The sequence below is a fragment of the Budorcas taxicolor genome, chromosome 17, assembly GCF_023091745.1.
Source record: "Budorcas taxicolor isolate Tak-1 chromosome 17, Takin1.1, whole genome shotgun sequence".
NCBI lineage: Eukaryota > Metazoa > Chordata > Mammalia > Artiodactyla > Bovidae > Budorcas > Budorcas taxicolor.
In genome coordinates, this window is record NC_068926.1 from 72,776,442 (window position 1) to 72,884,922 (window position 108,481).

General features: G+C 66.7%; 6 protein-coding genes across 11 annotated transcripts in view; 3 read left to right on the forward strand and 3 right to left on the reverse strand.

Moving 5' to 3' along the window:
• SEPTIN5 (septin 5) overlaps nt 1-2,606 on the forward strand; it is a 7,655-nt gene extending 5,049 nt beyond the window's left edge. The window contains exons 7-12 of the mRNA XM_052654385.1: nt 6-123; nt 211-312; nt 1,026-1,122; nt 1,207-1,342; nt 1,456-1,558; nt 1,786-2,606. Coding sequence (XP_052510345.1) covers nt 6-123; nt 211-312; nt 1,026-1,122; nt 1,207-1,342; nt 1,456-1,558; nt 1,786-1,842 — 613 coding nt within the window. The 3' untranslated portion in view covers nt 1,843-2,606. The remainder of the gene's footprint in view (nt 1-5; nt 124-210; nt 313-1,025; nt 1,123-1,206; nt 1,343-1,455; nt 1,559-1,785) is intronic.
• A 45-nt stretch (nt 2,607-2,651) lies between these two features.
• Nucleotides 2,652-3,734, forward strand: GP1BB (glycoprotein Ib platelet subunit beta). The gene has a single exon (XM_052654490.1). It carries the CDS (start codon nt 2,652-2,654, stop codon nt 3,732-3,734), a length of 1,083 nt encoding a protein of 360 aa, XP_052510450.1.
• A 26,486-nt stretch (nt 3,735-30,220) lies between these two features.
• On the forward strand, nt 30,221-35,452 carry TBX1 (T-box transcription factor 1). Its single transcript, XM_052654617.1, has 7 exons — nt 30,221-30,639; nt 32,301-32,402; nt 32,958-33,129; nt 33,730-33,885; nt 34,466-34,533; nt 34,612-34,712; nt 34,989-35,452. Exons 1-7 carry the CDS (start codon nt 30,221-30,223, stop codon nt 35,450-35,452), a joined length of 1,482 nt encoding a protein of 493 aa, XP_052510577.1.
• An 8,611-nt stretch (nt 35,453-44,063) lies between these two features.
• GNB1L (G protein subunit beta 1 like) lies at nt 44,064-69,158 on the reverse strand. Of its 3 annotated transcripts, none has more exons than XM_052654619.1 (7): nt 69,138-69,158; nt 54,402-54,519; nt 53,859-53,984; nt 52,229-52,391; nt 50,125-50,223; nt 47,435-47,650; nt 44,064-44,521 (listed from the first exon to the last, which is right to left on the reverse strand). In XM_052654619.1, the coding sequence occupies exons 2-7, from the start codon at nt 54,509-54,511 to the stop codon at nt 44,270-44,272; spliced, it is 966 nt and encodes a 321-aa protein (XP_052510579.1). In that variant the 5' UTR covers nt 54,512-54,519; nt 69,138-69,158; the 3' UTR covers nt 44,064-44,269. The 3 variants fall into 3 exon arrangements, with proteins under 3 accessions (XP_052510579.1, XP_052510578.1, XP_052510580.1); XM_052654618.1 differs by lacking the exon at nt 69,138-69,158 and adding an exon at nt 68,731-68,846; XM_052654620.1 differs by lacking the exon at nt 69,138-69,158 and adding an exon at nt 68,476-68,490.
• A 6,479-nt stretch (nt 69,159-75,637) lies between these two features.
• On the reverse strand, nt 75,638-103,737 carry TXNRD2 (thioredoxin reductase 2). Of its 4 annotated transcripts, XM_052654948.1 has the most exons (19): nt 102,694-103,117; nt 102,004-102,069; nt 101,641-101,847; nt 98,701-98,757; nt 98,441-98,582; nt 98,018-98,092; nt 97,332-97,410; nt 96,860-96,922; nt 95,932-96,002; nt 88,958-88,977; nt 88,265-88,356; nt 86,983-87,157; nt 80,868-81,004; nt 79,743-79,838; nt 78,823-78,915; nt 77,539-77,610; nt 77,372-77,469; nt 76,541-76,721; nt 75,638-75,774 (listed from the first exon to the last, which is right to left on the reverse strand). In XM_052654948.1, the coding sequence occupies exons 1-18, from the start codon at nt 102,698-102,700 to the stop codon at nt 76,598-76,600; spliced, it is 1,674 nt and encodes a 557-aa protein (XP_052510908.1). In that variant the 5' UTR covers nt 102,701-103,117; the 3' UTR covers nt 75,638-75,774; nt 76,541-76,597. The 4 variants fall into 4 exon arrangements, with proteins under 4 accessions (XP_052510908.1, XP_052510911.1, XP_052510910.1 ...); XM_052654951.1 differs by lacking the exons at nt 101,641-101,847; nt 102,694-103,117 and adding an exon at nt 103,668-103,737; XM_052654950.1 differs by lacking the exon at nt 102,694-103,117 and having other exon boundaries at nt 101,651-101,847.
• Nucleotides 103,738-103,882: 145 nt separating this feature from the next.
• On the reverse strand, nt 103,883-104,737 carry LOC128062151 (proline-rich protein HaeIII subfamily 1-like). Its single transcript, XM_052654491.1, has 2 exons — nt 104,616-104,737; nt 103,883-104,474 (listed from the first exon to the last, which is right to left on the reverse strand). The coding sequence occupies exons 1-2, from the start codon at nt 104,735-104,737 to the stop codon at nt 103,883-103,885; spliced, it is 714 nt and encodes a 237-aa protein (XP_052510451.1).
• Between the last annotated feature and the right edge of the window lie 3,744 nt (nt 104,738-108,481).

Below are 108,481 nucleotides of genomic sequence, written 5' to 3' on the forward strand. Positions count from 1 at the left end.
CACAGGCTGCGGCCGGTGGACGTGGGCTTCATGAAGGCCCTGCACGAGAAGGTGAACATCGTGCCCCTCATCGCCAAGGCCGACTGTCTTGTCCCAGGGGAGATCCGGAAGCTGAAAGAGCGGGTGAGCCTGCGGGGGTGGGGGTCTGCGCGGGGCTCGGGGGGAACTGAGGCCGCCGGCCCCTCCCCTGACAGCCCTCGCTGGCTGCAGATCCGGGAAGAGATCGACAAGTTTGGGATCCACGTGTACCAGTTTCCTGAGTGCGACTCGGACGAGGATGAGGACTTCAAGCAGCAGGACCGGGAATTGAAGGTGAGCCTGCATCGCTTGGGGGGACCCCAGAGGCCACTGTACAGCGGGCCTAGAAGAGTGCTGGGGCCCTGGTCTGACCTGGGGCGGGGGACGGGGCGGGGGGGACGTGAGACTTTCATCCAGGCTGTAGAGTCGTAGCCGGGGATGGCTCAGGTCCCTGCTGGCCAGTGTGGCTTGGGCCCCGTGTGGTTCATGGGTCATGGAGTGCTTGCCAGGATACAAGGGCACAGTCAACTGGCCAGGCCCCACCCTGGCCCTGCACTCAGCCCCCTTCTCGTACCCCAGGCATGTGCATGCCCCAACTCACAGAGTCCTGAGCTCTGGGGGCAGGAGGTGGCTTTGAGTGGTGATGGAGAAGCCAAGCTGGGGACAAGTGGCCACTAGGCCAGGACCAGGGCAGGCCCTTCACCCCAAAGTCAGCAGGGGTATCACTAACAGCACAGGCTCCGCTCTGGGGAAGTAGGGGGAGGGGTACCAGGCAGGGAGGGTACATCTGATTGGGCACAGCCTGGCAAAAGCCCTCCATGTAAGCGGCACCAGCTCTGGCTTCAGCTGGCAACAGAGAGGCCCAAGGTGGGGATAACAGGTTCTTTTAGGGGAGAGACTATTGTTGGGGACATGGAGGCGTACCCATGCCCCTCTTGGACCACGGACCTCACACCCATGCTAACTGAGCTGAGCCCTTGCAACTGCCCCCCCCCACCCCCCGCCAGGAGAGCGCACCCTTCGCTGTTATCGGCAGCAACACGGTGGTGGAGGCCAAGGGACAGCGGGTCCGGGGGCGTCTGTACCCCTGGGGGATCGTGGAGGGTGAGTCCAGGCCTGGGGCACAGCCTTTGGGGGGGAAGGCTCCCCTGGGCCGGTGGCCCACTCACCGGCCGCCCCCGCCCGCAGTGGAGAACCAGGCGCACTGCGACTTCGTGAAGCTTCGCAACATGCTAATCCGCACGCACATGCACGACCTCAAGGACGTGACCTGCGACGTGCACTACGAGAACTACCGTGCGCAGTGCATCCAGCAGATGACCAGGTGCGCGCCCCGCCCCGCCCCGCCCCGCCCGGAGGTGCGAGAGCCGCAGGGCCGGCTGGTGTCGAGGGTCAGCCTGGCCTCCAGCAGCCTCGTCCCCGGTGTCCACCCTGCAGCAAGCTGACGCAGGACAGCCGCATGGAGAGCCCCATACCCATCCTGCCACTGCCCACGCCTGACGCCGAGACTGAAAAGCTCATCAGAATGAAAGATGAGGAGGTGGGCGGAGAGCAGGGGCCGAGCCAGGGTGGGTGGGCGGGGAGAGGGGAGGAGCGAGGCTGGGTGGGTGGGGCCAGGCTGGTGGGTGGGGAGAGGGGAGGAGCGAGGCTGGGTGGTAGAGCCAGGGTGGTGGGCGGGGAGTGGAGGCGGAGCCAGGCTGGGCGCGGGGCAGGCCCCGCCCACCGCTCGCTCACACCCGCCCCCTGCCGCTCCTGCCCCGCCCCCAGCTAAGGCGGATGCAAGAAATGCTGCAGAAAATGAAGCTGCAGATGCAGGACCAGTGACGGCCGCAGCCCACGCGCCATAACTGTGCTGCCGGCTTCCGGGCTGGCCCTTCCCACCCCTGGACCCCGACGGGCCTGGACTCGACGCCGGATTCGTCTGGGTCGCCCATAGGCCCGGACGCGACCCCCCACCCCAGACCTGGTTTTTTTCCCCTCTTGTTCTCAGAGACGCTGGGTCACAGCCCCCAGCCAACCCTAATTTATTGTCAGCATCGGCCCCTCCCCTCGTTTGTATCTGCTTCCCAGCGGCCTGGACGGTGGCACCCCCACATCCAGTCGTCTTTGGTTTTGAGGCGCTGGATCTAAGTTGGGTGGTGACTTCTGAGATCTGCCCCCAACTGGAAGGTCACTGAACTGACTCCAGGCCCTATTTACATGGGCGGGAGAACCAAGGCAGAGTGGGGGTGGGGGGGCCCATCCCCGGGACCCTGGCCTGTTTCCCTACTCGGAGCCTCCCTTTGGGCCCCCGTGGGCCAGGGCCTTCTTACCCTTTCCCCCACTCACCAGGCACCTCTGCGCACAGGTTGGGAGCGGAAGTGATTAGGCTCCCTCCCGATCTAAGGAGGTCAGCTGGCTGCAGGGGACAGTAATGCGGCCGGGCTTCGCAGTGAATGCCCGAGCGCCTCCCCCGCAGCCCGGCCCGGCCCACCCTTTGCCCATCAGCGGCGGGAGGCCTGCTCTCCGCAGCAGCGCTGTCGCTCTGGGTCCCTGGTCCCCGTCCCTCCACCCGCATGATCCCTGGCCCCGAGCCCCGTTCCCCAGTGTGTCCCGTTGTGAATGCTGCACCCTGTCCTGGTGACAGGAGAACAATGTTGGTGAACGTCGAAGAGGGTGTCCGAATGGTCTGTGCGCCCCGGGAGCGAGGGGCCGGAAGCCCGGTCGGCCGGCGACCTGGCGATAGCGCTGTATCTGCGCCGGCGGCTCGGCCTCGGGGTTATTTCTGGCGGGGTGGCTGTGTTGTGGTCGGTTCGGCAGGCGCACCAGGGCCGGGGAGGGGCTGGGCGGCCTTATCGCCCGGTTCCGCGACCACCGCCCGGCGCTCCAGAGCTCGCCCGGTCGCCGACCTCTCGCCATGGGCTTCGGTGAGTCTGGGGTCTGCCCGGGCCGCGCGCTCCCCGAGGACATCTGGCGGGGAGGCTTTTGGTCCTCTGGGCTGCAGTCAGAACGGTTCGGGCCAGACCCGGAGGACGCTTCCAGCAGGCGGGCGGGTGGCAAGGCTCGCGGGCGGTGGCGATGCCGCCCGGGACCCCGCGGGGCGGGCTCACCGCGGCGCTTGCCTTCCAGGGCCGCGCGGGGCGCTGAGCCTGCTGCTGCTGCTGCTCGCGCCGCCGGGCCGCTCGGCCGCGGGCTGTCCCGCCCCGTGTCGCTGCGCCGGGACGCGCGTGGACTGCGGGCGCCGCGGCCTGACGTGGGCCTCGCTGCCGGCCGCCTTCCCGCCAGACACGACCGAGCTGGTGCTGACCGGCAACAACCTGACGGCGCTGCCGCCCGGGCTGCTGGACGCGCTGCCGGTGCTCCGCGCCGCGCACCTGGGCGCCAACCCCTGGCGCTGCGACTGCCGCCTGGTGCCGCTGCGGGCCTGGCTGGCCGGCCGGCCCGAGCGGGAGCCCTACCGCGACCTGCGCTGCGCCGCGCCCCCCGCGCTGCGGGGCCGCCTGCTGCCCTACCTGGCGGAGGACGAGCTGCGCGCCACCTGCCCCCCCGGCGCGCTCTGCCGCGCGGCGCTGGCGGCGCAGCTCCTGCTGCTCGTCCTCGGGCTGCTGCACGCGCTGCTGCTGGCGCTGCTGCTGTGCCGCCTGCGGGGCCTGCGCGCCCGCGCCACGTGCCGGAGGCCGCCGAGCGCGCCGCTGGCCGCCGAGCACGCGACCCCCGAGCCGAGCGACTGGCGCTGAACCGTGCGGCCAGGCCCCCTCCCCCGTCCTCACGATCTCCCAGACCTTCCTCCCCGGCGGCCCCGCGCAGGGGCCCGACTGCTGCGCCTCCGCTGGCCACACGCACCCACGCCTGGACCTGGACCGAGGAGCCCCCTACACTGTCTGCGCTGCCAATAAACCCTGCTCCCCACCCGACCGATCTGCACCGTGTGCCGCGGAGTCCCCTTCCCAAACCCAGAAAGAGCTGGGGGTGGGGGGTGGGGGTGGGGCGGTTCCCACATGGCAGCTCATACACCTCCATATCACCTCCTGCTGGGGGCACAGGCGCGAGCCAGTGAACTCGCCTGCCCCAGACTCTCCCCAAAGTTCAAGTGGGGAGGTGTGGAAGGGCTGGAAGGACAGTGCCCACCTGGGGAGTGGGGGTGAGGACAGCGTGGGGACAGTCGGAACCTCACAGGCGGTGCCTGTGCTGAAAGCACGTGCTCGGAGTGGAGGTTTCTGGGCGCCAGGGTGGGTCTGCCAGGTGGCTCCAAGGAAGGTTCAGGGTGTGAGGTGCCCCAAAGCATCAGGAGTGCTTTGCACCAGGGATGGTGAGGGCAGCCAAGGGCTCCAGCAGGACCTTCCTGGGCATTTGAGTGAGAAGATCTGGAGAGCAGGTGAGGAGGGGTGAGCCTTGTGAGCTGGGGTCCACAGAAGCTCCCTGCAGGCGTGAGGAGGCACGGGGGGTTGCAGGGTCTCTGAATCATGTCCTCCACCTGGCTGTCACCTCCTGCAGGAAGGCACCCCTGACTGCTTCTCAGGCCCTGGTCTCCCCCATCCCAGGGCCTGGAAAATCCTGAGTACGTGCCCCAGTGTGGCTCGGGCTGCTAAGCTGGACCTGGTGGCCCCAGAGAGAGGGCGATGCTTTCCCCACTTCCGCTCTAGGTGTGGCCCCCACCTGTCTGGCCCTGTGAACAATGAAGGCTGCTGATGAGGAGCCTGGGGCCTGAGCCCCGGCTCCAGGGCCCAGGAAGGCCCCTGGCCCCGCTGACCCGGTCGGGGAGGCTGCCACTGACACGGTCTTTGTCTCAGCCTTTGTGGGACAAGACGGATGGCCCTCTGGCCGGGCCGATGCTATCTCGGGGCTGCCGGTGGGACGTGAGGTGGGAGCCACCCCCTCCTTTGTGGGCAGGTGCGTGGCATCCGGCCCATTGTGGGCTGCAGCTGACTGTCCGCTGTCCATCCAGGCTTATCACCAGATCTGGGACAACGGCCCCTTCTGCACAAAGAAATGACCCCTGCCCCCCAGGGAGTGGCCCGGAGCCCTGGTGGGGGTCAGAGGTAATAGTCATCGCACAAGATACTCAAGTCACCCCCTAAACTCAGCCCCAGTGCAGTCCAGGAACGGGGTGTCACCCCTTCTTTCCACAGCAAGAAATCTGATTCCAAGGGGGGTCTCCCTGCTGGGCCCCAGAGCTTTCTCCGTAGCTGCCCTAGGGGCAGAGCTGAGACCAGGCCCCAAGGACCCCCTCTCCTCCTCTCTCAGGCCTCTGCGGGGCAAATGCAGGGCCTGGGGGGCCCCATGCTAAGACAGGGAGGCCTCCCTGGGCTACGGGACAGGTCCCTGCAGGAACTGGGAGAGCCCAGTAGTGAGCAGGAGCCCAGCTTCCCAGCCAGTGTCCTGTTGAGGGGCTGGGTATGGTGGTCCCGGGGGCCAGAAGTCTAAATCTTCTGACAGAGGAAAAGGCCGGCATCATCGTGTGGTCAGATCCGAGGAAGAACTCCCCCCTCAGACGACAGGGCAGCAGAACCCCGTGGTTACTCCAGGCTCGTCCTGCTCTCCTGCCAGTTCCCCGTGACTTCTGGGGGCCCCAGCCATGGTACTGAGCACCGGGGGCTGCCGGCCCTGACCCTGAGCTGACACTCCTCACACAGACCCTGGGGCCTCAGCCTCTGGGGTGTGGCGAAGGGGAGCGGTCCCAGCTGGGGACCCCGACCGGCCCAGAGCATGGGGAAGCATAGCTCCTCCGCCAGCCCCGGGCCTCTGTGTCCCTTTCTCTGTCTCAGGGAGGATACCCGGGCCCAGGGTCCCTTCCCCACTGACAGGCTGGTCCCCCCTGGGGCTCAGACTCCACCCAGCTGGGAACAGCCCTGCCAGACCTTCATGCCCGCAGCCCCCAGGCGGGCAACTCCGGGCCCCTTTGCCCTGCAGCTCCAGTCCTCTGACCACACTGGTCCCCAGCTTCCTGGGGTGGGGGGCAGTGATGTGAGTCCCAGGAACACCAGCCTCAGACCAAGGCCGGGGTCCTCCCGGGGCAGGCACGGGCTTCCTGCTGCCACTCTGTCCTTGAGTATCCAAGGCCTACCCGCCCTGCATCCTGGCCTGGCCTGCCCAGACACGTGGCGCACCACCCCGGGCCGCCCCGACGCTCAAGCCACATCCTGGAAACGGGAGGACGACCGAGGGGGTGCCTAGAGCGCTGAGTCCCTGCAAGGCCACGGGGCAGGCCCAGCCGGACACAGCCCTGACCGGCGCGCGGAACCTTCCTGCGAAGGGCAGACGCCGCGGCCGGTCCTCCCCGGAGCGCGGCCTCAGCCCGGCAGCAGAGGGCGCTCGCGACCTGCCGAATGGCCTGCGCGGGGCGCAGGAGCCCAGGGGCGCGGGGGGCGGAGGGGCGCGGGGGGTTGCCGGGGCCGGGGCCGGGGCCGCGGGGGTGCGGCGGGGCTGGGGTAGGGCGGAGGGGCGCGGGGGGACGGAGGGGCGCGGGACGCAGAGCAGGGCTGCGTGCGCTGGCTGGGGCGGCCTCGGGGTCCGCGGGGCGCTCGGGTGGGGGCGGGGCGGGGGACGGGGGCGCCCCCCGCCCCGCGTCCACAGCCGGTCGCGGTCGCGGGAAGATAAGGCGCTTCTTCCGCCGGGCGGCAGTGGCCCGGGACTCAGCCCAGCGAGCCCGCGGCGCGGTGAGCACTTACTGAGTCCCTGCTGTGTGCGCCGGAGCGCGGACGGGCAGGCGGGGGCTGCGGGCGCGCGCGGAGCGGGCCGTGAAAGGCTGGCCTCGCCGCCTGCCGGGCGCCCAGGGCGAGGGGCACCTCTCGACCCGGCCGGCGGCGGAGCGCGGACCCGCGGCCTCCCCAGCCTGCGGAGGGGCCCGCCGCCCGCTGGGGACGAGCTCCGAGGGCCCCTCGGACGAGGCCCCGGGAAGGGCTGGGGCCAGGCCCCGGCCGTGCTGGGGGTGGGCCCGCCGCCCAGACGGAGCAACAACACTGGGGTGGGTGGCGGGGCCCTGGGGGCCCATAGCTCAGCGCACCGTCTGCGCCCACCCCCGGCGTTTCCGATGGAGGGCAGGCAGCGGGGTGATAAATCACCAGAGCCCAGCCCCCCCACCGGGGCGGCCGTGGGCACGGGGGGGGGGGCTCCGCGTGACGGAGACGGGCCTAGAGCCGGGAGGCGCCGGCCTCAGAGACAAAGCAGCTCCTGCCGCCCGCTGACCGCAGGGTCCCGTTACCGACCCCCCGCCCCGGGCGCCCCTCCAGACGCCTCTCCACCGGCCCATCTGGAAACCAGCTGAGAACCACCGCACCCCAGCCTGCTGACCCCCAACGAGGGGGAGCGGGGAGCAAGAGCAAGGCCTTCGCAGCCACAACTCCCTCCCCCGGGCGACCGTAAATCAGCGGGGGGCTCTTGCCAGCACCCCCCCAGGCTGAGGGGGTCTGTGGGGTCCCTGGCCCTGGTGACTGGGCCCAGCCCTGGCTGTGTCCCTCTGTCCTTGAACTGTCCTTGGTAGACGTCCCCACCCAGCTCTCTGCAGCACAGTCACCAGTCCTGGGCTGTCTACACCCAGCACTGTCTACACTGGGCCTGTATATATCCGGTGCTGTCTACACCAGGGCCGTGTACACCAGGTGCCGTCTATACTGGAGCTGCATACACCCGGCGCTGTGTACACCCGGTGCCGTCTACGGCAGGGCTGTGTACACCCCATGCTGTGTACACCCGGCGCTGTCTACACCTGGTGCTGTCTACACTGGGGCTGTATACACCCACTGTCTACACCTGGTGCTGTCTACAGCAAGGCTGTCTACACCTGGCGCTGTGTACAGCCGGTGTTGTCTACACCCAGCGCTGTCTACACCCGGCCCTGTGTACACCCGGCGCTGTCTACACTGGGGCTGTCTACACTGGGGCTGTGTACACCCACTGTCTACACCTGGTGCTGTCTACACCTGGTGCTGTCTACACCTGGTGCTGTCTACGGCAGGGCTGTGTACACCCGGTGCCGTCTACAGCAAGGCTGTCTACACCCGGCGCTGTGTATAGCCGGCACTGTCTGCACCCGGCGCTGTGTACACCCGGCGCTGTCTACACTGGGGCTGTATACACCCACTGTCTGCACCCGGCGCTGTGTACACCCGGCGCTGTCTACACTGGGGCTGTATACACCCACTGTCTACACCCGGCACTGTCTACACCTGGTGCTGTCTACACTGGGGCTGTATACACCCACTGTCTACACCTGGTGCTGTCTACACCCAGTGCTGTCTACAGCAAGGCTGTCTACACCCGGCGCTGTCTACACTCGGCGCTGTCTGCACCTGGCGCTGTCTACACCCGGCGCTGTGTATAGCCGGCGCTGTCTACACCCGGCGCTGTCTACACCTGGTGCTGTCTACACTGGGGCTGTATACACCCACTGTCTACACCTGGTGCTGTCTACACCCGGTGCTGTCTACAGCAAGGCTGTCTACACCCGGCGCTGTCTACACTCGGCGCTGTCTGCACCTGGCGCTGTCTACACCCGGCGCTGTGTATAGCCGGCGCTGTCTACACCCGGCGCTGTCTACACCCAGCACTGTCTACAGCAGGGCTGTATACACCTGGTGCCGTGTACACCCGGCGCTGTCTACACCCGGCGCTGTCTACAGCAGGGCTGTATACACCTGGTGCCGTGTACACCCAGTGCTGTCTACGCTGGGCGCACAGCCTCACTGCCCTCATCGTTTCTGTCTGCAGACAGGAAATGTCTGCAGGGAGGCATCCTGTCACACCAGGAGACCCCTGGCTGGCCCGCAGGAACTGGGGGTCAGCGGCCTCCCCAGCACAGCCTCCAGGGGTCCCCTCTGCCCCGGGGGAAATGCTGTCTGTCCTTCTCTCCATCTGGGTTTCCTGTCCCTGCCGCGCCAGCTGCTGAGGGCCAGCGAGACAAAGAGTGCTGAGAGATGGGCCAGGTGGGCCCCGCCACAGGTGTGAGCACCCTCTGGGGTCAGGATGCTCCTGGGACCTGCATGGGGAACCAGGGCCCAATCTTGGCAGTGCCGCCCTGGGTGTCTGTCCTTCAGATACCCCACCGGGTGCAGGCGGCAGAGATAAGGCCACCTGCACACAGGTAGGCCCGCAGACGTCCACCATGACATCTTTCCTGGCTTGTCTGAAAGGGATGGGCGTGGGGACGGGGGCTTCCTGGTCTCGAAAGACCTTTGACGCTCTGGGAATTCTATGCCCGAGAGAGGCCCCGAGTGTCCTGGGGGCTGGCCTGGACCTCGTCACGCAGACGGTCCCCTGGATGCTCAGAACCACCCCCCGAGCCCCGAGCTGGTGTGTGGAGGTGGGGACAGGGAGGGTCTCTGTCCGGAGGAGAGTGTGGGGGCGCCAGGTGCCCTGGTCTCAGCTTGGGGGAGGGGGGAGGGCCTCCCCCCTCATTCATTCCCGCTCATGCTCCCACCCGTGGGCACCCCTGCCCGGAGGCCGCCGGCAGCACAGGTCAGGCTGGGGTGTAGCGCCTTGGTCCTCAGACCTCCGCCCAGCGGGGAGCAGCCCCCCAGGCTGCCCAGGGGCTGCCGTCTGTGCCTCGTGCCAGTGTCCCAGGCCCACAGGGACACTCACAGGTGGGGGGCTGGAGGGGCTCCCTGAGCTTTGCCTGCTGGCCTCCCCAGGGAGTGGGGGTGCAGATCCCAGGGGAGGTTGAGAGTTCCCATGGTGCTCCCTCTCCCGCCCAGTGTGGCCTGGCCTGGCACGCCCACCCTGAGAGGGGGCTGCAGCCTGGGGCTGGGGGTCCTGGCAGCGTACACGTCACCTTGGCTGTCATGCCCCCTTGGCCTCTGCAGGCCCCCGTGGGAGACGGTGGGTCTACGCAGACGTCTATTTTGATGTGGTTTGTGTTGGGGCGTTTGCTTTTCTCTGGGCTTTGTTTGTTTAAAGATGCTCTTGAAGAATTCCAGCCCGTCTGCAGGTCTTGAGGACCGGCCTCTGTCTGGGCAGGGCTGGGGGCAGGGCCCTGAGAGCCGCCTGTCCCAGCATGCCCGCCCATGCCCCGTGCCCACTGGAGGGGCGCCCGCGGCAGACCCGGAGCAGGTGGGGCCTGTGACGCCACCACCGAGGGACGTTGCACCGGGAGGGCAGTGCGCCTCTGTGTGAGGAAAGCGGGGCCACCTGTGTGTCAGGGCTCTGGGTCTGCTGGTGCTAAATGCTGTGTGTGTCCCTACCGTGTGTGTCCCTACTGTGTGTGTCCCGACTGTGTGTGTCCCTACCGTGTGGGGTCCTACTGTGTGGGGCCTTACCGTGTGGGGTCCTACTGTGTGCGTCCCTACCGTGTGGGGTCCTACTGTGTGTGTCCCGACTGTGTGTGTCCCTACCGTGTGGGGTCCTACTGTGTGTGTCCCGACTGTGTGTGTCCCTACCATGTGGGGTCCTACTGTGTGGGGCCTTACCGTGTGTGTCCCGACTGTGTGCGTCCCTACCGTGTGGGGTCCTACTGTGTGCGTCCCTACCGTGTGGGGTCCTACTGTGTGTGTCCCGACTGTGTGTGTCCCTACCGTGTGGGGTCCTACCGTGTGCAGTCCTACCACGTGGGGTCCTACCGTGTGCGGTCCTACTGTGTCAGGCCCTACTGTGTGTGTCCCTAGCGTGTCAGGTTCTGCTGTGCAGGGTCTCGACCTGCTCTGCAGGCCTCTTCTCTGTGGGTCCCTGGTGTGGGAACTTCTTTGAGGGGCTCAGGGCTGCCTCTCTTTATTTGGGGTGACATGGCTCGGGCACTGTGACGTCTGGGTCATCCATCGGCCCCTCTCCCTGGGCTGAGGGTCTACCGGTGCCAGACTCTCCCGGGCCACAATCCCGAGCCTCTGCGGCGAGGCTGTCAGGAGGGGTGGCGTCGTCCATGGACAGCGGGGGCTGTGGACACCGCAGGCAGCCTTGCTGTGTGACGTGCCTGAGGCCTGGTCGGTCAGCAGAGATGCCGTCGGGAGCCCACGAGTCCTCCCCACCTGCGCCGGGCCCCCCCGCCGCCCCTCCGAGAGCCGCCGGGTCTCCCGGGGCCCGTCTGTGTCTCAGGCTGCAGTGGCTGAAACTGCAGCGGTCTCAGCAGGTGACTGAGGTTGGTGGCGCTGGGCCTGGAGCCTGGCCCGCCCCCCAGGGCCCTGTGGACGAGGGTGGCGGGCATGGCCATCTCCGGCGTGGTGGCCGGACTGTGAAGGGTCTTCTTGGGTTGCTTCCCTCAACTCCCTGAGCACCAGTGTCCAGGGTGTGTTCAGCGGCGGGAGGCGTGGTGCCCCCAGGCCTCCGAGACAGTGGAGCAGGTGGGCCTGGCGGGACAGAGGCAGCCCGGCCCAGCCCCGTCCATCTCCCAGCCCCTGGGCGCCCTGCATCCTCCAGAATGGTCCGCCCTGCCTCTGCCTCTGCCTCTGTGTGCAGCAGCCTGTGGCCAAGACCTGCCGCAAGGGCAGAGAGCCCGGCGGCCACCTCCCCACGAGGGAGCGTGTGTCGGGGGCAGGACGGTCCTCACGCCTCCAGTGGGCGTTCGTCCCGCTGCCGGCCATGCCCCCGCGTGCCCTCGGCCGCTGCCGCTCCCCACCCGCCCGTCTGTGTGTACACAGGCTTGTTTTCCCTGCCTCACGGGCCAGGGCTGTGCTCGTAAATTGTGCGGCCGATGACACATTTATCCCGTGGGCAGCCGGCGGTGTGAATTTATGGCTGCCCGTCCCTCCTGGCCGAGGTGGGACAGGGGCCCGGACACCGCTCGGGCGTCCACCTCCGGGGGCGCCCCCAGGCCAGGCCGCTCAGGAGCCCGGCAGTGCGCAGGGTGGATGGGCTCTGCCGGGTGCACGCTGGGTCGGGGGCTGCCAAAGCGCCCACCTCAGTCCCCCACCAGTGACCCAGGCAGGACGGAGGGGCCGTTCCCTTGGCCGTGGACTCAGCCCACTGCCGCCAGGCTGGTAGGAGGTGCGGCGGGCAGCGGGGACTCTCGGGGAGGGCGGGAACCCCATGGGACCCCCCCTCCTGCCCCCAGTAAAGATGGGGAAACAGAGGCCAGCGGAGGCACAGGGCCTCAGGACCCAGATCCCACAGCGCAGGGGTCCTGGTGCAGCCCCCTCCCGCCCTGGACAGTCCCTGTCCTCACCAGTCTGCGGGCTGGCGGAGATCGCAGGAGCCGGGCCCCCTTGGGCTGCCGTGGGGGAGGGGCAGGGGGCTGTCTGTCCGTCCATCCGTCGTCTGCGTGCGGGCCGGGCCTCCAGGGGACCTTCTGTGGGCTGTCGCGCTCACCGCCCTGGCCCCCAGCTCCGCCCCCCCCGCCCGCCCGCCTGTCAGGATGAGCGATGGTGGTGGCCACCCCCCCGCCGCCCCCCCCAGGCCGGCAGCCCCAGGCCGGTTCCCGCTCATTAGCTGCTGACACTGTTTGCTTTCCCGCCTGGGAGCCCACCCCGTCACAGGCCATTTCTCTCGGCGCCCCCCACCCCTGTGGGCCCGCCCGGGGGTCCAGGGTGCCGGGCAGGACCTGCCTTCAGCTCCCAGGGAGGGACACACATGGCACAGCCCCGCCCCAGCCCCTCACCCGCAGCCCCTCCCCTGTGGGCCGCACACAGTCAGGCTGCAGCGAGAGTGAGGCTGGTCTCGTGGGGACACTCGGGGGGCTCGTGGCGGTGCCAGCTCACACCCCTGCCCCCCTCCCCTCTTGGCCACTGGCCCCCGCCTCTGTCTCGCCTCTGGTCTTGCCCACTGCCCCCCGGAGCAGCCCTGGAGCCCTCAGCCCCATAGAGAAGGTGCCTCTGTCCTCCCGGCAGCCCTGGCCCATGGTGTGTGGACCAGACGCTGAGTCTCTGATGCCAAGGCTCTGGGGAGAAGGCAGGTGGAGGGGTGCCCTGCGCCCTGCGCCCCAGCTCCGAGCAGGGGAGGTGTTACGTGGACGTGGGGGCTTGGCACGGGCTCAGCTTGCAGGCAGGGCAGTGTGTGGGCACGGCAGGGGTGCCCGTCTCTCCTGCTGCAGGCCACCCGCTGCCCCCGAACCCGTCCACCCCTCCCCCACCCCACCCCCACCCCCACGCAGAGTGGCCACAGCTGGGCGGCATCAAGGCCCGCAGGCCAGTGGCAGCCAGTCCTTCACTTAAAAATGTGTTTGTGATTTGGCGGCGGGGCAGATAACGGTGACGAATGGCCCGCCTGCCCCTCGGGGCCCCCAGCCCATCTGGTTTGACTTTGGTCCATCCCTGCCCTCGGGCACTGCCCTCCAGGGAGAGCCGGGCTGCGTGGGCAGCCCTCTGCAGACCCCGCCCCTCCGCCAGAGGGCCCCACGGGGCGGCCTTGCTGCCCACTGGGCGCTGGCCGGGGCCGTGGGGAGGCGGCACCCCAAGCAGGCTGTCCGCTCTGCCGACGCAGAGCCGTGGGCACCGGGCGGAGGGCGGCGGAGGAGCCTGTGGGGCCGGCAGAGCCCACAGGCAGCGCATGTGGCCCTCGTCAGAAGGGGTTTCTGACGGGCCTGCCAGGCCTCCCGGGCCCCCAGGCCATCGATTATCCCTGCACGGCGGCTTCCGGGTCCAGCCCCGGGCTTGGCTGGGGCAGCAAGGTCGGCAAGCCCCTCCGCCCTCGCCCTGCCCTTCTGCTTCTCTCTGGGCGCCTGGAGCTGGGCAGAGACAGGGTGGGGGGCCTGCTCGCCCCCCGGGAGCACCCTGTCCCAGCCCAGGCCCTCAGAGGTGGCTGCCCGCGTGGTCACGGTCCACTCGGTTGGTGCTGCCCAGGGACCCATGCTGCTGGGTGGCCCAGGGTGGGGCCCCGTCCTCAGTGGGACCAGGGCGGGCTTGGGGGTCCCCCCACTGTCTCAGGGGCCAGGGGTGGGGTGTGAGGAGGTCACTCCAGGCCCACGAGCAGAGTTGGGGGTCCATCTTCACCCTGGACATGCAGCCTGGACCCCTTTGTCCCCAGGAGCTGTGTCCTCAGGGTGGCCAAGCCTGTGCTTGGGGAGGGGGTGGCTGGGGGAGGGGTATGGCCGGAGGGGAGAGGGCAGCGGGGGGAGGGGGACAGCTGGGGGAGGGGCCTGCAGGGGGAGGGGCCGGCGAGTGGGCGGTGCTGCACCAGGACTCCGGCCCCCTCCCCCAGGCAGCGAAACCCCGCTCCCTCAGTATCACATTGTTGAGAATTAACTTTGTTGAAATAAAAATTGGTCTTGGTATTAACTTGGCCTCCAGGATTTTCTCCGGGGCCCTGGGGGCTGCAGAGGGGTCAGACGTCCATTCCCAGAGCTGGTGCCGGCTTGAGTTTCAGGGGCGCCAACGACCTCCTCATCCTCTCCAGGCAGTAACTACCCCCCAACTCGGTTCCCGCAGTTGTGGGGGGAGCCGCTGAGGCCCCACCTCCTCTGGCCCTGCCCTGAGGCAGGGCAACGGGGACAGCAAGGATCTAGGGGTCGAGCCCTGGTCCCCTCCAATCCCTCCCCCTCCCTCATCTGTCCGTCTCCCTTGGCAGCCCTGCCTAACGTGCATGGGGCTCCTCCAGCTTGCAGTTCTGCGTGGCCTCAGTTTCTCCATCTGTAAAATGGGAGGCTTGGCCTGGCTTGCGTACAGGAGGCCCTGCTAACAGATGGGCAGCCCGAGTGTAGAGCCAGCCCTTCTGGGAGGCGCCCGCCCCCGCAAGTGGCTGTGCCCAGTCCTCTGGGGGGACGCGGTGGCGCCTTCAGCGTGGTAGTGGGCACCCAGACCGTGCGTGGTGGTGGGGGTGAGGACAGAGACGTGGGGTCCCCGAGACCTGCTCCAGGGGAGGCAGGCAGAGGCAGGCGCCCCCCTGCAGCTGCCAAAACGGCGTCTGTCTGCACCTGCGCAGGCCTGCCCAAGAGGCGCTGGGGGCCTTGCCCTGCACAGCGCCCCACTGCCTGCCACGCCCCCTGGGGCCTGCCGCTGGTCCGGACGGGCTGTGTGGCCACGGAGAGGCTGAGCCCGGGGCCACAGCAGGGACAGGGCAGGTCGGGAGGGCGGGCGGCAGTCTGTCACCCGCTGCCCCAGGAGTACCCTCTGGCCCAAGGGCAGGTCTGTGCCCGGGTCGCCAGCGGGTAGGCAAGAGGTCCCAGCTGGTGGCCCTCCTGCAGCCGCATCCACCCAGGTCCTGAGCAGGGTTCTGGGGGGTGGGGTGCAGCCTGGGAACAGGCTGGGATGGGGGCCTGGGAATGGAGGCGGGGGCCCCGGGGGACGCTCGAGTGGGCCCAGCTGTTGCTGCCTGGCTCCAATTCCCGCTCCGTGCCGAGGCGGGTCCCCTGGGCCGAGGCCGGTGGTCTGCCGGGGGCGGGCTGGGCGGGCGGGCCGTGGGGCCTGGGCCTTCCTCAGGCGGTGGTCCCTGGGGCGGCCACAGGGGAGGCAGCCACCTTCACGCTGCTACAGTCACCCCAGAGGACTCTCCTGTCCCCCTGCCTGCCGGGCCCCGGAGCCTGGCTCACCTGAGCGTCCAAGTCACCGGCTGCCTGCGTCCAGCTCCACCAGCCTGGCCCCAGCCCAGACCCTCCAATTTGCTCCTTCTGTGTGGGGAGCCTGACAACCGGAACCAGGCCCAGCCCAGAACTCCTACTCATCCTTCAGGACCCCACATGAGCGCCCCTGTCTCTGGGAGCCACCCAGATATGAGCCCAGCACCCACCTGGCGCCACCCTCTGTCCAAGGCTCCTCCCGCCTGGCCCTGGGGTGGGTCAGGCTCCATGGCTGAGAGGACAAGGCTGGTTCCGGGGCCCCCTCCCCATCCAGCCCGTCCTTGGCTGCACCCTTCCTTGGGCCCTGCTGCAGGGAGTTTGTCCCAGGGGGACTGTGGGGCTGCTGGGACCCACACCTCCCCCAGTGAAGGGTTCTGAGGCTTAGAGGGGCCCCAGAGAGGCGGGGTTTGCTGTGGGCACCCTGGGGGCTTCCTCCGCAGGCCCTCCCCCCAACAGGCTGACCCCTGATGCTCAGCTGGCTTCGGCCAAGGGCCTGACAGAGAGGCTGCTGGGGTGGGGCCTGGGGGATGCGGGGGGACCCTCTCACTCCTCAGTCCCTCCTGCCTGTCCAGTGGCCCCCAGGGAAGCCCATGATGCAGGAACCTGATATTTTAAGACTTAAAGCAAATGTTTCTGGAACCCAAGCTGAGCTGAGGCGCCTGCCCAGGCCTTGCGGAGGGGGAACGGCGGCAGAGGAGGTCACCCCCCGCCCACAAGCCAACCTTAGCCCCCCCCCGGCCACAGTTCCTGGTGACGGGGGTCACTGAGCCTGGAGCCCCCTTGAGGGGCCAGAGTTAGGGCAGCTTCAGGACGTGGGGGGCTGGTATGGGCCCCCAGCCTGCTGGCCCCTCTCGCTGGCCTCCGGCGCCTTGTGAGGCCAACCAGGAGCCCTGGATCCCCAAGGACTGGCATCTCCTGACCTGGAAGTGGGGGGTGCCCGCGGTCTGCCCTGCCTGCTCGCCGTCAGGGTAGTGGGCCCGTGGGCTGCTCTGACCCCTGGATAGAGCCCAGGGCTGAGGAACCCCAGGTTTCGTGGCCTGCAGGGTGGGGAGATCTGGGATGGATGGCGGTGCCGGCCTGGGTTGCAGGCATGAGAACAGGGCATCGGGGGTGCGGAGCAGCCTGGGGCTTCCCCAGGGGCCCACTGGTTAAAGAACCTGCTTTGCAACGCGAGGGAACTGGGCGACTCAATCCCTTTCTTCTTAACCTCGGCACAAGAAGGGGCCCCCAGGGCCTGGATGCTGAGGGGTCCAGGCCCCAGGCCCTCTGAGCTCAGAGGAGCCATCTTCCTCTGAGCCCCCAGTGCCTGGAGCACCCGGGGGGTGGGGGTGGGACACTGCAGGGTGGAGGGCTCGGGCCCTGCTAGGGAGGACCGGTGTTAAGGGCCCTGGCTCTAAGGCGTGTTCGGGGTGCTGGTGCAGCTGGGGCCCCAGCCCTCCAGGCACCTGTACTGAGTCCTTGGTCTGGTCCCCGCGGGTGGGGCTCGGCCACACCCCTAACCCCGTGCCCTGGGGACCCACTGGGCAAGGAAACGGCCCCAGGCCCGGCCCCACCCCCTCCCTGCTCTGTCAGCCTGCCCTCACTGCCAGGCCCGGACTCCTGCTGTGGGGCAGACACACCGCCGCCTGCCTCGGTTTCCCCAGCTCGGGGGTGGAGAGTCCATGGTGATGAGCCCCGGGTATCCTGGGTGCTCAGGGGGAGATCTGGTTGGGCTGCCTGGAGGAAGGGTCGCCAGCTGTTCAGGGCTCCCACCTCTTACCAGGCCCAGCTGGCAGACCCTGCCTGACGGCCCCACCAGGCTGTGGCTGGGGGGCTGTGCCCACCACCACTCCAGGAGCCCCCAGGAGCGCTCAGGTGCCACGTGGGTGGGAGGCCCCCAGTGGGAGCTCCACACTCCAGGGCCCCGAGGCACTGCCCCCTGCTTGCCGTCCCTGAGGGGCCAAGACCCAAACACCTGCTTTCTGCAGCTTGCCGGTTCTCCTGACCCCTGTAACCCGGAAGCCCCCTGGAGACGGGGCCCCAGGACGAGAAGGGGGCCGGGCGGGGCACGGGGACGCCCATGCGGTGGCCGTGGGGCTCAGGGCGGGTCTGCAGGGGACGTGGGCGCGGACGGGAAGGGGGAGGCGGGTGGGGCCTGGGGATGGCCTTGCCCCTGGGCCCACCCCTCCCCTTGCTGCTTGCCTGCGGGGGGCCCCTCCTGTCCCGCCCCCTGTCCCCAGGCCCCCGACCCTGCCTGGGCTCCCAGGCTCCAAACCAGAAAAACGAGATTCAGAGCAAACAAGCAGGGTCCGGCGCAGCCTCACCTCCAGCGTGTCCGGCCACCCGCGCAGGCCCGGCCGTGGGGCTGCGTCCTGCCCTCCTGGGGCCCCGAGGGCCAGGGGGGACGGGTCACCCCTGGGGGTGCAGAATGCTGAGCCCCTGATCGGCGCCCCCCGACCAGCTCCAGGGGATCCGGGGCTCGCCTGGCGCGGGGACGTGGTGCTGGGCTCGGGACCGGGCCAGGGCAGGGCCTGGGGCCCGGGACGTCCTGAGGGGCTGGGAAGGGCAGTGGAGGGGTAGGCCCCTGCCTCCCCGGGAGCCCTGACCCCTGGGCATGGGGCCAGGACCTCCCCCCGCTGTCTGGAACAGCTCGAGGCTGGGGCAGGGGGTGAGGTCCGGAGGGCTCCAGCTCAGAAGAGCCTGGAGGAGTTGGGGGTTGGGCAGACACATGGGTGGGCCTGGGGTGGGGGGCACGGGAACCCTGCGGGCTCCGTGTGACCATGAGCAGCCGGGCGGGCAGTCTGCCACCGTGTGGGGCCAGAAGGTGCCCAGGCCCCAGGAGCAGAGCCCCGCATGCTGGGCCCTCATCCAGGGGCCAAGGCGAGGTGCCCCAGCCTTCCTGGGGCCTGTCCCTCAGCTGTGGGGTGCGGGAGAAGAAGGCAGCGGCCGGCCAGCCCCAGGCAGCACAGGCCGGGCACCCAGCTGTCCCGGGAGGACACGCCGCCCCTCCGCAGCCTCACCACCGGACACTCACATGACCTGCGTTGGGCGGCCCGCCCGCAGGGCACCCTGCCTGTCACGCTGACCTTCTCCCCACCAGCACCTGCTGGGGGCTGACGGAGGTCTCTATTCCCAGGCAGGCGCCGGCCCAGGTTATATTTAGGCTGTGGGCCGGGGGCAGTGGAGGGCGGGCTGCCGACCCCCTCCTGGGGCCCGGAGTGGGGCAGCGGGCTGGGCTGCCTGCCCGGGCTCCGCTAGTGGCCGTGCCGCTGCCCGCGGGCGCTCTGGCCGCTCCTGGCTGGGGGAGGCCCTGCGTGCCTCCCAGCTCCAGGGCTCGGCTGGCCACAAGGCCATTCCCCCGGGACCCCCCCAGGGCCCCGCCTGAGGGGACGTCCAGCCCTGGGCCCTTCCTGCAGCCCAGACTGAGCCGTCTTCCCTCCTGCAGCCTGCCTGGCAGGATGTTCCCGGGGAGGAAATGGCCCTGCGGAGCCCACCCCATCCATGCTGGAGCCTGGGGCCCCACTTCCTGCCCCAGGCCCAGCAGGAACCGACCAGACTCCCCAGCCCATGGGCCTGAGCACCCCAGCTCTGGCACCACCTGCTGGCACGCAGCCTGCCTCCTGGGGCGGCTTTGACCTCAGCAGTCCCTGGCCCGGCCCCGGAGGCTGCCCGCTGCTTCAGACCATCTCCTTGGACACGGCGGAGGTTGGCCCGCCTGGCACACACAGGGCTGGCTCTGAACCAGTGGGCCTGCCTGGGTCCCAAGGGCATGAAGGAAAAGGTCATGACCCTGCCCTGTGGGCAGCCTCACCCCTGGGGGGAGGGCAGCTTGGCCCAGCCCTCTCTCTCTCTCTGCCCAGGACCCTCACGCCCTGTCCGAAGGGGTTTCCTGCCCCTGCTGACCCCAGATCAGGGCAAGTCGCTGGGCCACCCTGCCCCCCTCCGCCCCAGGAAGCAACGCAGCTAGAGGCGCGGGGGCTTCGGGCTGGCTTGGAGGCGTCGAGGGCAGGGCTGGGGGCTCTGGAGGGAAGTGGGCGGCCCCAGCCCAGCCCACCCTGAGGTGCAGGAAACGGGGGTCTCAGAAACTTCCTCTTGGCCAGACGAGCTCCCGGTGGGCCAGGTGGCCGGGGGTCAGAGGCCCGGCCCCAGCTGCCCCTTCCTCTCTGGCTGGTCATCAGCTGGGTGGCCTGGGCTGCGGCAGGCTTCAGGCGGGGATCTGGGGGTCCCTTAGGCCCTGCAGGTGGCCTGTGATCAGCGCCGGAAGGTCCCTGGGCTGCCCAGGCTGGAGGCGTGTCAGCCACTGTCTCTGCGAGGCCTTGCCCGTGGGTCACCATCAGAGGGAGTGGCCACCATCAGCTGTACCTGGGAGGCCCCACCCTGGCCTGGCCTGTGGTCCCTCCTGTTGGAATCCCCAAGCCCTGGTTCCCCTGTCTGTAAGACGAGGTGACCATCCTGCCCGGACACAGACACAGGGGCTGCCAGGGAAGCTGGAGCCGGACTGATGCGGGCAGACGCCCCAGGGCGTTGCGGGCAGCACCTGGACCCGGCCCAGTCTCACCCAGACACCCGGGCCCCTGCCAGCCCCCGTCAGTGTGCACGCCGCACCTGCCCTGAGCGGGCTCCAGGAGTGGGCGCCGGGCCCTGTGGCCACCCTCTGGCACACACAGAGGCTGACCACGGCCTTGGGGGGCTGGCCCAGCCAGGCCTCAGTGCAGAAGGCTGGGGAGGGGGCCCTGGTGCTCCCTGAGAGGCCACGAGGACCCTGCCAGCGGACACCTTGCCTTGTGCTGGGCACACGTTGGGGGACCACGGCTGGGCACTGACCGGAGGGTCTCAGGGTAGGGTGAGGCCAGCCCCCAGCTTGCAAGGATGTGTCTGTGTCCGCAGCCTTGCGGGCCCCCGCCCCTGGCCCACACATGACGGGCGGCCGTCCATCAGCACGGCCAGCCCCTCCAGCCATCAGTCAGCGGCCGCGGCTGCGGGAGCAGCGGCCTGTTTGTTTTGCCAGCTCTGGGTTGCTCCCTGGGGCGCGAGCCGGAGGAAATGGCCGTTCTGCCTGGGCGGGCGGTGGGCAGCTGGGGCCACCGTGGGCAGGGCCTCGTCCGCTCTGAGCCTCAGTCTCCCCCCTGGCTCCAGGTGAGGGGCGCTGGGCTTCTCCGCCCGCGGCGGCTGTGGGCAGTCAGGTTGCTCACCCTGCCCTAGCCACTGGGTGGGGGCTCAGGTGTCAGCTGCCCCCAGGAGGGGGGTCCCCTGCTCAGAAATCCAAGAGGCCTGACGCTGGACGTCCACACCGGCTGCTGCAGCCACTCTGGGCCTGGGTTCAGGCCGTAGGCCAACCGGCAGGGAGTGGGAGGGTGGGACGGGCTGGTCTGGAAGGGCCTAGGCAGCTCCCTGGAGATGTCCGGCAAGATCAGAGCCAGGAACACCAGGGCCATTTCAGAAGAGACCTCGCGCGTGGACTGGAGGCGGTGACATGCTGCACCAAGGGGGCGTCCAGACCCCGCAGCCCCTCGGGGTGGCCGCCGTGGCCCGGCGGAGCACTCGTGCCGGTGAGCAGTGCCCGCAGCCAGCCGTCACTCCTCACGACGACCCCCGAGAGCCCCGCAGGCCGAGCTGGGACGTGTCCGTCCCCGGGGCCGCCTGGGGCTGCCCGCACCTGCTGTCTACACCCTCCGCCCGGGCCTGGGTCTGCAGATGAGGGAGGCAGGCTCGGGAGGCCACAGCGCTGGGGCTGCACGCCACGGGCAGGCCTCTCGCAGAGAACACGCTGTGTCTGCGAAGCCAGAGGCCGAAAGCTGGAGTTGGGAGAGACCCCCCCGCCCCCGACCCCATGCCCGCCCCGGCCGTCCAGACGGGTCTCCTCCGGGAGTAGCCCCTCCCTCCCGCGTGCTCCTCCACTGTGCCCGGGGCGCCCACCCGCCCTGGGCAGCCTCCGCAGGACACCCCGCCTTCTGTTGCCGGAGGCCAAGGTTGGGAAAGAATCTACAAAATCCCCTCCACGGTGAGGTGAGCATGACTAATAGCGTCCCATCCTGAGTGCGCAGGTAGGGCAAGGCGCTCGGGGCAGCCATGTCCGCGGCACGTGAGGGGACGGCCGGGGTGCTGAGCTCGAGGTTCTGGGAGGGCAGGGCCTGGGGGCACGGAGCTGGGGGCACAGAGCTGGGCAAGGGGGACACAGGGCGGGGACCCCGCCAGGCAGGCACTCTGGAGAGGGGCAGGCCGGGGCCATGGTGCCCGCACGCCACGCGGGCTCAGCCAGGGCTGCCTCAGTCTCCCCAGGCGGCACCTCAGAGGTTCCCGCTGGCCCTGGGGCCCAGCCGATCCCAGCCGGGCCTGAGACAGCCTGGCGCCCGCTGACACCCCGCCCAGCGCGGGCGGCCCGTGCGCTGGGTTCTGGCAGGCACCCCGGCGGGAGGAGCTGGTGAAAGCTTGCGTCTGTCTGTCTGTCTGTCTGCACAGCTGGTGCCAAGCACCCACTTCGCTGGATGGGGCATCCACCCGGCCCTGCCCAGGCCCTCGGGCTCAGGGTGCCCACCTTGCAGGCCCGCCCTGCCCCTTGCACCCGGACGAGGATCCCCGAGGGGCCCAACGACTTTGGTGAGGCCGGACGGCCCGAGTTGGGGGGCTTCAGGGGCGACCGCGGGAAGGGCCAGCCCTGGGGGCAGCCCAGAGCCTCTCAGCCTCGTGGGCCGCAGGGTCGGTTGTGCGGGGGGAGCAGCCGCCTGCGCCTGCAGGAGTGGGCCCGTGCACAGGGCCCCAGGCCGCCCCCTCCCCGCAGCTGTCTCCTGCCCCTCAGGCGCCCGCCGCCCCCGCCCACCCCGACTCCTATTTCACTGAGGAGATTACGACCACCTGGCGAGAGCCCCCTCCCCCCCTCGCCCAGCCTGCAGGCCCCTCGAGGTGCTCTCCGGGGGGCCCCCACCCCCACGTTCCCACGCACCCGGCCCGTGGCACCATGAGCCCCGCCCCTGCGCTCACCCACAGAGCCCCGGCCCGCGGGCGGCCCCTCAGCGGGCGCTGTCCACATCCGGGGTCCTTTCTGCCCCCGCGCCTGCCGCGGCCCTAGGCCATTCTCGTGGGGTCCCAGGGGCTCGGCCGTGGGCCCCGTCCAGCTTGCCTGATGCCGCCTCAGACAAGACAGGAGGAATCTCGGCTCCCAAAACCACAGCTCTGAGCTGTTTGCTTTTGAGAAATTCCGACCTGGTTCGGCAAAGCTGCGGAGGAGGAAAGAGATTTGTCTGGCTGCGTCGGGGTGGGGCGGGGCCTGCAGACACGGGAGACCAGGGCCGCTGTGGACGCCTGGGCTGGGCAGGGAAGCCGGGTGGAGAGGACTCAAGTGGGCCTTGGGGGTAGAGCCAGGCGCCCCCTCCCCGAACCCCTGCCCGTCCCCAGGCCCACAGACGCAGCGGCCGCCCTACCACGGTCCCGGGGGGCCGGCCGCACCACTCAGCTGGCTCAGCGCACGTGGGTGCGCAGCTCTGCCGGCCTCTGGGGCAGAGACCCAGATGTGTGGGGAGCACAGTGGCTGCAGGGTGGGGCGTGTGCCTAACCCCGCGTGACGCCGGGGTTGCACCGTCCACCCCAGCTCGGCCAGCTCGAGAGGCCCGTCCCTTCAAAACGTTGACCACACCGTCTCCTGGGCGGGCCCGCGGCTGAGGGGCCTGGCTGCCCCTGCCGCCCCCCCAGGCCCGGCCGCCCAAGGGTCCAGGCCCCTCTGCCTTCACACGACTCCGCCGTGACAGCAGCTTCCCCGCCACCTGCACGGTGCCCCCCAGGAGGCCCAGTTGGCCTGCCTGCTGCCGTCAGCTCCCACGCACCGGGTGAGGGGAGCGTGAGGCGGCCTGCCCGGGGCGGTGGGCACAGCGCTCGGAAGCCAGGCCTCTGTGCCAGTTGAGCTTCTGGGCAAAAGGTTGCCCTGGGGGACGCAGGGGGGCTCAAGCTTGGAGCCGACCCTTCACCGACTCCCGCTGGGGCTGTCGCAGCGAGAACAGCTTGAATTTAAATTACCAACTGGAGCACGCATCTCATGAAAACGCCCAGCCTGACATATTCGGTTAGTCTAACTGCTCTAAGCTTCGAAACATAGACTTGCAGCCCTAGGTCATGGCCCTGTGACCAGAGGTGCTGGGCCCAGCCTGTGGGGGTCACTGGCCATCACCTCTGGCCCTGCCCGAAGTCTTGCTTCCCGGAGCCCACCTGCCCACCAAGCCCGACTCAGGCCTGCGGCTTGAGCTGGGAGGCTGGCCTCCTGGGGACCTGCCGGGCAAGGTCCCCGCAGAGTGACCCGCTCCTGTCCCCGGCATCCGGGGTATCATCCCTGCCATCGGACCTGCCCTCAAGAAGGGTACAGTCTGAGGGCGTCACCTTCAGGAAATCATCCCGAAGGAGCAGGCTGAGACATTCGGACCTTCCTTCACCGCAGGGTGCCCGGGGCTCCATGCGGACCTCATCCACGCCGGGTGAGGCTGAGGCCCCCGGCTCACTAAGCTTAGCGCCCTGGACAGTGACGATTCTCCACGGGGGCCCCGTGGGGAACGCACCTGGACACCCGCACTCCACACGAGCCCACGTGTGCATGCCGGCCCGGTCGGTGCGTACAGTGAGCACGCGCATCTGTGGGTGTGTTACGTGTGTGGCAAGTGTGCACGCAGTCGAGGTCCCCCACCCACCAGAGGGGCCTGCGGAGACGGTCTCAGGCGTCCAGCTCCCTGCCCCTCGCCCTCGGCAGAGACCCCCAGCGGGGCCTGTCCCTCCCCGCCCTGACCACGGAGGCGGAAACCTCGGGGCCTCAGTCTCGGTCCCCGGGGCCTCTGAGCCTCGTCTCTGCCTGACAGCGCCTGGGGTGGAGGGGCCAGTGTGGCAGTAGATGGACAGACAGATGGACAGCCGGCTCTCCAGGCAGCTGGGTCCTCCCGCCAAGTGGGCAGCTAAGTCAACAGGCCCAGAAATCGGAGAGGGCCCGGCCGTGGCCGTCTGTTTGCTTGTTCTCGGGGGTGGACTTCCAGCCTGCGGGGTGCCGGGGCCCAGCCCCTCCTCACTGTCTCCCCAGGTTCGTTATGTCCTCCTGGGCCTGGAAGGAGCACCCTCAGGGAGGGGGCGGAGGTGCAACCAGCCGTGCAGACCCAGCCGACCCTCCCGGCACCGAGGGGCTGGGGTCACAGCGCTGTGAGCCTCCCCCTGCTGCCTCGTCCGCGCCCCCCACCGTCTGCGTCCCCCACTCACTGCCCTGTGTTCATGCTGTAGTCACCCGCCCCCCAGGGGCCAGGAAGAGCTCCAGGTGATGCCGCAGAAGGGGTGGGGGCAGCCACAGGAGCTCAGCTCACCCCACTCAGACACCTGCAAGCCAGCCTTCACCAGCACCTCCTCGGATGCTCAGGTCTCGCCTGTGACCCCGGTGTACACCTGGGGCTCAGGGCCCACCACAGGGCACCCCAGACCTCAGGGTTAGGGCTCCCCACCCCGGGGGGCTGGCAGGGACATGTGCTTCAGCTGGGGGCACTCTGCGGGAAGGGCCTGGGGGCAGTTAGGAGCCAACAGAGCCCCCCCCACCCCTCCCTGGTCCCAGTGCAAGGAGCTGCCAGGCTGGTTAAGTGCGCTGCTTCCTCCAAACGCAGGTGATGTCGCAAGAGACCAGGTCGGTGGGGGCGGGGGCAGGGGGATGGGGCGGGATGGGGGAGGGGATGGAGTGGGGGAGGGGTGGGTGGGGGAGGGGATGGATTGGGGGGAAAGGGTGGGGGAGGGGGCAGGGTGTGGGGGGAGGGTGGGTGCTGGGCAGGGAAGCCGCCTTCACCAGGATGAATGGTACAGCTTGCCCGCCAGCCTCTCCTCCCAGCCCCAGCCCCGCCCTGGGGCCTGAAGGTCTGCACTGCCCTCCCTGACCGCCGACCCAAGGCCTTGAGTTGGGCACATGGGAGCCCGGCTCAGACTGCGCCCGCATCACTACTTGCTACTCGAGCAGAGTCCTCTCCCGCTCCTCCAGCCTCAGCCGTGCTAGGGCAGAAGGGGGCCTCCTGCCCGCCTCCGGGGCTCTGGGTCGCTGCCCGGTTCGTGCCCATGAGGGCCACCCAGAGAGCCGCTTATTGGCATTGCAGCCGCAGCACCTTGGCTGGAGGGAGGCAGGTGGGACGTGCCCGAGGGCCAAGGTCCTGAGCACACACTCGCAGGAGGGCGCGAGGGGAGGGGGAGGGGGCCACCCCAGCTCCAGCGAAGGTCGGTCCCCACTGGCCCCCCGAGACCCCGCACCGCCCCAGCGGGGGACTGACTGTGCACGCTGCTCTGGGGTCGGCCTTCTTGCGGGGCCAGGGGAACTGCAGGCGTGGGGAATGTTCCAGCGAACCAGTCCTGAAACGGAGGAGCCGGGTGGAGGAAAGCCCGGCCAGCTCTTCTGGAACGCTGTGGCAGCCGCTGCCCCACTCTGCGCCCTGGCCCCTGGGCCCCACGATGGCCGGAGACCCAGGCGGGGGGGGCGCAGGTGGAGCCCACCGTGTCTCCAGGAGCACTCAAGCACAGCGACACCCACGGGCCCGCCGGTCCTTCCAGGGCTGGACGCGCAGAGCGCCGGGCAGATGCCACGGACGTGCCTGCTCGGTGACAGGAGTGACGGGTGGACCCCGGTGTTACCGGCTCCCCTGGGGACCCACGTGCGCTCTGGGGAGGAGCTGGGTGCCACCCAGAGGCCCCCAGCTGCCCCTCGCGATCTGGGGACTGAGCCTCCCAGCTACGATACTGAGGGTGAGGGTGAGTGCGGCTGGGGCTCGTCCCAGAGCAGCCCCGAGAAGCAGGGGGTGGCCGCCTGCTCCCTCCCGCCTCGGCTGCCCTTCTGGCCCGCACCCCCACCTCGGGCTGGGGGTCCACACGAGCCTTGCTTCTAGGGCCTGTAATGTGGGTTCATCCTGGTTCCATCCTGCTGACTGGCGTGGGGAAAGGTGGGTCCTGTCTTTAGCCCGCGTCCCAGGTGGAGGGGCTCGTCGTGCCCTAAGCGGGCAGAACCCCCATCAGCTCTGGGCCCTGGTGGTGCCCAGCCCAACTCCCACCTCTCGCTCTTGGAGGCGTGGCCGGCAGGGGGAGCGAGGCAGAAAGGAACCACGCTAGTCCAGGTGAGGGAGTGTGGATGCAGCGTGCAGGGGGCACCTCAGGGCACGTGCTCTCGCTGGGCGGCGAGGGCATTGGGGTGGGCGCAGTGAAGAGTGGCGGGGGCCCGGGAGGGCCAGGCGAGCACAGCCCTGAGGCACGGGAGGCGGCAACTCCGAGGGGTCCGGTCTCCTTTGTTCTTCAGCCAGTCGTGTCCGACTCTTTGCAACCCCATGGACGGCAGCACGCCAGGCCTCCCTGTCCATCACCAGCTCCCGGAGCTTACTCAGACTTGTGTCCATCGAGTTGGTGATGCCATGCAGCCATCTCATCCTCTGTCGCCCCTTCTCCTCCTGCCCCCAGTCCCGCCCAGCGTCAGGGTCTTTGCTGATGAGCCGGCCTTCCCATCAGGGGCCAGAGTGTCGCAGCATCTCTGGCCCCTGCAGCTGCGTTCCCGCCGGGCCGGCACTGCCGCTGCTTTCGGGGCCTGTGGTGGTGGGGGTGGGCAGCGGCAGTGGGGGAAGCAGTTGTGAGCTGCAGGAGGGGCGCCTGGACCTCGCCCGTTGCGCTTTCCCCATCTGGCCTGGCTGCCCACGTCCCAGCTCAGGCACCAAGGGGTTAACGAGGGCCGAGAGGCTCCCTCTCCTGTCTCCCACCTCGGGCTCCTCGGAGGGCCAGGGCCCTCAGGACAGAGCCCGGGAGGCTGACCCTGCAGCTCCAGAGGCCCCGGGGTTTTCACTTTCACTTCTGCTCCTTCCCCAACGCCGGCCTCTCCCTCGGATTCAGCACCTGCCCACTGCCTTCCGGCGTCTGCCCAGGTGTACGGGGAGGCTCCCTGGGTGCACCGGACACCACCACGGGCACCCACACACACCAGGACCGCGCACAGCCCACCCAGCCGCCCGCCAGCGCCCCTGGGGACGCCCCTCGCGCCCCTCTGGGTGCTGACTGCCAGCACACGCTCGCCTCCTGCAGCAGCACCCCCCGCCAGCTGGTCTTCGACCTGGGCTCCTGGAGGCCCTGGGCTGGCCCTGCTGCGGGGGGCGGTCAGCGAGGGGGGGGCGTAGTGGTTGGGAGCTCAAGCCTAGCTCCTCCTGCATCACCGGACTCCCTGGGCCTGCTTCCGGGCCGCACAGATCACGGCCGCCGCCACCCTGCGGGGAGGGCACCCCTTGGCAACATCATGCCTTCCCAGCTTGGTCCATGGCGCTGCAGGGGCCGTCTGGGGGGAGGGGCGGGGCCCAGCGCTCACGAGGTCTCCGTTGCCCACCCCGGCACACAGCAGGGCCCATGTGCTCACCGCCTCCACTCCAGGCCGCGCCAGTCCTGGACCTCAGGCCCGGGAGCCCCGTGCTTCTAGCTGGAGCAGCTCCCAGGGCCCCCCCACCCCGGTTCTGGGCCAGCACGCCCTCCACCCTGAGGTCCAACAACCCCCAGAGAGGCTGCCGCCTCCCGCCCCATCCAGCCGAAGCTGCAGAGGCCTTGGAGAGAGGCCTGAGGGCCAGAGGCTCAGCCCAGGGCCCAAGCGAGTCCTGGGTCGCAGAGGCCTGGCACCCTGCAAGGGGGGCGTCTGGGCTGGGCAGCCATGGATGCCCCCAACTGGGCAGAGGTGGCCCCAGAGGCAGGAGGTGCGGGGAGGCGCGGGCCTCGTCAGGCTTAGAATCCGGGAAGCCTGGGCCTGCAGGCCCAAGTGGGCAGTCGGGCCTTCTAGGAGGGCAGGCCGGCCGCAGGGCGGGCGAGGGGCAGCGAGCAACCAGACCCGGCCTCGGCCTGAATTCCTCCGACGTGTCCTCGGCTCCCTCGGCCAGTCCAGGCCCCGCCCCTGGCCCTCCCTGCGCCCGGCCGGTGCTCGGGGAGGCCGGAGGAGCGGGCACTGCCCACCCTCCGGACGTATAAGCGTCCCGGCCAGGGGCGGGCGGCGCGCGGGTGCGCGTGACGCTCGGGTTCCCGGGCTAGGCAGCCTGGGCGGTGTCCCTCCGCTCAGGGTCCCCGGGCGCGACCGGGAGCCGCCCGCGGGGCCAGGTCCTGTCCCTGGGCACCGAGGAAGGGACGATCCTGCAGCCCTGGGGCCTTCCACCCGTGGCCACTGCCGGAGCCTGGACGGTCCTCTCCACGCCCAGGTGCAGGGGCAGCTGGGGAGGCGGGAGGAGCACAGCGCAGGGCCCGCCGGAACCCTGCGGCCGGGGTCTGGGGCCGGGGCCGCCTGCTGTAGCCTCCCCTTGGGGCGGTGGAAGCCGGTGGCTTCGCTGTACAGAGGAAGGCCAGGCCTCGGGGAGCCGCAGAAGGTCCAGGGGTGCTGGCCACAGAGGCCCCTGGGAGCTGAGGCGACGGGCCGGGAGCTTGAAATGCAGGAGGGCCCGCACCACCCCCCGGGGCTCTCCACCCGCCAGGGCCCCCTCGGCCCGGGGTGGGGGGCCGTGACGCCATGTCCCCTGGGCACGGGGCCGCAGCGGTGAGTGGCACCGCGGGCTCCCGCCCCCGGGCCGTGGGCTGGGCCGGCCTCCGTGGGGCCGGGTGCATGCAGTCGGAGGCGGCGCCGGCCAGGCCGCCGGGCGCCTATGGACGCGCGGGGCCCGCTGTCTCCCCGGGCCAGCGCGTTCAGCATCGCCTCTCTGGTTGCAGCAGAGGCCGCAGAACGCACCACGCATCTGGCCCCTGGGTCCTCCGAGCCTGTGAAGCCGCTGGGATCCCCGGCCGGCATGCACTTCAGCACGGTCACCAGGGACATGGAAGGTGAGCCTCCCCACTGCGTCTGGGCAGACGTCCGCCAGACCCCTGCCCCTGGGGCCCAAGCGAAGAGGACTGGCGGGATCGGGGGAGGGCGGAAAGGCAGCACTGGCGGGGTGAGTGCCTGGCTTCCAGCCTGGACTCTGGGGCGCAGAGGAAGGGCGGCACCCTGCTCCAGTCCTGTGCCCCCTTCGCCTGGGGACCCCGCTGCAGAGACCGGTGCAGCTGAGCCCAGAGCAGAAGAGGGCGTGGGAGGTCGGAGGGGGACAGGAGAGAGGGACCCGAGGGAGTCGGCAGCGGGGGACGGAGAGCTCGGAGAAGTGGGGGGACGGGAGGAGAGCCCCAGAGAGCCGGGAGACTCGGAGAAGCAGCGAGAGAAAGCAGGAGGGGACGGCGGGAGGAAAAGAGCTGGAGAAAAGGAGAGGAAAACAGGACACCCGAGCGGGGAAAGACGGAAAGGAGACGAGGAGGGCCAGAACCAGAGAGAAGCGCAGAGAAGTCAAGAAAGTCGAGTCTTAGGAAAAGGAGTAAGTCCAAGGGAAGGAGTTGGGCCGTAAAAAAAAAAAGTTAAAAGCCACGAATAATAGAGAGACGCACAGAGAGGAGGGGGAGAGGCCTCCTAAAAGCGAAGGCAAAGCGCAGGGAGACCAGCAGGAAAAGAGGGAGAGGCGGAAAGTAAGACGGGAGCACACACAGTGCAGGGGCGACGGAGGATGCGGCGGGGAGACGCAAGCGAGGGCAACAAAGGTGAGGGAGCGACGGGCTGCAGCGGCCCGGGCGGGCAGCGCCGCGCGGGAGGGCGGCCGGCGGGCGCTCGCGCGCTCGCCCGCCGCCGGGGAGCCGGGCCGGGCGGTCGGGGGCCGGGCGGGGCGGGGGCGGGGAGGGGGCCGGGAGGCCATTGTCTCGGCGGGGGCGGGGGCGCGGGGCGGGGCGGGGCGGGGCGGCTCCGCGGGCGGCGGCGCGGGGCGGCGCGCGCCCGCCACTCGGCCCGGGGCGCGGGGCAGCGCTCACCTCGGCGGGGCGCGCGGCCCGCGGGCCATGATCTCCGCCGTGTCCAGCCCGTGGCTCACGCAGCTCTCGCACTTCTGCGACGTTGCAGCCTTCACGGCCAGCAGCCTGAGCGGCCTGGGGGCGGCAGGGGGCTTCCCGGGCGCCGCGTCGCCCGGCGCCGGCCCGTACGGCGCGCGCGAGCCCCCGCCGCCGCGCTACGAGCCGTGCTCCGCCGCCGCGCCGGGCGCCCCGGGCCCGCCGCACGCCTACCCGTTCGCGCCGGCCGCCGGGGCTGCCAGCAGCGCCGCGGAGCCCGAGGGCCCCGGGTCCAGCTGCGTGGCCGCCGCCAAGGCGCCGGTGAAGAAGAACGCGAAGGTGGCCAGCGTGAGCGTGCAGCTGGAGATGAAGGCGCTGTGGGACGAGTTCAACCAGCTGGGCACCGAGATGATCGTCACCAAGGCCGGCAGGTCAGGGCGCCCCTCCTTGGCCGTGGGCCGCCCCAGCCCGGAGGGGCCGGCGAGTGGGGCGGGGGCAAGGCCGGCTTCTCTGCTCCTGGTCCCGGCTCCCGCGACAGCCGCCTGGGGAACCGGCGGAGGGGGTCAGGGGAGGAGCGTGGGGGCCGGGAGTCCACCCGCCTCCGCGGGACACCCGCGGCCTGAGGCGGGGGCCGGCTCAGTTCTTCCGGGCCTCGCCAACAGGCGGATCCCAACTTTTCAGAGGAGACTCCCGTCTCTGGTTCCCCAGTTCAGTCCACCCAGGCTAGCTGGAGGCGCCGCCGGGCAACGGGACAGTGGGTCGGAACCGCTCTGGGACAGTTAAGACCTCCCCGCACGGGCTGTGTTATGGGGAGGCCGCCACCCCGTTTTCTCAGGCCTACGTCTCTGCTGACAGCGGGGCCTGGCTCTGCTGCTGGGGCTGCCGCCTTCCGTTGGCCTGTTTGTTTGAAGGGCCGGGAGAGAAGGGGAACAAGTTTTGCGATGCAGCCGATGTGACCGGCAGACAAAGGCGGGTGTCTAATGTACACAGGAGACACCAGCTCTGCGTCCGCACGGCCTGGGAGGGCTCAGGGCCTGTTTGCAGAGCCCGCCCGGGGCTCCTCCTGCCCTGTCTCGGCGTCTTCCCCGGGGAGCCCGGGGCCTTCTGCGGGCTCCCCTGCCTGCCCTGGGCGCTCAGCCTCCCACCCAGCCCAGCCAGCACTCTGCAGCCCCCTCTGGCCTGCAGGGGCAGGGGGTAAGGGTGGCTTGTCCAGGAGAGCTGGCGTCAGCCCACCACCCGAGAGGAGGTGCCTGTAAGGCAGCGGCAGGACAGGCGGGTGGGGGCCGGGCGGCACGCTGTCCTCCCAGCCGGCAGCCGGCACCCGGGACTGGACCAGCCGGCGGCCATCGGCCTGAGTTGGGATTGCGTGCAGGACGAGTCGGAGCTCAGGGGACGGGGAGTTCAGGGGACCGCAAGAACAGAGGCCAGGCCAGCCTGGAGTAGCTGTGTCTGGGGAACTTGTCTGCGTCCTTGAGGAAGGTGTGGAGAACCCCAGGACCCGGCTAGAAGCCTCAGGGCCAGGGCTGTGGACTCCGCAGCTCAGCCTCTTGGGGGGGAACCGGGGAAGCAGGCGCAGACTCAGCCGCAAGGCCGCCCGGGACTCCTGGAATCCCTGGGTTAGTCTGCCTTGCTTTCGCTTTGTTCGAGCCGGGAGTTTAGAGCGATGGCTTAGATCAGGCGGTGCGGGGCGGTCCTGCTGAGGGCCCAGGACCCCCGGACTGCTGTTGCTGTGGCCCCCTGGGCTTACCCGGCCCCGGACAGCCGGATCTGTAGTCAGCTAGGTTGGGTCTGCGCGGGTGGAGGTTCAGTAAGAAGCTAGAAGCCGAGGTCAGGGCCTGCAGGCCCAGCTGGCATGCTGAGTTAGCTGTTTCTGTGTTTCTAACCAGAGTTGGGGGGTCGGGGGCAAGGGGCTGTCCCGCTGTCCACTTGCCCTTGGTGGGGCAGGGGCCTTGTCAGGTCGGTTAGGCAGCCGGGTGAGGGGAGATATGACCAGGGCCCCGGCCGGCCGGCGGAGAGGAGGCTGCGTTCTGGGCCGCTGGAAGCGGACGGCCTGCCCTCGCGTCCCGAGCTGACGGGGTCTCGCCGCCCCCAGGCGCATGTTCCCCACCTTCCAAGTGAAGCTGTTCGGCATGGACCCCATGGCTGACTACATGCTGCTCATGGACTTTGTGCCTGTGGACGACAAGCGCTACCGGTGAGAGCCCGGCCCAGCCCGGCGGGCGTTTGTGACCGCTGGCCAACTCTCCGGTCCCGCCAGCCCCCAGCCCCACATCCCCACTCCCAGGAGTTCTGGGGACTGGCCCTGGGGGGGCTCACACATGCTGGGGCTCCCCACCAGCCTTGTCCGTGTCCCTTCCCCCTCCCCCGGGACGCCGGCCCCGGAGCCGGCAGGAAAGGTGGGGTGGCCGGGAGAGATTACGTAGGGCGGGCCTGGCCGCCTGGACAATTAACAGCAATTAATAAAGAGAGCCCGGTCCGCCCTGCGCCCTAGGCCCTGGCGGGCCAGATCCAGGCTCCCCCCTCCCCGCCGCACCGGCTGGCGACTCAGGAGGCTGCAGGCTGGCGGGACCCGCGTGCAGCGAATTGTGGCGCCAGGGCTGGCCGCCTCCCTGCTGGCACTTCCTGCCGCCTGTTTCCTCGAGGCCCCCTGGGCAGCCCCCCGTCCGCCCGTGGGAGCCTCGGGCACCTCGGGCTCCCTGGCCAAGGCCCTCACCCGGCGTGTCGTGGCCCCTGCCCCCCCGCGGCCCAGGTACGCCTTCCACAGCTCGTCCTGGCTGGTGGCCGGGAAGGCAGACCCCGCCACGCCGGGCCGTGTCCACTACCACCCCGACTCGCCGGCCAAGGGGGCCCAGTGGATGAAGCAGATCGTCTCCTTCGACAAGCTCAAGCTGACCAACAACCTGCTGGACGACAACGGGCATGTGAGTGCCCCCGGGCTACTGCCCCGTCCCCCGGCAGGCCGAGGGGGCCCCTGCTGACCCCCGGCAGGCCGAGGGGGCCCCTGCTGACCCCCGGCAGGCCGAGGGGGCCCCTGCTGACCCCCGGCAGGCCGAGGGGGCCCCTGCTGACCCCCGGCAGGCCGAGGGGGCCCCTGCTGACCCCCGGCAGGCCGAGGGGGCCCCTGCTGACCCCCGGCAGGCCGAGGGGGCCCCTGCTGACCCGCGGCAGGCCGAGGGGGTCCCTGCTGACCCGCGCCATGGCAGAGTGCGGATGACGGACGACGAGCCAGGGAGAGCCAGCCCTTGGGTCAGGGGCCTGGGCCTGGGAGAGAGGGCCTCACTGGTCCCTTCACCCCACTGCTGGGCTTTGGCTGGAGGCAAAAGCCTGAAAAGGTTTTCCCTGGAAAGGATGGGGGGCCTTGGGGCGGGGCGGTGGGCAGCAGCCTTTGGAATCTGGCAGTGAGGTTCCTAAGAGGCCGGCCTCCTTGGGAGAGCGCAGGGTTGCGCCGGGTTGTCGGGAGGGAAGTGCGCTGCTCGTCTGGGCCGCCGAGCTGAGCTCGGACCTCACCACCTCTCTTCCAGATCATTCTCAACTCCATGCACAGATACCAGCCGCGCTTCCACGTGGTCTACGTGGACCCACGCAAAGACAGCGAGAAGTACGCGGAGGAGAACTTCAAAACCTTCGTGTTTGAGGAGACGCGCTTCACCGCGGTCACTGCCTACCAGAACCACCGGGTGAGGCCCCGGGCAGCCCGTTCTGCACCCCTGGGAAGGGGTGATTCTCAGTGGCTGCCTGGGGAAACCCAGCCAGGATGGAGCCCACCCCCCGCCCCTACGGCCTCAGAGCCCGTCCCCCCTCACCAGGGCCTCAGACCATCCTCCTCCCCTCTGTGTCCTATCGGGACCAGCCTCCTATCAGGTTGACCCCTCAAGCAGCAACTATCACTGTGGCCTGAAAGTTTGTTTTCCAAACCATTCCGGAAGCTCCCACTGGGGGCCTGATGCGCGGTCTACCCAGATTCCTGGGGGGCCCTCCACTCCAGACCTCAGCGGGTGGGGGGTGGACCTAACTGCATCGCTAGCCCCGCCTGGGGGGCACTTGCGGGTGCTAAAGAGGGGGAGTTCCTCGGCCAGAAGGAGGGCTCCCCAGCCCCGGAGAGGTGCAGCGCCCTGCGGGGGAGGGAGCGGGTGTGCTCCAGCCGTTTCTGGTGGAGAACGGGAATGGGGGAGGCGCACAGGGGAGAGTGGCCGGCGCTCCTCGGCTCCGGGTAAGTCCCGCGGCCCCCAGGGCGAGCCCAGTGCCCGCTTCCCGCAGATCACGCAGCTCAAGATCGCCAGTAACCCCTTCGCCAAAGGCTTCCGAGACTGCGACCCCGAGGACTGGTGAGTGTCCCCCAGGAGAGCGCGAGAACGCGGGCGCCCCGCTGGGCCCCCTGACCCCCGCCCGCCTCCCTCCCGCAGGCCCCGGAACCACCGGCCCGGCGCGCTGCCGCTCATGAGCGCGTTCGCCCGCTCGCGCAACCCCGTGGCCTCCCCCACGCAGCCCAACGGCGCGGAGAAAGGTAGGCCGGGGTCGTGGGATCCGGGCGGCCGCGCCCGGCCTCGCCCGCGCCGCAGGGGCGCTCGCGGCCTTCGCGGCGGTTGCACAAGGACTGCGGCGGCCGGGCAAGCGCGCACTCGCCCGCCGGCCCGACGGCTGCGCCCGCCCGCCCACCCCGCCCCGCCCGCCGGCGGGCGCGGGGCCCTGGGGAGGGCCCGGAGCTGGGCAGGGGCGCCGGGCGGGGACCCGCGCGCTCTCGCCGGCTTCACCGCCGCTCAGCCGTCGGCCCTCCCCGCAGACACGGCCGAGGCCCGGCGAGAGTTCGAGCGCGACGCGGGCGGCCCGGCGGGGCTCGGGGACCCTGCGCACCCGCCGCAGCTGCTGGCGCGGGTGCTCAGCCCCGCGCTGCCCGGGCCCGGGGTCCCGCTGCCCGGCGCGCCCGGAGGCCGGCCCAGCCCCCCGCACCCCGAGCTGCGCCTGGAGGCGCCCGGCGCGTCGGAGCCGCTGCACCACCACCCCTACAAGTACCCGGCCGCCGCCTACGACCACTACCTCGGGGCCAAGAGCCGGCCGGCGCCCTACCCGCTGCCCGGCCTGCGTGGCCACGGCTTCCACGCGCACCCGCACGCGCACCCGCACCACCACCCGGCTGTGAGCCCCGCCGCCGCCGCCGCCGCGGCCGCTGCGGCCGCCGCGGCCGCCAGCATGTACTCGTCGGCCGGGGCCGCGCCGCCGGGCTCCTACGATTACTGCCCCAGATAGTGCGCGCGCCCGCCCGGGGCCCGGGCCACGCGGCCGCGGGGCCGCTCCCCGCCAGCCCCAGGGCGGCCCGAGGACCCCGCTCCCCGGCCCTGGGACCCCCGGGGCGCGCAGCCAGCGCCGAAGTGCGCGCTGCGCGCGGGAAGGAAGTGGTATTTATTGTTCTCGGCGAGGCCGCGACGGCCCCGGCCCGGCTGGCCGCTGCAGCGTGGACGGCCCGAGAACCCCCGTCTGCAGGCGGTGTGGTGTAGATACTTGTAGATATCTGTAGATAAACTGTAGATACCGCGCCGGCGCCGCCTTGATAAACGGTTTCGCCTCTTTTGGAAGCTGCCTGAGTGTCCGTTTCTTTGCGCCGGGTTACATCGCGCGGGGTGTCTGGGGAGAGCCGGACCCGGGGACTCGCGGGCTCCCCGGCCACGCCGGCCGCAGGGCCGGGGGGGTCCCTGCCTCGCGCTCCCAGCCCCGTCCCCGGGAGCCCGCGCGCGGCCCCGCCCCGGCCCTCCCGTCTGCGCGCCCCGCCCCCCGCTCCCACCTCGCGGTCCCCGCGGCCCGAGCTCCTGGTCCCAGGTGTGCATCCGGCCTCGGCCTCGCTGCTGACATTCCTGCCTTGGCGGCTGCCCCTCTGCCTGGGGCCCGGGCCCCGCCCCTGGCCCGTTTTCAGGACCGGTGCCTGTCCTGATTTTCCATGGAGGCTGGGATAACAGTCCTGGTCGAGCAGGATGGACACTGTCCTTTGGGGGCTGGGAAGGGAAGAAGCCCTGGCTCTGATCCGGAAAGACGCGAGAGGCAGCGCTCCAGGCTGTCGCGGCCCGGGCCTGTGTTTTTCCCGTTTGTTGACTCTCTCTGCTGCGAGGGTCCCCATGGGGTGGCCTGAGCAAGAACACAATGACAGTGGTCATGAGTCATCCTGAAACCTGCGTGGGAAGCGTTTTTCCCAGGCCAGGTGCCGTGGGGCCTCGCCCCATCAGCGCCACACCGGACCTTTGGTGCGGTCCCTTCCTGAGTCCAGGCAGGAAGAGCCGACAGCAGGTCAGCATCCAGGCTGCTGGCCCGGCCGTGAGAGGGACGGGAAGTGCTAGCAGCCGGGGCCCCATCCCCCTTCCGGGCCTGACCCGCTGCGTCTGTGGGCCTGGGCCACCTCGGGGCACGGCTGGGCGTTTCTGACGTCTGCCCTCCGCCGACCCTTTCTTTCCGGACGTGGCCGGCAGGAGCCGTTCTCCCGTCCCTCTAGGCCGGGACGTGGTGGCCACAGCTGCTGAGGAGCCAGCAGTGGAGCCAGGGCCCCCAGATCCTCGCGGCACCTGGCACAGGGGCACCTGGCGCTGGCCGTGAAGACTCCCGCAGCGTCTGCCTGAGTGGCCAGCAGGCTCGGGGGACAGAGCTTCAGGAACCCAGCCCTCGGCGCCACCCCAGGGGCTCCACCCTGGTGGACAGTGTGCCCCCAACCCCAGGTCTGCCTCTGAGCGAGCCAGCTGTGCCCCTGGCTTCCTCACTTGGGGCCATAAATCCAGCCAGCCCTCCTCATCCCGGGAGGAGAGACACGCCGCGGTTTGCTCTGCCCAGCCGGTCTCCGCGTGGCGCTCTGGCCTCCCACGCCCTGTCCAGACCAGGGAGAACCGCAGGTGCAGAAATCTCTGTTTTGGGTTTGTTCAGACGTGAAGTGAGGGCACGTGTTCCCTGGTGCCCAGCGTTGGCAGATGAGAGGCGCCTCCCGAGACCGCCCCCTCCCCAGACTAGAGGCAGGGTTGCTGTGCCCACCGCGGGGCGTGCCCATACCAAGCAGGACGGAATAAAGGTGGACGCCGGGCCCCCACCAGCCGTGTTCAAGAGCCGGGCACCCACGGCTGGGCTCCGCAGATGCTCGCTCGCCCTGGGGCGTGACCCCGGCCCCCAGAGGTGTGTTTTCTTCCACTGCACCCGCGGATGAGTTGTTCTGGCTGAGACCTTGTCACAGGCTGGCTGCGAGCCGGGGGCCCCCGCCGGCCACTGCAGACCTATGTCCGGACTCATGCGAGGGGCGCTCACTTATTCTCGGGTGGCTGCTGGGCTGTGCTGGGCCCCCCACGTTGCAGTCACCCTGCCTCTCATCCTGGGGCCGGGGGGAGGCCTGGCTCAGGTCCCCAGGCCTCTGAAGGGCACTTGGGCCTCTCGGTCACTCGTCCCCAGGCGCAGGCACCTCCCTGGAACAGGCCGTTTCCCCCCTCACCCCCTGGCCCCTGTTTCCCACTACAGCCCTTCTCTGGGAGGGGGCTGGGGTCCTCCTCGGGGGCTCCCTCCCAGCTGTCGGACACCCCCAGCATCCTCCCTGTATCCCCGCTGGCCCAGAGACCCTGTTCCGGCCCCGTCTATGTCTCCAGGGCCAGGAAGGACCTCTCAGAGACCTGGTCCAGGGGCTCCGGACCCTTCAGGGCCGAAGTTCTTCGAACCTCGACGCCCACCGTGTGAAGGAAGTAAAGGCAGGTGGGGAGGGAAGAGCCCTCGGAGGCCGAGCACCCGGCGTGTGGGGACCACGTCCTGCGGCGGGCGGCTCCCTGGTCCTGCCGCCTCCTGGGGTGTTTAGGAACCGCCTGCCCTGGCCCAACAGTTGCGGTTCCAGTGACTCACCCGGCACCCCTTCACCTGGGTCCCCAGAGGCCCGCTGTAGGAGCCCTGAGACGGCGCTGCCCTGACCCCACCGCGTGAGGACGCGAGGCAAGACCCTCTCAGTAGTGAGGCCCTAGGGGAGGTCCCTCTGGTGGCTGTGCTCTGGGTCGGGGGCTGGCAATGTGGCCTCCCAGGGAGGCCTCGGTGGTGCAGCCTCTGGACAACGGAGGTCTCTTGGGGTCCGCAGGCCCGTCCCTGGGGCCGGGGAGGCCCCCAGAGTGCGTGGGCAACATTGTGGGGGAACGTGAGGCAGGTCTGCTGCAGATGAAAGCCGTGTGCAGGCCGCTGGGGAAGATGGGCCCAGAGCTGCTTCGCGGACTGAAGCGGTGATCCCAGGGAGGCAGGAGAGTGGCCCAGCTGGGCTGGGTGCGGGGGCATCTGGGTCTGCAGCCGGGGACTCGGTTTCCTTTCTGTATGACTGGGGAGGGGGTGCGTGGGGTGAGTCTCCGCCTCAATCTCCCGTGAGGTTCTGCGGGTCCCGGGGTGGAGCCTCCGACCAAGCCTGGCCCCGAGAGCGGCCTCCCAGGCGGGAGCAGCCGGGGTGGGTGTGGGGCTGCTCTGCCCGCCACGCGCTCTGTGTTCAGAGAAGCACCGCTGGCGCCTCTGACGCAGTTCCCTTTCCTGCTTGTTGTTCTTCAGACCAGGTGGGTTTGCGAGATGGAACTGGGCTCTTGGAGTCTCCACTCAACTGGGGCCAGGTCTGCGTGTGGGAGTCGGCAGAACCAAAGGGGCTCTGATGAGCGCAGCCCACTTTGGGGAGCTTAGGTCTTAGTAGCAGTGATTAAACGATCTTCTTAATTATAAAGGGGAATGTTGACATCCCTTTTCCATCAGCTCTTGATCACAGGGAGCACACGCCCAACCCCTCCTCCCAGCCCCACCACCGTGCCCCGCCCCCGGCCGGGCCACGGACAGCCAGGTGCTCCTGTGGCACGGCCCCGGACACCAGCAGTCCTGAGGTGTCATCGCCAATGTCTAGGGCCTCAGCCTGCCTCAGCAGCACCACCTGGAGCCTCGTTTTCTCGTGCTTGTGCGTGGTGGGCTGGGCCCCTGCTCTGCGGTGCCCTCTCTCCTGGAAGACACCCCCCCCCCCCGCCCCCGCACTGGCCCCTCCAGGACGCTGACCCTCCCGGCTCCTCCTCATCATCCTGGCCTCAACTCCTTTCCCTTTCGTCCTACTTCTGAACACAGCCTCTATCCCGGATGCACCGCACAGGTTCTTCCCCAGGACGATGAGGGCCTCGTGCAGGGCAGGGCCGGCACGCCTCCCCACGGCCCGGGATGCACTCGGGCCTTCCCTGAGCAGGCTGTGTGCCACGGGCAGGCAGGCGGTCCATGGTGGGGAAGCCTAGTTCACTGGGCCCTCCCACATGCCTCAACCCTGGGATGCCCTGTGCCCACGGGCCACCTGGCCGTCGGGTCCTGGCTGCAGGAGCCCCACAGGCCGTGTGCCCTTGACCAGCCTGGTTCAGGTGACTGGGCACCCAGAGGCCACCTCCCCGCCCTGAGGGGGCGCTGGGGGCTCAGGGTCCCAGCTGTGTCTGCAGCATAAATGGGAGCTGCCACGTGTGTGCAAGCGGCCTCCCTCCTGGTAACAGCGAGTGGGGCTTCTTAACGCGAGAAGGGAATCAGGCGGCTTCCCTGAGACGCAGCTGGCCAGATCTGGGGGCTCTAGGGCGGCCATTCCCTGGGAGAGCCTGCGGGGCCCTGGGCTGCCAGCTGCACCCCTGCCCAAGAGCCTCTCAGTGAGGGGGGGACATGGCTGCAAGGGCCACAGGCCTCCAGGCTGCCCTCTGAGTGAGGAGGCTGACTCCCACCATCCACACTGGGGCCCCGCCCCGCCCCGCCCACCCCACCCCACCCCCACCCCCACCCCCACCCCCACCCCCACCCCACCCCACCTCACCTCACTCTCCACGCACCCGTATGGTACCCACTTACCCACCATCCACCCCCGACCCCCCTGTAACCCCCCAACCCCTGCCCCTGTGGTCCTCACCCCTCTACCCACCCCCCCCCGTGACCCTCTGTGCCCCCTTGTGCCAGCGAGAAGCCTCTGGCCATTGAAGGTGAAGCCCCATCTCCGTGGGGTGGCTGAGTGGGGGCCACGGGCCCCACACAGGCTGCTGCCCCATGCCGCCGGACCAGAGGCACTCCTGGAGAGCTGACCCCTCCCCGAGCAGGCGGGTGGTCCTGGGGCTGGGGGTCCCAGCACGCTTCCTCTCCGTGGCCCGGATGGGCAGGCCCTGTGACTTTGGTGGCCAGCTGGGAGGGTGCCCTCAGCGAGGGGGCCGGGACGCTGTCGGCACCTGCTTGGGGAGAGCTGGGAGCTGTGCCCACCTGTGTTCTCCCTCGGGGGCTGGTCCTCCACGCTGCAGGTGGGCTGCAGGCGGGGGCCCTGGCGTCCTGGCCGCCCAGCGTTGTGGATGCTGGGAAGGGGCCTGGTCTGGGGTGGGCTAGACACCCGTTCCCGCGCCGACAGGGCAGGCTCACCCTGGGAAGCTGGCCCGGGCCTGCTCTCTGCTCCTGGGTCCCTCCAGTGGTCAGCGGCTGCCGTGCAAGTGTGCCACCCCCGGGAGCAAGCTCCCAGAAGACAGAGGTCCTGTCACATGCACACCCGGAAAGTAACTGAGGGTGAGCACAGAGACCGGATCAGACCACAGCAAGGAGCAGCTCACACCCACGAGGGCGCTGTCGATGGCAGCAGCCAGCAGAAGACAGTCAGCGCTGGCGGGACACAGAGCCGGGCAGCGGGCACAGCTGGTGGACAGAACCCCACGCCCGGTGTGGGCCCAGGAGGGCTGGGAGCGGGCCCCGAGCCCACACGTGTCCACCCAGGCTCAGGGCAGCCCCGCCCTCGAGCGGCGGGAGCCGCACCCCCATGGACGGCTCATCAGGGGTTGGAACGGCTCAGCCGATGAATGAACAGAAGACCCGGTCTGTCCACACGGGGGATGAAAAGGAAGGGCGTCCTGGTGCCACGAGGGCCACAGCACGGATGAGCCCCGAGGATCGGACGCCTGGTGAAGTGCCAGACACAGGAGGACAGACCCTGCACGAGGCCCCGGGGGCGTGAGATTCACAGAATGGAGTAGATGGTGGGGACCGGGGCGGGGGACGGGGACGGGGCAGAGCGTCAGCTTGGGAAGACGGAAAGCTCCGGAGCTGTGCGTGCTGACCGTTGCAGGACCCCGTGTGGGTCCCCGATGCTGCCAAGCCATGCGCCGAACACCAGCCAAGATGGCAGTGACTTTTAAGTGTGTTTATGTATGTTTAACGATTTATAACCCCTGGATCACCCGCAGTCTATTGAAACGTTACTCCTCTCGAATTGGTCCAGTCAGCCCTCGCACGCGAGCACAGTCGTGCCCGACTCTCCCGCAACCTCATGGTCTGCAGCCTGGCAGGCTCCTCAGTCCATGGGACTCCAGGCGAGAACACTGGGATGGGTTGCCATGCCCTCCTCCAGGGTATCTTCCCGACCCAGGGATCGAACCTGCGTCTCCTGCATCGGCAGGCGGGTTCTTTACCACTGCGCCACCTGGGAAGCCCCAAGTCAGGCCTCATGTGTCTGCAAACCGACAGTGTTTCCCAGGGTAGTTTCGTTTGGAGACGCCTGGTGGTTGTCACCCTAGGCGGCTGGAGGCCAGCCCGCTGCGGGCACAGGAATCTTGGGGGCACAGGGTCGGGGTCAGCTCACAGTGTGGCCCAACGTCCTGAGCCCCGTGGCCTGCCTGGCATGCAGCTGGCACGCAGCTGGATGGGCGCATGTCCCTCCTGTGGGAGCTCCCCTCTTGGCTGTGTGCCCACCAGGCCGGGTCCACCCGGCCCCCCACCCCAAGCCCTCCAGTGCCCAGGGGCCCAGACTCGCCATGAGGCAGGCCATCCAGTTGTGGGCTCCAGCGGGGTGTGGGCTCAGGACCCCCAGGAGAGGGCCCCTCCGAAAGCCCGAGCCTGGACAGTTCTGTGGGCTCTGGAGCAGAAGGCCCCTGTGGGGCAGGCCTGGGGGGACCCTGAGAAAGGCCCCGAGACCACCAGAAAGGTCGCTAAAGCATCACAGAGCCTGTGCCGACCCCTGACCCTGACCCTAGGAGCAGGGGGTCCTGCTGACCCCGCCCCCTCCTGGCCCGCCCAGCGTCTTCCCCCGTGTGGGGCTCCCACCCTCGACCCTCGGGGCCAGGCCGGGGGAGGGGGGTGGGCAGAGTGGCACCTCCAGCCCCACGGTGTCCTCAGAGAGTTTCTGCGCTCGAGCACTGCACGTGCCCAGAAGACAGCAGTATCCGCCAGGATGGGGGGTAGCCGTGCTCTGGGGAGAGCGGGGCCAGGACAGGCTCGGGAGGGCCAGGCCCAGTGCTCAGGGCTGCACACGGCCAGGCCGGGCGGGAGGGGGCCTCGGGGCACATCTACCACGAGGGATGGACAGGCAGACAGGGACGCGCCCCGTGGGGGTCCCTCCTCCACAGGGCCCAGGCCAGATGAGGGGCACAGTGGCATGGATGGCTGGGCACCGTGTCCATACCCAGCCTGGGAGAGGTGGCGCTGGACGCCGGGAGGGACAGGGCAGAGGCGCTGGGGGCTGCGCCGGGTGCCCCGCGGCTTTCCGCCTGCCCCCGCCCTGGGCCAGGCCCGCTCGACCCCACCCCGTGCTCCCCCAGCCCCTCCTCCCATCCCTGAGCTCTGCGTGCAGCCTGGGGGCTGCCACTCCCCTAGCCACCTCCTGCAGTCCTTCTCCAAGGCACTGAGCCGAGAGGCGTGTCAAGGCCCAGGGAAGGCCCGCGGCCTCAGCTTCCCCACGACCCCCGGATGGACTCCAGAGCTGGCCTGACACCTGAAGGCCAAGGCCTCACGCTGAAGCTGGGCGCTGGCTCCATGCTTTTCCCTCCACTTTGATCTATGCTTGAAATTTCCCAATGAGAACAATGTCAGCTGTTTATTCTCCAGACTGATCAGCTGGATGTTGTGCAGTGATAACTCCCCGTGCCGTCACACCCCACCTCCGCTCATAAATCAGCTTATGGCTGTGATAGCCCAGAATTCCCCAGCACGCCGCTGGCTGCAAGTTCAGTAACAGCGCTCACCAGTATCTAACCATAGAGCTCTCCAAGGATGCGGGTGCCCCTCAGGGCTGCAAGGAGCTGCGTCCTCTGGGGGTGGGGGCCGGTCTCACGTGAAGCCCCCCAGCCCCCTCGGGCCATCCTTCTGACGCCCCATGCGGTGCTGGCGTGTCAACCGCACTCGCGTCCCTGCCTCACCCCACTGGCCGAAGCTTGCCGTCCCCTGGCCCCGTGCTGGACCTGGAGGCCAGACCCTCCGGCAGGGCCCTGCCCTCGCAGCGCACATCCTGCCACCTGGGAGCACACGTGGGCTCCAGATGCTGAAGGCCCGGCGGCTCCCCTGGAGCGCTGCCACCGCGGGCCCACCCTCTCGGACCCGCCGGGTAAAGCGCAGTGCAGAGCAGGGGTCCTGGGCCCCTCGGGGAGGCCTCCAAGGCCACAGCCAAAGTGGGGACTCCTCCCTGGCCAGGCGCCGGGGGCTCCTTCACGAAAGAGCCCGTGGAACCAAGGGCCTGTGGCCTGGGCTCTGCCGGGGCCTCCACAGCCCCCACCTCAGCGCCAGGGCCTCCTTCCTCCCAACCCGCAGCCCAGCGAGGAAGGTCAGGAGCTGCCCCGGGTCCCCGTCCGCCCGGCTCAGCCGCCGTGCCCCATGCCTGGTGGCCACCTCAGCCTCACTCCTGGGCTGAGCCCTCCTCCTGGGACCCTGCTGCAGGCCCGGCCCCCTCCCCACACCCCCACTGGCATCCTCTCGCTGGGGCACGCTCTCAGCCCTGGCTGTCTGCGGGGGGTTGGAGCCTGGGGCCGCGCCCCCTGCCGTGCTGTGTGGCCGGCCACCTGCCGGGGGATGGCCCTGGCTCTGACGCCCCAGGGAAGCAGGGGTCGCCTGAGAGAGCTCACACCTCAAAGCTGCAGGCCTGCAAACAAGTTTATTGTCAGGCGCGCGGGGTGGCCTCTCGCCTGGATGTCAGGCGCCCCGTGTCCAGCCTGGTTATACCGTAAACATCAGCCACCAGGGCCCACGTGCGCTGCGTCACGGGGAATGGGTCCTCGGCAGGAGGGGGCCTGAGTGACCCGGGGGGCCCAGGACCCACGCCTCTGTCCGCACCCCCACCGTGCTGAGTCACGTGGGCGGGTACAGCGACCAGACGCTGATACGCTGGTCCCCGGAGCCTGCGGCCAGCAGGCCCGTGGCGTCGAAGGCCACGCAGTGGACGGTGGCACTGTGGAAGGCCAGCACGGCCAGCGGCCTCATTGTCCGCCACTGGAACACGCGGACACGGTGGTCCCAGCCTGCAGTGGCCAGGATCTTGCTGTCTGGCCGGATCTTGAGGTCGGCGATGCCGGGGTTGGTGAGCTCGTGGGTCCCACGCACCTGTGATCAGAGAGGCAGAGAGACGTCAGGCGGCTCCTTAGATAGATCCCTGACGCGCCCCTAGGACATTCCACCCCTGGACGGCCCGCCCCCGCCGTCCGGGACACCCCTCCTCCTCCCTGTCCACGGTGACCAGCAGCCCTGTGTGCCCCACGCCCTCTGCCCCTCTTGCCCAGGAATCGAGGCTCAGGGCTCAGTGCCCCAGCACCAGAGCAGCTGTTCCTCTGCTCCGAACGCAAGGCCCTGCGGAGCAGGCAGAGCGCACAGAGCAGGCCCGCGCCCCAACTCATAGGCAAGGACCTGCCCTGCCCCTCCCGGGAGCTCTAGCCCTGGGATCCGAGCCATGGATTCACTGGAACCCACGTGGCCTGCTTTGGGGGGCTGTGAACAGTGGGGACCGAGAGGGGGTCCCTGCGGGGCAGGGTACATCCAGGCCAACGTCACTGCCTGGGAGGGACCCGGGGCGAAGGGGGGACCTTCCTCCTCCTCTTGGAAGCTGGGAATGCCCAGGCTGGAAGAGATGGGCTATGCTTCCTGCCGGCACCAGGGATGGTCAAGGGGGCAGGGCCCTGTCCTTGGATGTGTGGGCAGCGTCTCCCGCCCACCGGCCTGTGCATCCTGCTGCCAGCTTCGGCAGGGCGCCCCCAGCAGGGTCGGGGAGTAGGTGGGTGGGCTGCGGCCAGCAGCAGGGCGAGGGAACGCTTGGCTGACCAGCCCGGGCATGGTGGGAGAGCCGCCTGGGTGGCGTAAATCAGGCTCTTCAAGGCTGTGGACCTGCCCGAGGAAGGAGGCAGGGCAGTCTGCATACCACCTGTCTGAGGGCGGCCGCGGCCCAGAGCCCGCCTGAGGGGCAGAGCTGGGACTCCCAGGCGGGTGGGCACCCAGCGTCCTGACGAGGGTGACCCAGGGCCCAGGCACCATGAGCCTCACTGAGCCCACCCGGACCAGGACCCTGGGGAAGGACCCGGCCAACAGGCCTTGCTCGGCGCGTGACCTCAGGTGCCAGGAATGCGCTGGGCCCATCTGGTTCCCATTACCTTGCTCCGCTCCGCGCGGAGCCCCAGCTGCGTCCGCAGCGCTGGCCCGCCCGCCTGCCCGCGGGGAGATTGATTTGGGCTCGTTAGAGCCGTGGCCAGGAGGTGAGGTGAGGCACATCTCTGTTCATGTGGCTCCAGGGCGACACCGAGGGCCCGTGACTCGCCCGTGGACACCAGCGTGCCCAGGCCCCCGAGGCCTCTGGGACCGGCTGCTCTGGAGACGCAGCAGCGAGTGGCCGGGCGGAGGTGCGCCCCTGGGACAGCGCTGCGCGAGGCCCAGCAGCCCCCTGCTTCCCTCTCCTCGGGGGTCCCTGCTCGTGGGCGAGCGGCACCTCGGTTCTGCGCTGCACGTGCCGCACACGCTCTGAGGCTTAAGTTTTTGCGTCTGTTCCCCCCACAACGCAGCACAGGTCAGGCCGACCTGGGCCAAGACAGCGTGCGGGGCGGGGCCCTCCGGCGAGCTGCCTGGTCCCCAGACCTCGGCCACTTGGGCTGAAGTCCAGGGGACACCCGGAGGGGAGCAGCACCCCACGGTGTTGGGGGGGGCTGCCTCGGCCCCACCAGGCAGGAGCAGAGGCGGAGGGCACCCTCATATCCACCTGGCGGGCCCTCCGCCCTCGATGAGTGATGATCGTGGCTCGGCCCCGCCCACCTCGGGGGTGTCGGCTCCCGCCGCCCGTGGCCGGGACCCCAAGGCCTTGGTGACTGGAGAATCCGCACCCCACAGCAGAGTGCCTGTGGGGAGGCGGTCTGCCCCACCGCACGGGGCCGAGGGCTCCCTGGGACACAGGCTGGGCAGCCGCTGTGCTGGTCCGAGAGCGTGACAGAGGCAGGGCTGCAGGGGCAGGCTGGTGCGGGGGAGCTGGGGCGCCACCCTGTCCGTGGGGACACGGGGCCCGGCTCAGGCACCACCCGCGGCCACGGCCACTCGCTCTGCTTCCAGCGCAGGCCTCCCGAGGGGGCGCTTTTCTGGAAGCCGGTGCCCCTCCAGCCACTGGAGTCCAGCCTCGGCCTCCGCTTGTACCTGGGGCTCCACCCTGGCAGCCCTGTCCCGGGGGCGGCAACGCCTGCAGGCAGGAGGCCTGTCCCCACCTCTGCCGGGCCCGCCTCCCCGAGCGCAGGGCCTGCTCTGGCCGTGGGGGTCTGGGCTCCTGGGCGAGGCCCCCCTGCAGAGGGTCTGAGACCCCCTCCTCTGTGGCCTCCAGTCTGCGAGGAAGCCCAGGACACACAGCCCAAGAGGGTGCAGCCAGTGTCCCACGCGGCTCCCCCGGGGCCCTGCGTCCCCACACCTGGGCCCTCAGAGCCGGCCGTGGACAGGTCTCAGCCTCCTGAGGCTTCCTGGCTAACCGGGACTCCCGCCCCCCCCAGAAGCCAGCATGCACCCAGGCTCCCGACAGGGCTGGGCACTGGGCACCCAGACGTGCTCCCCGGGGCTGAGCGGCCGTGGAGGGCGGGCGAGGCTCCGGTCACTTTGCCCTGAGGCCCCCACCCCCCCGGGCAGTGTGCAGAGGGCTACAGGCGCCTCACCAGGGGATTTCTCCACGTACAGTTAGGTTCTTTTTTTTTTTTTTGATTAATCAGTTCCTTACTGACCAAATTCCTCTGAGTTTTCAAACTGGATTGCACAGCCCGGATCCCACATGCCTTTCCCCTAGATGGACGAGACGTGACCGCTGTCGGCCACAGCCCAAGAGAAACCCAAGCCCTGTGCGCGGCTCAGGAGCGCAGCCCCTCGCCTGCCGCCTGCCCGCGCCGGCCCCGATGATTAATTAGCCGGGGGCCTGCACCAAGTCCTTTTCATGCCTAAATATTGTTTCAGCCCATCAGACCGCCGGCGCAGAGCAGGATGGATGAACCCGCGGCCTGGCCCGCTGACCTGCAGCGCCTGCTGCCCCTCCAGGCTCCAGACGGCCAGTGCCTTCTCCGCGGAGCCCGACACGCCCCTGGCCCTCCGCGGGTCCAAGGCCAGGCCCATGACAGGCTCCGAGTGGCAGGCAGCGCGGCTGCACACCTTCCTCATGGACACGTCCCACAGGGCCAGCGAGCCGTCCTCGTAACCGGCCAGGAGCAGTGGGTGGGGGCTGGACTCGGCCTGCGGGGACAGCGGGGTGTCAGCACCAGTGAAGAAGGGGCTGGGGACGGGCCGGCCGCCCCGCCGGACCCAGGCGCCCGACACGCAGTCTGGGCCAGTGCCGGGGGACGAGGGGCACACCGGCCTTCCAGCTCCTTCCCACCGCTGACATTCGCGCCCACCCCTGGGCGGGGCCGGCCACCTGTCTGGCAAGCCGGCCAAAGAAAATCGCGAGCTCCGTCTCCATGAAAAATGAACCTTCTGCAGTTTGTCAACGTCGCTGTGAGCCCCCCGCCTCCGACCGCCAGGCCCGCGGAGTCAGCGCCCCGCCCGCCGCGTGATGGATGAGGGTGTGGGTCAGAGGCTGCACCGCGGCCGCGGGGGGTGGGGGTGGGGGCAGGGGCGTATGGACCCCAGGCCAGCCTGGCACCAACCGGGAGTGGATGCCCTGTGCCTGGTGGCTGCCCCAGGACCGCTGGCCGAGCTCCCGGGTCTCAGCGGTGACTGAGAATGCCCGCCCCTCAGCTGGGCCGCGGGACTTCCCTGACCAAGGGCTCAGCGGCCGCCCTGGGCCCTGGAAGGCCAGCGGGGGCCTGGCCCGGGGTTGCCGCAGCCCCGAGGAGGGAGGCTGGCGCAGGATGCAGCCTGGGCCGTGCCGGGGACGACCCTCCTGCGGGCCCAGGGCTGCACCGCAGGCGAGATGAGGGTGCCAGGGACCGAAGGGGGCGGGGGGCCCCGCACAGGCCCACCCGGGGTCTGGAGGGATGGAGGGACCCGTGCGCCTGGTTTTCCGATGCCCACAGGAGCACCCAGAAGAGACAGGAGGAAAGTCTGAGGAAGCGGCCGTGAGGACGGCTGGGCCTGGGTCCACCCCTCGGGGGCTCTGCCCTGGGACCCCGCAGCCCCCGCCCGTACGCTCCCCCTGCACTGGGGGCTGCCCCGCGCCTGGGCTGGGGTGCCCGGCTGAGTGAGGGCTGCACGCTGCTGACCTGTCCAGGCCCCACGTGGTGGTGGGGCCCCAGTTAGAGCTCCCGGCCCAGGGCCCACCCCCCTGTGCTGAGGCCCCCAGGACCCCCGCCGCACACAGGGTCCCCGCTGCCCGAAGACCGCGCGGGCAGGCCCACCCCACTCACTCAGCATCCCCGCCAGCCCCTGGGTGTGCCGGCCACAGGGGCCCCAGCACCTCAGGGTTCCTGGGGAGCCTGTTGGCCAGACGGCGGGCGTTGGAGGGCCAGCTTCCAGGTCGGGTGTGCGTGAGCCCTGACCTCCCACGTGACCATCCTCCTCACAACACAGGCCGTCCGTTCTCAGGAGCCGGACAAGGCCTCTGACTGACTGGTCAGGGGCCCCGCCACACTTGGATCCGTCAGCGGCAGGCAGTCCGAGGCCCAGGCCTGGAGATGCGTCCAGGGCCGACTCTGAGCCAGGGGCTCTGGGCTGGATCCGCACCAGCCAGCGCAGCTCGGCGGGTCCTGTCAGCCGTGTCGGTTACCTTGACGAGTTTGTACATCCTGTTTCTACACGTGGTTCTGATGGAATTCTTACATGATTAGGCAACGACGCTAACAGCGTCTCCAGGGAGAGTGAGCGGATGTGCTGCGTCCCCTCTGTGGCCTGTGAGCACCCCCGTCCCCCCACCAGCCCAGCACCCACAGCCTCGCTGTCTAGGAGTCTCGGGGCCCACAGCTCCCCAGGCCCCCCGTCCCCCCGCCAGCCCGGCACCCACAGCCTCGCTGTCTAGGAGTCTCGGGGCCCACAGCTCCCCACGCCCTCCCGTCCCGCCCTGCCAGCCCGGCACCCACAGCCTCGCTGTCCAGGAGAGTCTCGGGGCCCACAGCTCCCCATGCCCCCGAGGGCTGCTCTCAGTTCAGAAGCTGCGGGGGCAGCGAGTGTGAGGCAGGGCCAGGAGTGGGGCGCACAGGCCCGTTCACCCCGCGGGGCCGTGTCTTAACTGCAGGGCTGGACGGCTCCCCTGGTCCCAGCGGCCCCGGTAAGTGGCCCGCTCCCCGCGGCGTCTGCGACAGCAAGGACACCACCTGGACCCTGGAGTGTGTGCCCTGGGCCGTCCACTCGCTGCCACCAGAGCAGAGACGCCGCGGTGACCAAGGCCGCCCCCACCCCCGCCGCAGCCTCGGAGATGCCTCCCGCCCGCGTGTCGTCAGCAAATCGGCTGAGTGAGGAGGACACGGCCGCTGGACAGCGCTGAGCCCCCCACGGGCTGGAGGGCTGAGCAGCTCGTCCAGCGATCGGAGGCCACGGGGCTTGCACAGTGGGCCAGCACCGCCCCCACTAGCCCACGAAGACCAGGGGGCAGCACGTGGCTCCCCGGGAGGTGGCCGCCACCGCGCGCGGGGTCTGCAGGCGCCCTCACAGCAGGAGCTGGGCAGGCTGGGCATGGCAAGGCAGAGGAGGAGGGGGACCAGGAGCACCGTCCCCAACGGGCATGACTCACGCCCGGGGGCGTGGCTGGGGCGTGGCCGGGCACAGGGCCTTACCTGCCAGAGCTGCAGGCACATGGGCATGCCCAGCCTGGCCCCCGCCTCGGGCTTCAGGCAGCTCACCAACGTCTTGGACGGCAGCTCCAGAATTTGGACCTGACGGTAAGAAAACAGGCGGGTCTGGGCTGGAGCCAGGTCGAGGCTGGGCCGCACACACAGGAGGCCCAAGGCTCAGCTCAGCGCTGCGGGCCTGTCTGCGCCTCCGCACGATCCCCTGGATCCCAGGCCGCGCAGGATGCATGCGTCACTCCCTGGTGACCCTCGGGGCCCTCGAGGGCATTGTGCCTGGGGCCTCCCTCGTGTTGACCTCCCAGCTGGGCGGGCGGCTCGGCCCTACATGCTGACTCAGCGCCTGGCGCTCCTGCCCTCCTGGCGCCCCCGCCCGGCTGGGACTCACATGAGGACGGCCTGGAGCCTCCGGGCTGTCCTGGGCCCAGTGCCCGCTGCTCCGCCCGCGTGTAGCCTATGCTCAGAGTCGCCCAGGCCAGCACAGACCCTCCTGGGTGCCCTGACTGGTGGCCACCCTGCGGGCGAGGCACCATGGGCAGTGTGCCCGCAGGGGTCTCCAGACGGCGAGGCCGTGGTGTAGACGGTCTGCGGCATCAAGAGGACGGACGCCTGCTGGGAACGCAGGACCCCCGGGAGGGACTCCGGTGAACCAGAGGTGCCGAGGTGCGGTGCCGGGGGGACGCTCTCACCAACACCACACGTGACGCCCCCCACACCATCGTGCCTGCAGGGCTAGCTTCTGCCCCGCACACCTTGTTCTCACTGCTCCAAAGACACGAAAAAGGACCTGAGCCGTGAGAGGGCCGCCCCGCCATGAGCTAGAAATACGAGACACCCCCACGGCAGCCACGAGGCTCAGGAGAGGCGCCAGCAGGACAAAGGACGCTGGGAGGACGCAGAGGCCCAGGGTGTGGCCCGAAAGTGACTGGGCAGACCAGGAGGACGCGGAGGCCTCTCGGGAGAGGTCCCCCAGGCCTCAGGCGTCCAGGCTCACCCCAGCCAAGGGCAGGGCCCGGGGGCCTAGCGCCTGCATTTCAGGGGGACTGGCTGGGGCGGGGACGGTGCTGGTGTGAGAGCACTTGGCTGCGGTCCCTGTGGTCAGAGGTTAGGGGGGCCTCCTACACACCGCTGCTCCCGCCTGGCGTCGAGGGCACTTTCTGCTTCCAGAAGGATGTCTGGTTTAGGCAAGCGTGGCCACCCAGACGGCCGGGCAGGCGGGGCGGGATCACGTCCTGGGCACGTAGGGCGCCCCCGGGCCTGCGGCCGGAGTCCAGGCAGGAACACAGGGAACGGCCCGCTCCCAGGAGGCGCCCAGCCCCGGGCCCAGACCCCGCCGCCTGCTCGGGAAGGGCAGGCACGGAGGCGGCTCAGCACTGTCTTGCTGCTGCCGCGGAGACCATGGAGCCCTCTCTCTTTACATTAATAAAACTTGTAACAGGTTTTTGGCAAATTGGCAACAAAAGCACATGTAGCTCCTAATTGGAGATTTAAGCGCCTCAGCGAACAAACAGACGCCTGTTCCTGCCTCGTTATTTATGAGCTGGGTCTGCTCTGAGATTTGCGGCTCCTCTTGGGCGCTGGCCAAACTTCCTGGGTGCAGGGCTCGAGTGCCCGCCCAGTCCTGCCTGCCAATTGACCCTCAGGGAGCAGGGACAAGGTGGGGGACGGAGGGGGTGCCACCCCCAGGCCCAGCTGACCCGTCCCCCACAGGCCCTGCCCCCGAGGCCCCGCCCCCAGGCCTCGCTGACCCAGCCCTGCTCAGCCTGCGCCCCCCGACAGTGACCCTGGGGCCCTGCTCTCTGACGTCCCCTGTCCTGCGGTCGCCACCCTGGTGTGTGTCCCCCAGCAGCATCCCAGCCCTTCCCAAGGCCTCACGTCGGCGCTCAGTTCTGACTCTGAAAGGCCGCCTCCCCTGCTGGCCCGGCTCTGAGGCCCACCTGGACCGCACGGGGCCTGCCTGCTCCTGACGCCCTGAGGGCCTCCCGAAGACCCCAGTCTACCTGGGCCCCCTGCCCGAGCCCACCACCAGGGCCACCCAGGCGACCAGGCCACAGCTGCTCGGAGACCCCAGAGCCGCCTGGGGCTCACTCACCTCGTCACTGCCCCTCCCGGGCACGGCCAGCATCCAGCGCTGCGGGCCCTCGGCCAGGACAGAGGCCCTGCAGAAGCCCACGCTCTCCAGGCGCATGGCGTCCACCACGGCGCTCCTGCCTTCCGCCAGGTCCCACATGCACAGCTGCAGGTCACGGCCCTGGCTGCCGGAAAAGGAGGCGGCGGGCTGTGACCCTCCCGGTGGAGGCCACGGGGCGGCAGGGGACCTGCCTGCAGAGGGCCCCGGCTCCTGCGCTGACAAGGGCCACACTCACACCTGCGGCCCTGACGTGCCAGCTTGGGGTCCACGGCAGACGGGGGGCAGACACCAAGGACCCTGTGCACCGCCTGGCATTGACGCCCAGAAAGGCTGGGCCCTCAGACAGCTGAAGCCTGTGTCCCTGCAGCGGCCCCTCGCTGGCCCTCGGGTCTCCCGTCCGAGGAACCCAGGAGGAGGGGGACGAGGCATGGATGCGGAGGGGCTCCTCCCGAAGGCCTGCCTCAGCAGTCCGACCTGAGGACCCCGGGGGTCCAGAGCAGGAGGAAGGGCCCGCCCACGGGCACAGGTGCAGGCTTGGGTGTGCAGGCCGGGCTGGGGGGTCTTCGGGGCCTGGTGAGGCCGGCCCGGGCCCCAGCTTTGTCCTCCAGCCCGACATGAAAGGGCACCTTCCCTTCAAGGGCCATGTAGGAGGCTGGACTTGCAAACACAGCTGGGCTCCGGCCGCCACTGCAGCAGCGCACACCTGGCCCCTCAAGCACCTGTGTGCTCTGTGTCCTGTCCAGCGGGGCACCGCGGCCAGCTGTCACGCATGCACGCCAGCACCCCCATGACTGCCCCACATGCGTCCGCAGGCTGGCTCTCCAAGGGGCCCGCCTCCCGTGGGGGCTCCCCCAGGACAGCCCAGGGTGCTTGGGGGAGCAGGGGGCCCGGAAAGGCCTATACCTCCACTCAACACCTGGGAGGAAGGCTGGGGTGGCTCAGCTGGGCCCTCGGACACGGCCCCTATTCCAACCATCATGGAGAGAGCGAGGCCCATGTGCAAGGGGTGAGTCTGTGCAGCTCGGGGGGCGGGTCGAGGTCTTGCGGGGACTAAAGGAGCACACGGCCAGGGCGCGGCCCCCAGACTCGGCCAGCCTCAGCTGCCCCAGGGCTCACGAGAGGCTTGTGTCCAGCACAAAAGTGCTTTGAAGGCCCCTGGGGCCTAGAGGTCTTGTTTTCTGGGGACCAGCCTCCATGGTGCTCCAGCGCCCAGGCTTCAAGTCCAGAGCCCCAGAGCTGCCCTGTCTGGGAGTTCCGGGGCACAGAGTGCCTGGAAAAGCCCTCTGATGTCTCAGCTATCTGGGGGTGAGACCCCTGGACATGGGCAGAGAGCCCCCAGACAGCAGGCACTCTGGCAGTGGGGTCCCCACCCTGCCTGCACCATGCCTGTCTCCAGGGGAAGGCGGAGACCCCCAGCGTGCCCTGCACCCCCCAGCACCCTCTGGCCGCCTCTTGGCCGACCGCCTAGCTGGGGCTTGTCCCATCACCTCCGCAGGCCCCTGCCCTGCCGCCAGCCCCCAGCCCCTCCTGGGACACACAGGCCAGGCCCACTGCGGCCTCCCCGCCCCAGGTCAGCACCACCATGGCCCACCTGAGGAGCTGGGGCCCCTGGGGCAGCGTGTGCAGCCAGGTCACACACTGGCCCCCGTGGCCGTCCAGGGCGGCGAGCGGCCTCCGTGTCTCCAGGTTCCAGATGTGCACCAGCCCACGCAGCGACCTGTTCAGACAGCGCGGTCAGGGCTGGCCTTGGGGCGGGGGCGGCTGCGGTCAGGCTCAGAGCCAGGGTGGGCTGCAGCCAGACCTGGGGGGCAGTCTGGAGTCAAGTCGGGGGGGCGCCCGCAGTCAGGCCTGGGGGTTGGGGGGTGGGCTGGATTCAGGCCTGGGTGTGGGGTGGTGGCCAGGGGGCACCACTTGGCTGGTGAGCAGGCGCTCCAGCCAACAACTCGCAGGGGACTGCTGGCCACACGCGCCCAGGAGACACGACCCACTTCCAGGCAGGGCGGTGGCCTGGGGCAGCTCTCCTCTGGGGAGCGGGTGCTGGGAGAGATGCCCTACGTGCTTGCAGGGCGGCCGAGGGGGCGGCAGCCTGGGCCCTTCCCACACCTTCTCCTGGCCGCCCGGGCGGGGCACTCACCCCGAGAGGAGCAGCGGGCGTCCCTGGGCTCCACTGCAGAAGTGCAGCGCACGCACGGCCGAGCCGGCACCGCGCAGAATGAACTGCGGGTCGGGCGCGGGGGCTGCCATGCGCTTGCCTGTGGAAGGATGGGGGCCTACATGACCGCGGGCTCCTTGGGATGGCTCCCGGCTGACAGGCCCCCTTGCCTGGAGCCCCCACCCTGCCCTCCATGTCCCCCAGGGGGCCCCTCCTGCCCAGCCCTCCCCGCGCAGTCAGAGGCATGCAGGCCTGGTCCTCATGGGGCTGCGGGCTCGGCCCCCCACCCCCCGCCCCAGCAACGAGCCAGCCAACGGCCTTGTCCAGCCTGGACCCTGCACGCCGCCACCCAGGGGCAGAGCAGCGGCTCCCACGGTGTGCGGGCAAGACGTGGGCCTGGTATCCTGCCACCGCCCAGGGGGGTTGCTCTTACAGAGCACGTGTGTCGTGAGCAAGGCCTGTGGGCCCCCCAGAGGAGGGGCTGCTGGGGCCCCACTGAGCCCCTCTGACCACCCTGCCCCAGTCCTGCTGAAGGCCAAGCCATGCCCTCCCGTCTGCCCGCAGGTCCTGAGCCAGGTTGAGGGCATGGCAGGGAGCAGAGCCCGGTGCGGCCGAGGGGCCGTCCTGCTGGGCCCCGGGACAGTGCCCCTGAGTCTGCACACAGCCATCAGTGCCATGGGGCAGGGCCGAGGGCGCCCACAACGCAGGCCCCAGGCACATGCAGCGCCGCAGAGGCCCAGCCCGCGCTCGCCATCGCCCGCGGCTTGACGGGAGTTTCCAGAACCTGCACAGGGCTGCCTCCAGCGGGTGAATCAGGCCCCCCGCCAACCGCTTCCCGACGGAAGGACGCGGGGAACAAACCCGTCACGTTGTTGTTGGACGCTCAGGCCAAGACAAAGCCTCAGCAATTAAGGCTCCATCGTCTCAGGCGATTAAAGTAAACGCTTTATTCGAAAACTAATTAATTCTAGCTACATATTTTTCCCATGACAATACCCGTGATGACTTGATTTATGACGCCTAATTATTCTTTATTAATCTAATTGAGAATAATCACATCACCCCATCTCCTGGCAGGGGGCCGCCCTGAGCGGTGAGCACACGGCCGCCCGGCGGCCTCGCCCCTGGCCTGTCCCTCTCCCCTTCGGCGAGCAGAGGAGTCCGACAGCTAATCCACAGAGCATAGGCCTGGGTCTGCGAGACACATTCCTTCAAAAATTAAAAAGGGAGAATCTGACGGCTCTTCCAGCACTGTGACACTCGGCCCCGGAGGCCCCCAGGTGAGGCGGCTGCGGGGGTGACGCTGTGCAGGGGTCCTGGCCTTCTGCGGGGCCCCCACTCCCACCCTGTGTGGGCACAGTATGGGGCAGGAGGGGCAGGAGCCTGCGGCTGACCCCAGCCTGGTGTCCCGGCCCACGGACAGGGCTCAGGGTGCTTGGGGGCAGGTCATCTCACAGGAGCAGCCCCCGCGCAGGTGGGACCGTCAGGCTGAGCCGGAGCTGGAGCTGCGCCCACAGCTGCCTGACGTTGCCCTGCAGCTCTCAGCCACCTCAGGCCCAAACCGCAGCCTGAGAGTCATTCCCGAGAACCCCCGACACCAGGCCTCGGCGGTTCACTCTAAGTGCCCGGGGCAGGCCCCCGTCAACAGGGGCCCTGCAGGGGCCACAGGTGTGGAGGGACCGAGCAGAGGGCAGGGTTGGGGCAGACAACGCTGTGCAGCTCTGAGGCCCGAGACGGCCTGAGCTACACAGAGCGTGGCCCACTCAGATCTGGAGAGACCCGGGTGGGGAGAGGCTGCTGGGGGCAGGGGGTGAGCTGGGGCTGCAGCAGAGACGCTTCGTCATGGGGGACACGCAAGGACAGGCTCCCCATCCACCACCTCCCGGGGGACAGGAGAGGGCAGGACCCCATCCACCACCTCCCAGGGGTGGCGGGAGGAGCCCGTCCACCCAGGCCTGTAGGAACCTCCCGACGCACCCACAGGGGCCCAGAGAGGGCATTCAGCTCAGACTCAGGACAGAGGTCAAGGTCAAGGGAAATGGCAGGGCAGCTCTTCTGAATTCAGAGAGTAAAGAGCGCACTGACCACATGTGGGCCTCAATGAGGCCCTGGTTTACATCCAGAGTCCAAGATAAAAAAGGATCAGACAGACTCAAACATTCAAAGGAAACTTCAGCACAGTAGCAGCGAAGAAAACCAGCAGTGAGAACCCAACAGGCTCCATGGACACAAACAGCAACCCATCAGAGGAAGTTCCATTACAGCCCCAACTAAGAAGATAAAAGACTCAACCACGAATCGTTAACCTGTTGCACATCAAAAGAGCTGAAAACCTAAAGCATCTTTAAAACACGTGGAAGTCTTCAAGACGAAGGGAGAGCTGAATGCCAGACAGAAAGCTGGGTAAAAGACAGGAGCAGGCAAAGCGCACGCCGAGACAGGGGAGCAGAGTCGCTCCCGCCCGGGACCGGTGCTGCCCCAGCGGCGCTGCTTCTGGCCCGGATGGAGCGGGCTCGATGCTGCCTCCCGCCTCTCTCTCCGGCCGACTGCCAAGAAAACCTCCAGGCAAAACAGAAATAGCGATCACCTGAAGCTCTGAGAAGTGAAGGACGGCAGACAGACTTTGGAGGCAGGCAGGAACTTGGAGAGCTGAGCTGAGTGGGGACAAGCTTCCCGCCTCTGTGTTTGCGTCCTGGGGCACTGCCTTCAGGCTGGGTCGGGCTGCAGGGCTGTGAGGCAGGGGTGGCTAAGACTTGGAGAGGAACTAAGTTCAGTGCAGGGAAAAGTCTGAATCCCGGACTGAGCTAAAAGCGTACCACGCAGCACAGAGAGAGCGTCATACAGCCACCAGGACCCAGGGTTCTGGAGTCTGGGTCTGAGTCCCCGATGGAGTCTGGGATGGCGTCTGCTTCTCCCCTCTCTCGGCCCTGCCCCAGGCACGGCCCCGGACAGGGAGCTGCGCGGGAGAAGTGGCTCTGAGGGTTGCCCCAACTTTGTGGCCAGAGGGACTGCACAGAAAGCGCCCTGCCAGACCCTGTGTGTGAGACAGACGGCAGAGAGCAGAGGGCTACAGACAGACAGGCGGTCATGGAATGAACCCCGGAATGCCCGCGCTCACCTCTGAGCTGTGCGGGGTGGGACGGACCCACAGCAGCGCCAGCGTCAACACCTGAGCTGGGACCTCTGAACGCTGCCCAGGGCTCAGGCTGACCCCAGAGTGGATGGTGCACAGCCCAAAGCAGAGCATTGGAAGCTTTGGAGACGGACACGCGAGCGGAAAGCTGCGGTCCGCGCAGGGGGCGAGGCTGTTTGACGGGGTGATGGCCTGCTGACATGACACTCAACGTTCTCCAGGGGACCCAACATAACAGTCTGTCCAGGATATGTCCAGGGTACGACACAAAGTTATTCCACACACAGAACCAGGAAATGAGATCAATTCTCGCAGAAAACGACAATTTACAAATGCCAACCTTGACGGTTCTGAAGCCGGGAACATCAGATAAGGGTTTTAAGCGGCTTTTATGATTGTACTCCGTGGGCAAAGGTAAACACTTGAAATGAACGAAGGGAAGTTCCCAGCAGACAGGTTCCTGGGGCTTCCCTGGCAGTCCCGTGGCTGAGACATCACAGTCCCAGTGCAGGGGCCCAGGTTTGATCCCTGGTCAGGGAACTAGGTCACAAAGGCTGCAGCTAAGAGCTGGTGCGGGCAACTAGTAAATTCAGATAAATCTGTGCGTGTGTGAACCTAAAAAAAGAATATATGAAGTGGCCAATCAGGACATGAGAACAGCCTCACTGGCCCTGTGCTTCAGGGGAATCTAGGGACAGACGCAGCCATGTGCCCTGCAGGCTCACGGGAGCGGCCAGTGCTAAAGACAGGCCACGCTGCCGGCCGCTGGGACGCATGTGAAGCGGGGGAACTCTCCTAGGAGCATACTGGTCCAGTCACTTCACAATACAGTTTGGCTGTGTCTCTAGAAAAAGGCCCCCCACCGGGGACGGTCCTCACACCCACGGAGGCCGAACACACAGTGATGGCCCCATGCCCCAACAAAACAGGGCTGACCAGGCTCCCCACGGGTCAGCCTCAAGCTCGCGGAAAAGCGGCCGGTGGAGGAGAGGGGACACTGCGACGCTGTTTAGCCGGAACTATAGAAAGGGCAAGACACCCAGCGGCCACAGCAAGCAGCTGAGGGCACCTGGGGAGGGCTGGTGCGGCGAGCGGGAGGCTGTGTGAGGCCGGGGGTCGGGAGGAGGCCCTGGGCACTCCCCCAGGACGACGTGCGTGTGTCTCCAGGACCTGTGTGTCTCAGGGGCGGCGAGGCTCACACAGGTGCTGGAACTTACCCAGTTTTCTCCTTCAAGTGTGCGCGCTTCACTGCATGTCAGTGTCATTTAAAACCACTGAGCAGCACCAAAGCCAACGATATGGGCAGACACTTCGCCTGTAAGACGCGCAGATGGGGACACGCAGCTCAGTGCCCTTAGCCGTGGGGAAATGCAACCAAAAGCGCCATGGCTCAGGGGAGGCCGGCAGAGCCGCTGCAAGGGTGGAGCCGCACACAGGCCCACAGCCAGCGAGAGGTCCTGGGCCGGAGCAGCAGAGGCGCGTCGCCAGCGCTGCGACCGCAGGACATCGGCTCTGCAGAAGCGAAACCGTGCCTGAGCGGTCGGCTCTGCTCACAGCATCTCTCAAATGCAAGCTGACCAAACAGCCACCCACCCCGAGCAATAGTGCGGGAACCCAGGACTGAGCGCAACGCTGTGGACGCATCCACGGGGAACGGGAGCAAGGACCAGCCTACACTCTGCACAGCCCGGTGCACTGCGCATGCTGGAAACGGCGGGTGCCAGGGCTCGGGGGTCAGGATCGGGGGTGCGCGGAGGGGAGGGGCCTCTGAGGGGCTTTCTGCCTGCGTGTTGGAACTCCCCGTAAGCATGTGTCATAAGGATCAGCCTGAGGCCACGGTGATGGAAAAACAGCTGAAGATATGGGCCAGCGGGCAGAGACCCGCGAGGAGGCGGGCCCAACCCCACCCCAGAGGCTGCCTTCCTCTGGGGAGACGGGGCCCATGTGGACAGACATTCCCTGGGTACGTGCGATGGCCGTTTATGTGGGAGGTCCTGCTCCCCGAAACCCAAACCCCAGGCCTGTCCTGAGGAACACAGGTGGCAAGTCCCAGCTGAGGGCACCTGCTCAGAACTGTCTCGGGTGCCACAGCCCACAGGAGCCCCCACGGACGCGACGACTGGAATAAGCCCAGGACTCGGGGGCCACAGTGCGTGAGGTCGCTCATCCTGCACAGGACAGCCGTGCCAACCGGGGGTGAGCGCCCTCCTGCCATCCCCAAGGAGGCCGATCTCCAAACAACGTGGCTCAGGGAGTATTTGGGGACTGCTTCTCAAGTGACTTACCACCAAGATATTTTGAAAACCCAGCTTCCTACCTACATTTTCTGGTTTTAGATCCAACTTCTCACTCCAGTTAAGGTGACTTTAAACAGACTCACTGCCAGTTTTTAAGTGCTTTTCCTGTTTAAAGTGATTTCCCACCCTATTTTTGCCCTAATAGACTTAGACCCTAAAATGGACTGGAATGGGTGAACTTAACTCAGGTGACCATTATAACTACTGTGGGCAGGAATCCCGCAGAAGAAATGGACTAGTCATCATAGTCAACAAAACAGTCCGAAACGCAGTACCTGGATGCAATCTCAAAAACGAGAGAATGATCTGTTCGTTTCCAAGGCAAACCATTCAGTATCACAGTAATGCAAGTCTATGCCCCAACCAGTAACGCTGAAGAAGCTGAACTTGAACAGTTCTATGAAGATCTACAAAACCTTCTAGAACAAACACCCCCAAAAGACATCCTTTTCATTCTAGAGGACTGGAACGCAAAAGTTGGAAGTCAAGAAACACCTGGAGTAACAGGCAAATTTGGCCTTGGAATACAGAATGAAGCAGGGCAAACGCGAACAGTTTTGCCAAGAGAACGCCCTGGTCATAGCAAACACCCTCTTCCAACAACACAAGAGAAGACTCTACACATGGACATCACCAGATGGTCAACACCGAAATCAGATTGATTATATTCTTTGCAGCCAAAGATGGAGCAGCTCTATACAGTCAGCAAAAACAAGACCAGGAGCTGACAGTGGCTCAGATCATGAACTCCTTATTACCAAATTCAGACTTAAATTGAAGAAAGTAGGGAAAACCACTAGACCATTCAGGTATGACCTAAATCAAATCCCTTATGATTATACAGTGGAAGTGAGAAATAGATTTAAGGGCCTAGATCTGATAGACAGAGTGCCTGATGAACTATGGACTGAGGTTCGTGACACTGTACAGGAGACAGGGATCAAGACTGTCCCCACGGAAAAGAAATGCAAAAATGCAAAACGGCTGTCAGGGGAGGCCTGACAAATAGCTGTGAAAAGAAGAGAAGTGAAAAGCAAAGGAGAAAAGCAAAGATATAAGCATCTGAATGCAGAGTTCCAAAGAATAGCAAGAAGAGATAAGAAAGCCTTCTTCAGCGATCAATGCAAAGAAAAAGAGGAAAACAACAGAATGGGAAAGACTAGAGATCTCTTCAAGAAAATTAGAGACACCAAGGGAACATTTCATGCAGAGATGGGCTCGATAAAGGACAGAAATGGTCTGGACCTAACAGAAGCAGAAGATATTAAGAAGAGGTGGCAAGAATACATGGAAGAACTGTACAAAAAAGATCTTCACGACCCAGATAATCATGATGATGTGATCGCTAATCTAGAGCCAGACATCTTGGAATGTGAAGTCAAGTGGGCCTTAGAAAGCATCACTATGAACAAAGCTAGTGGAGGTGATGGAATTCCAGTTGAGCTGTTTCAAATCCTGAAAGACGATGCTGTGAAAGTGCTGCACTCAATATGCCAGCAAATTTGGAAAACTCAGCAGTGGCCACAGGACTGGAAAAGGTCAGTTTTCATTCCAATCCCAAAGAAAGACAATGCCAAAGAATGCTCAAACTACCACACAATTGCACTCATCTCACATGCTAGTAATGCTCAAAATTCTCCAAGCCAGGCTTCAGCAGTACGTGAACCATGAACTTCCATATGTTCAAGCTGGATTTAGAAAAGGCAGAGGAACCAGAGATCAAATTGCCAACATCTGCTGGATCATGGAAAAAGCCAGGAAGTTCCAGAAAAGCATCTATTTCTGTTTATTGACTATGCCAAAGCCTTTGACTGTGTGGCTAACAATAAACTGTGGAAAATTCGGAAAGAGATGGGAATACCAGACCACCTGACCTGCCTCTTGAGAAATCTGTATGCAGGTCAGGAAGCAACAGTTAGAACTGGACATGGAACAACAGACTGGTTCTAAATAGGAAAAGGAGTGCGTCAAGGCTGTATATTGTCACCCTGCTTATTTAACTTCTATGCAGAGTACATCTTGAGAAACGCTGGACTGGATGAAGTACAAGCTGGAATCAAGATTGCTGGGAGAAATATTAACAACCTCAGATATGCAGATGACACCACCCTTATGGCAGAAAGTGAAGAACTAAAGAGTCTCTTGATGAAAGTGAAAGTCGAGAGTGAAAAAGTTGGCTTAAAGCTCAACATTCAGAAAACGAAGATCATGGGATCTGGGCCCATCACTTCATGGCAAATAGATGGGGAAACAATGGAAACAGTGGCTGACTTTATTTTTGGGGGCTCCAAAATCACTGCAGATGGTGACTGCAGCCATGAAATGCATATTAAAAAGCAGAGACATTAGTTTGCCAACAAAGGTCAATCTCATCAAGGCTATGGTTTTTCCAGTGGTCATGTACGGATGTGAGGGTTGGACCATAAAGAAAGCTGAGCACCAAAGAATTGATGCGTTTGAACTGCGGTTTTGGAGAAGACTCTTGAGAGTCCTTTGCACTGCAAGGAGATCCAACCAGTCCATCCTGAAGGAGATCAGTCCTGGGTGTTCATCGGAAGGACTGATGCTGAAGCTGAAACTCCAGTACTTTGGCCACCTCATGCCAAGAGCTGACTCGTTGGAAAAGACCCTGATGCTGGGAGGGATTGGGGGCAGGAGGAGAAGGGGGCGACAGAGAAGAGAGATGAGATGGCTGGATGGCTTCACCGACTCAACGCACACGGGTTTGGGTGGACTCTGGGAGTTGGTGATGGGCAGGGAGACGTGGTGTCCATGGTGTCGCCAAGAGTCGGACACAGCTGAGCGACTGAACTGAACTGAGACTTAGATCCATCAGTAGCTGCCCCCCAGAGGGCAGTCCGCACTCAGCTAACCAGCTGCCTGGGAACCTTTGTCAGCACGCTCGCGGCTCCTCCCGAACAGAGGGGAGTCGGGAAGCAACAGGCCTCCCGCATGGGACACGGCCCTGCCGGCGGGCATGCCCCGAGGCATTCCCTGTGGCCCTGCCGGCGGGCATGCCCCGAGGTATGCCCTGTGGTCCTGCAGGCGGGGGGAACCGAGACCCGTCCCTCTGGGCCTTGTGGGCCGCACCTGTACAGGCCGCCATCCTCACTGTCCCGATCAGCTTGGACCACGGCAAGGCCTGAGCCCAGGACTGGCTCCCGGAAGCCGTGTCACACCCGTCCTGGCTGGACAGGGGGTCTGCCCACCACCCCCGGCTCGGAGCTGCGGGGAGGTCTGCGGGAGCCCGCAACATGCCACGGTGCTCCTGTTGCTGAGGCCCATGCGTCAGTGTCCTGTCCATGGCGCTGGCTCACTGGTCGGGGCGGCCCCGCCCCGAGCAGCCAGGGAGGCCGGGCCTGCCAACGACGCTGCGGGGAAGCCTTGGTCCAGGGTCCAGGGCAGAGCCCAGCCGGGTCCCTGCAGCTCGCTCCCTGGGCCCAGGACACGCGCCAGCCTCCCTGCCCACCCGGGAGGTCCTTGGCTGCCCGTCGTGCCCGTGGAGCCCCGGCCCGGGCCGGTGCAACGGTGGGTCTGCCCGGGACCCCAACTGCACAAAGGAGCGTCTCTGGGATGGGCGGCTGGCTGTGGAGTCAAAGGCTCACGTCACAGCCCTCCCCGCCGGGCCCCTGCCCCTTTGAAGCCTCGGTGAGTGATTGAAGCGTCTCCTTTCGGAGGGCAGATAGCGCCGCGAAACCCGACTCTAAGCTCCGGGATAAAGGTAGTTTGTTTCCTCTCAGCCAGTCTGTCAACACCTCCTCAGTAATTAGCCCTAATTATTACGGAGGGCCGGCCCCCATTTGCTTATTAAATCAGAAATAGTATCGTGGCCGGCCGTCTGTCAGCGCCTGCCGGGCGACCTTGGATTCACTGGAGCCTCTGTCAGTATCCGTGGCTTCAAAGACACAGGCCTGGGAGGGGTTCAGGCAGGCAGCTCAGGGCCGCAAGGGGGGTGGGGGCCAGGCCAGTGCCCCAGGCGGCTTCAGGGACCGGGGGGCAGGAACTAGGCACCCAGGGGCCCCAACCTGCACTCCGTCCCCGACCCACCACCCCTGCCTCCCAGCCTGGCATGGCTGTGTGGGGGGAGGGTGGTCAGGAGTAGCCTGACGGCCCAGCGGCCCGCCGCAGCACGGCCCACTCCCCGCGTGCCTCCATGGAGCGGTCCTACCCACACAAGCCGCAAGGGCCGACTGGCAGCGTGGGTGTGCAGCCGCCCATCGGATCCCTTGGGACAGCGGGATGGTCCAGGAGGAAATGCCAGGGTGAGGGGCTGCTGCCCGAGGAGTCAGACACGGCAGGAAGGCAGGCCACGCGGATGTGCTCGGCTGGCTGCCGGCACGCTTAAGGGCAGGGTGGGACCCCAGCTAGCCATGGGCCGCCAGCCTGTGTGTCCCCGGTGCGGGCGTGGAAAAGCCCCCTGTTGCCCAGGACGTGGGCCCATTCCCGGGCACAGGCCTCTGGGCCCCACTCCCACCAGGAGGTCCGCCCCCCATGGCACAGCGGCCCAGGGCTGACCACGCTGCCTCACGGCACTCTGCAGGCCCTGGGATGCGGCCGACACCCATGGGCTGGCACCAGGAAGCTCCAGGGAACTTGGAAGGGCCCACATCTGTGGGGGTAAAGGGCGTGCCCACTCAGGGCCCCTTGGTGGCCAGAGCAGGCTGCTCCCGTGTGGGCAGGTGTTGGGGTGCAGGCTCAGCCCTGCTGCTGGCCGGGCCAGCGCTGCTCAGACGAGCAGGGGGACAGGGAGGGGCAGGCCCGTGATGCACGGACCAGAAGGGCGGGAAGGGGCTGGCGAGGGTGCCTTGCAGGTCAGGCGACCCGAGTCACGTGAAGGAAGGGCATTCAAACTAGGGTACAGGGAGACGTCCTGACACCGCCATCGGGGGCTGAGCAGGCGGCGCACGGGGCGATGCCGGAGGGACACTCACACCGGCACCTCGAGGTGGCCGAGATGCGAGACCACGCAATCCACGTCGGGTGTCGACAGGCCAGCCGCGCCACCAAGCCCACGCCCATCGGAAAGGCCAGGTCAGCGGCCTGCTGCCCTCCCAACCCACAGCAGGCCAGGCTACGGCTGACCGGGCTGGACGGAGGAGAGCCGGCGGTCGCAGTGTGACCAGGCGGGGCGGAACACCCAGCCTCCTCCGTCCGATCAGAGACGAGACGACACTCACTCCCCGCCTGCGTGCTTGCTTTGCTCTGTCAGCCTCCTCCTGCCAGGCTTCCCAGGGGCTCGGTGGCTAGGACTCCGCCGCAGTGCAGGGGACGTGGGTCCAACCCCCGTGTCAGGAAGGTCCCCTGGAGCAGGAAACGATGGAAGTGGCCACCCACTCCAGTACTGCTGCCTGGGAAATCCCACGGACAGAGGAGCCTGGGGGGGCACAGTCCAGGGCGTCACAAGAGTCGGACACGACTGAGGGACCGAAGAGCAGGCTCCCCTGCCTGCAGACTCGAAGCTGTTCTGCTCACGAGGTGTCTGTGCCGTGAGCTAACACACGTGCAGCCAGAGGCTTTTCCGGCACGGCAGAGGGCGAGATGATGCCCGTCCATTTTACTTAAAACGTTTAACCAGCGGGTTATTCGTGTTTCCTAGAATGCCTTATCAGCTGCACTTAGGTTTCGACCGATCCTTCCTCCGTCTTCCTCAGAACTCTAAGACCCACAGGGCCCTGAAGCGCTGGCCCAGCCGCCCACAGGAGCCGGCCCTCCAACCGTCTGTGCTGACCCGCCCGAGGTGCCTCAGCGCGCGTTACCAGGACCCCCACCCTGGCCCCGAGCAGAGCGGGCCTTGGTCACTGCGGCTGGCCCCGAGCCTCACAACCAGCCTGCAGCTCACTCCTGCCCTCGCCGCCGGCCTGGAAGCCGGTCCTCGGGGCCACACTGCTCCCCTGCGCCCCCGCGCCCCCTGCTTCAACCCCAACTCCTTCAGCCGGACCTCGCACGCCCCGCGGCCCAAGCAGGGGCCTCACCTGTGACGCCAGTGACAAGACTCACGATCGGCCAGGGATCCCGCGCCCGCTTAACAGCCCCGCCCGTGTGCCGGGGACACCAGGCCGGCTGCTGGAGGCCCCGCCACGGGGCTCGCTGTCTGCCAGGGATGCGGCCGTCACAGCATGGGCGTGCGGGCTGAGGCAGAGGCGCGGTGGGCGGGACAGCCGGGGAGGGCAGTGGGGCCCAGAGGAGACCAGACCTGGCAAGGGCCCACCTGGCAGGCGGGCAGCTGTGAGCCCCAGGGGCACCCGTCTCCACCAAGGCCCTCCCGCTTCTCCCCAAGACTGAGAACAGCCACCTCCTCCAGGCGGCCTTCCTAACTTCCTGCCCCGAGGACTGACTGGAGCGTGGGGGCAAAGCCTGGGGCGGCGGTGAGAGCAGACGCCACACAGGAGCCGAAAGGGCTGCGCGCAGGCCCGGGCACCCCAGCACTGAAGGGGTGGGGGCCAGGCCGCCTGGACGGCGACAGGGGTGACCCAGGGACCTCGGTCCACCCACTGGCAGCGCCCCCCGCCAGGTCTGGGGGCTCGGAGGACGAGGGGGACAGGGCAGGGACCACCACGCCACTGCAGCTCCCCCTGGGGTGGGTGCAGGGCTCACGGGGAGCTGTCTGCGCCCAGACAACCCGAACACACGCACCTTCCACCCAGCAGCGGGCCCAGCACTCAGGCGCCACCTGGAACCACACCAGGCGTCCAGCAGGGCCACCTCACTGTGATGGGGGCACGTAGACCGCTTCACTGGGGGCACCGCCACATGTGCACGGCCTGTGCTCAGATGGGGGCCGCAGACGGGCGTGGAGACAGAATGGGGGCTCTCCTGGGGTCTTGGTGGTGTTCACCGCCCCCCAGGGGGAACCTAATGGTGACTCCCGGACATCCTGGGTGAGAGGGACCTGGTCTCTGGGCAGGGGCTTGGCTGATCCTGTACATGCAGGTGAAGCTTTGGGGGTGCCTGCCCTGGCTGGGGGCGGCTGGCCCCACAGGACCAGGACTGTGTGCAGAGCTGGACAAGGCAAGAGGCCCCATGGGCCTGGGCTGCCCTCCGTGGCCAGCAGCTGCTCAGAGCGAGTGTTTCTGGACATGGAGTTGAACTAGAAGCAGCAGAGGCCCAGAGCAGTGGGGCCAGGCCTGGGCACAGCGCCCGTGTTGCAAGCCGGGCCTCTGAGAACCTAAGTGAGCACTCTCACCACGGGCAGCTGTGGGGCCACCAGTGGCCAGCTCGAGGCTGGAGACAGGGCCCAGAGCATTGCAGCGCAGCACTCGGCAGGGCCGTCTGGGGCTTGAAGAGCCTCCTCAAGATCCCGGGGATAAAGCCCACGGCCGTCCCCTCCCCATCGAGGCCGGGGGCTGCCCACGCCCAGGCTCGGTCCGCCCGGCGCCTGAGGCTGTCCCGGCGGTGCTCTAAGCGAGAGGTCGGGTGACTGTCCAGCTGCGCCAGGAATCGGTCCAGCAGCCAAGGCGCGCCATCGCAGGCGCCCGGGGCCGACCCGAGCACGCAGGGGTCTCTCTGCGACAGCACCGCGCGCCGAGCTCGCCTGTTCCACAGTCGTGTGCACACACGGGGCCCCCACATTGGACCGCTCGACCCAGGGATCCGCTGGGGGGGCGTCCACGAGCCCGGGAGAGGCTCCGCACATCTGCTGCCAGGCGTGTGCGTGGCACAGCTGGCCGCCACCCGGGCAGCACAGCGAGGGCCCTGCCACCGGCGACAAGGCCCGCTGGGAGCGGACGGGAGTTGCCGCACCAACCAGAGAGGACGCTAGGAGAGGGGCCCAGAGGACAGGCAGAAGCAACAGGCACAGGGGCAGAGGCGGCTGAAGAGGGCGCTCCAGCCAAGCGCTGAGCGGGCAGCTGACCGCAGCCGCCTCAGGAGAGCCCAGGAGCGCCAACGGGACCGAAAGCCGGAGGCCACCATCCGAGACAACCTGTCCAAAAACAAGGCAGGAGAGGTGGGAAGGAGGCCCCACCATCGCCACTGGGCGGCCGGCCCCGGGCCCCACCGGACCTCTCCGTGCGAGGGGCCTGGAGGCCCACCGGGGAGGCCAAGAAGGCAGGCAAACACCGCCTGGCCCCTTCAAGGACAGGGTGTGAAGCAGCCACGTCCACCCAGGAGAAGGAGGGCCCAAGTCAGGTCCCCCGGGCTTCCTCGGGCAGCCTGGTCGGCTGGCAGGGAACTTCAGGAGGAGGCTGACGACAGCGTCGCCACGGGGGCCCTATGCTCGGCGAACACGGACCCCAAAGAGGCCGGTCCTCTCGCCGTGCCTGAGGCGCGGTGCTGAGTGAACTCACTCGTCTGTGGCCACATGCCAACCACTAAGTGATGATGCAGCTGACCCTGGCCTGAGGCCACCCTGGCCTGCTCCAGCACACAGCACCCCTAGGCACCCACGACGCGTCACCCACCCCACCCTGCACTGTCAGGCGCTCGGTGTCATGAGACCCCCAGAGCATGGCAGCTGTTACCCGTGTGCCCTCCAGCCCACCCCCACCCCCGTCCAGACCCCTGTCCCTACTCGCAGGCCAGCCACCCCCACCCCAAAGGCCTCCTCCCTGCATCCCCCGCCCTGTCAACAGCCCGCATCCAGCCCCTCCCGCCGACGGCTTTAATTCCGCCCGCTCTGATCACTCACTCCAAGGTCACCACGCAAAGGGCCACGTGCTTGAGCGGGCCAAAGACGCACAGAGCAGAGAAGGGGCGGTTCCCATCAGATGCACGGAGCCTGCCTGAGGGCTACCCCCTCCCCAGTCTCCTTGCAACAGCACGTCCACCGGTAGTCGGTAGTCGGCACGGCGCGCCCGCTTCACCCCTCTGGGGGCGGTTTCGCCCACAAGGCTCCACACCCGCCCCCTCCACCCGCCGCCCACAGACGCCGGCCTGCGCTCACCTCCGGGGCGGCGCCCCGCGGGTCCACCGGTCCCCCGTCTGCCGGAGCTCCTCCAGGGGGCACGGCCTGTAGGTCCTTCCGCTCCGCACCCCAGGGTGGCCCCCGTACCTCCCTCCGCACCCACTCCTCTGTGTGTGCGCGTTGGGGTGGGAGGTCCTCCACCCGAAAGCCCGCCCCATCCTGACACTAACACTCTGGGGCGGCAGAGGCCGCAGGCGGCACGTGAACGCCGAGCACGGCCCTGCCCAGCAACGCAGAGTCCCACCGGCCGCTGACAACGCGCCGCCCACGGAGCACTGCGGCCGCGCCCCCGCCCGCTCCGCCGGCCCGCGCTGCCCGGGGGAGCCGGGCGCCCGGCCCGCCCGGCCCTCCGCCGGATCGCGCGCCGCCGCACCAGGCCCACCTACCTGCGGCCGCGCGGCGCCGCGGCTGCGCCGCCCCCTCAAAGGCGCGCCCGGAGCGGGCGGGGCCGGCCGCGCGGGCCGAGCGCCGAGAGAAGGAAGGACGCAGACGCAGCCCGCCGGGCCTCCGCGGACCGCAGCCCGAGCGGCCAGGAGCCGGCCCCGCGCCGTGGGCCCCGCCCCCCGCGCCGTGGGCCCCGCCCCCTACGGCCCCGCGCCGGGCGCGGCCACGCCCCCTACGGCCCCGCGCCGGGCGCGGCCACGCCCCACGCCGGTCTCCCGGCGGCGCCCGCGCCTGCGCCCTGCGCTCGGGGGCTGAGAACGCGCAGGCGCTTCCGGCCCCGCCCGCGGGCGGCGCGGCGCGGGGGTTGATGGGAGCGCGCCGTGCCCTGCGCCCCGCCGAGCGCTTCGCGCTGGGGGCCGCGTGCGCGGGCTCGGCGGGGGCTGAGTCCGGCGGCGGACGAGGCCCCGGGCGGAGGGCCGGGTCGCGGCCGAGGGGCCGCGGCGCTCCCCGGCCTCCGCGCGCTGAGGGCGCGTCCCTTGCCCGCCGTTCCTGCCGAGCGCCAGGAGGGGTACCGGGAGGGTTGGCACAGAAGGGCTGCGTCGCCCGCCCGCCGGACGGCGTGTCCGCAGAGTGCCCGCCGCGGAGGCCCGGCCAGGGCCGAGCGCGCACCTGCGCCCCGGAGCGGCAGGGCGGGGCTGTCCGAGGACCGTCCGCCGTGGGCGAGCCGGGGGGGGAGCCGGCACGGACCCCGGGAGCGCAGCCGCGGGGGCCGCCCCATGCGGGCGGGTTACCACGGCCGAGGTCACCGGGAGTGGGGTCACACGAGCCCCCTCTCTGCCCTGGTCTAGCGACTCCTTTCATGAGACCGTCCCTGAAATGTTATCTGCTTTGGCACCCAAGCTTACTTGCTTTGATCCTTGAAACGGAATCAAAGGTTACATTGTACCTTCTCAGGGTCTATGGGCCTTTCAACAGCCTCGCCAAAAATAATAGAGGTGGCACCCAGCCAGGAAACGCCTCCTGCAAGTGTGAATGAAACTTGTATTTTTCGGTTGTGTCTTTCCTAATTGACCTGATAATTTAAACTTCCTGCTTCAGAGGAGACGGGGAGTTCCCGACTGTTCCGCAGCTCAGGGAGGTCAGTGGAGAGAGCCGGCAGCTGGCTTTGTGCAAGGCACGCATGCAGCTGGGCCATGCCGTCACATTCTTGGGTCCAAAACGCTTCTTTGTTGTTCAGGTGATCTATGTATATGTATTTTAATTGTGGTGAAGTGTAATAATTAAAATTTATCGTCACTGTTTCTAAGTATGCATTCAGTAGCATTAAGAACATTCATGTTGTTAGGCCAACTTCACCACCGCCATCTCCAGGAATTCTTCATCACCCCGAACGGGCACCCTGTTCCTGCTGCACACTGCCCACCACCCCGTCCCCAGGCCCCCGGGGACCTCAGCGCTGCTCGGTGGTACTTTGCCTCTTCTAGGTATCTCACGCAAGTGGTGTCACGTATTTGTCATGTCACTTAGAAGAATGTCCTAAGGGTTCATGCACAGTGTGGCACCTATCAGAACTCGTGTTCCTTTTTAGGGCTGGATAGTATTCCTTTGTACATGTATGCAACATTTTGCTGATCCATTCATCTGTTGGTAGACACTCCTGTTCCTCCCGTCTTTGGGCTGTTGTGATTGATGCTGTTGTGAATGTGGGTACACAAACATCTGAGTCCCTGTTCTCAGTCCTTTTGGGTGTATGCCAGGGACTGGAATTGCTGGGTCACGTGGTAATGCTCTGTCTAACTTTTTGAGGAACTGCTAAACTTTGCTACTGAGGTGGCATGATTTTTCATTCCCACCAACAGTGCACAAGGGCTCCAGTTTCTCTGTGTCTTCACCAACAGGTGTTCTTAAACCTTTTTTTTTTTTTTTAACAATAGCCGGCCTAATGGGACCTTGTGGCTCTGATTTGCATTTTCCGGGTGGCCAGCGATGCGGAGCCTCGCTGCCTGTGCTCTTCCTGTGTGTTTGCACTGGGAGGCCCGGAGGCAGTGGTCAGCCTCACGTGTTCAGCTGGTGTCAGGTCTGTGGCTCCCTAGAGCCAGGGCAGCCGGGAAGCAGGGACACGCACGGCCGGGCAGAGGCTCCAGGCGCCGGTGTGGGCCTCTCCCTGGCAGGACCCGGGACTTGCGGCCCTGGAGGGCGGGTGGGAGGTCCTCCCGTTGCAGCTCCTCCCCTGGCATGCCCGGCCCGGGCGCTGATGGGCACACGCCTCTGAGAGGAGGCAGGCGCCGAGCGCGCCTCTGACCTGCAGAGAACGGCTGATGGGAACAACACCGCACTTGTATGACGCCTCCCCTTTGAAAACCAGATACTCCCTGAGCTATGGAAACCCAACCACTGGCTGAGCGTCAGGACGTTATTATTACAATCACCCAGCCCGATTCCAGCCACCGTGGCAGGACAATGCGCCTTTGAGGCCGTGCGGAGGACTCGCCTCCTGCCCACCCTCGCCCACAGGCAGGGCCCTGGCTGTACCTATGCGCCTCGCGGGGCTCCTGCCCAGGGGAGGTCTGCTACTCGGTCTATCTCATCAGGTGGAGCCCGAAGGAAATACGTCCAGGTGTTGCTTGACTGCTTCCTGTCCTGTCCCACGTCTTCACCGTGCTGGGACCTCAGGAGCGACTTAGGTCTGCTTGGGGGAAATTTTCGGGTGTGAAAAAGTCTTCAAAGACACGAAGACCACCAGGGCCTCTTAGCCATCCTCATCGTCATGGGCTGCGTGCCTCGCTAACATCGCTATGAAATGGGGCCCGTGGGGGGCATGTCCAGTGCCTGGAGCCCTCGCTGGGTCAGTGACTGGCAGCTGGGCCAGAGAGTGGGGCCTGCAGGCTCCTGACTACCAGCTGCTACGTAGCTAGGCCATAGAGCCTCTTGTTCTTGGTCCCACTTTATTCCCAAGCTTTTGGTGTTATTTGATCATCAGTTTTATGCCATAAAGATCCTGATTTTATTAGGAAAAAAAAAAACCAACAAACATAATCTTGTGGAACTGCAAGGCAGGATCACCTTCCCGTGAAACCCTAGAGCCAGAGCCTCGAGGCTGGAGGCAGGCCTGTGCACGCTAGCCATGTGCTGCTCTGCGACCCCAGGAACTGCAGCCCACCACGCTCCTCTGTCCATGGGACTCTCCTGGCAAGAATACTGGAGGGGGTTGGCATTCCCTCCTCCAGGGCTCTTCCCGACCCGGGGATTGAACCCGCCCCTCCTGTGTCTCCTGCACTGGCAGGTGAGTTCTTTGCCACTGGGCCACCCGGGAAGCCTGAGGAGTGGACGGGGCAGGACGCGCCAGGCAGCGAGGGCCCCACGGTTCCTGAGTTCACCTGGGTCCGTCAGGGCTGGGTCTTCACCCTACAGGTGCCCTGATCCCATCAGCGGTCGGCTCCAGGCACCAGGCACATGGAGGGAGGGGGATCCTCCTGCTGCCAGTTCCACGGCGCTGGGACCCCAGCTTGGTCTTCGGGTTCAGGGACACCCGAGCACCATAAGGGATTAGGCAGGCTCAGCTCTAAGAGGCTCTGCTGGCCCCGGGGAGGCACAGGTGCTTGGCTGGGGCCCAGGGCATGCAGAGCTCCCAGAGCCCTTGGGGCAGGCCTGGAAACCCGAGAGCCCTCCAGGAGCTGGTGATGGAGGAGTGGGCCGGGGGAGGGCAGATGGGGAGATGGGGGTGGGGGGGTGGGAGCGGGGGGCGGACCCACTGTGCTCCCTGACAGACATCAGACCCAGGTCTGAAGGCTGTGGCCCACCTGTCCTGAGGACGGGCACCTCACGGTCTCCTCCCTCCCAGGGTTGCCCCAGAGACCTAACGGGTCAGCAGGAGGAGGACCCCGGACCCTTGGGGGCAGGTCACACACTGCTGTCCTCTTGGTCCCCAGGCACTGCAGGAGGTCAGGTCCAAGGGGTGCGGTCTGTGGCCGTGGGGATAGGGTGTTGGCTCCAGCAGAGACGCCTCCTGACAGGGCCGGGCCAGTGGCGTGGTGCGCCGCGGGACCTCAGTGCGATGGCGGGGGCAGGACAGGGACACTCATGGGGATGTCTGGGCTCGGTCAGCTCAGGCCCAGACAGCCTGCTGGCCTGCTCGCTGGGGCGGAGGCACCTCCCAACCCGTTTCTGGCAATGACGTGGACCCAAGGGTGTTCTGAGTGGGACCAGTGGGCGTGGGTCCAGGTGAGGGCACCCAGGGACCCTGGGCCAGGCAGGGGAGGGAAGTGGCTTCCAGGGGACTCAGGGACACGTGGGGACAGCCCCAAGCTGGCAGGAGCTTCTCGTGGAGGACTCATCAAGGATCAGATGCTTCCGAGAGCGACGTGAGCGGGACGGGCCCTGACTGGAGCAGGGCGCCCTAAACCTGAGCAGGGTCCGCAAGGCTCAGTCACATGGCCTGGCAACCCTGGCCCCTGGAGAAGCACACTGCTCAGCCAACTCACGAGTCCCTCCTGCAGGGCCCGGGGCCGCCTGGCAGCTCTGCGTCAGGCGATGAGCGGCGGGTGAGGGTCTTGGGCTCAGTGCGGGGGCCTGCTTCAGGCCAGGGCATCACCCATGTCTCTTGAGCCGCTGCCTGGTGTGTGGCCACACACCCTGACCTGCAGGTGCTGCCTGATGCCAGCTGCTGTCACAGGACAGCTCCATCTGGAGGGACCCTGGGCGCGCCTGGCGGGCACGTGTTCAGCCAGGCCTCTGGGCACAGGAAAGCATGTCTGAAGCACGCCGTGTGGGCTGCGTGCTCCCTGCTACCCACCCAGGGATGCTGGGGGCACCCTTGGCTTGCAGAGGTTATGAGTCCTCAGCACAGCCCTGGGGAACAGGTCACTCTCCTGTCTTATTATTTACCTCCCCGGGGACCCAGAACCTTGGGGACAGCACCCCAGCGGGCTGGAGGAGCACGGGCGGTGGCTGGAGGGCTTGGCAGTGGAGGGCTGGCGGGGGAGTGGTGGGCTGGCGGCGGCATTGGCAACTCCTCTCTGTGCACAACCTGCGGCCAGTAAGTGGAGGAGCGCAGGACGTCCTGGGGGTAATTGTAGGTTACATGAAACAACCGAGGAATTAAAGTCATATTTTCATTGCACCATAAAAACATGCCAAGGCGCAGGAGAGCACCTGGCTTGTGGGGTTCTGGCCCCTCCCTGCGCTCTCCGGGGGCAGGGCTGGGCCGGGCCGGGGAGCAACTTTGGAGCCAGGCAGGCCTGAGGGACGCCCAGGAGAGGACCCCCTGCGGCCCAGCTCAGGCGTGAGACCCGAAAGTACGTGGGAGCCTCCTCGAGCGCGGGACGCGGGCAGGGGGGCCTGGGTCCAAGCGGCCCGCCCCGCTGGAGCCCCCAGGGCAGGGCGCGCTAGGACAGGACCAGGCCCTCTGCGGCCCTGCGGCTTGCGAAGGGGCTAGGCCCCCGCCCGGGACCGCGCTGGGTGGCGGGGCGCGGCTGAGCCCCGCGCTGGGGAGGGGCCTCCAACAGGCGACGCCCCAGGGCTGGCCCGAGCACCACGGGGGGTTCTGCTCTCCACCGGGCAGCCACACCAACCACGTCAACCGGCGGGACGAGGATGCCGCAGGCACAGCTGGAGCAAGGCCGCCCAGCTGGGGAAAGGGGCTGCGGGCACCGGGGTGAGGCGGCCGCCCGTCTGCGTCACCCGGAGTCACGGGCAGCGCTGAGGCCGCCTGCGTCCCTCGCCGGCCCCACGCGGTCGGCCCGGCGCCCCGGACTCAGCCAACCCAGAGCCGGCGGAGGCCACGCCCAGAGGAGAGGCCCCGCCCAGCCTGCCGGCGGACTCGTAGACCCGAGCCGGTGGAGGCCACGCCCGGCGCGGAGGCCACGCCCACCACCGGAGCCCCTCCCACGGCGCCGCCCGCCGGGCGTTCTGCAGCGCTGGCCCGAGGCCCGGCCCTCGGCGTCTCGCTCGGGCGTCTGAGGCGGCCGCGCGCGCTTCACGCGAGCCCATCCAGGCGCAAAGACATTCCTTTGTTCGCTGACAAGCAGGGTCCCACCCAGGGCTCCCGGGCGGCAGACTGAATGATGTTTTCTTAGGGAAGACACGAGATTAACCGCCGCTAAAGCCCCAGCGCAATGCAGGGCCCCGCCCGGCCTGTCAGCGCCGGCTCTCCGCCTGACTGACAGGTGCCGGGGGCCTCGCTCCCCGTCGGCCTCCGTGCGCGGGATTAAGCCTGAGCCCAGCCGACAAGCTGGCTGGGGCCCCGGGGCAGCGGGCCGCTCGGGGGACGGGGCTTCAGCGCCGGCCACCGCCTGTCACCGGCCACGCCGCTGGCGGGTGGCTCTGCACAGAGCCCGTGCTCCCGGGCGCGGGGCGAGGCCCCCCGACCCCGCCTTCCCCCTCCCCAGAGGCCCACCGCCCCCAACCGCAAGCCGCCGCCCCTGCGCCCTCGCCCGGGGGGTGACGGGCCTGTGGGAGACATCACAGGCCGGGCACACTTCCGGAAGACAGTCTCTTTATTTGCGCCAGGTCACGCCAGGGGCTCAGACATGGGCAGCCCGCGGGGGGTTTCCGCACAGGTCCTCATCATCTGGCAGTGTCCGGGGTGCGCAGTGCCGGCCTGCGCCATCCTTGCCGGGTGCTCGGCGTCAGTCCAGTGTCCTGCCCAAGACGAGGGTCAGTGTGGGGCGGCCTGCGTCCCCACACCGACCCACACGGAGGGCCCTTGGGGGGTCGGATGAGAGAGCAGGCAAGGGCGGCCCTACACCATCAGGTGGGGCATCGTTGTTAGAAATGCCCTGAGTCGCTGAGGCTCCTCAGAGGCTGTCACAGGGCTTTGTGAAGGCACCAGTGTCTGAGTGCCCAGGAGAGGCCAGGGTCTGGCCCGCAAACCGCGGCTCAGCCTGATGCATCAGATGCCTGCAGGCTTCTAATGGGTGCTCACTGCTCTGTCCACAGCCCCCGGGGGCCCTGGGGACCCCCAACCCAGGAGGGGGTGAGGGCCGGGTGAAGCCCCTCCGGCTGACAGGCGGAAAGGCCTGGACCACAAGCACCCCGTTGGCCAGGGGCAAGGAGGGGTTTCCTCCAAGAAGAGGCTCAGGACCAACGGCACACCAGGGCTTCCGGCCACCCACCCGCTGGCTGTGCCAAGCCTAACAGAACCAGACTGAGTCCGCTTTCTGAGCAGAGGGAAGGGACCTGGGGCGGCCCTGGACAGAGCATGCAGGGGGAAGCTGCTGCACTTTCCCCACCCTGTGCCCCAGCCCTGCCCCTGGGGACAGGCCGTGGGCGCACCTGGCCTCCAGACCCCCATGCTCGTGGGCAGCCCGGCTGGGGTCTGGAGGTCTAGTGGGGGTGGGGGTCACCTGCAGCAGTTGGCGGTGGTACCCAGCCCCCCTCAAACACAGGACCGGCCCCGCATGCGCACCTGGCCGCAGGGGCGGCAGCGGGCCGAGCGCCCTGGGCTGCGGATGGCTGCCTAGCCTCAGCAGCCGGTCACCGTGGGGTCCAGGCCGGAGCGCTTGGAGATGCGGAGCTTGGCCACCTCCTCTGCACAGGTGGGGTGGATGCCCACTGTGCGTATCACCTGCTGGAAGGAGGCCCCACACCTGCACGCCAGGACGGGGGAGGGGGGTGAGTTAGTGCAGGCAGGCATGTTCGCACACCCACCCGCCCCCCAGAGAAGTAGCAGGACCTGGGGGAGGGCCCGGAAGTCAGTCTCCTCACTGCCCTCCAGCCCCGCCCCCACCCTCTTCTCCAGCCAGGAACACCTGCCATCTCCACCTCCTACCCGCCGGCTGGCCCCCTACTGCCCCCTGCTGCCCCCAGCTGCCCCCAGGCCCACGTGGCCCTCAGTGAGTCCAGCCCGCTCCCCTCTGCCCTCCTGCCTCTGACAGCCCTCGCCAGCTGCCCGGCCCCTTCACTCCCAGCCCCGCTGGAGCGGCCACAGCACAGGCCCCAGGACCCCGCTGTGCACAGCCTGTGGCCAGGGCTGGCCCCAGAGGATGTGTGCCTGCCAGGCAGCCCTCCTGGTACACGCGTTGCCAAGCTGCTCCCGACCGCCTGGGCACTCATTCTGAGCAGAGAAGACCCACAGGGACCCCTTGGCCGGTCGAGGACAGAAGGCTGTCCCAGAGATGGACATGGCCACACCCCAGGTGACTGGGCCTGCCCCGTCGGGTAGACGGTCTCTGAAAACACCACCCCACGGACGAGCGGCCTGTGAGTGGCGTATCGCCTGATATTCCTGTGGACTCACTTGATCCCCAGGGCAAATCCCTGAGTAACTTCGCCTGCGTTGGGGCCGAGGAAGTGCAGGCCCAGCACCAGCTGTGGGGGCTCCCGCAGACACACCATCTGAAAGGCACATGGTCAGCGGGGGTGGCAGGGGCCTGCGCGCCCAGGCCAGGCCCACAGGACACTCACCTTTACGTAGCACTGAGATGCATCCCGCTGGGGGACAGTGAACTCCAGCGGTTTATAGAACGCGTGGTAAACCTGGGCGGCAAGACACAGATTCCCGGGTCAGCGGCTGCAGCACAACAAGCCCCAGGACCTCCTCGAGCTGGTCAGGCTGTGGGTGTGGCGGGGGAGCCGCAACCGCCCACTGGGCCTGCAGGCTGTGATCCGGGCCAAGGACAAGGCCCCGCTGGCCTGGAGGCAGCCCGCGCCCCTGGGCACGGCAGCCTGTGGACAGGCCCGAGACCCTGGAGAGCAGCAGCAGCGAGGCGGGCTGCCCTCTGACCTGCCTCAGAGCCCGGGGCGCAGAGCAGGCCTGGGCACCACCCAGGCAGACGCTGCCCAGGCTGGGCACTGGAGGGGGCCGGCCGCCTGTCCTGTCTCCCTGGGGGCCCCGGTGCTCTCCAGACCCTCACCCCAGCCATCGGGGGGCAGGCACAGCCCCCACCGACTGCCGGACAAAGGCTTTCAGCGCCCGAGAAGGGCCGACAGCGTGGTTGGGGCTGCGGCCGCGTAAAAAATGAGCAGGGCACTCACATGTGCTGCACAGCCATTATTAACTAATGCAGCTTCAGAGAATATCGCTCTAACGAAGACAGAGTTGAAAAGAAAACAAACAAAGGGTGTTTGGCCATTCAACATCGTGAAACATAAAGCAACATCGCGGAATGCCACGGACACATGTCCCAGGGCCCTCGCGATAAATTACACAGAAACAGCAAATAGAGCACAGCTGATGCAGGACGGGCAGCCCTGGCGCGCAGGGCGCGCTCCCAGAGGGGAGCTGGCCGCGCTGGTGGCCACGTGGGGTCCAGTGCCTCCCGGCCCGCCTCCAGGCTGCCTGGGGCACACGCTGCAACCAGAGCAGACCCCAGAGGCGCCCGCCTGGTGACCAAGCCCTCCCTCCAGGTGAGGCCCATGCTGGGCTGGCAGAGGCCTGTGAGGACCAGAAGTGGGCAGGAGGGCAGCGGGGGAGGCGGGCAGAGGGCAGGAGGAGGCTTTCCAGATGGAGGGAGACACATGCCCCACTGAGGGGGCCGCTGCTCCAAGGCCCTCTGGTCCCTGCCATGCCTGCCGACACCCCCAACCTGTCGCAGCTGTTGTGTGGGGCCCCATGCTGCCCTGCCGAGCCCCAGGCCCCAGGAAGCAAGGCTCCAATATTCCCGCTTGCCCTCCAGCGTCTGTGGGGGCGGCCGTCACCAGGGTGGGGGCCACACGGGCCTGCATGCTGCCCCCCGGGCCTGGACTCACCTCCACGTGCTCTTCTCCATGGCGAGCCACGGCTGCCTCCTCTGACAGCCCCACACAGCCATACTCCAGGGGAGTGAAGACGGTCGTGGGGACCTGGAGGGCAGGCCCGTGTCAGGCAGGCCCCTGGGGGCCCAGGGCGAAGACCCCCCCAGGGACAGCGAGAGTGTCCGGTCACACATACATGCTTGCACACATGCACACGCTCACACACACGCGCACTCACACATGTACACGCTCACACGCACACATGCACGCTCACACACACGCACACACACAGTTCACATGCACGCTCACACATGCACAAGCTCACATGCACACGTGCACGATCACATACACGCACACACACATGCACACATGCTCACACACACGTTCCCATGCATGCTCACATGCACACGCTCACACACACACCCACTCACACACACGCATGTTCACGATCACATACACGTGCACACACATGCACGCACACACACGTTCCCATGCATGCTCACATGCACACACACGTGCGCTCACACACGCACACGCTCACATGCACACTCACACGCGTGCACACAGTTCACATGCATGCTCACACATGCACAAGCTCACATGCACACGTGCACGATCACATACACGCACACACACACACATGTTCACATGCACGCTCATGCTCACATGCACACGTGCATGCTCACACACACGCACGTTCACAGTGCACACGCACGTTCACAGTGCACATGCACGATCACATACATGCGCACAACGCTCACATACACACACACTCACACACGTGTTCCCACGCATGCTCACATGCACACGCTCACGCACACATGCACACTCACATACACGCGCGCATTCACACGCGTGCTCACACGCACGTGCCCCCAGAACGAGCTGTGGCCTTGTGCAGGCTGGGCATGGCTGTGGTGAGCAGAGGCACTCACGCTGCTGTAGTCCATCAGGTCTGAGGTCCGGCCGCTCAGCCGCTGGGCCAGGAGCCGCCCGGCCATGATGGCCGTGGGCGTCAGCTCCGGCCGCCCCTGGAAGCAGGGAGCGTGGGTTACTCTAGCATGGCCCATGGTGGAGGCACCGCCTTCCCGAGACCCCCAGTGCAGGCTGCTTCTGTCCCACCCTGGAGAGCCGCCAGTCTCCCTGGAAGAGGGGGACGGCTGCTAACGAGCCCGGCCACGCCAGCCACGCTGGCCAGACCAGCGAAACCTCCCACATCCACTGGGGGCTTCTCCTGGGGCCCTGCTTCATGCTAGTCCCCTTGGAGAGCGTTCCATAGCAAAGCCCGAGCGAGACTTGCCACCATTCACTAGTTCCCATTGACTGGGGTTCGGGCTAAGACAGGCCCAAGGAGCACCCGTGGGCCCCGACACGCAGCTGGTCCGGCACGCCAAGCCCAAGACAGCCTGAATGGGACCGCGTTCTGTGGAGGCCCCTGCTCCAGGCGTCCTGCCCGGGACCAGAGCTGGCACAGCCCCGTGTCCCCGCACGCGCCAGCCTGGGACTGGGGGCTGACCTCCCACAGCAGCGGGAAATGCCGACGACCGACGGTCTGGAAATGACAGGGATCGGCAGCGAGAAAGCACCCCACCCACCTGACCGACACACACGTGGCCCACACAGCACACACGTCTCCCCGAACCACGGCGCCCTTGCTGGACCCTGGGGGTGAATGCTCCTGACTGCTGAGTGACTTTTAGTCCCGACTGTTCTAATCAATGGTCTTCCCCGGTGGCTCACCGGTAAAGACCCCGCCTGGAGATGCAGGAGATGGAGGAGACACAGGCTCCGTCCCTGGGTCAGGAAGGAGGAAAGGGCAACCCGCTCCAACATTCTTGCCTGGGGAATCCAATGGACAGAGCCTGGCGGGCTGCAGGCCACGGGGTCAGAGTCTGACACAACTTAGCGGCTGGGCACACACCCGTGTTCTGATCAACACCCAGCACAGGCTATGCAGCCAGGCCCTGGGGCAGCGAGCACGCACGAAGCCTCGCCTGCAGCACTGGGCTGACGGGGTGGCCAGGGTCAGAGGGACAAGGAGCAGTGGGCGCCGGCTGTACCTCTGCCACGTCGCCGATGGCGTAGATGTGGGGGATGGAGGTGGCTTCCTGGGCATCAACGAGGATCTTCCCAGTGACGGGGTTCGTACGCACACCAGCCTTTTCCAAATTCAGACTCGCGGTTTCTGGAACTCGGCCTGAAAGACACAGAGCAAGGTGGAGAGGTTCTGATCAAGATTCTGGGTTGATTTAAAACTCTTCTCAGAAAGTCCACTTAGAATTGGTGAGGTATCCAGCACGGACAGCGCCAAGGGCCTCAAACATATACGCACGTGTACATGCACATGTGCGCACACACGTGCAAACATGCACACACGTTGCACATGTGCACACACACGCACCGTGCCCATACACACGGTTTGCACACACACATGCAATATGTACACACAGTTTATATACACGTGTGCACGTGAGTACATGCACACATACACATCTGTGCACACACACCTGCACAGAACATGAAAGGACGGTGCAGGAACAGGAGGGAGTGCGGCACATGTGCAGTCTGGAATAAGGAGCCCTAAACACAGCCTACAGTACAAGTTTGGTTTTTAAATTATACGCAGTTAATAGTCATACGTATTCAAAAAATTAACGTGGGAAAAAACCTATAACCGGTGAACAACCGGAAACAAAGGGCTTACTGGTTTTTTGTTTTTTTTTTTTACTTTTTGTTTTCAGAAATATCTGTGTACTTGTCTGGCTGCACCAGACTGTCTTTGCAGCACGCGGGATGTTTAGTTACGCACGCAGCACCCTGGCTGTGGCGCGTGGGGTTTAGTTCTTTGACCAGGGATCAAGCCAGTGTCCCCTGCGTTGGCAGGTGGTCCTCAACCGCTGGACCACCAGGTAAGTCCACAAAGGTGCCTGTGATAACAGGTAACTCGCTTGGGAGACCCGAGGGGCCCACCCTGGAACTGTACCCCTGCAGGTCACGTCTCAGCAAGTGAGATGCCAACAGGTCCCACATGTCACTCAAAGAGGACGTTCAAGCCCCATAATGCTGATTCTGTGTAGGAGAGCCATGGTTTCTTTCGAAGGTGCCTGGCTCTGACAACAGAAATGGTCTAGAAGCAGCACCCAGGCACGACGTGCCCCCAGCCCCTGGCCGGATCCCCAAGCCCTCCCCACTGACAGGGCTGCGCTCCAAGGGCCAGGGACCCCAGGCCACACGGCGCAGCGGTTCAGGTGAAGGGCCAGCTCGGCTGCACACACAGCCCGACGGGGCCACGCAGCTTTCGAGGTATCGACCTGAGGGCATCTCGGAAACTCTGCCCGTTCCCGCGTGCACCCCTCGGTGGGGGCGTCTCGGGCCCTCAGGTGGCCTCCCTGGTCCGGGGCGCCCCTCCAACACTCCTGGGGCCCCTGCCCTCTGCCTGCCAGGTCACCCCACCTGCCACAAGGCTGCATGTGAGGACAGGCGCTGCCCCGTGTCCCCAGCCCCTGGCAGGGACGTCCTGCCAATGCCCGAGGAGGGTGAGCCGACCCAGAGGAGGCAGACGGTGTGCTCAACCGGGTCCTGCCCAGGGTCCAGGACAGACCCCCTCTGCCGGCAGCCCCAGCTTGAGGCGTCCAGTGCTGGCAGGCACAGCCGCTCATCCTGGGGGGGCCATCGGCTTGTGGACTCCGCCCTTGGAGAGAGGCCTGGAGGGGGCACTGCTGGGCGGACACCCTGGCACTGCCAGCCTGTGTGCTCACAGCCTGGGGCCTCGTTCAGACGACAAGGGCTCTCCGAGCGGGGGTGGCGGTGGGGGGGCAGTGGGCGCCCCGTATTCCCGGGACTGGGCGGGGGATCCGGAGGCGGGAGGCTTGGCTTCAAAGGCACAGATCCCACGGCTCCCACGGCTCAGGCCCCCGGGGTCGGCAGGGGCTGGTGGAGCCGGGGAGGGGAGCCTTAAGTCTCCAGCTGCTCTCCCCGCGGGAAGTCAAAACAGAGCTCTGCTAAACCTCCTTCTCAGCGATGGCTGCGGCTTGGCCCCAGGGATCAGGGGCTGAGGGCTGGCGCCCTTCCCCAGCAGACCAGACACGGGCCCACTAGGACAGGAGGGCCCCGCCTCTGACCACACCGACGCTGGCGCTCCAGCTCTGACGGAAGCCCCAGAGCCTGCAGGGTGTGACGTGCCACCCGCCAACATCCTGCCCGAGGTCTGGGGGCCCAGCGGGCACCTGGGAAGGGGTTGGGCCATGCTCCAGCAAGGAAAAAGCGGGCCCCATGGGTGGGATGGGGGGCCGTGTGCTGGGGACACCAGTGCTGCAGGCAGGGGCCCCCAGATCAGCCCCTGGGCTCCTCCCCAGGTCCGGGGCCCTGAGCCTCCCCGTACACTGGGCCGGGCTGGCGAGCCACAGCCAAAGCGGCAGCGCCCGGGCCAGGCACTCCGACGCGGCCACGCTGCCCCCAGCTCGCCCCTGCACCCCGCCCGGCTGGTCACAGGAGGTCAACAGTGCTTCTTCCCGGGCCTGTGCCTGTGGTAACCGCGGTAACTGCACACCCTGCAGAGGCTAGCAGACCACATCTCAGGTCCCCGAGGAAACAGATGACCCTGAAGGCAGAGGCAGCAGACGGCGGCCATGCTGGCCCCGTGGTCCACTTTGAAGCCAGGATTTTATAGGACGCGCTGCCTACGTAAGCGGGAAAGTACGTGGAACGTGTGAGCCAGGCCACGGGTACAGAGAAAAGCGCTGGACGATGCCGGGCGGCAGGCTTCCAGGACCGACAGCAGAGGAAGGGAGGCCCTGGACAGGGGTCACGGAGGGTGGACGGGCCCTGGCCTCCGCCACACTGCCCCAAGTTCTCCGAGCCGGGGGTCACGCTCCCTGTCCAACAGGCCTGGAGCCCCAGAGGCAGACGGAGACGGAGAACGGGTAGGGCGGGGGGCCCAGCGGCCGGCCACTCAGACGCCCGCTCAGACCGGGCTGGGCTTGAACGGCAGCGGTCACGCCGTCCTCCACAGCCTCCCCGAGGGCAGGCAGTCCTCCCCAGTGACGGTTCACATGCCGCCCCGTCCAGCCCGCAGGCCGCCCACTCCTCGCCCCGGAGTGGGGTTGGCAGCTGGTCCCTGGGGGAGGCCCTTCCGGGCAGGCGGCCCCCTTGCTCTGCACTCTGCTCCTTGTCAGGGTGGGGAGCTGTGAAGGTTCAACGTGCGCTTCTTCAATGAGTAGTAAAACGCAGCGTCCTTTGGCTACATGTCAGTGAGCTGGGCTTCCTCCTGAGAGTGACCGATCCCGCCCTTTTCATCCGCTTATTTGACCCCACGAGCGTCTTCCTTAGAACGCGTGTGACTTGCTGCTGCGTCTGCAGCAAATGAGCACACTGAGAGACCCCAGCCCCCCTGCCTTGGGGCCGCCCCTCGCCTGCTGGCCAGAGTCCCTCGGGGGACCTCGTGACCCTCGCAGCTTCGACGGCCCCCATCCAGCGCTGACCACCCAGGACAGAGCTCTTGGTGGGCCGGGCCAGGCCAGCCTCCCCTGGTGGCGCTGAGGGAACCACCTGCTGGCTGTCACGACCTGCTCTGTGCGCCCAGGGACGCAGAGGACCAGGCGCGCCCCGTCACAGGAAGATGGGCCTGCCTGCAGCACATGTGCTGGTGTACAGGGGATCCCACAACGAGGGTGGACTTCAGGGCTGGCAGGGGTGTGACAGGTGAGTGCGGGGAGCCCACATGGGCAGTCCCGGGCAGGCGCTGGGAGGCTGGGCAAGGGCCCAGGCTGGCGGCCCGATCAGGCCGTGGTGGGGCCCCCGCCTGGAGAACAGAGCCCCACTCGGGTGTCCTGCAGCCACAGCAGGACGCAGTTCTGGGGGCAAGACGGGCGGCTGCCCCAGCAGGCTGCATTGCTGCTCAGACCGCCAGCGCCTCTGCGGCCTCCAGGGGGCAGCCTTGGATGGAAGGGCCCCGGCGGCAGCCAGCCTCGGCTCCTCGGGCCTGGCATGGTCTCCCAGGGCCAGCCTTGGTCCCGGGCTGCAGTCCACGTGAGCACCAGCGTGGGCATGGTGCTCAGAGTGGCAGGGGCCTTCAGGACGGGGGTCGGCCAGAGTGGGCAGCCTGGGACCCTCGGGCTTGCTTCCCCCCATGCTGGAGGCTCCCACGTGACACGGGTGAATGGCACCAGCCACTGCAAAGAAAAAGCCTGAAAAAGCGCCGGCTTCGGGGGCTGACTGCCCACGGCGCCCCACTGCTTCCCCGCCCGTGGGTGGGCTCGGGCCCTGCCTGGAGGCCGCTGATTACGGGGGGCAGGGGGGAGGGTGCTGGGGACTGTTTCGGCTCCGGGTTTTCCCAGGGCCAAGGCGCTCAGGCTGTTTTTAAAAACAAGAGGAACTCACAGCGAAGCCAAGGGTCCCTGCTGAGAAGTGCCCACTGGGCTCGCCAGTCCCACTCCGCGCACCCCCCACCCCCAGCCGGGATCCAGGCCACAAGTGGTTAACTGCGGCGGCCCGAGCCTGCGGGGCGGGCTGACTGTCTTCACTCATCACAGTAATCGGCGCATCTGCAGACAGGAAATCCTCCTCCCCAGCTCCCGGCCTGTTATCTAAGACACCTGGTGTGAGCGGGTGATTCACAGACAAACAATGAGCCGGCCCCCTGCACAGCAATTAACTGCTTTAGCTGCTAATGTGCTTAATCCACCTCGTGGGGATCAAGGCCGCGCCGCGGAAGAGGCTGGCAGGCTGCAGGCCAGGCCCACGCTGGTGTCCGCGGGTGTCCCCGGGCACAAGCCGGGGCCCGCCCTTCTCATCCGTGACATGTCGGGTCTGGTGGGCGCCCGGGCGGACCCAGGGTCTGCCAGCTCCCAGCCGGCCGTGGTGTTTGGACCCCTGGGACCACCCTTTATCCCACGCAGAAGTAATGCCCGGTTCCAGGCTCTCCAGGTAAAGGGCAGAGAACGTTCCGGTTGCTGAAATGGGACGCGGCTCCTAGATGTTTACAAAACCCGCCGCGAGCCATGCCCCGCCAGCACTTGCCCGCGGCTGGGAGGCGTGCCGGGAACCGCAGCGCCGCCTTGGGAAGCAAGGTCAGAGGCCAAGGACTGAAAAGCCCCCATCCCTCCCCCGGCATCAATCACACCAGCAGACCGTCTGGGGGATGCTCGTTTTCAAAATACAGAAAACAAAACGGACTCCCTCCCGGTGGGGGAGGGCTCCCAGGGCCTCGCCTTGTAGCCCACCAGGGCCGCCTGGACTCAGGGAGGACCCCGAGGGCCCGGGGGGTGCAGGCGAGGGCCCAGGCAGGAGGTGGGGGCCGCCACCTCGGCCTTTAGAACTGAGCTGAAAAGGACAACCGTCAGTTTACCTCCCCGGGTCTGAACACTTGGACAATCCTTCACAGTGTTCATCAAAACAAACCCCCTTAGATCTACGCTCACGGTTTGATCAAGAACATTTCCTCTGGTAATTTAGCGAATCTTGGCCAAGAGTTCGCTCCGGGGCGTCTCAGATCTTTGCCTCTTTCCTAAAACCTGTTCGCATCAAGCTTCAACGGCCAGGCGCTGACTGCTCCGGGGTTTATTTCATTTTCTGATTTCCACCCGTCTGAGCATTTCCAAAGCAGTAGGCTTCTCAGAAGGACACCCCCACCCCGGCCCCACCTAGGGGCACGTGGGAACCTGGGCAGCCGGCGTGGAAAAATGCGGGGGACAGGCCCTCTGAGGGCTCAGTGGACACATCGAGAGCTGCGTATCCGGATGAGGGGTCTGATGGGCACAGAGACTCAGAAGCCAGGCCCAGGGGGAGGGGGATGAGAGGCCCGCGGGCTGGAAACAGAGGGAAGACCCTGCCTGTCTCTAGGTGTAACGTGCACACGGACGGGTCAGGAAAATGGGTTCCAAACGCGTGGGCCACAGGCCCCAAGGCGAGGGTGTCCCGGCAGGTGGGCCCAGCGCCCTCTGCGCAGGGAACCCCTGGGGCAGGCCTACCCCCACGGCTCTGGGCTCCAGGCTGTGCCCTCAGGGCCTCTCCCCTCCAGGCTGGCGGTCCTGGGCCCGCAGGGGCCCCCATGCCCTCCGCAGGGTCAGCCGGGGAGTCACCCATGAGCTCTCTGCGTCGCCATCCGGGGGGCGTGGGGAGAGGTGGGGAGGGGTCCAGATGCCCGACGGCAGGGAAGGGGGCGCCTGGGGCCCTTACCTATGGCCCAGAGCACGGTGTCAAAGGTGCCCGCATCCTTCCGGTCCGAGGCAAGGTCCACCCAGGTGACGCGGAGCTGCTGGCCTGGGAGCTTCTCCACCCTCTCGGGGGCGCAGCCCCGCAGGACCCGGGTGCCGTGGCCAGCCATGTGCTCGGTGACCAGCAAAGCCATTTGCTGCGGAGGGTGGAGAGGGTGCTGGGTGAGCTCCCAGCGCTGGGTGGGGGGCGGCCCGCAGAGAGGCCTGGGAGCGGGCCGTCTGGGGACCCTGCTCTCTATGGAGCTGGGGACTAAGCCGGCAGAGCTTCTGGCACCCCCTGCCCCCACCCCGAGTCTGCGGGCCCAGGCCCCTGGGCTGGGGCGTGTGTGACCTCTGGACGCTTCTCAGACGGTAATGAACCGAGGCTTCCCTGAAGGGGCTGAGACCCGCCCCGGGCTCTGTCTGCCAGGTTCTGCCAGGCGTGGTGGCCAGGTAGCTGCGAGCAGACGTGGGCACCTCTCTGCCAGCCTTCTCATTCCTGTGGGCCTCTGTCTCTCGGGCCCTCTCTGCCTGCATCCAGCCCGAGGCTTGAGGCCGTCCCTGAACGTGTGTGCTGGAGGCGGGCGCTCGGGCGTGTCTGTCCAGGGGGTGACAGGACCTCGGGGGGTGCATCGCCCCGGAGCCCACCCACCGTCCCGCTGTGCAGACACCTGGTATTCTGACAGCGACAACCCAGACCCGGGCTTTAAAGCAACATCTCCTCGGAGGGATTGTGGCTTAACAAGAAAGTACACGTGCTCATTACGTGGGCACGTCCACTGTCAGCAAGGGTGCCCGCGCCCCGGGGCTGGGAGGCCTTGGGGCCGCCTGGGTGGTGGACGGGGAGGCTGTGGGGCCGCAGGGCCTGGCTCGGCTTGGCGTCCTGTCTGTCCTGTCTACAGTGGCCGGGCTGCTGTCACCCACGACGGTCACCCAGGGCCTCACTCCCCGCCACGCTGGCCCTGGAGAGACACACTCTTCGGGCCCCAGGGGCTCAGCAAGGGGCTGGGATGGCACGGCTGCCCACGCTCGCCGGCCGCTGCCCTCCCGGGTTCGGGCTGGCCGCTGCGTCCGCCACGTGCTGACCCTTGCTGCCACCCGTCAACAGGTGTGTATGTCGCCAACGGTCTCCTCCCTCGACTCGAGGGCCGGTTTCTAAAGATTGAGACCTCGCTGCCAGCCCACACCTGCCCCGCCCGGGTAGGGGGCGGGCAAGCCCCCTTACGACAGCAGGGACACGGGTCAGGGCGCAGGCCGGGCGTTACCTGGTCGAAGGCCCGGAGGGGCACGCTGCGTATCATGACGGTGGTGTCCAAGCCGAGCCCGGTGAGGAAGCCCGCGCACTCCAGGGCTACGTCTGCCAAGCAGCTAAGGAGTGCTAATGATGGTGACGTTGGTACCAGGCAGCAAGACCCTGTGCCCCGCCAGAAGCCCACACCCCACCTGTCCCCACCAGCCCAGAGGAGGCTCCGACCTGGCTGTGGAGACTCCCCCCGGTGCCCATCTCAGGTGCACGTCCAGGGCCACGTGGGGCCTCGGTGCACAGGCGCCTTCCATGTGCCCTGGAGGCTCACCCAGGCCACATGGGGACGGTCGGGAGCCGGCACCCGGACTTCACGCCTCCGTCTCCCCTGCAGTCGCTCCTCCCGGCCCCCAATCTTACTGCTCCGTCTGAAGGAACCGGCCAGAGGGAGCTGGTCTCCAGGGAGGACCAGCTGCCTCACGGCTGTGTCCAGCTACCCGGCCAGTGAGCGGCTCAGGAAGAGCCTCCCGGAAGCCCCAGACTCAGAGGTCAACCTCAGAGTGTCCCCTGAGCACAGAGCACAGACTGGGCCTTTACAGGCCGCGGGGGCAGCCCCCACGGGAGGGGCGAGGGCGGGGCCGGGCCCGAGCGCCCACTCTCGGGACGGTGAGCAGCGCCGTCCGTCTGTCCATCACCCGCGTGCAGCAAAGGATACAGCTGGCCCCGACCACCAACCTGTGGGAGGGACAGACAGAGACGTGGGCCACACGGCCACCGGCCGCGAGCAGCCCCTGGGGCTCCGAGGGCCGGGCCTCGTGCGGGCGCCCGGCACCTGCCGCGAGCGGTCCCACAGGCCCCCCCGAGGGACGACAGCCCCCCCAGGGCTCCTGACACAGTGACAACCAGCTGCCGCATCGCGGAACTGCCTGGTGGCGAGGGAGGGACGGCTGGTGACAGACCAGCGTGTCCGGGGACGGGCCTGCAGGCAGGACCGACGTGGACCAAGCCCAGGCGTTGCAAGCTTCTCCTTGACTCCCACTGGACCCCTGACGCCAGGTTGCAGACAACCAGGGAGGTGCCGGACGTGGGCAGAATGCTCTGGGGATAGAGGCCGGGTGGAGGGCCCACGCCTGCCTGCCCCACGTCCCTGCACGCACAGGCTGGGAGAGTCAGCGCGGCCAGCAGGAAGGGGCCACGGGACCCAGCAGACCTCCCGTTACACACCCGGTGTGCACGCACACCTGAGCACACGTGCACCGAACTGAACCTGAGCACAGACTCCCCGCCCAGGCAGCGTGTGGGTGGGCTTGTCAGATCACCCTCAGCCTTTGAACGAGAAGAGGTGACGCGGGGGTGGATCAGCAGATGTCAGCTTGATCCCGGCAGGTACTAATGATATAATTCCATTTCAAACAGACACTCGTCCCGGGAGGACGGCCGCTGGCGCCCTGCGGGGAGCTGTTGGCACCCAGCTTCCTCGGGACGGGTCGGGGCCAGGGGCGTCTGTGTGGGTGAGTGGGGAGAGCTCGGCATGTGGGGCACACACGCAGGCACACACACATGGGGCACACACACACGGGGCACACGCAGGCACACACACGGGGCGCAGGCACACACGCAGGCACACACACGGGGCACACGCACACGGGGCACATGTAGGCACGCGCACACAGCACACACACGGGGCACATATGCAGGCACACGCACACGGGGCACACGCACACGGGGCACAGGCAGACGTGCACATGGGGCACACGCAGGCACACGCACACAGCACACACACGGGGCACACGCACACGGGGCAGATATGCAGGCACACACACGGGGCACACGCACATGGGGCACACATGGAGACACACGGGGCACACGCAGGCACGTGCACACAGCGCGCACACGGGGCACACGCACACGGGGCACACATGGAGACACACGGGGCACAGGCAGACACGCGCACACGGGGCACACAGCACACACACGGGGCACAGGCAGGCACGCGCACACGGGGCACATGCAGGCACACACACGGGGCACACGCAGGCACACACACGGGGCACACGCACACGGGGCACACGCAGGCATGCGCACATAGCACACACGCAGGCACACGGGGCACACATGGAGACACACGGGGCACAGGCAGACACGCGCACACGGGGCACATGCACACAGCACACACACGGGGCACACGCAGGCACGCACACACGGGGCACACGCAGGCATGCGCACATAGCACACACGCAGGCACACGGGGCACACATGGAGACACACGGGGCACAGGCAGACACGCGCACACGGGGCACATGCACACAGCACACACACGGGGCACACGCAGGCACGCACACACGGGGCACACGCAGGCATGCGCACATAGCACACACGCAGGCACACGGGGCACACATGGAGACACACGGGGCACAGGCAGACACGCGCACACAGGGCACACACACATGGGGCACAGGAAGGCACACGCACACGGGGCACACACACAGGCACGCGCACACGTCCACACGTGGGGACATACAACACAAGATGGCCTGCTCTCCCTTCGTCTGGACGTGAATGGGGAAGGGACAAGCCTTCCTTCAAGACAGAAACTGCGCAGCTTGGGCTGCCTTAAACACCCTGCCCCAACATGAGAACCAGCGAAGGGCGTGCGTGCAGACCTGTGGTGGTGCCCTGTGCCTTGCCAGGGCGCCTACGGCCCGTGAAGCTGAGGCATGCCGGCCCGGGGAGCCTGCTGACCACCCACTGTGCAGTCCTGCCGTCTTCCTGTCTCCACAGAGCCTGAAGCCCACAGCACAGCTCCAGGCGGAGCAGCAACGTGGTCTCCTGATTTTGGCAAAGGCGTTTTGTCTCTGCAGCCCCTGAGCACGCTCCCAAACCCTGCACAGGCGGGTGGGGAGTGGGGGTGGGTGAGGGTCCCCCCAAGCCCTGGGTGTCCCACTCCCACCTCAAGGTCACGGGGCCCCGCCCCTAGGCTGCTGGCTCCAAGCCGCCAACAGTGGGAACACCAGGAGGGCACGTCCTTGACCAAGCGCGGGCGGGTGAAACCTCCAAGGGGGCGGGCGTGTGCTGGGGCCCACAGTCACCTTGGACTCCTCCACCCCTGGCCCCCAGTTCATCAAATAAGCAATTCATTATCAAACAACAATCATCTGAAAAAGGCAGGATCCAAGGTCTTAGCCAGAGAACTCCCTTCAGGCAGACTCTATGAGAAAACACCCAAATCAGGGCCTGACACTGGCGCTGGGGGCTGGTGGAGCGCTGCACTTCTGTGGGTGAGTCTGAGCTGCGGGTGGGCTTTGCTGGCCCCCGAGGAGACCCTGGCCCGGGCGGGGCCACGGCTGGTGCCCGGCAGGCGCCCGCGGCAGGCCCTGGGGGCGGGGCGGGCCTCCAAGGCCTGCGCCCCCGGGCCGCGCGGCTGCGTGTGTTCAGGAAGCCCCCACTGCGTGCCCCTGGGTGCCGCCAACATGGCACGCCAAGGTGTAGTTGCCGCAGGATTACCCTGATCGCGGGCTGGCTGCCACCTCACATCTGGAGGCGGAGGAAGCATCAACAAAGCTTCCCCAGGCGTGAAGCCCTGGTCTAAGGGACTCTCCACCTGCCTCTCGGGTCTGAAGGCCCCAGTCCGCTCCCAGGGGGTCCGGGGGGCACCCACACAGGGCGAGGGCCCGTGGCCACCCCACCAGCACAGCCCCCCTGCAGGCAGGGGCTCCGGGAGCAGCTGCACGTGGGCTGTCCAGAGGGCTCCCAGACCCCTGGGGCAAAGCAGGCGGGTCACCCGTGGAGGCTGTTGGCCGCCCCGTCTCAGGAAGGTGACCCTGAGGGCGGTCCACACGGGGAGGAGGATGGACGGCCCCAGAGCCCACGGGCTGCGGGGAGCTGGCCAGCGGAGGCCCCGCAGCTGCAGGCTGAGGCGAGGCCAGGCATGCTGGGCACCCTGCTGGCCAGCTGGCCTCCTGGATGGGCCCCGGGGCATGGCCCGCCCGGCTTTGCGAGGCCTCCAGGGTGGGGGCAGCCCTTGGGCCCATATTCATTTCAGCTCCGTTTTAAAGGCGAGTTAAAATAAACACCAGGAATATTTATAAGGCAAATAAATCTGGTAGAAACAGCCCCTCGGAGTGTGAGTGGAGGCCCCCAGCCCGGCCAGAGCTGATAAAATACAGAAATGCTACTGTCGGCCCTCCGGCTTATTTTGACTGCGCACAGGAATGCAGGGAGTAAACACTGCCTCCCGTATCGCACTGTTCCAACTTGCATTCACAGCTCGGCACAAAAGCTGCGTTTCACAGAAGCATCGTTCGGGGATGTATCTCCAGCTTAATTTTTTTAAAAAACCATTTCCTCACATAAATCATGCTCAGAACGGAATGGGTGACTGATACATTGCAAACACTTTTTTTCCTTAAACAATAACATACCTAGATTCCTTCTAAACGAAAGAGCTAAAAAAAAAAAAAAGTCTTCTAAATGGTTTGGTGTTTTTTTTTTTTTTTTCCCTGGAAAAAATAAACACTTTGCTGACCCCGATATCTGGGGCTGTCTTCCCCAGCCGCGCACACCACAGGCCCAGCACGTGGTCAGCAGGGCGGCCACGCGGGGCCCTGCGCCTGGACCTTCCTGTGCCCCGGCCCAGGCGAGCCGCGGGCGGTGAGGGCCACCAGACAGCGGCCCCTCTTGGTGGCTGGACTCGGCGTTCAGAAGGCAACGCGGGAATAACCAACAAAGGAAAATGAACACATGGGAACGGAGTCAACGAAAGACCAAGGCTCAGAGAGCGCTGGGGCTGGGCAGACGCGACGGAGCCGCAGCAGCGGTCTCGGCCAGGACACAGGCCCCAGGCCGCGAGCCAGCATCCAGGCGGCTGCGCTGTGAAGGCCAGCGGCACCACAGTCTCCACGGCCCCCCGCGGACCTGTGTCACCCCCAGAAACCAACGCCTAAGAAAACGCCACAGGTCCAAAGCCTGGTGGATGGGACCCCGAACAGGGCCAGAGCAGGACCGGGCCCCATTCGGAGGAGTTTCCAGGCCAACCGCAGGCGCTCGTGGTGGGTGCCTGGGGCCCCGTCTTCACGCAGACAAGCTGCAGACGCCCACCAAGGCCCTGGGACCCACAGGAAATCCAGGGCTTTTGTCAAAAACCGTCTTGCTGGGCGGGGGCGGAGGGGGGAGGCTCTCCTCAACATGCAATGAATCTAACAGCAATTAAGCGTCAAAGAGCCTGAACCACACTTAGAAACCCGGACACTGGCGCGCTGCTGGGGCAAAGGAGGGCAAGCCGAAAAGACCTGCAGTGGTAAACAACACGAGGTTCAGCTCTGGCAGCAGGCCTGCAGGCAGATGAGAAAGAGGAAAGCAGAGGGCAGCCCCGTCAGAGCCACACGCTCAGAGCCACACGCGCTCACAACCACACACGCTCAGAGCCACACGCTCACAGCCACACATGCTCACAGCCACACGCTCACAGCCACTCAGACACACATGCTCACAGCCACATGTGCTCACAACCACACGCGCTCACAACCACACACGCTCACAGCCACACGCTCAGAGCCACACGCGCTCACAACCACACACGCTCACAGCCACACGCTCACAGCCACACACGCTCACAGCCACACGCTCAGAGCCACACGCGCTCACAACCACACACGCTCACAGCCACACGCTCACAGCCACACACACTCACAGCCACACGCGCTCACAACCACACACGCTCACAGCCACTCAGACACACACGCTCACAGCCACATGTGCTCACAGCCACACGCTCACAGCCACACATGCTCATAGACACACACGCTCAGAGCCACACGCTCAGAGCCACACATGCTCACAACCACACGCTCTTACGACCACACACGCTCACAGCCACACATGCTCATAGACACACACGCTCAGAGCCACACGCGCTCACAGCCACACATGCTCACAACCACACGCTCTTACGACCACACACGCTCACAGCCACACGCGCTCACAGCCACACACGCTCACAGCCACACGCTCAGAGCCACACACGCTCACAGCCACACACACTCACAGCCACACGCGCTCACAACCACACACACTCACAGCCACACGCGCTCACAGCCACTCAGACACACATGCTCACAGCCACATGCGCTCACAACCACACACGCTCACAGCCACACGCTCACAGCCACACATGCTCACAGACACACACGCTCACAGCCACTCAGACACACATGCTCATAGACACACATGCTCACACCCACATGCACTCACAACCACACACACTCACAGACACACGCTCAGAGCCACACGCGCTCATAGCCACACGCGCTCACAGCCACTCAGACACACATGCTCACAGCCACATGCGCTCACTGATACACATGTTCAGTCACAGATGCTCACAGACACACACACTTACACAGACATAGCTCACAGACATACTTACACAGATACATTCACAGAAACACACTCACACACACGTGTTCACACACACATGCTCACATTCACACTCACACTTGCACACTTCACAGACACACATGCTCACACTCATACAACACGCTCAGATGTACTCTCACAGGTGCCCTCAGACACACGCTCATGCTCACAGACACACTCACTGACACACACACACTCACAGCCACACATTCAAACCCACACGTAGACGCCCACACTCGTTTTAAACAGCTAGTGAACACCAAAGATGCCGTAACAGCAAGTGCAGAAGCCAGACCCCGTCGAGCCTGCCAGGCAGAGACAAGAGAGGCAGCCAGACACGACGGGGAGACAGACAGTGTGGTAAACGTGGCGTAGAATCACACCCTGCTTCCAGGGGGAAGCGCCCTGCACGGCCGGAGCCTGTGGAGGTGAGGCAGCGCAGCCCAGGCTGCAGATGGGAGCGGCCGAGGGGCCCCACCCGGCAGGGGAGGCCCGGTCCCTTTGGCCCACGAGACAGCTCCCACCCGGGACCGCGGTTCTCGACTGGACACAGCTCCGGCCATGCACATGGCGCGGAAGAAGCCCGAGATGGTCAGGACCCGCAGGCCGGGCTCCCCTGCAGCCAGTCTGGCCAGGGAAGAGAAAGGGGGCCCCTCGCGAGGGGCTGCGCCTGGGCCTGAAAGGATGCCTTGTGAGGCCGGGACAGTGAGGACACGCAGAGCACACAGCCCGGCACGCACACACGCCCACGTGCTCACAGACAAGCACACACACGTGTGGACACACGCTCACACACAGGCACACACACACACGTGCTCACACCCACACGCAGACCCTGCCCCCGCAGGCCTCAGGCAGCAGGCCTCCCCAGCCCCTGCACTGTGACAGCCGAGCCTCTGCCGCCCTCTGGTGGCCTGTCTGGTCCTTGCGAACACAGGTCCCCGAGACGCCCGGCAGCAGCTCCCAGAGCTGGACCCCAGGCTGGGAGTGAGCTGGGCCCCTGGGCCCTGCCGATCTCAGGGGCGCCCAGGACACTAGGGGGGCAGGTGAAAGCGGGACATCTGATCAGCGCTGGAAAGCGGCTGGGCTCCCCCCGGGGGCCCGCGGGAACCCTGATGAACGCCAGGCCTGCGAACAACAGCCACACCCCGTGACATGGCCCTGGGCGGGCACAGCCCCGAACACACGGTGCGGCCAGCTTTCCGCCTTCCCTCGGTGGGAAGGAACACGCCCTGTGCACAGGGGAGCGGGCCCCGGACACCCCTCAGGCCTTACGTTTTTCCAGGGGATTCCTTCAGCCAGAAGAGGTCATCGCTCGTGATCCCGTATTCCAAGGCACCTTCGACCTGTCCAGGAGAAGGGTCGATGTAAGGCGGCATCTCTGGCCCCTAGGGTGCCCACAGAGGAAGCCGGCTCGCAGATACCACCTGCGTGCGGCTGCACCTTCCCAGGAGCGGCTCTGGGCCGGGGGCTGGGGGGGCCGCAGCCTCTTCCTCCAGCTCTCCAGGACCCCCGGATCAGACCCAGGGCTGCGGGCGGGAGGGGCGAGGCCAGGCAGGCCGATCCCCAGGGCGCTGGGCTGAAGGCGGGGCGGTCCCCGAGGGACAGTGCGGTGGGCCCCGCGCGCGGGGGCTGTGCAGGTCACCCCATGCCCCAGCAGGTGGGGGCCTGGGACGTGTGCCCTCCCCGTGGCCCTCGGGAGTCAGAAGCGCTGCAGAGAGGAAATGGATTCCAAACAGTTTACGGTTCCAGTCAGCAAGAAAAATAAAGTTTCGTAAGTTTGCTCAAGGGAGCCCGACAGGCCTGGGTAACCAGGGACCAGAACATGGGCAGACTCGGCAGGCAGCGGGGCGGGCAGCCACCGAGTGGCCTCCCCAGGGCCCGCGGCTCCCACGTCTACCCCCTTCAGGGGGCGGTGGGAGCGGGCCGGTCCCCATGTGGGCAGCTGGGCTCATCGCCAGGTCCCGGGAGCAGACCGTGGCTGTCAGGCACTTTGAACGCAGCCTTGGCGGGCCCGGCTGCGGGCGGGGGTCACTGGTGGCCACTGATGGGCCCTGCCTGTGTGGTCACTCGGACAGGTGCCCTACCCGCCTTTGGAGACCTGTCCAGAGCCACCAGTCACAGCCGCCAGGTCCCCTGCCCTAGAGGCAGCTCCCGCTGGGTGGACCGCAGGGGTTGGGGCGCGTGCTCCGGGGACACTCACATGCGTGGGGTACCGCGGCCGACCTCCGGTGGCAATGACAATGTGCTCGGCCGAAAGCAGAGTCTGGGAAGAAACCGAGGGAGCCTCGGTCACCTAGGCACCCCACGGGCGCCCTCAGGCACCTCGCGAGGGCTCCACTGTGCCCAGTCACAGCCACTGCCTGTGGCGCCGGCCCCGCGGCAGCCCCGAGACGGGTCTGAGCACCGGCAGGGGAGCTTCCCAGCTTACACAGCGTCCCCAGGGAGGTCTCCAGAATCCCACAAGGCCATGCCGGGCTGGGCCGCCTGAGCCACGGGCAGCCTGGCGTGCTCGCTTCCTCCGTCACAGAGGACTGGGCCATCCTGGGCCCGGGGGATGTCGTGTCAACCCCAGTGGTGCTGATCACTGGGGACAGCGCAGAGGCTGCGCGAACCTGGGATCTGCCCACCCCGGCCCAGACCGGCCCCTGGGAGCCCAGGAGGCAGGTGCTCACCTCCTCCCCACCTTTGGAGACACCGCAAACTGTGTGCGTGTCGACAAAGCTGGCCTTGACGTTAAAATACTTGACTTTCCTGCAAAATAAAAACAGGATGCTCAAATGTGACCTCAGGCCACCCATGGCTCAGGGGTAGGGGGCATGGCTGCTGTCTCCCTGGGTCTCCCCGGACACAGGGACCACAGCCGCCATGCAGGGACGTCCCAAGGCCCAGCGCAGCTCCGGTGTGTGGGGACAGACGTGGCCGGGCCTCTGCTGAGCTCAGTCCTATCACCTGGACATGCTCCACCAGGAAGAGGAGGCTCCCAGTACTGGACAGTACCAGTACTGTCCCCCAAAACCTACCAACATTCTGCTGCCAAGGAAGGGGGCCAGCAGGCAGGGGACCAGGCCCCAGGAGGGGTGAGGGGCGCCTGGTGCCCAGAAACTGGCTTTTTCAAAAAAAAAAAAACTTCCCAACGGTGTTGCGTCTTTCCTTTCTAAATATTTATTTATTTGGCTGTGCCGAGTCTCAGCTGCAGCGTGCAGGTTCTAGTTCCCCGGCCAGGGATCAAACCCAGGCCCCGCGTTGGGAGCGTGGAGTCCGCCGGACGACCAGGCTTTCTCCGCAGTTTTCCCCACCGCCCCAGCCTGGGGAGTCCTCAGCGCCCACGACTGCCCAGGGCCCGGCGCGGCAGCAGTACCTGTCCTGCAGCTGGACGCGGTGGCCCCAGTTCAGGGACTTCACGTGGTTCTGGACAGCGTCCGCCATTGTCGCCCTGGTGATACAGGCAGCGCAGGGCTGAACGGCTGCACGGTTCAGGGGCAGGTCCCGCCAGGACGGTGCTGCTAAGGGCCCTTCACAGGCACACCCAGGGGCCACGTGCTTCTCAAGGTGGCGGGGGTGGAGGCCGTCCCTGGGCCAGGCCAGGGGCTCCCGACTTGGGGGCCCTGAGCAGACCACCCGCCACCTGCCAGGCCTGGGCGCAGCAGGGCCCAGGCCCCACCCAGGGGGCGGGCGGCCTCTGCCACCCGCCCCGGGAGACAACCAGAAGCCTGGCCCATACATGGGGGTGAAGGGGCTGCCCGGGGGCTGCAGGGACCCTGGTCCCCCCGCTGCCCCTCACCAGTCGTGTGGGGCCTGGGCCACGCGCCAGCCGTAGTGGGGGGCGTCGCGGATCATGCCCCCCAGGAGCGCCGCCTGGTGCATCAGCTTCTTGGGGATGCAGCCGACATTCACGCAGGTGCCGCCGAGGCCCCACCTGGTGCCTGGGGGCAGGGGGAGCTCGGGTGAGCCGCCACCCGGCTGACTCCAACTCTCCCGGCCAGAGGGCTGGGCTCGGCCCCTCAGGACTGATGCCTGCCCCCACCCGCAGGACTGGCCTACCTCGGGGGGAAGGCTCCACGTAGTCCAGCACGGCCACCTTCTTCCCCAGCTGGGCGGCTAAGGACAAGGAGCAGACAGGTGAGCACGCTGGGGACCAGTCCACCCGGGGGCTCAGGGCGCCCAGCAGGCCTCTGGCCTCGGCCACACTGCCCAAGGACAGGCTCCCGGACTCTCTCCCTGACCGCTCACCAGAGCAGTGCTGCCCAGCCAACCCCGCCACCCTGCTCCAGGGCAGGTCAGGCCCGGGACACCACAGACAGGCCTCCGGCCCCCCTCACACCCCTCTTTCCTGGACCCCATGGAGGGTCCCAGTCCATCTGCTCAGAGTCCCCAGCTGGGCACTGCTGCCTCTTCTCAGGAAAGCAAAGCTCAGGAGTCAGATGGCAGGTCAGCAAGGCCCCAAGACGGGGAGCAGGACCAGATCCCACACTGCAGCCCCGCCTGGAGCCCCCTCTGCCCCACGCCCTGCTCCCCAAGACCCCCCCTCTGCTGTCTGCAGGTCCCCAAGCCGCAAGCCCTACATTCTGAGCCCAGGCACAACTGCGGCTAGCCCCAGGCCCTGGACTTGCGCCCCGAGGGCACGAGTGTCTGACACTACAGAACACGCTCGACTCGGGGCTACGACGATCAGAAGCAAGCGTGCAAGTCTTCATCAACAAGACCACTCCATTCAGCGGTGACCGACGGGACCCGGCACTGGATTTAAAGGCTGTGGCCGAGGGGACTCCTCAGACACAACCACACCCAGCTTCTGGGTCTGACCAGGACGGGGCAACAGGGACCAGAGTTACCCTCCTGCTCAAAACAACCGAATATCCTGACACAATGTGTAAAATGCTGGTGTCAAGAAACAGAACAGGAGAAAACGAAGGCCAGCGATCTCTGGGAGCAGGAGCGGGCAGATGTGAACCCCAGGAACAGGGGTCCCGAGGACCCAGCCCAGGAGGGGCCGGGCGTTCTCGAGAGGAGGTGCGGTGGAAGTGTTGCCCAGCCTCCTGGGCCGGTGGGTGGGCTCAGGAAGGTCGTGTCTCCCAGTAGTCAGGCTTGGACTGGGCCCCACACCAGGCCTGCCTAACAGACCTCATGCAAAAGATTTGAAAAGACCAGGCTGTCCCTACCTACATCTCAGGACACGCTCTGACACGTTTCTAGGAGTACAAAAAGACCCAGAACCCAGCAAAAGAAAGTGAAAGAGTGTAAGTTGCTCCGTCGTGTCCGACCCTTTGTGACCCTGTGGACTGCAGCTCACCAGGCTCCTCTGTCCGTGGGATTCTCCAGCAAGAAGACTGGAGCGGGTTGCCATACCCTCCTCTAGGGGATCTTCCCCACCCAGGGATCAAATCCAGGTCTCCTGCATTGCAGGCAGACTCTTTACCAAGTGAAGCCAGCAGGGTAGAGTCCAAAGTGTCTGGCGCTCTAACAAAAATTGCCAGGCACACAAAGGAGCAGAAAGACACAGCCAGTCCACGAAGCTGCCTAGAACTGGCAGTGACGTCAGGATCAGCGGAAAAGCAAGCAGAGCGGGGGGCACAACTGCACTCCACGTGTGCGAAGAGCTAAGAAGCCGTGTGAAAGGCAGAAAAAGGCTCCCGCGTCAAACTGCAGAGATGACACCGCGCCAAGCGGTGGGAAAGCTGCACCGGGGGGCTCTGTGCACACGTGCGGCCGACGCGCCTGGCTGGGCAGTGGAGACGGACACGGCGCTGTAAAGCAACTGTGCTCCAAGAAACGTGCTTTGAAGAACCGGCACCGAGTGGGGGTCACGGTGGAGCAGACACCGCAGACGCCGTTATTCGGGAGCCTGCAGGCAGGAATGGAGACTGGCCACTGTGCAGAGAGCTGGGCGCGCTCGGAGAGGAGCCGGGTCAGCTGGCGCACGCGGAGCCAGCATTACCCGCGCGGAGGAGCAACTCATGGCTGATCAGCGCCACGGATCGATGAAAACTGCGACCCAGCGGTTTCCCCGCCCTTTTTGTCTCCTGGGGCCGGTTCTGTGGAAGACAACTCCGCGATGGATGGTGTCGGGATGACCCGAGCCCATCACGCTTCTGTGCACTTCATTTCTATTGCCGTGACATCGGCTCCACCTCAGGCGTGAGGGCCCAGAGGATGGGGAACCCTGATCCACAGACCCACAGGGCTCGGCGAACTCCGGCAGGAAGGGAATTCAGCACGCACCGGAATTGGCATGCTACCGTTAAACTGCTCAAAAGTAACGGAAAGAGAAAACCCTAAAAGCAAGCAGAGGAGGGAGACACACAGCAGAGGAACGAAGATACAGACGGCAGATTCTCATCAGAATGGACGCCGGGGCGCAGACCGGGCAGAGTCCGAGGCGCCTTGTGGGGCGACATGCGGGCGTGGGGCGAAGTCGTCGCCTCCGGGCAGGGGTACTTATGTCTCCTTATGTCCCCTTCTGGTGATCGTCTCCCAGTGGGGAAGAATCCACATGCGTCCTAGAGCCCATGCCGCACAAGCAAGGAAGCAACCGCAGTGAGAAGCCCCCCAGCAAAGAGCAGCCCCGCTCCCGCAACCAGAGAAAGCCCGGGCAACAGAGACCGGCATAAACAGAAAGCAACAGGAAATACACTTGGCGGTCACGGCCACACAACCCCGCGGGTGCAAAATGCACCGCATCAGGCGGTTTAGACGAGTGATCTACACGGCGTGTGACTCACATCTCAACAAAGCAGTCTGAAAGCACGAAACACTCGGGATAAAACGGACATAGACGTGGAAGACCTGCTCATCGAACGGGCGGAATGCCGCTGAAAGGCGAACAGTGCCTAGACAGGGGGCACAGCACTCGGCCCAGCTGCTCCACTCTCGGGGGGCACAGCACTCGGCCCAGCTGCTCCACTCTCGGGCGGCCCTCCAGCAGACGCACAGCATGCATCCACACAGAGACACACGCACACACAGTTTCCAATAGCCACAAACAGGAAACAACCCAGTCCATGGGCGAATGGAGCAGCCACAGGTGAGATGGACGCCGAGTCCACGCAGCCGTGTGAGAAGGCGAGGCTCCAGATACACGCAGCAACACAGACGATCTCCACATAACGGGGCCCGTGGGAGAGGCCCGGAAAGTGAGGATACTTGCAGCGCGAGTCCATTGAGACAAAATTTCATAAAATGCAGCGTGATCTACAGTGAGAGAAAGCGGGCCACCAGCTGCCTGGGGAGGGGGACCAGGCCCGCGGCAGAGAGCACGCACGCAGGGCACACCCTCAGCCCCCAGAGCTCCACTGCATTCCCGGAGGACCCGCCGCACCAGCCGCATGCGGGATGCAGGACACGCACCTTCCTTGGCACAGGCCAGGCCGCCGGATCCGCCGCCGATCACCAGGAGGTCATAGCATTGCCGGCCTGCAGGGGTGAGGGGGGCGTCAGAAGGAAGGACCGGGACCAGCCAGGAGGCGCCACCAGGGAGGCCGCCCACATTCCAGGGCGGTCCCGCAGCCACAGCCGGCCCTGTGACGGTCTGGGGTGAGCACGCGTCCCCCAGCACGCACTGACCCCCGCCACCCACATCAAGAAGGCAAGTGAGCTGCCCTGAGCTCAGCGTCACCCGATGTCCTGGCAGGAGCGGCGGGAAAGCTTCTCTCGAGTCCACCTGTCGGGCCGTGCGGCTCAGCCGCTCCAAGTGCCCACAGAGCCTGGCGGGGCAGCGGCTCTGAAACGCTTCTGGGCCCCAAGGAGGCCGCTTGCAGCCCCCACCCCTGCCCCTGGAGGACTGGCTGCCCCGTCTTCTCCCCGTAGAAGGCCCTGTCTGCAGATGCTGCCACAAAAAGCAGCTCAGAGACAGCAGCACTGGGGTCCGCAAGGGAGGGCGGAGGTGGGTGTGTCCTCAGGGGCGGCCAGCTCTGAGCCAGGGACTCCCAGCACCGGGCCTCGGCCCGCCGCCCGTGGACAGAAATAAGATCAGCACAAGTTCGGGGGCTCTCTCCTCTCCTCTGCTCAGGGAGGCGGGGACCCGGAAGAGGCGCCTACCATCCATGGCCGGCCCGCCGCGGTGCAGTGTCCGTGGGGTCTCCCTGGCCTGCAGAGCCCCTCCGCCAGCCCCACTCTCCCTGCCCGCGTGAACAGACGGCGCGAGGACTGTGGGCTTATCTTCCACCGTCTGCTCTCCCCAGGGGGCACACCCAGCAGCCCCCTCCGCCTGATAAGTGGGGAGGAGGCGGGCCAATGGGCCTCTGTAGGCCCCACTGCGGGAAACAGCCTTTAAGACCTGTGGGCTCTGAGCAGCCTGTCTGCAAGGAAGGACCGCACTGGACCCCAGAGAGGGCCCTGCGCCAGAGCGCCGGCTGGGCACGCACCCGTGCACCCCAGGGCGCCTCACAGCCTGGCCCCTCTGCTCGGCCTGCAAGCTCTGCCGCCCTGTGTCCTGAGCCCTCCCCCGCCAGGCTTTCTGCTCATCCCTGAACTGGGGCCTGCACAGGGCCAGCAGAGCCCCCAGGAGCAGCGCCCCGCGCCCCGCCTAACAAGCCGTGACCGTCTGGCCAGACCCGCGCGGCCTCCCCGGCCCCACGCCCCAGGGCGCCAGCTACCCACAGCCGGCAGGGCGCGGCGCTCCGCCCAGGGCAGGGACGTGTCGGGAGGGGTCGGGGCGCGTGGTGCCCCCGAGGCCCCCTCTGGGGTGCCCCGCCCCCGCTCGGGACCCTGGAGGCGCCCCGCGCCCCTGCTTGTGGCCGCGGGGGGCCCCTGCCGGGGGGGGGGGGGCCCAGGACCCCCGGCCGTCCAGGGCTCCGCGGTGCCAGCCCCCGCCCCCAGGGCGCCCCAGCACAGCGCGGAGCGCCCGCCGGCGCAGGGACGGGCCCGCCCGGGTCCCGCACGTGCAGGGGTGGGGCAGGGCCGTGGGGGGCGCGGGGAGCCCCGGCCGGCGGCCACCGCCCCTGCGGAGCCGGGAGGCCGCCCACCCCCGCCGCGGGCGGCCCCCCGCGCGGCCCCGGCCCGCGCCCGCTGACCTGCGGCGCCGCGCGCCCCGCCCAGCGCGCGGCCCCGGAAACGCGCGGCCGCTCCGCGCAGCGCCGCCATCGCCGCCCCGGGGGCCTCGGGCCGGGCTGCCCGCCGCGCTGCCTGCGCCGCCGACCGCGGATACCGAGGTGCGTGCGCGCGGCCGGGGCCGGGGCCGGGCCGCCCGCGGGGTCCGCGCGGGGCCGGAGCCACGGACGGGGGGCGGCTAGGGCCCCCGGGCAGGATCCTCCCGGGACGCGGGCTCCCAGCTGGGCGGGGGCTCCGGCCCGAGCTGGGGGGGCTGCAGCTTCGGGCGGCGGCTCTGGAGCTGGGGCTCCGACCTGGGGCGGGGGCTCCGACCTGGGGCGGGGGCTCCGACCTGGGGCGGGGGCTCCGACCTGGGGCGGGGGCTCCGGCCCGAGCTGGGGGCCTCTGGCGTGGGGGCAGGAGGGACACCAGGCTGGCGGAGGGAAGGGGGCCGGGTTTCAGGAGAAGGTCCCCTTGGGCACCGGCCGGGGCTTGGGGGCGGGCCACCGCAGGGCTCTGGGACCCGGACTCCCAGGTCGGCGGTTTCTGGGAGAGTGTGGACCTGGGACCAGGCTGCAGAGTGGAGTCTGAGCGCCTCGGGTCCCCGGGGAGCGGGCACGCCGAGGCCCAGGCGAGGGCTCAGCCGTGCCCCCCGTCCCACTGGCAGGCCTGGGGCCTCCTGGGCCGTCCGTTTTGTGAAACTGGGCAGCCTTCCCAGGAAGAAACCTGGGCCCCTCGGCCTGCTGCTGCCTTTGAGGTTTGACCAGCAGCTTCCTTTGGGCTTGTCGGGTCTGATAGACAACGGCGGACACTGGTAACGGCATGGTACTGGACTGGCTCAGGGGCCGCCAGGCCTTGGAAAGGGAAAATGCGGGTGGGGTGTCGGGGCCCGAGGGAGTCAGAGGGGAGGCACAGGTCCCCGGGACCCCCACCCGAGGTTGCCTGCTGGACCTGGCCTCCTGCCCTCCTGCAGAGCTGGGCAGTGTTGCTGGACGTGTCGCTTCTTCCGGAAGCTGTGAGCTTGTTGGGTGGACACCTTGTGGGGATGGGGCATCGCAGGGAAGTGGCCTTAAACCGTGACACACAGTCTGCTCTTTGTTCCAGTCTTTACATGAGGCCTCGTGGCTGGGTCTGGCAGGGACCAAGTCTCCTCAGTGGGTGATCGGAGGCCACAGTAACCCGGGGTTTTGAGCCCTGAGGGAGGTCAATTGAGAAGATTTTAAACGTCGAATTCTCAGGTCTCTAGATGGTGACGTGAGGCCACGGTGGCCATCTGCTGTGTGAATGAACGTTTGTGGAGACATCAGGGTCGCGTGGCAAGGCCACTTCCATCTGGAGCAGAGCTCGGGAGATGTGGGTGCCGCCGTGGCTTGTGCGGTGGCCCACATCAAAGTTCCCACCACCGTGTCTCCCTTCGACACGCAGGGCTCTGTCAGACCGAGGAGGACACGGGCAGTGACAGGGCTGAGTCCCAGGCCAGGAGGGAGGGAGGAAAATGGGAAAAACTGACGTTCCGAGCGTTGTACGGAACATTGAGTAAACAGGAAGGACTGAGGGTCCGGCGATGACGAAACGTGCAGGTGGTGATAAAACCTCAAAGGCATCCGCTGGGCAGGACTGGACTCTGATGACCCACAAGGCGTATTGTTTTCTCCTCTGAGGCAGAGTTTCTCTCTGTGGGCACTTCCATTTTTGATCAGTGGTGAAGTGAAGAGTATTCATGTTTACAGACTGGTTCTGGTCTCACTTTGTTGTTCTCTAAGTCGTGTCCGACTCCTTGCGACCCCACAGACTGCAGTGCGCCTGGTCACCCTGTCCATCACCAAATCCTGGAGTTTGCTCAAACGCATGTCCACTGAGTCGGTGATGCCCTCCAACTATCTCATCCTCTGTCACACACAGGAGTTGCGAGTTACCTTTTATTTGGGGTAAAATGAGGACCATAGCCTGGGAGACAGCATTTCAGGCCGCTCGGGAATGCGCCGCAAGAGGAAGGGGAAAGGTCAGTGTACAGGTGATTTTGACGAAGGGGAGCGCTTGCAGTCAAGTCTGCGGAAGGTTGCTGGTACAAAGAGCAGCTGTTGCCCGGAAGGAATCCAGTGCTTTTCTAGATACAAGAAGGTGCAAACACTGGGCTCATAAAATCAGCTCCTGAGAATAACTGGCTCTCTGAAGACCTGTCCTGCCGGTTTTCCCTGAGCAGGGAGGGCCTCGTTTCCCTGAACTCCTTCGGGGCGTGCTGGAGGTCAGCAGCTGCAGGGGCACGTGACTTAACCCTTGTGGAAAGCAGCTGGCGAGTTTGTCACTGACCAGGATCTGTCTCCCTCTTTTTTTTTACCTTGTTGGCCGCGCTGCGTCTCCACTGCTGCGCGGGCGTCCTCTAGTTGCGGCGAGCAGGGGCTACTCTCAGCTCTGGCGTGTGGGCCTCTCGTTGCAGAGTGCGGGCTCTAGGGCGCACAGGCTTGGTTGCTCCACGAAACACGGGGTCTTCCCGGGTCAGGGGCCACACCCGTGTCTCCTGCGTCGGCAGGCAGACTCTCCATCCTTGAGCTGCCCGGGGAGCCCTGTCTCCCCTTATTATTTTGCTTGAGGACAAAAATGACTCTCCTCCCTCAACAAAAGCGTGTTCCACGTTCTCTGCATGCTTTTCGCCTAAGAACGCATCTCCGCTTCCCTGCCTCGTGGACAAAGTTGATTCCCTTTGCTCGGACTAGGAGGAGTTTTATTCTCACGTGTTGATTGAAGTTTGTAACCATTAGCAGCCTTTATTTTATAGAGAGAATGAGGAAGTAGACGGCTGCAAAGTATCTGTCCTATCCCAGTATTCTGTGGCAGATGAGCCAATTTTGTGAAGATAGGCGCGCATAATCTGTAAGGTTGGAGGAGGAAATGGCAGCCCACTCCAGCGTTCTTGTCTAGAGAGTCCCACGGACAGAGGAGCCTGGCGGGCTACAGTCCACGGGGTCGCACAGAGTCGGACACGATGGATCGACCCATGTTTTCACCTTCAAATGTCTTTAGCCTCTTTGTTATATAAACATCAGAAGCCAAAGTAAAGAAACTTAAACTCATGCCTTCTTGATCATGAATGTTTCAGCACTTCCTCTTATGTGGAAATTAGACAGATACTTGGTGACAGGGAAGTTTAAATGGAGGTTGTCTTGTTCAGGCTCCAGGAGTACAGGAGCAGGCCTCTGGCCGACCTCTGACCCTGCCTGGATCACAAGCACATCAGTCCTACCGGCAAGTCAGGTGGCACTTAGATAAGAAAGGGACCGGGCCAGCCCCAGGCCCCTGAGCCTCAGCCAGCCCCCTGAGGCCTAGGAATCTTAGGACTCACAGGCGAGTCAAACAGCATTGTGAAACTTAAACCGCAACTGCAGTATTTTTGTGCACAAACCGACGATGCTGTCGGTCTGCTGCCTGGGATTATGAGCGGGAGCCCCCAGAGCTGCAATTTGGAGTCTCGCCTGTGCGGTGGACACACCGCCCAGGACCCTTCCCCTCTGGGACCGCAGACTGCTGTGACGTGGGACTTGCCCACGGTGTTCAAGTCTGGGTGTGGATGCCGGCTCAGGACTTCCCCACACTGTTCAAGTCTGGGTGTGGATGCCGGCTCAGGACTTCCCCACGCTGTTCAAGTCGGGGTGTAGAAGCCGGCTCAGGACTTCCCCACGCTGTTCAAGTCGGGGTGTGGATGCCGGCTCAGGACTTCCCCACGCTGTTCAAGTCGGGGTGTGGATGCCGGCTCAGTCTGGTGGTGTGTGCACTATTACTTCTCTCTTGCTTCTTTTCTCCTAATGACTGTATTTGGGAATTTTTAAAAATTGTCTCATCTATTCACTTTTGGCTGAGCTGGGTCTTGTTGCTGTGGCTTCCCTGGTGACAGGGAGCAGGCGCTGCTCTCCAGCTGAGGAGCGCGGGTTGCTCATTGTGGAGGTTCCCCGGCTGCAGAGCGTGGTTGTAGCCGCACACGCAGGGCTAGCTGCTCCGTGGCCTGTGAAGTCTTCCTGCACGAGGGACCGAGCCTGTGTCCCCTGCGTTTGCGGGCAGAGTCCTAACCGCCGGGCCATGAGGGAAGTCCCTGGATATCGAGATTAAGTTGGATAATCTTCTGTTAAAAAGTGAGATTGCTTGTTTGTGTGTAACGAGTGCTTTCTCTTTTTGACAAATGCCTCAAACCTAAAATGAAAGGAAAACTTTTGGCAAAACAACGGGATATCTATTGTTTAACTTAACTTGGTAGAACTCTTAAGGTTTCAAATTACCAAAAAGAATCTGGGAACGGTTTTTAGTCAGACTGGAACACAGTCATTATGGAAAGAGAGCTTGTCTGAATGGTAACGGGAGGACGTCCTCTGTGGCCCAGTGGCTAAGACTGCACTCCCAGTGGGGGGGCCTGGGTTTGACCCCTGGTCGGGGAGCTGGATCCCAGACGCTGCAACGAAGACCTGGTGCAGCCAAATACGTAAATGAATATTAAGAGAGAGAATAGTGACTGGATTTGATTAAAATCAAGTTTATAATCTTAACTTGCCGGGGTCCAGCCCTGGTGGATCCAGGGTGATTCGAAGGGGAGACGGAGTAGGCAAGGAAAAACTTATTTATTTAGAAATATAAAAAGAGGTTAGGAAGAAATAGCATAGTGGGAAAATTTAGTGGAGGAAAGAGGCTGAATAACTTGGGTTACGTGGAGAACTAAGAAAACCTCGAGACAAGAGGTTCGCACCGTCTACGTTAGGCCACCAGCGCCCGTTTGAATAACGGAGGGTGCCCCGCCTCGGGCTCCCTCTCACGT

Bases quoted from the DNA above. Each gene is read 5' to 3' on its own strand.
- GP1BB (XM_052654490.1), top strand. From the start codon at position 2,652: ATGTTGGTGAACGTCGAAGAGGGTGTCCGAATGGTCTGTGCGCCCCGG.
- GNB1L (XM_052654619.1), bottom strand. From the start codon at position 54,511: ATGGCAGCCCCCGCGCCCGACCCGCAGTTCATTCTGCGCGGTGCCGGC. The intron at 52,392-53,858 runs GTGGGCCATGGT...CTTTTCCGGCAG, and splicing joins CAGGGGCCCCAGCTCCTCAG to CCAGGGCCGTGACCTGCAGC. The intron at 44,522-47,434 runs GTCAGCGGGCCA...CTCTGATCACAG, and splicing joins AGGGGCAGCAGGCGCTGCAG to GTGCGTGGGACCCACGAGCT.
- TXNRD2 (XM_052654948.1), bottom strand. The intron at 87,158-88,264 runs GTAACGCCCGGC...CACCCTCCGCAG, and splicing joins CCCTCCGGGCCTTCGACCAG to CAAATGGCTTTGCTGGTCAC. The intron at 77,611-78,822 runs GTGAGTCCAGGC...CTTGCCGCCCAG, and splicing joins ATGGAGAAGAGCACGTGGAG to GTTTACCACGCGTTCTATAA.
- TBX1 (XM_052654617.1), top strand. From the start codon at position 30,221: ATGATCTCCGCCGTGTCCAGCCCGTGGCTCACGCAGCTCTCGCACTTC. The intron at 30,640-32,300 runs GTCAGGGCGCCC...CGCCGCCCCCAG, and splicing joins ATCGTCACCAAGGCCGGCAG to GCGCATGTTCCCCACCTTCC. The intron at 34,713-34,988 runs GTAGGCCGGGGT...CCCTCCCCGCAG, and splicing joins GCCCAACGGCGCGGAGAAAG to ACACGGCCGAGGCCCGGCGA.
- LOC128062151 (XM_052654491.1), bottom strand. From the start codon at position 104,737: ATGCCCCATCCCCACAAGGTGTCCACCCAACAAGCTCACAGCTTCCGG. The intron at 104,475-104,615 runs GTGGGGGTCCCG...GTTGTCTATCAG, and splicing joins GGTCCAGCAGGCAACCTCGG to ACCCGACAAGCCCAAAGGAA.